This window comes from Chlamydotis macqueenii, chromosome 1 (genome assembly GCF_036417535.1).
Source record: "Chlamydotis macqueenii isolate bChlMac1 chromosome 1, bChlMac1.mat, whole genome shotgun sequence".
NCBI classification, from domain to species: domain Eukaryota; kingdom Metazoa; phylum Chordata; class Aves; order Otidiformes; family Otididae; genus Chlamydotis; species Chlamydotis macqueenii.
The window spans coordinates 197,526,808-197,670,986 of NC_141556.1; the positions used below are offsets into that span (position 1 = coordinate 197,526,808).

The 144,179-nt window shown below is 40.7% G+C and overlaps 2 protein-coding genes across 3 annotated transcripts; one reads left to right on the forward strand and one right to left on the reverse strand.

Moving 5' to 3' along the window:
• Positions 1-4,361: 4,361 nt before the first annotated feature.
• Positions 4,362-53,483, forward strand: RDX (radixin). Its single transcript, XM_086739550.1, has 15 exons — positions 4,362-4,645; positions 12,523-12,594; positions 23,021-23,104; positions 28,104-28,199; positions 29,029-29,303; positions 33,804-33,887; positions 34,364-34,510; positions 35,971-36,067; positions 36,765-36,928; positions 37,585-37,715; positions 39,828-39,988; positions 40,946-41,038; positions 41,895-42,137; positions 43,127-43,287; positions 52,755-53,483. Exons 2-15 carry the CDS (start codon positions 12,583-12,585, stop codon positions 52,789-52,791), a joined length of 1,785 nt encoding a protein of 594 aa, XP_086595676.1. The 5' UTR covers positions 4,362-4,645; positions 12,523-12,582; the 3' UTR covers positions 52,792-53,483.
• Positions 53,484-64,478: 10,995 nt separating this feature from the next.
• Positions 64,479-106,799, reverse strand: ZC3H12C (zinc finger CCCH-type containing 12C). Of its 2 annotated transcripts, none has more exons than XM_086739552.1 (6): positions 106,703-106,799; positions 84,880-85,646; positions 71,967-72,106; positions 68,961-69,195; positions 67,932-68,038; positions 64,479-67,171 (listed from the first exon to the last, which is right to left on the reverse strand). In XM_086739552.1, the coding sequence occupies exons 2-6, from the start codon at positions 85,572-85,574 to the stop codon at positions 65,775-65,777; spliced, it is 2,574 nt and encodes an 857-aa protein (XP_086595678.1). In that variant the 5' UTR covers positions 85,575-85,646; positions 106,703-106,799; the 3' UTR covers positions 64,479-65,774. The 2 variants fall into 2 exon arrangements, with proteins under 2 accessions (XP_086595678.1, XP_086595677.1); XM_086739551.1 differs by lacking the exon at positions 106,703-106,799 and adding an exon at positions 106,092-106,176.
• Positions 106,800-144,179: the final 37,380 nt, after the last annotated feature.

Here is a 144,179-nt window from a genome sequence, read left to right on the forward strand (position 1 = left end):
TAACTATGAATGAGATAAAAACATTAAGTGGCCAGAAGCAAGAACTGCAGTGAAGTGTCAGCTGTTAGATGACAACCTTATGTATTAGTGAAGGCATGTTTGGGTGACATGATACAAGAGCAGTGACATGAGCAGATATGTCCCATCTGGGACACAGGAAATCAGACAGCTTGCCCCAACCTTAATTGCAAAGCAGCTTAATTTGTTAACTCATCTCTTGTGCAATTACCAACAGTTACAAAAACAAATCATAATATGATAATGGTTGTTGAAATAATCGATGGAACATAATGACTGTATAATACACACTTTGTGTGCAAAAATTATATTAGCAAATTACTACCACAGACGTACAAATACGGATTCACTTAGAATGAATTGTTAAGATCCATATTTGACACTGTTAAATAAACATACTCCTCTACAAGTGGTTTTACTATTTCCAGTCTTGAGCAGAAAAGGTATTAAAATTCATCCCCAAGATAGGCTGACACCACTGTGGTATCTCTGCTGTAGTACCAGAGACTAAATAGCTAAGAGAAAAACAAAACATGTCATTGGAAGAGGTCATCATGTGCGACAGACAGACAGTGGCAAAGCCTTTGGGCTTCTCGTTCACCCAGGCCCTAGCAAGTGTAACGTGTCTGCTTCTGGTGGGCGCAGTCACCAAGAGAAGCAGTGTTCTCTTTAAGCCTTTCACCAGCAGGAATTCACTGGGCCACAGGACAAAACTTTTCCAGACAACCTTACAGATTTTCAACAGTAAAGGAGACTGCTGCCCAGAGAGTTTCAATGTCAATGTTAGAGGCTTAGCCTCTTCAGCTAGGTTATTAAAACAAAAGGTAGAACGGCCTGACACCAAGCCAGCTGCCAATACAGCAGTTCATTAGTAGATTATCCCGACTGCTGTTTTTCACATGTTTTCATCAGGCTGTCGGGTGCTAGTTTATCCTTTCTGTTTCCTGTGTGTCCCTGAAGAGGAGGGAGAATCCCCCTTCCATATAGCTTTTTGCATGCTGGGGTTGTCCTCCCTCATCACAACACTTGTGCAGGGCTGAAGAGTCCTGGACCTGGACTCCCTGACGTCTTCCCTGGAGCTGAGGCTTGTGGAGGCACTGCCAATTGCAGGATCATGGCACTGACCTAAGTGAGCATCATGCAGCTATGGTATTTGAGATAGGAAAAGGACAGATCCCTCCAGAGTCGTACCATATTTTGCCTTTTGAACTTGATCAAAGATGCGACTATATATATATATATGCATGCAGTAAGAGCAACTTGCAATGCTCAGTGTTGCTACTGGAACCCTTATATTTTTATTGAAATCTGGTATTTTAATAATGCATTAAAAATACTTTTTGGAATTAGATACATTTAATTTTCAATGACAGATAAATTTAACAACAGACATAAAAACTATTCCTTCAGACATTTATTGTAATTTTACCAAATATTTTAAATATCTGTGAATTGGATTCATCTAATGACCACAAAATTCTTTCAATTCCATTTGTTTCTAGCAAGGACTTTAAAAGGCAATCTAATATACTCGTTGGAAAAACAAATACAATTGATGTCCATTAAGGTAACATATCCTCTTATTGTTATGCAAATACTAGCAAAAGAATAAACAATTTGGGTTTAGACCATATAATTAGTAATAGTAAAATTACCTTGCAATAATTTTAGTCTATGTACTGCTTCTGTAAATGTATTAATAGATGAGTATGTGTGTGTTGAGTCACATGCATAAATATTCCCAGGCAGAGCGGCTAGCTTCCAGGCTTGTAGACTAAGTCCATATATAACTTTTCATGTTAGGGGCATGGTATGGGCAGAACTACACTTCTATCTTAGCTGATGGCATAAATCTTAATTGAATTAGAGGATAAAGTAAAGGTGTGTTGCATACCATTTAAGATGCCAAAAAATTCAGAAATTCCTCAAGGTGATTTTTTTTTCCTTAGTCCTCCTTTCCAAAATGCCCTGTCCAGTAAATGCCCCTTGGATTGTACATTTAGCTTTAATAAAAGTAGATTCTAACACACAGCTGGCTCTTCACTGACTAATGCTTTATGCCTTTGCAGGTGCACTGAAAAAGAAGAGAAACATTGGCCAAGAAATCTTTACTTTCAAAAGCAATTTTAGGATTAATTCCTCAGATGGGGCAATGAAAGTTTAAAATCTGTTTTTTTAATGAAGAACTGTATTTTGGCATTACTCTTGGAAGACAAACTCTTATACCTTGCAAGTTATGGCATTCTTATCGTTAACTTTATCTTTATAACCTACCTCTTAAAGAACTGTGTCACTTAAGTTGATATGGATATCTGAAAGCTCTCTTTATTGCCTGTAGTTCTTTCTGTAGTTTCAGTTTCATGGCTAAAAAGAATACGATCTCTAACTACACTTTTGTTTTTACTGCCCTGTTTTATCAGTCAAACTGCAATTTTACACCTTGTTAAGGAAGCAAGGTGAGAAGAAAACCACATTATACTGTTGACAAGGAAGATAAGACTATTATTTACCTTGACATTTTTGAGCAATAATATTCTTCATGTAACAGGATAAGAGATAAAGCATATCCTATGGTGATAATGCACAAATTGAAAGGCGCTTTCTTCCACATGCTGTCAACACTAGTAAAGAAACAATGCCCTAATGCAATAATCCTATATTTAAGCCAGTTCACAATGGACTATTCTGGAAGAAAAGCAAGCCTCTAATTCAGTCAACTAAAGTAAACACATTTTATCTGTGCACTGCACTGAATCACAATTTCTTTAGGTCACTGAAAGAAACAGGGTTTGGTTTTCTATGGGATTTTTTTCTATTTCCCTTGGATCTTACTCTGACCTGCAGGAAAAAGCTGTGTGAACAGGGATGAGTACATTGCATACTAATGGTGGCTGGTCAGTGGAACTGTGTATCTGCAGAGGTTGCAAGACACTTCAAAAGTTTAATATATTGCAAAATATTCTGTTTAAAGCCAGGATGTCCTTCATGATCAGCAACAACAGCAAGATGGAAGAATTAGCCCCAGTCACTTCATTCTTGGAACAAAATGGCATAAACAGAGCTGGAGTTGGAATTTTAGCCTGTGGGAGGAAATTGAATATACCTCTAGTAGACTGAGATGTTCAGGTTCTGTGGTGATGACTGCAAGAGAAATGCCTGTTTGAAATACACAATAAAATGCATAAAATCATCACAGATTAAACTCATTAAATGCCTCTAGAAGAAGCAATTAAACTCAAGCTTATATAATTCAATTTAATTTCATCATAGTTTGTATTATGTAGTAATCTGCAGCTTATGGGAATGTTCTTTAAATTATGTCCAAACAAATTTTAAAAAAAATTAGTCAGTGAGGCTCCTAGATTCGCTGGGAGATTATTCCTTGTTTGCCAGGCTGCTCTCCTCTTCTTCTCCTTCTGCCCACCTCCAATTGATCCTAAAATGTTCCTGGTATTCTTTTTGAAGCAGCTTTAATTGAAAATTCCTCGTAGTTCTTCCCCCAACCGTTCTTTCTTTATCAGCCAGCCAGAGAGCGAGGTGTATTAATAGCAGCGGCATGACTGGAGCTGGTAGCTCAAGCGGATCCCTCTGCCCCGAGCTTTGCCGTTTGGCCTCCCTGCCTACATTGACACAGAGCTCAGGGAGCACCTTCACTTTCTTGCAAACAAAAATAACCTGCAAAACCACAGCGGGGGCTGGGACTGCCTCAGTCTCTCTGTCCTTCAGGAGGATTCTCCTTACTGCTGTTCTCTTCTCCATCCCCATTGGGATTGTATATGAAAACATGTACACGGAAAAAAAAAAAAAAAAGCGTGATCCCCTTACCCAGTGTGAGTCTTTCCCCAACCTGAGTGATGAAAAAGGCATGAAGGTCCCATCACTGAGATGAGATGGAAGATGGGAACAGGGTCAGCGCTCTCCACTCAAACTGCACCTCGCGCTCTTTCCGCGCAGGTTCCCCTTTTCTCGGGACCCATCACACCCCGAGCCCCCTTCCCGCCCGCTGCATCCTCCCTGCCCGGTGACATCGCCAGCTCCGTGCCACCCTGTCTGCCCAAACACCCGGCCTCCCACCGCACCCCTCGAAATAGACGCCTGCCTTCCTCTCCCCAGCTAGAAACGAGGAGACAGTACTTCCCGGCGGGACCTGCAGCCTCACTGCGGCCGCGCCCGGCTCCTTCCGCGCCCGCGGGCCGCTCCCGCGCTCCCAGCCCCCGCGCCCCTCCGCCAAGCACCGGCACTACGGGCAAGCGGCTTCGCGCCTCCTGACGCGCATGCCCGGCCGCCACGGCGCATGCCCAGTGCTGGCGCAGAGGCAACATCTGATAGGGGGGGGAAATCTGAACGGCGGCTGCCGCCGCCATATTGCGGAGCTGTCAGCGGCGGCCGCGCTTGGCGCCTCGTCCCCGGCGGCGCGGCGAGCAGCACGGGGCGGCCCCGCAGCGCCTCCTGCCCCGCTGCCAGGGGGGAGCTGCGCGGCGGGGTGGGGGGGGCGGCGGCGACACCGCCCTTGCCCCGCGAAGAGCGCAGAGCGCCGCGCCCAGCACTCTGCCCCGGGGTCTCGTCCCCCTCCTTTCGCCCGACGCCGCGGAGCACCCACCCCGCTCGCGGGGGAGTGGAGCCCCAGGTGAGCATGGGGCGCCGCGGAGCGGCCGCCCAGGCCGCGCTGGCTCCGCGAGGCGCTGAAGCGAGGGGAGCGCGGGTGGCTGTCGGCGGGGGCGGGGTCCGGGTCCCCCAGGGTAGCGCGGGGGTGGCAGGCCGCGGCCCTGGGGGCCGGCTCGCCCGCCGCGCTGGCGGCAGCCCGAGCCGGGAGCCCGCTCGCAGCCCTCGGGGGGCGGTGGGGGGCACCAGCGCGCAGCGGGGCGACTTGTTGCGGCGGCGTTGGATCGCGCTTCTCGCGGCCGGGGCGCAACGCCGCCGCCGGGGAGGGGTCCGGCTCCCCGGCCCCGCCGCCTGCGCCGCTGAGGGGGCGGCAGGCGGGCGCTTTGTTGGGGAAGCCCCGGGAGCGCGCCCTCGGCGTGCCCGTGCCGCGCAGCCCCCTCTGCATTATTTATGTCCCCGAGCGTGGCGGCTCTTGAGGTTACCGTAGACATGTGGCAGTCGGGTCGGCCAGCTGACTGTGGCGATGTGGAAGAATAATCAGGAATTACTTCATAAACAAGTACTGTGAAGCATCTGTTGCTGTCTATTGTTTTCAACAAATGCACATTTTTAGAGTCCTTAAATACTGACCGACGTAATAGGCACAGCAGCCCTGAAGGAGCCTTTGTGCATTGTTTGTGGGGTTTTATTTTTTTTTTTTAATGGATTAATGTTTTGTACAAGTCGTGGGCATTTGTAATTAACCTTGCCGTTTAAAGTCTAGCGCTGACAAGGGGTTTTAGTTTCAGCTTTGTGGAATTCGTTTCTCTTTTGTCAGTTTTCTTAATTAGAACATTAAAAAAACCAACACAAAACTCCTTGGACTTCATGCCAGTGCAACTAATCACATCAGTTGTGAGGTTAAGGTTGTTAAGCTGTTTTTTCCAGTCTATGTAACACCCTAGACAAGTATTTCATGTTCCTCTTTTTGGTACAGACTTAAAAAGATTCATTTTTTTAAACTGAGTTACGGGAGTTACAGTTCTGAGTTTTAATTAATTTGGTCTTTGTCTGCTTTGTGTCAGGCTTCAGATGTGTCCCTGCATCTTACTCTGTTTTGTTTTCATCAGAGATACTTGTCATCGTGTTTATGTCACAGAAGTATTTAGAGGATGCATCTGCCTGCACAGCACTTCACATATCAGAAGATTGTAGAAATACCGTTGCTGCTGTCAGCTCTTATGTAGTGCGTTGGCACAGTGCTGCTGGGCAATGTGTGTTGCCAGGGAAGACGTGGAGTTATTATGCAGTAACATTATGGCTACTGTGATGAGGTAGTTTTTCATCATTAAAGATAAGAGACAAGTAACTGTTTATTGGATTATAAGACTTACCTCTATTGATTTATTGATTTAGCATAAGAGGGGCTGTAAGAAAAATAGACGACGAGTAGGTGCAGTGTTCCCAGATAAGCAACCTCCTAGCAAACGGCAATTGCAAGGCAGTGGCATATTTCCAAGCTTTGTGCTGAAGTGACACAGCTCTTCTATTGGGCTGGGAGACTAGAGAGCAAAAGTACAACAAACAGCTTCAGAAAATGCATGGGAAATGATATGGTGTGACATGTCAAGAGCTGTCCGGAGAGTTTTCCTTGTGTGCTGACTGAAAGAAACAGTGTAAAAGTGTTTGTAGAGATGACAAAAAGAGTTCTGGTCTGAATATTTCTGCCAATGCAGTAGAGAGCATTGCAGGGCTTGATGATAATAGAACTGGCAGGAAAAAAAGTTGGTTCATGGAAAATTAGGTGAAGCCATAAGGAGGGTGAGAATATGGATCCATCTACAAGATACAAAATTAAGAGGGTAAGAAGTGTAGAGATTGTGATAATTAGAAGGCAATTCCTAGTAAAGAAAGATACTTTAACCATTGCCAGGATAGGTATGCGGCCTTTCTTCTTCAACAACCTTGCTCTGCTTTTTGAGAAGGGGATGCTTCTGTTGGCAGAGGCGAAAAGGGAAGTTGTTTGAGGTGTTCTTTCTACTGGATGTGTTAAATACATCAAAGCTGTACTACCACTTTGTATTGCATTAGGAGTCTGTGGGAGTAGAGGAAAGGGAGGATTTTCAAGTCTGTAAATGTAAACAAAGCTTTGTACAAACTTCTGAAGAAAGTCCTGATTGTTGAAAGATACTGATCCATTAAAGCAGCACTCAGTGTATCTTGCATGCTCAGCAAGTTCACTCCAGAGCTGAAGGGGCCTGAGTAAACTCTTTCCTTTCAATACTGAAGGGCTGCATCTGTGGGCTAACTTTACCAGTAGGCTAGTTCTTAGCTGCACTTTGAATTTAAGAACTTTTTTTTCCTTTCCGCTTTAGACATTTATTAGTCACTCTGTGAAATGAAACCTTCAGCTCGTAATATAAGGAAAAACAAATATTACATTGGCCTGAAAAGGGAGTTAATAATCTTTACGCTAGAACATTTCAATTTAAGAACTCTGGCCACTATATATGGAGACTGATACGAATGGCCGGTTCATGTTCAATAGGTTTCCTTTATTTTATTGAACTAGTTCTAAGAAACTGAACAGCATCATTCAGAAAATATAATAAACTGATTTTGAAATGGAATATACCCAGAATTTTAGTTATGTCATAGTTCTTTGCTAACTGTAATTTTTAGAGAGAGTTTTATTTAACTTTGAAACAACAGAGTACGTGCATCAGTCACACTTCTTCATTTCCATTTTTGTTTGATGTATGTGGGAAGACTGCCCATCCTGTCGTTGTCGAACTCTTCAAAATCTTAGAGTTGTTTCAAATAGTGCAGTTGTGGGTACTTGGAAGCTAAAATTTGAAGTTAAGGTTACTAAACTTAATAAATATTAACTTTATGTAAATTGTATAGCACATTTGTAGCACACCATTTTATTAACTGGTAGAACTGCAAGTACTCCACAAATATGTTTTGACTGGTCTGTATTGCTTTTTATTTAAGTACTCTATTGGTAACTGACAAGTTTTCATTTGTACTTTTGAAGTTCTCAGGAACTCCAGTTTAGAAGAAACACTTCAAAATATATTTAATTATGAATACATTTAATACTTAACAATTGTACTAGTTATATTGCAGTTATTTTTCAGAGAGGCAGCAAGACTGTCTCAAGTATTACAGGGAAGGGAGGACTGGAGGAACCAGTGGTTTTAAGAAGGTAAATACACAATACTCAAAAAACAAAAAAAAAGTGAAACTCTGCATGTGACGTCTAGCATTGGTCAAATCTCGATTATTATATGTTAGTTATAGAAAAATAAATAGCTTAATTCTGATTTTTCCTTTTTTTTTTTTTTTTGTGAGGTAGATGGCTTGTTTTGGTTCCCCTGTTGGTTTGCTTACATCACAGACAAATGTGTAGACAATATCTCTGTCTGTCTGAAAAAAGATGTATGCAGAAGTAAAGTCTGTGGTAATGAACTTCTTTATGGGACTGCAGCAAGTGTGTCATTAGGGAGCTGTTAGTGTAAAAGATGATTGCCCTGCAGGCATTCACAGGCTGCTTTGGAGTAGAGGCGTTTTTGTAGAAAGCTGAGACCAGTCAGTCAGCTACAGCAGCCTTTAAGTTGCCTGTTGCTGCCTCCTCAAAGATCTACAACTTTTAGGTATCACAAAAATGGAATGGCATAAGACTTTGGAGAGAAAAAAAAAAAGTATATTAATTTTAAATGAGTTCCTGTAAATAAATATATTGTTGTGGCTGAAGCTCTGTGGTCCCTGCCATCTGTGTGTAGGGAAATAGATGATGAACCTCTTGCTAAGGCTTAGTAGGCACACTGCTGAAGGGACTGCTTCTGAGAGAAGGTCCTAAGCTGTCAGACAGGGATCCTGCTTTTGAGGCTTGGTTCTCTGCCTGCCAGGCATCCTGCTCAAGCCTTCTGCCTCTTGTCCCATCCTCACCAGACCTCAGACCCATGGCTACGTCTATGAATGTTTCTTTTGAAAACAGCTGCTGCATAAATTATTTGGCAGAATTTTGGCATCAAGCATTTTGTGCACCATCATTTTCCGAAGAAAGCTTTCTTTGTTATTTTTCAACAATTGCTTTATTTGTTGGCTTCTGTGACATAACTGGAAACATGGATGATACTGATTTTAAAATCCTAACTGCCATGTAGTGAAATGAATTGCAGTCACAGTTCTTCATTTCAAGAGAGTTCTTGAAGTTCTGGGTGATTTTTTTTTTTGTTGTTTGTTTGTGATGTGGAGCCTGCTGATATTTTGGTGGTTTGGTCCAGAGTCCAGATTACTGCATATGCTGTGAAGGTCTCAAGGGCTGGAGAGTTGTAGCAGTGGGAACTCTGCAGAGGCACAACTCGGCTAATCCTGACTTGGAAGAGGCATCTTTGGGAATTGAAATGCCAAAGTGATGAGCCTTTGTGTCTAGTAGTCACAAACTGGTTTCAGAATGCAGGAAGCAACAGGGATAACATTCCCGATCTCGGTTGGATGGTTTTGTTTTCTCCCCCCGCCCCGTTTGCAATGCTGTCTCACATAAGTGTTAAGATAAAAGTAAGTATAAGTAATTGTTTCAAAGATTAAAAAAAATAGTAACGCTGATATGGTTGCATCCACTAAATATAAATTTATTTGAAACGTGTAAGTAGCAGAAGTGAACTCTCACTCCAGTAATAGTAGTGGCGATGCACAATATTTTGCCTGGCAGTGAATTTTCATTTCTTCTAGCCAAATATTTTTCTTATATTTGTTTTGTTTTTAATGTTAGCTAGTGCCAGTAATTGGGAAAGATAGTGTTATTTTTCTATTCAGTGCTTATTTGATTTCAGTTTTTGTATCTGTGGACTTCTCAATTTTTATATACCTCTAATGCTTAGTTGCAAAGCTTTTGGATGAACATACTGGTTTGAAATTGCATAACGTAGGCTGTTTTTTGCATTATATGTAAAATTGAAACAGTGGTCTATGAATTTAAGTTGTACACCCTATCAGTTTTTTTTTTCTCCTTATAATATGGCACGAGGTCTTTATGATCTGAAATAGGAACAAGTTCAGCATAGTTGGCTCTAAATATATTTAATGTCTGCCTGTTTTTTTTTTAAAGAAGTGATAGTTTGTTTTTATTTTATGCTAGTAAAAGATATTACAGCAGACACTTCAACAAAAAGGTCCCTCCCAACCCTAACCATTCTATGATTCTATAAAAAGTATCTGGACTGTTTGTTTTGCATAGATTTATTTTCTTTTTTCTTTTTTTTTTTTTTTTCTGTTGATCAAGTATTGCGATAGTTTATCAGGCGCATGAGATCTATGGGGCTGACAGTGAGACTTCATTTTTATTGAGTTTTGCACAGGGGGATTCTCACTTGTAGCAGACATCTTTGTTTTATTGCATGCAAACAATAAATGTTAATTCTGTAAACTCATTTAAATTACATCTACCACTTGTGATTTGATGACACAGAATTATCCTATAAAACTTTGTAGTCACATTTCTAGTTTTAAAAATTACCTTAAGCTTTTAAAATATGTTTTCTAATAAGTATTTTGGGGTTGGTTGATAGTAGTTGAACAAAATGTTTGGGTAAAACCCAAAGCAAAAAGTTGAGATGTACTTATGGAAGAATGTGCAATGATAAAACATATGAGGGTAGGACAGTCATTTTAGAAAGACCTCAGAAAGTAATCAGTTGATGACACGGATCTCGGCCTTGTGCCATATGCTCTCATTTGTCTCCTGGAGACTGGGCTTGCTTATCTGTCATCTTACCATACTCCTCCTTTTCAATGCTAATGTAACTATAGGCACATAAAAACAGTTGTGCTGCTTTCTGTTCCTTTTAGTACTGTTGAGTTGACATGCTTATAAAATGGTGGATGAGAATCTAATTTAGCTTTTACATCGTTAATTAACTGAGTTTAACTCTAGGGCTTTAGTCTGCCTTCAGTTTTGCAAGCAATGTGCCTCTACTGTCAGAAAGGTGAACACTACAGCTCGGAATCCTGCTTACTGTTAGCTGATATTAGAGCCAAACCTGTTTTGCTTTTTACTACTCTTTAATTTTTCTGAGGAGTACATTAGGGAAAGGGAGGAGAGGAGGGGGCAAACTCTTCTGTGAACTAAAATGTACTGTTGAATTTTATCAAAAGCCAGTATTGTAAGCAGCCAAAACACCCTGCCCCCTTGAAATCTTTTTTTTTTTTTTTTTTTTCTTAAAAAAAGGAGAGGGGAAGTAAATTGCAGAAAAATGTGTTCATATTTTTCAGGAATATATTCAACAATGTCTTAGAATAGTTGTCTTACTGATAGTGTCCAATACTTTATAGTATCTTCTGTAATTTAAAAAAAAAAAATCTACTGGAGTGTAATTGTCTTTATGCTAGGCAAATGTAGTATTAAATGTTTATTGTGCTACATTAATTATGTCATAATGAATCAAGTTAAAGATACTGTTTCAATGTTTTCAGGCTGTTTTTTCATTAAACAAAACTTGCTGAATATCTGCATTATACCATTAGATCTCTCTTTCTGTGTTCTTTAGTCGTAACATCTTTAGTCGTAACATACATTTTTCTTAACCAGCCAACCGCATTGATACTTCTTGAATTCTGTTTTCATCCTTTATCTCTGTTTTCCAGTCCTTCTTTTCAAACATTCCTCTACACATTATAATAAATAAAAATGAAATGCTAGTGCACATTAGGTTGCTGTGCAAATGTTTCTAATTTTCACTGTATTTTTTTATTGCCAAGGAGCAAGGAAAAATAACTTATTTTGTAAATATGTGTAACAATACCTTGTATTTGCATTTTTATTTTTGAATGATAAATTGTTTATACAAAAGTTGATAAATCGTTTATACAAAAGTTTGGTTTTGATAAATGAATTACTCTAGACATTTTGGTTTTTTCCTTATATCTTTTTTTTTTTAATGCACTTCTGAACATTTTAGTCATCTCATGCCATCAAGGAGTTATAATGCTGTAATCTCAAATTATTCCGAGTAGTATGTTACTTTAATTTTTCTTAGTATAAATGTAATTCCAGTGAATATTATTTTTGAAGGCAGTGCTATCTGTGGTACTCTTTGCAGACCAGCAGCAGGACTGATTGATGGAAGTCGTTACTTTAAAATTGTGAGAGAAGGTGACTAGCTGGTTATTCTTTCTGAGTTAGAATGAATTGATAAGGAGGCAGGATGCTCTCTACTAATAACTTTGCAAGTATATTTTTTTTAATGCATAACAATTTTTTTGGTACAGAACACAATAGTGAATACTTTCATTACAGCATAGACATAACTTACATCTTTCTGCTTTTTTAAAAAAAAAAAAACAAAACAACTTATTTTAAGCAGAGCAGGTTTTCTGCCTTTTTTCTGTGATAATATACTTGCATTTCTCTTCATTTGGGAAAAAAAGACTGTCATTTCTTCACTGAGAGAAATGGATGCTTTTATAGACATGAAATAAAGTTTTGATGCTTTAAGATTCTGTTAGCTTTTTTCTTTGTTTTCATGATGTTTCCAGTTTGTCTAGAGTTGACTGATTAAATTGCAGCTTTGGAGTTCCTTGTACAAATTTTACTTCCTCGTAAATAATGTTAAAGGGTTTTAATAGATGATGTCTGATATCAAAAATTTTAAAGATAGTTTGCAGCACTTGTGGAACTGTTGTCTCTTTATTCTAACATTAGTGTATTAATATTCTACAAAAACTAGAAAGGAGGTTACTATTTAGCACCAGAATCTACAGGTCTCTGACTTAGTTGCTTTTTATTTGTTTCACCTACTGAAAAGTATATTTCATATAATGTAGAGCACTGCTTTGGAATTTGTAGTATTTGCTGTGGTGTACATGAGCTCTGTTTTCATTAACTTAAAACTAACACTTTCAATTTTGTTCTTACAGAAGAGGACAAAGAGTTTGTAGCAGGCATAAGTGGACAAGCGACTAAAGCAAACAAGAAAAATGCCGAAACCAGTAAGTACCTGTTTCCTTGCTCATCTAAAACCTAGCAGGATTTTCACGTTTTAGGGTGGTGATCTTACAACAACTGTAGTTGTTTAGACTCTGCCCTTTCTAGATTTCATAAGATCTGATAATGTACAATTGGAGTTGAGATAGTTTAGTACCAACATGTGAAAAAAGATCAAGAAAGCACGGTACTACAGGTTGCATGGAGCACACTTGGAGATGGGGGCAGTGCTTGTAAACCACAATGAACTTGGAGCCCATTTGGCTGGCAGGTGGAATGACTTTCAAAGAATTGTTGACTTTGAGATGGGATGACATACAGTGGTTAATGGAGGCATAATTTGAGTCTGACTCAACATCTGTGAGAATCAGTGGAAGGATTTGCTGCAGAATTTGGCAGAGGAAGACAGAATGCGTGTAAAGTGTCTGTGACAGCAACAGCAGTAATTTAGGTGGTAGTTTTTCATAGTAGAGGGTATAACCTAGAAGGTAAGTGTTGAAAGGAAGAAATAAGCAATGTTTGTTTTCTCCTATTCATCTCACTTCAGCTGAGGTAAGAGTTCATCCACAGGTAATATTTCTGTAATTCTCTGAGGAGGTAATTATTCAGCAGCCTGATGCTTTTGCTGTTCATGTAATATTGGTTGCTTAGGATTTCATCTGCCATGTGTTAAATTACTTTTGGTTGTCTCTTTTGCTTGTATCCAGTGAGCAAAGCTTTCAGAAAGGGAACCAAATTGTCAGGGGAGATTATTTTTATTCAACTCAATTGGTTTATGTAATAGCCTTCAGGCTTTCTTTGTTTACTGATATTTTGTTGAGGTAGTAGATTAGGAACAGGGCAGATCTATTACTAAGAATAAATGTGTTTGTGTGCATGTGTGTGCACATACACATACCTATACATAGATGTGTAAAAGGCTTTTGCTATTAATCAGAAATTACCAGTGTAAATTGTCTGTATTGCATGCCAGTATTTGGAACAGGTACAGCCTCAGGAATAATGCGAGCATGGGACTGTCCAAGGGCTAAGAGTTCTGTTCTGAGCTTTGCTGTTGGTCTAGTGGCCATCTGGCCATATCATATTGTTTCTATAATTTCTTCTTTTCCCCACTGTGGATCGAGGGCAATATTTTAACACTTTCTGAAGCTGGAAGTTGTTACTTGTTTCATGCCCCTTCTTACAGAAAGCTACACTGTTAAGGGCAGGAAAATGAATTAGCAGCATACTGTTTTCTGATGTTTTTGAGTCCTGGCTATGATAATTGAGTAGTGCCTTTGATAGAGCTTCTCAACTGGAAAATTGTATTTTAAGAATAGGCCAAAAAGTTACTGTGAGCTCATGTGGTTCCTGAGGCTCCCAACTCCATGCAGCTGCAGAACAAAGAAGTCATAGAAGTGATGACTAGAAGAAAAGGCAGCCTGAGTGAGGTTACTTTTTTTTTTTTTAAATTCTGAGATGGGAACCATGAAATCTAGGCAGGCAGGGTTGCCTCTATTTTAAGGACCTGAGAAAATTGTAGGAAATGCTGTTTTAAAGTTGTTCACAAGAAAAGAAATATCCTTAGAACTGAGACTGCAGAAGTGTTGGAAGAGCTCACAATCTGCCCTAGGAATGGAAATTAGCTCCCAGATCGTAGAAAGGAAGCCGGACTCATGCCAAAGATGAGATTTCCCGCCCACCCCTCTCCTTTTGAGAGGCTTTATATAAAAAGAGTTCTCATATTTTGGGATGTTCTCGTGTGTGTCCTGATGATATAGGTGCATGTGAGATCTTAGAAGGAAGCCCAGTGAAAGGAGCCATTAAGAAATGAAATGAAATTTATTACATTTCTCAAAAAATGTCATGTGAGTTTCTTCCTGTAAACTATAGGTTGCTGTAATTATAATTGGTAATCAGTGAATGAAGAAGTAGCACACATGCCAAAGATTAAGTAATTTTACCCATAAAAATAAAAGCTCAGATTTTGTTCTGGTTGCTTCTTAAATGGTAGATAGCTTTGGAGCTTTCCCTCTTTTTTTTTTTTTTTTATTTTTATTTCCTTTTTTTTTTTTTTGCACTTCTTTGGAAGCTGTAAGAGCCTAGTCACTGGTTATATTTAATGAATCCAACATTGTTCTCTGAATAGTCTTGCTGTTCTGCTAGGGTTTGATAATACTGGACTGTAGAAGATCTCTTGCTCTGGACACTCACTGTAGCTCTTACCAGTTATCTTTAAAGACAATCCACAATAACCAAATGTACTTCTAGTCCGGAAACTATCTGTGCTTCAACTCCTTGTTCTTTATTTTTAACAGCTGTTGCAATAAGACTGTCAATGTTTTGTAGTTTTATTATTGGAAGTCTTTTAACCTGAAAACTAATGAAATAACCTTGGGTAAGAACTAAGAAAACTCAGTTAGCATCACTGGTGAGAATTTTGACAGTGTTATTTTATAGCTGTCTTTTCTGTATTACTATAACTTATTTAGGTACATTATTCCCCCCCCCGCCGATTCTGCTGTAATGATCCAATTGATAGTTTTCCAAAAATCTGGCTATCTTGTAAATATGTGAGCCTGTGCACTACAGCTATGAATAAATTGTCTTGGTTTTGGAATGATTTTTTTTGTTATGCATAACAAATGATTAAGCAATAGATTGGTTTTAACAAAATCAGTAAACTCTAAATCACAGAAGAACCAATGGAATAGATTTTGGTTTCACTTTTTTGCTTTCACGTTGAAAGGTTACGCAGTATTTCAGACAAGATTAAGTAAATGAAGAACAGTAAATGATCTTGGCATAGCTGAATTTTAAAGCAAAGGTCTTTCATTTTTCCTGGAAGTCTCAGTCTGAGTTCATGCCACTGTGAATGATCTTCTTATACATGGTAGTAAAAGGTCACTGTTCTTACGTATTTGGGATTTTCTCTCTTAGAGGCTACTAGGTTAAGCTTGAGTGAAAAGGCTGTTTTGAAAGGGTAGAAGTGTCTTTAATATATTGTCCTGAGGTATTAAGGTAACATTTTCTTGTTTGATTGCTTTGGTAGAAAAGTCTGCTTGTTCACTTCAGCTAGGTTTGTAACAACGTGGCATTCCATTCTTTCAAGCAGTTCACTCAGCATCTCCTCTGCTTTTAAAACAAGATAGTTCTGAGACTTAATATTCTCAGTTCTGCCTAGCAGTGCAAAATGAAGTTTCATTTGTTATCTATCTAAAAAAAATTGGCGCCTTCTTTGTTTAATTAGGTCTTTGCTGCTGTAATCAAATCAAAATTGGAGCTGTTAATAGGGCTATTTTCAGTATGCTTAGTTCTGTGCTTACTGAAGAGTAGAGTATTTGTTGAATCTTATTTTCAGTGCTTTCTTCCTGAAAGAGCAGATACAAAATGTTTCTCAACTATGTGCCATTCTCACAGATCTTCAAATAGAAACATCGAAACTAAAATTAGACATCATTAGTTACATAACTGTTAATCATTTCATAGCCTAAGAAGATTAGGTGTAATTGACTGAAATATTAGCTGCGTTTGTAGGGTATAGGAAGAGTTAAAATTATCAGCTGTTTTTGCTGGTAGTTTGCAGCATTTTTGTACGAGACTGCAAGACATGAAAAAAGTATGACACTGGGTAGTAATGGGTAGATGTCAAAGCTACTAAGATTAAAAAAAAAAATTTTAAGACTTCATCAACAATTTATGATACTGTCTATTCAGAAGGAATAGATATCAGATTCTGGAATAACATAGATGTTTAAAATGTGAATTAATGTTTACAAGAGCAAGTTAATTTCTGTAAAGTGGTTAAATTGAAATAGTGTGTAGATTAATTTTTGACTAGTGTTGTTTTATAGGAAAATCTTTGACATGTGTAGTGCTGTATTTGCGTTATGGGTGAATATATGGTTGATTTCCTATAAATATTTAATATAAATATAAAATATATATTTTTCCCTGCTAATCAAAGGGAGCTTGGACTAGATGACCTTTAAAGGTCCCTTCCCATCCAGACTATTGTATAATTCTGTGATTCTGCAGCATAAATAGGCAGCTGATATCAGTCTGGAGGACTGCTTTCTTTTGCCTTGTTTATTAGTAAAATCTATTTGCCATTATTCTGTAGCCTTCTGTTCCTAATGCTATTTAATCCTTACCTTTTTACCTTCTTCATTAATTTTTTCTTGCATCTCTTGCTCTGTTTGCTTTGAAGTTGATATGGAGAGTATGTTGTATATATTTGTGCAGTGTGTAAAGCAGTGAGACCAATATACTGCTACTCCTTAACACAAGTAATTTAATATGCAAACTTGGTATAGTAATTGACTGAACTAGTGTGAAGAAACTCTTGGAAGAAACTTGTAAGAATTGGACTGGTTTCTGTGGTTTTTGCATGTGACTAATTCATATTGCATTTATTAAAACAAAGCAAAACCACTGGAAACCTTTTTAATGTAATTTTAAATGACTTTCCTACCAAATATTGGTACATACTCAGTTTTGAACTTCCTGTTGAATGTTGAAGTGCCACAACTAATATCTGCAAATGATGGCTGAAGTACATTAATAAGAAGCGTTAGTCTATTGAGCTAACAGTCAGTTTTTGTGCATATTCTATGGACTATATCTAAGTTTGAGAAGTCCAAAGGTTAATGTGACGACTATGTAATATCCTGTTAAATTGTGGAGGATTGAAGTTGGATACTACAAGGAAGAGTAGAAATATTTTTTCAGTCCTTAAAGCAATGGGAGAATACAACAAAAACATAATTGCCATATGAAATGCATGCTTTTAATATGTGCACATGGATGTTTATTGTTCCAGGTATGTTCATTGACTATGCTCTTTATTGGTTTGGATAAATTCTTTCAGAGGTCAATTGTTTTAGATTGTTTTTTATAAATAGAATTTTGTGAACTGTGGTGAATGTCCTCATAACCTATTAGAAACATTTGTTATCAAAACATCAGTTGCTCCCTTCACAAGGAATAGTCAACATGTATGTAGGTGTTCTTCCCTTTCCCATGACTGTGTTCAATCATTCTGAAGTAAGTCTGATAAAATACACATAAATACAGGCTGCTAGTTCTGATGCCAGGGACCTGGACAAGCTCGAGATGTGGGCCCGTGTGGACCTCAAGAGGTTCAACAAAGGCCAAGTCCTGCATATGGGTCGGTGCAACCCCTTGCTATCGGTACAGGATGAGGGATGAAGGGATTGAGAGCAGCCCTGCTGAAAAGGACTTGGGGGTACTGGTGAATGAGAAGCTGGCCATTAGCTGGCATTGTGTGCTCGCAGCCCAGAAAGCCAATCATATACTCAGCTGTATCAAAAGAAGCGTGGCCAGCAAGTCAAGGGAGGTGATTCTGCCCCTCTACTCCACTCTGGAGTACTCGTCCAGCTCTGGAATAGTCAATACAAGAAAGACATGGACCTGTTGGAGCAGGTCTGGAGGAGGGCCACAAAAGTAGTCAGAGGAATGGAACACCTCTTCTGTGAGGAAAGGCTGAGAGAGTTGGTGTTTAGGCTGGAGAAGAGAAGGCTCCAGGGAGACCTTATAGCAACCTTTCAATACTGAAAGGGGTCTACTGAGAAAGATGTGGACAAACTTTTTAGTAGGGCTTGTTGTGATAGGACAAGGGGTAACAGTTTTAAAATAGAGGGAGATAGATTCAGACTAAATATGAGGAAGAAACTCTTTACTGTGAGGGTGCTGAGGCACTGGAACAGGTTGCCCAGAGAGGTGGTGGATGCCACATCCCTGAAAACATTCAAGGCCAGGTTGGATGAGGCTCTGAGCAACCTGATCTGGTTGGAGATGTCCCTGCACCTTGCAGGGGGGTTGGACTAGAGGACCTTTGAAGGTCCCTTCCAACCCCAGCCATTCTATGATTCTGTGTGGTGGAGAAGATAACTGTCACAATGCAAGAGTTTAAAGCATTATTATCTGGGAAAAGTTTATTACAAATAAATTTAAAAATATATCTATGTACCCAGATATTGGGACAAAGCGGTTTTGTCTGAAATAAGGAAAACCTCTACTTTCTATAGTAATTTTTTCCAAATGTTTGACCTTTTTGGTGAAAGGTTTCTGTCCCTGGCTGCTTGTTTATATTGTTCAGTATTGGCAAATGAGCCAAGGTAATTACCACTTTGAAAGTTGTGAGATAGGTTTTGGTGTTCCAAATAGAGATTTGGTGCTTTAAAATAGAGCTTTGCAGTAGCATTTTCCTAAGTGTCCAGCAGACTTTTTTTTTCTATGCTATGCCAAACCTCATTGTGGTTTTTTTTATACCCTTTTAGAGCAGCTTTGTTTATAAAATGTACTCTTAAAGGTAGTCAACTGAAGAAAACTTCCTGCTAAGCATTTTCTTCCTCTTAGATTTTTTTTTTTTTAAAAATTAAAATAACTCATTAACTTGCCCTTTTATCTTTTCCATTATGGCCTTTTACATACAGCCTGTGCTTGTCTAGATGCTTGTCTTAGGTAATTTAACATATAGTTATATAGGTAATATATTCAGGATGAAATTCTGACAGAAAGAGGCATACCCTAAAGGTGTTCACATTTTGCCTATGGGTTTTGGGGGTGTTTTGGTTGGTTGGTTTTTTTTTGTTTGTTTGGTTGTTTTTTTTTTTTTTTAAATGCCACTTTCTTCCCAGCATGAGTGCACTTGTCCTAGCTTTGCTGGATGAACATCAATATAGTTATATATCTGAAGTGGGAGCTGAGAAGCTGTCTTGTATCCTCTGCATCAAAACTGTATATAGCTCATGGATTGGGTGTTGAAAGCATTGAAGTTTTTTGGTTGTTTTTGGTTTGGTTTGAATTTAACTGTGTACCTCACAGCAGCCTAAGTCAGTGATTTCTGCTACTGGATGTAAGAGGGCTGGTCTAGGAGTGCTGTATTGCTGGGTCTCAATTTTGTCTGTCATCATGGAGCTGCCGTTCAGGTATGACATTGCATTATCTGTGGAGGAGGAGGGGAGGGAAGATCTCTTACCACATGGACCTTGCCAGAGGATTCACAAAGCCTACAATAGCATTTTTAAGTATTTCCCAGACTTGACCACCATGATATTTTAGTATTTAACATTAGCATAGAGACCTCTGGGTCAGTGTTAAGTGATATAAATTTTAAATTGTGGCATCAAAAATAATATTTACATATAGCTACTTTCTAACCTTAAAAAAAAAAAATGTTTACTCAAGCATACTCCTGTGAATTGCAGAACCACCTAGAGAGTTTCTTGATTAGTTTACCAGAGCAGGATCCTTAGAAGGCATCTGCTCAGTTCAGTCAAAGTTACATATTAATAACCCATATGTTGCAGCTCTTACCCTGAGCCCGTGCACAGCAGAACGGGATTTGTCTCATGACTGAGCAGCTGAAGTAATTGGCTAAGTCTTGTCTAGTGTTTTGTCATAGTTTCTGAAGTTCAAAGGAAGATGTGTAATCCTGGTGAGAGCAAGATTGAAAAGCAGGCATTAAGTGGGTCTTGTGGTGTGAGCTGTGGTAGCCTTGTAACACTTGCTACAGGAAACCTTCATACATTTCTCTTGTCACTGTTGCAAGAGCTCTTTCCTGTTTTCATATTCATGTGGTAAAGTCAGTTCACAGTAATTATGTTCAGATTAGTGTCTGTCTTCATAACTTGTGGTTCACATCATTTCCCCCTGTTACCAATGGCACATTGGGAGTGTTGCTTCAAAGTAGCTGGATATCCGACAGCAGATTATGTGAGTGACAGTCGGTCGCTGAATTTAGTGGGCTGCCTTTCTCTGCCTGCGTTTTCTCAATTCTCTGCCTTATTTATCATGTAGAAACTTCCCTTATGACTCCTCTTAATGTAGCTGGTTAGCTTTATTTTACAGACAACGCAACTGACATCAGAGGTTTTATTTTGTTGAGAGTGTGCTGTCTGATTGAGGTTTGAATGAAGTGAGTAAATTTTCTGGACTCAGTCTTAGGTTTTTCCAAAGGTAACCTTCTTATTTTCCAAGCTCAGAAATAACTGAAGCTGTGAAATATGTTACAAGGCTGTAAAAGCTCAGTGTTTGTATGCCAAAAATCTAAGTCAGTCTAAATGTCTTCAGAAAATTATCAAGTGTAGTGTTAACTCTAAGTCTCTTATTTAATAACTCATATAATAAAAGGTAACATTTTAATATTGCTATCATTTAATTTGCTACTTTCTTAGCAGAACTGAAAGTGTAAATATTAATTAGCAGTTGAGTGATCTGTTAATCAGAAGTTTAAAGAAAGAGAAAGTTTCTGGAGACTTAAGCAGTTACTGTAATGCATATAAGTGACCAGGTACTCCTGGTGTGTATTTGTATCTATTGTGAATGTAGCAGCTGTGTACTCTTTTAGCACTCAGCTTTTATGTGAGGGTGTAACATCCAGAAGCAAACAGAATCTACAGACTGTGAGTTTACCTCTGTATCTATTATTTTACTGTTTGGGTATTGTTAATTCTTGTGAGGCAATACAGACTTTCAGGTAGTAATTCTTCCATTTGTAAAAGATGACATTCGTTATAAGGATATTTGTGTAAAAGTTTCTACTGCAGCTCTTAAGTCTGCTGCAATTAATTGAACTTGCTGTGCTTTGTAGATCTTCTGTGACACTTCTTGTTTTGGCAATGGTGCTGTTACGTAACAGAGTGCTTTGGCATTTAATAAAGTTACATTTTAGCCTTATCCTTTGTAGCTTGCTTACTTGTAGCTGCCCTAAAGCAGGCTTAATTTTCAAAATTGAAAAACTGCTTTAAAAAAATTAACTTCTTGTAATTAACTCCTGCTTAAACCAGTGCAACTGACAGTGGGTTAGATGTACCATTTAAAATGAATTGTTCTATTAGAGAATAAGTATGTTTTTTTCCCCTCTTGAAATAGGCAGAGTGAGAGAATCTACAGAAGACACCTCTTTTTCTGTCCTACTCACACACACCCTCTAATATTTTTTTTTTTTTTGCAATAAAAGTTTACTATCTTTTCCTCCAAAGCCTTCAACTCTTGTTCTTTATCAGTGTTTGCACATTAAAAAAGTTTGCTAAGCCCGTCTTATCTTTCTTGTTTGCAGGTCTATAACCTTGAGGTCCTCAGACTCCTGTTACTCTTGTCTTGTGTATCCAGCTCATGTCCAAAGTTGTTTACCTTGACGCTAAAGAATGGAGTGAACAAGCTTAATCTGTTGCATGGGGACAAAGTTTCATCCAGTTTTCTTTTTTGCATCTTAGATCTCCCTTCTGTGTTCTTCTGTCTTGCAGAGACTTGTTCCAGACTCTAATTTCTCAAAGTATTCCACCTGGTGGCAAAATTAGGGAAATGGTTAATGGAAAAGGTTTACATGGGTATACATCAGTAGTGTAGGAACCTGTAATACAAGTCCTAATTTATTGTTGTTCAATATTTTATAGTAGAGAGAAAGAAATTAGAATATATGTGTGCCTTAAATAAGTTTCATGTTTCTGGTTTTTGCGTTTATAGCAAAGTAGATTTGACCTTTAGTGAACAGGAATATAAAGTGTTAAAGAGAAATAAAATGTGATACCCTGGCAGTAGGAATGGAGGACCATTCTAACAGTGAGAAGATAGTACTGTGCGTTTCGGACTTTGTTCTGTTTCGTGACAATTCTCACTTCTTTGTGTACCAGTTAAAGAGAAATTGGAACAGACCTGCACTCCCAAGTAAGGCAGGCTTCCAAATATTTCCTGGAATATTTGACTGCTTATTTTAGAACAAATTGAAACAAAACTGTGACAGTCAGGAGTCATCTGGAAAATGGTCCAGTATTTCAGGAGAAGGAAGAAGTTCATTGAATAGCAGTGTTTTTGCAGTCTTGTGGTAAGGAAGTTGAATGGGGTCAGTATTAAGGGGAGCTAACTTTTATAGTTTCTTCTTCCATGGTTGAAAAATTTGCTATTAGTCTGTCCTGAGGTCTACAAGCTCTAGTCCTATATACTTTAGGACTGCTGAACCTCTTAATTTTAGAAATGACGGAGCAGGAGGCTGCTTGTGTTTTTATATTGCCAAATATAAATACCTTAAAATGATAATGTGTATGAGTAGGAACTTTCTTTTGCACGCATTTGGGAAGCCCACTCAATGACAGGGCCCAGTAGCTGAATGTTGCAGTGTTCTGTGAGTGTTCAGTAGTCATGTCAGCTACCCCGTTAAATTGATTTTGAACTTTGTTCCTTGATTTGACCTTCAAACCTATTGTTAAATATTATTTAGTACAAAAACATATTCAGGATAAAATAATGAGATTTTTTTTTTTACAGATTCAAATTTTCCATTTTTATGTCCACTGTGTTCTGTGTATATACAAGACCATTAAAATTGTTGAGTTTATTTACCATATATTGTTTGTTTCAGACTAATCACAGTATATAGAACCATTATGCTGTTACAGTATGATTTAAATATTTCTTCATTTTCTGTAGATCAATGTCAGAGTAACCACAATGGATGCAGAGTTGGAATTTGCCATCCAGCCCAACACAACAGGCAAGCAGCTATTTGATCAGGTAACTTATATGTGTCTGTGTAAGTATGTGTACAAACTCCTAAAACTGTTTTGGGTATTAAGGCATAGCTTGAGAAAATGGGATTGTTCTCATGTATAGATTATGTTTGTCCTTGCATTACCTAAGCTATGCTCTCGATTAGTTTGAACTTCCTTATTGCTTCTCACAGAATGCACTAAATTCAAAGACAACTCTGTATAAATAGGTTAACTGGCTTCAGTTGAATCATGCATATAGAACTGCTTTGAAATTAATGATATTTTATGCCTAACTGCGTTATAGTTGCAACTGCAATATAATTGTTAGAATTACATGTATGAGAAATTTATGTAGCTTTCATTATTTAATAGTGAATGTAACAATAAAAGTGCATTAAGAAAAGCTAACATCTTTCCCCCCCACCCCCAAGAATGGAAGCTGTAGATACTTTTTAGCTTCCCAAATGTTAGAAAAGTAACACTGTGCTATGATCCAGTTTGAAATTTAAGTTAAAAAAAAAAAGACTATGTGGAAAAGTTAAAATGATGGTTTTAATGTGCTTATGGATTGCAGACCCGTTTGGAACTACACATTCTCGCTTAGTAGTGCCTGTATTGTACACTAGTCAGAGTAAATGATTTCTTAAAAAGGGTTGTTCTTGTATTCATTTCATGTGATATTTGCCATCAGAATCTTGAAACAAATTTTAACCTAGGTTGTGGAGTGCTCCAGCAAATGTTAAGAATATAAGCTTGACAATATGCTGTTTTGTTTTTCCTCAAACCAATAAATATGTTATATTATCTAGATTCAATATGTAAGCATCTTTTAAAAAATACAGAAATATTCTAAATTACTCTTCAAAACAAGTTTAACTATATCGAATTATGTCTAGTAGAACTATTATTTCTGTTCACTCCAGTATAGATGCTTGAAGTATGTAATGATGAATATTAAGAGAAAGTAACACATTGAAAGAGTTCTATAAGAACTCCTAAACTTTTAATTGACCTTTAAGAGTCAATTAAATCTCTTAGTATTTAAAGGAGAAGAATGTTTATTGTTCTGTAACACTGAGCTTTTTCTTTTAGAGGAGCAAAATGTTCATTTGCCTTTTTTTTTTTTTTTTTAAATGACTGTCTGACTTAACATTTCTCCAAATCAGTAGCAGTATGTCTTCTGCCTCTACATTTTAAGAGTCATGAAGTCTATTCATAAGACTTCTTGAAGAAAGGGACTATCCTGCTTTTTGTCTAACAAACTCCACCATCAAATAAAAAGTACAATATTCTGTGGTACAGAAGCCTCGAGCTGTTACTTGTCTTGCCAACCTTTGCTATCTTCTGCCATGCAGTATTGGGTGGGGTGACGTTCTGCTGTGTAACGTCTTGTGCCCAGGTAATCAGGTTCATCCAAATTGGGGAACTCACAAACAGAGAACAAAGATACAACTCTGAATTCTTTCTCACACTCTTTTCAACTTTGTTCCATAGTTCACTGTGTGACTTTTGACATCTCACCAGCTCTTACAATCAACTTCTGGAAGTTTAAATTGAAAACTTGTTAGGTCAAGCATAATCAACCAGCATAGTTGTCTGTGAGGAGAGCAGCATTTTCAGCCTGATCTTAAATTCATATGCAAGTTCCACAGAGTAACATCGAGAGCTGAACTGTGTTGCAAAACCAGCATGAAATTTTCAGACAAAAGTTACGCTGTTTCTCTATAGGAAGAGAGTTGAATAGCACTGTTACTGAGAGGATTCGTCTTCAAGGTTTATGCAGAAACAGTGAACATGACAGTAGGCTTGTTGGTTATTGCTTGCAGAAAACAATCTCTCCATGAATTTAGCTGTTGTCTAGTGCTCCTCTACATTTTTTGTAAAGAACTTTTTTTTTTTAGTCAGTGATTCTTTTAACCTTTTAATTGGTGTTTTCTGGAGTTGTTGGTTTGTTTCCCATTCCATGTGTGTGTTTTCATCATCTTCATCTGCTAGCAGACAAGAATTCAGCATTTGGTGTCCATGTCTTTCTTTTTTCTCTTTTGCTGTGAAACTCAATAAGGTTCTTATTTATTGCACTTTTTTGTTAATTACTCTTATTTCAGAAGGTGTCTTAACATGTTTATTGTTAGTCCTTGGTCTATCCTATTAGTAATCAGAATGGGCAAGAGATCTGTCCTTCTTTAGTCAACCAGTTTTGCATCTATAACTTTCCTAGTAAGGGAGTAACCCTGTGGTGGGTATGTTTCCACACACTGATGGTCATGGTGGGAGTTGTTTTGTTTTGTTGTTTTCAATAAGGTGTTAGCTCTGAGCATCAGTACCTCTGGTTTACTGTAGTTACCATTCAGAAAGAATGGGAGTGTTATCTCCTTTATTTCAAAGTATACCTATACCCCACTGTCCTTTCCAGATATCTCAGAAGCCTCCCTTATGACCTTTCCGAAGCTGACTCAAGGAATTTTTTGCTAGGTTGTCTTCATGTGTATGTTTTGATTTGCCAAAACATGTCTATTGCTCTGGTTGCTTTTCTTTTCAAAGTTTTTAGTGCCTTTAATAGTCAAGTTGTAGGATGTGATGGTGGATAAATCTCTCACACAGATGTGATGAAGACTTGCCAGAAGCCACTTAATGAATCATTTCAGCCAGAATGAAACTCCTAAGTTTCTTATTCTGTACTTACTTTTCATATCACACTACTGCAATGCTTAAGTTCTTATATTATCTTGATAAAAAGTTTTAGATTTTTTTTTTCTTTCTCCTTTGAGCTGAGAGGTGGTGAGAGACAATGCTCTTTCCTTATCTGTGGAGTGTGAAGTAAAACAGACCAATGTGTAAGCTGGTTTTAGTGTTCATTTGCAAGCATGTGTAACTGCTTTGCAGTCAGCAAGTTTAAATAATGTTCAACGTGCATCTCAGTTGAAGGGCCATATTTAGCAGGTGAGAGCAAAATGTTTTGACGTGAGCATAAGCACTTGTCTTCTTACGCCTTATGGGCAGAGCTGTTGAGCATCTGTAGTTCTTAATGACTTCTTTTGCGTCTCGGAGGGCTAATCAGGTACAAAAGCTCAGCTTGGACAGCTGCAAAGTAAAGAGCTTTCTCAGAGTCATCTGATAAAGCCGTAAGTAGTTTGATCAGCATCATACAGGAGATCTGTGCAGGTCAGAAATTTCTAGGTTGAAACACCAGATTTTAATATTACCCAGGACCTTACTAGTAACATAAACTTGTTCTTAACACTTTTTATGTTCTAAAGTAAATGATGTCGGGATTCTAGAGGAAGTAACTGTATCCACTAAAGGAATTGGATTGGATCCGTGACCATTGTCCATTCTGTGCTTTGGAGCTTGAAGGTGAAAGGGCAGAGGAAGAAAAAAGTGCACTTGAATGATTGTTAAGTAATAATACAAATATGCAGGACATCAGAACTAAGTTTGCACAGCTATCTTATGACATTTTCTAATTTTCAAAATCTTAATTTTGCAACCCGATAGTACTACTTTAAAATGGAGGAGGATCTATGTATAAAATTCTATTTACTTCACATGCATCTGAATGCTTCCATAAAACAGCCTTCAGTAAACCAGCTTGCCAGCATGGTCCAACCTGAGAACATACGTAAGTACTGCCATACTGGGTCTTCTGGAGCCAGAGCTTACATTTAATTACATTTACATTTAAATTACATTTAATCTTTGCTGGACCTTTCTGATTGATTGCTTTTTGAATCCATGTGTACTTTTACTATGCAAAAGACTTAAAAGATAGCTCGACAGTTTCATTATACTCTGTGTAGTAGAAGTGCTTTTTTTTTTTTTGCTTTGAATGTGCTATCTATGATTTCTGTCGATTCTCTTAATTATTACATTATGAGAAATAATGAATAATCATTCCCTCTTTTCCTTCTACGTGCCATGCAAGTTTTACAGACTTGTATGCTATTTTTCCTTTCCTCATTTCTCTGTCAGTAGCCTTAGCTCTTGTCCTAGCTATGCAGAAAGCGTTCAGTATCACTGATGATTCTTTTTAACATTTCTGAAATGTTTTCAGTGCTGCAGCATCCTTTTTTAAGTTGATACGACCAGTCCATATGTAGTGTTAGAGATTTGGGAATACCATAGATATGTATAGTAGTATGTCTCACATACTTAAAATTAATGTCTTTTACATAGAGTATTTTGTTGTTATTAAATACCATCTTTTATTTAAGTCCATTTTCCTTTTTACTGTTTGTTCAGAGCTTTATGGAAGGTTTTCTACAGCAAATTTTGTCACATCAGTTTCATCCTTTTTTTCAGTTCACATATGAAGTCCTGGGGGACTTCCCTGGCTGTTAGACTACAAGTCTGTTGTGAAAACAGTTTGTTTATTTGTTTCTTTCTTTTTAACTAGTATATCCATTTAAAAAAGGCCTTCCCTCTATTCAGTTTTGTTTCTTTAGTAGCCTTTGGTGATAGACCTGATCAGAAATCTTACAGGAATCATAGAATAATAGAATGGTTAGGGTTGGAAGGGACCTTCAAAGGTCATCAAAGGAAATCCGTGTATCAGCTTGATCATCCTTATCCCTTTTATCATTAACTCTTAGAAGATCTCAAAAATATTTGAAGGAGGTGATTCATCCTCATTACATCATACTTGTCCATAAGTATTATTCTTTATTATAGTTTCACCAGTTGTCTTATGTTGAAGTGGATTTACTTGTCTGTAGGTCTGCAGATCACTTCCCAAACCTGCTTTCAAAAATCAGGGTCCTCTTTGCTACCTTGTATTCCTCAGTTACGGAGTTTGATGTACACAGTAAGCTGAACGCTCCAGTTGGTAGTCTGGCAACACAGTGTTTGAGTTTATTTAGAACTTGGTGAATTCTTCTCGAAACCTGATGTTTTGCTACTATTTTTTTTTCTTTTTCTTGTAAAACTTGATTACATTTCTGTTTAAGATTGGTTTTGTAGCTTAATTACCATCAAAAAATTCCTGTTGTAGTGATTACTGATGATTATGGATCATTTATCTTCAGGTGGTGAAAACTGTTGGTCTTCGTGAAGTCTGGTTTTTTGGGCTACAGTATGTGGACAGCAAAGGCTACTCAACTTGGCTGAAGCTAAATAAAAAGGTAACAATCCCCTAACATTTAGGCAAGTATACAGTTTGAAATATACTTCTATAAGGCTTGCTGATTTAATGTTGTAGGTGAGAGATAGCTAGCTTCAAATTTAGTTAAAAAGCTGCTTTTAATTTACTTTAAATGACAAAATACAGTATTAAATTTGGTTAGTTATAAAAGAATATGCAAAGCTGCATCAACATTTTATTTGAGGAGATACTGTTTCCTGTATTTCTGGTAACATGGTAATGCATGCATTAGGAAAACTTGAATTCATATGATTGTCCAAATATAATAGGATAAATATTTTACAGTTGGAGTGTGCATGTGTGAAGTATTTAACTTCAGAGATTTGCGTGTGGACAGCTATAGATCTTTAAACAAGGCACCAATAATAGGCTCCTAAACTTCTGTTTACATGTCAAATGGGTAGACTGTAGACTGTTTTGTTTTTCCCTAACAGCACTGAGCACTCTATCTCCCAGCTATTGGGAACCAGGTCATTTTACTTTAAATTTGATTTATGAATTTGAATGGTCACCTTTTATTTTAATATTGTCTGTCAGGTTATTAATGACACTGTTTAGAATAATGTGATTTTTTCGAAGTTCAACTTAATCAAGGATAGCTTTTTTTATCTTCAGTATTAGGAGGTAAATGTGGAGATTGTGTACTTGATTCAGTGCCATGTGACCCTGATACTGAGTTCCCCAGTGGACTCATCATGAAGCACTGAATTTCAGCATAGAGGACCTAAAGATTTCATTTCTACTGAGTTAATTATATTTAATATACCATTTAGTCATCTTTTTATTTTTTCTTTATTCTTCTCCCTTAGGTAACACAGCAAGACGTAAGGAAAGAAAATCCTTTGCAGTTTAAGTTCAGGGCCAAGTTTTTTCCAGAGGATGTATCTGAAGAATTAATTCAGGAAATAACTCAGAGACTTTTCTTCCTGCAAGTCAAAGAAGCTATTTTAAATGATGAAATATACTGCCCACCAGAAACTGCAGTTCTTCTGGCTTCTTATGCTGTCCAGTCCAAGTATGGAGATTACAGTAAGGAGATACATAAGCTAGGCTACCTAGCCAATGACAGGCTTCTCCCTCAGCGGTGAGTGAGACTACATTTGTTTTTGCATAGTCTGCTGCATATAAACTTGATTATAGCCCTTTTTATAATCGAAATATTAAATGATAATGTGCCTTTAATGGGAACTTTCTTAAGAGTGCATGTTTTGCTAGTAAAATTTAGAGATCCTAATTTAAACTGTAAGTAACAAAGAAGCATTACTACCAGGGGTTTCTTGAGACCTATTTCCTGTCCACAATCATATGCATAGATTTAGTTGAACGAATTACCAAAGTCCTCCAAAATCATCTAATGTTCCTGCTAAATTAAAATCAAAATAATGTAGAAGTTTCTAAGATTCACTTTATACTCACTCCTTTTTTTCAGTTCTTGATGTTTTTGTAGACTTAAATTAAATAATTTCCTGAAAATAATTATAATGTGTTTTGCAAATAAAATATATTGCAGAAAAATGGTAACCTGAACAGAAAATTCAGTAAGTTAATTGTTGCTGTTGAGTATAAACTTTTTTTTGTATCAGTCACACATCTAGGTGGTTGGGAGAAGTAAACACCAAGATTATAGTTCTGTTTCTTTACACAACTGAAATTATGCTCCTGGCATGTTTTGTCAACAAGAGAAGCATTGCAACACAAAAGTGCAAATTTAGACAATTATGTTAGTGTTGATGAATCTGTAGTAATGTATTATGGACAAATGTGTGCTTACTAAATATGTAACATTAATGCATCTTCAAAGAAATGAGAGCCATGGAATAATTTGAGGTTTCTTTAGAAGTCATACTTTCTGGTTTGAAAACTAAAAGTAGAAACTCGTTCATTAGTGTAAATGAGCTTGAGAATCTTCTAGCAAGTGAAAAAGCATTTCAAAGGATTATGATGAAGTATTGAAATAAGTATTTCTGAAAATGTTTCTGATTTTTAAAAATCCTGGATAAGAGTTTGGTTTTGGCTATTTAGTTCCTTCTTGTGACAGTGAAGTCTATACCTCTTTTTAGAAAAATATCCTTTGTTAGGAAGCCAAGGAGATGTAGAACCAGTAAAACTGTCATTACTGAATATGTTAGTTCGCAAATCTTGAGTTTTACTCAGTTATGATGACAGCTTGTGAACACTGGAGTGCTTGTATGCGACACAAATTCAAATACTTAAGATGCTCCTTTTCAGTAGACAAATGTTCAGATGATTTCCCAGCATATGCTTTCCACCAGTCGTGTGCCACGCTACACTGAGTGAGTGCATAGCTTTTGTATTCACACTGTGATGGTTTAGCCCAAATTACCACACAGTTTCTCGCTCACCTTCCCCAGCCGGATTGGGGAGAGAATTGGGAAGGAAGGAAAACTTGTGGGTTGAGATGAAGACAATTTACTAAAATAACAAGGGAAAACTACAATAATAACAGAATATAAAGATATTAAAATATACAAAATAAACAATGTATGTTTTCTCACCACCCGATGTCCCAATGACCGATATAGCTTGTCCCGCGCAGCGATCACGGAAACGAAACCGAGCGGCAAGCAAAGAAGCAAAAGGGAGCCAGCAAGGTAGAGGGAACGATGCCAGCAAACGAGGGAGAAAGATGGATGCCAGGAAGGCAGATACCCCTCCCTGGCCAGCCCCCACTTATATACTGAGCATGACGTTTATGGCATGGAATACTCTCTTCGGCCAGTTTGGGTCAATTATTCTGTCTGTCTTTCTCCCAGCTTCCTGGGAGAAACATTCTCTCGCACATTAGCGAGACTTGGAAAGCAGGACAGTGTCCTTGGTCTCATTCACAACAACTGGTATCATCAGGGTGTTTTATCAACATTCTTCACACTCAAAATCCAAAACACACCAGCTACTGAGAGGAAAAATAACTCTATCCCTGCCAAAACCAGGACACATTCTAACACAATTATTCTTGTTTTACCTCCTATCACAGGAGATTTGCCAGAAAACTAACCAGTACATAACAAAAGTAGTACAGAACAATGTACAATATAATGTAAAAAAAATACTTGTTTCCCAAAGTAGGCTAGCTTTGTAAAATTTTACCGAAAAAAGGTGAGAAAATATTTGCAATTCCTGTTAATCATAGTCTTAATGTTCACCTGTGAAAACTACTGCATTTTTCTTGGCTCAAAACTGTGAGCTGGGTAGTAACAAGGCATCAAGTCTTTGAGTTATTCTGTTGCAATAGTTCTTGCATATGTGCTAGTCATGAAACATCACTAGTATGTGAAGAGAGAATGGAGGGGACCAAATGATGAGATGGATATTGCCAAAGGCATTCCAGCTTTGAGGATACCATGGAAACAGAGAATCATTTGAGGTTGGAAGGGGAGCCCTGAAGGTCATCTTGTCGGTCCCCCTACTCAAAATAGTCACCTAGAGAAGTGGTCAATGCCCCATGCTGGACAGTGTTTGAGGCATTTGGACAATGCCCTTAATAACATACTTTAACTTTTGTTCAGCCCTGAAGTGGTCAGGAAGTTGGTCTAGAAGGTCGTTGTAGGTCCCTTCCGAGTAAAATATTCTATTCTGTTCTGATTACAGCAGGTTGCTCAAGTTGGGTTTTGAATATTTGCAAGGATGGTTACTGCACCCTCTCTGGGCAACCTATTCTAGTGTTTGACCATCTTTACTACAAAGAAATAAAATAAAAAATTGTATTCAAGTGTGTTTCACTTGTGCCTGTTGCCTTGTGTCTTTCAATTCAGGTTCAATTCACAAAGAGGGAAGTGCAAAGAATTTCTGTAGAAGTAGAAATTTAACTTAATTTGGAAAGCTCAAAAAAGCACAAGTTACCATGAGGGTGACCAAGCACTGGCTCAGGTTGCCTGGAGAGCTTGTGGAGTCTCCCTCCTTATGGATACTCAAAAACTGTCTAGACATGGCCCTGGGCAACTGGTTGTAGGTGACCCTGTTTGAGTAGGGGAGTGGATGAGATGACCTCCAGAGGTTTCTTCCAACCTCAACCATTCTGTGAAGAAGAGGTTGGGAGCAGAGCTTTTATGTTCAGATGGGCACTTGTGTGACATAATCCTGGGATACTGTGTTTTGCAATATCCTATTTTGTCCTTCATTTTTTGATTGTTTTTTTTTTGTTGTTATACTGCTATGAAAGCTTTTGAACGTTTTGTGAGTATTTGCTGGAGGAAGTAGAAGAAATAATGGTGGAAAACAGCTCACAATGTAGATGTCACAATGTAAAAATCAAGCCTGATTTAATTATCAAACTTCTCTAATACATTAACATTGTCTTAAAAGATTTCAAATTAGGTTTTTTTTTTTAGTGTAATAGAAACTTCTAAATGGTTGCCAGGATGCTTTTAGTTTATTACAGCCAAAGCAGACTGTTCTACTTTGTGCTTTCTGTAACAGGCTTCTGTAAGTATTATATTTAGGGCTTATACTTTATATTCAAGGCTAAAGATGAGAACACAAACAAACAAACAAAAAGATGTATTGTCATTGCATGTTCTTGTATCATTTAGCTGTGAATACATCAGCTTTGTGCAGGTGCAAAAAATAAAACCTCTGCCTCAGTTTTCAGGAGGAGAGCCTGTTGATAGGGATGCACGCTAAGCAAATCAAAATGTGGTGTGGCTCCCACTAAAAAGTGCACTTCACTAGATATGGGGCAGAGTAGCAAATCAAGTGACAGAAAGATCCTGTAACAGAAGAAGCACTACATTGGTATCTTCTGCATCACTAAGTCTATTCCTTATTCTACTTGTCTAAACATGTATGAAAAAGTAGTAAATCTGTACTTTTCAGAGTAAAGAGAAAGGAAGGAAAACAACTGTTCTGACTCCTTTAAGATTTTTTTTTTTCAGTCTTGTCTTTTTTTTTTTTTTTTTTTTTTTAAATTGTTCTTTTAAAATAATTTCTCTAGGAATGCTTGAAATGCTGGTGCATGGAATAAAAGCATAATAAAGTTACCACATGCGTTTGAATTCTTACTGCAGTACTACACTGAAAGTTCTAGTAGGTCAAAACCTAATTCCATCATTGCAGCCTGCTGGAGATAAACCTCATAGTTTTCTCAAACCACTTTGCTACTGTTTTTATTTATTAAAATCCCAGCAAACTAGTATGTGAACTTATCTTAATGTGTTACTTTTTTTCCAGATGGCAACAGAATGAAAGCATGAGTGTATCTATATACCTAGAGATTAATTTGCAGCATTGTTGTATAAGAATTTTACAGATCTGCATTTTCAGGTGTTCCAAACATAATATTATGTGACTTTACTGAAAGTTTAGATATGCCGTGGTGTGACTTTACATTACAAAGAGTATAGAATATCATGAAAAAAAAGAAGTAATTTCACACAATTTTAAAAGAATACTTGTTGAAATACAAAATTTCTGTGTTTGGGTTAAAAATATGAGTAGTATATAGGAAGTCATGTTTAAATTTATTCAACAAAAGCATATGTTATGTTGTGTAACCAAACTTATTTTTATAAATTTGAGATTAAATTGGTTGTCAATGTCATTTACTAGCAGCAACTTCTATTCACAGTGTGTTAGAACAGCACAAACTGACAAAAGAACAGTGGGAAGAAAGAATACAGAACTGGCATGAAGAACACAGAGGAATGTTGAGGTAATTACTTAGAAAATGTTAAAGACTTTTAAGGTTTATCATCATCGCTATTATTACTATTAGGATGTGTTTTGGGAGATGTTATATTTGTTTGGAGACTGCTTTCTTTTATTCCAACCAGGGTAGGCAGTTATCAAAAACTTCTATGAAAGCTTCGGTCAGAGCTGAGTTTCCAGTTAGTTTATTGGCTTACCTACATGATTTCTGGTAGGGTTGTCAACTGCCTTTGTCCACAGTTGCCTGCTTCTAAAATATACTTATTGTTTCCCTTAGCTCAAGGGGTGAAAAGACAAAGAATTATACTTGAGTATTAGGGTGTAGAGCTCTACGAGTATCTGAATCAATGTACACGTGAATTTCAAAGAGATTTAATTCCTAACTGAATTTTACACTAATTAGTTATTCTGTAGTTCCCTTATTCTTAAAATGTACTTTGGGTTTGTCTGCATTATGCCATTTTTTTCTTCTTTCATCAGGGAAGATTCTATGATGGAATACCTTAAGATAGCACAAGACTTGGAAATGTATGGAGTCAACTATTTTGAAATAAAGAATAAAAAAGGAACTGAATTGTGGCTAGGAGTTGATGCTTTGGGTTTGAATATTTATGAGCATGATGATAAGTAAGTGGCTAATACTCATTTTGCAATTCTGTCCTAGGAGATGCTATCTGAGATTATACGAAAACCACCTTAATGTGTGTTCAATAACATCTAACAAAACAGGTTCTCAAGGCCCTTCTAATCTATGTAAAAATTAAAAAAAAGAGGTAGACATTAACTGCTGGATTATTTGAATTTGAAGGATTAAACAGGGATACAAAAGAAGAGAAGGAAGAGCAGTTCTATGATAAATTTAAATTTATGTTGCTTAATATGGATGTATGACTATCTTTATATGGTTTCTTTCTGTGCTTTCCATTCCCTCAAGACTTCCTCTTCAGTCAGCTATTGAGAAGCTGAGCAATGTATTTAATGAGAAAGATTGTGTAAGAGCAGTGACTAGGATTAGAGCTGGTAAAGCATGAAAAACTTTGGTATCTAAAATTGAAACTTTTTAGAAATCAAATAAAGTAGATGAATCTTGTGTCCTGATAGAGATCAAAGATTCTATCCCACTTGAGGGATAGAGCTGAAATGTACACAATTTGAAGGATCTGGGAAGAGAACAGATGACTTATTTTGTTTCTTTCTGAACACTTGTTAGTAATATCTCATGTCAATAGTCCCTTCACAGTGATTTGAAGTTAAACATGATGTGTTGAACACCAGGTAACAGCTGTTAACTGAAACATAATGTTCTTTGACATATATATTCTGTAATAAAATTCTGCAAGCCTTAATTGCCATTAGATGGCAATATAACTCCTGAAAGAAGGAAATATTCAGAAAATGTTCAGATGAGATTGAATGATCAGCAAATTTTTGGTATTCTTTAACTCCTGATAATTGGCAATCAAATACTGAAACATTTTCTAATGATTGCAATTAAGATAATATAAATAGAAAAAAATTTATGTGCTTATGGAGAAAAGTATTTGCAGTTATGTAGTTGGTGCATAACATTGTAACTGGTTTTGAACTGAATTTAATTTACTTAAGATGCAAGAGAAATAAGTTTAACTTGAACTTTGGAAGTGTAAGAACACATATCTTACACTTGAGTTAAACCAAAGTACAACACTGCTGAAGGCTAATTTAATTTCAGTCTTTGAAATGCCGTACTTAAGTTTAAATTATGATTTTCACTGAAAATAAAAATATCAATAGCAATAGCTTATAAAGAACCAGCATGATTGATGCTTAGCATTTCCTTAATGATAGTAGAATAGGTCTCAAATTGAAATTTCTAAATTCCTTCTGTTACAGTGCCATGTAACTTATGTAACTTATTCATTTCATGGAATAATGTGTAAAAAAAAAAAAATTGTCAACCAAAATATGCCTAAACTGTTGTTACATTTTGTATTTGTAAATGTAACTAAGTGTTACATTTACTGAAAATGATGTAAAGTTAAGACTTAGCGAGCATAAATAAAATGTACATCTTTGCTGCTTCTAATGAGAACTTTTTTTCTTTGAAGGCTGACACCCAAGATTGGTTTTCCTTGGAGTGAAATAAGAAACATCTCTTTTAACGACAAAAAATTTGTCATAAAGCCAATTGACAAAAAGGCCCCTGTAAGTAGGCTGTAGAATAGTATGCCTTTGTATATGAAGAAGTTTAAGCCTGCAGGGACTTGCTCTGGCATTATGGCATGAGCAATTATTTTGTGACATTTATTATTCTTATTAGTAGAATAGTCAGTAATCAAAAGAAAATTTTTATTTTGGAGTATATGTTTATTTTCTGTCTTCGTTCTGGTTAATACTCCTAGGTGGTGTGTAGTTGTTTTTTTGTGTGTGTGTGGGTTTTGTTGGGGTTTTTTTGGGGGTTTTTTTTTGGTTTTTTCTTGGTTTTTTTAAATTTAAATCAACTACTATTTTGTGATGTGTTGAAAAACGAGTGTAAGGTGCTAAACTCTCTGGTCCTCCACTTCTATTTCTATTTCTGTACTACAGCAGCACATTTAATGAGACTTTCTAGGTCAAAACTCTTCAGAAATAGAGAACAGTCTCACTTTTTTAGATGGTTAATAAATAATTTTCTGTAAGCTAGTTAACATTTACATGGAGGAATCCAGGTGTAATTTTGAGTTTATCTTGCAAGTTCCTGACAGCAACTAGATATATAGATTATGGTGTTGGATTGCTCAGAGGATGAGGGTCAAAATAGTTGTAAGCCTAAATTTAACAAATGCAAGCATGCAGTAATGGTTTGAGTCTTGTCATGATTGTATTTTTAGATTAACGAATATGCTGCAATTATTTTTGCTAGGATTTTGTTTTTTATGCACCCCGCCTGAGAATTAACAAGCGAATTTTGGCACTGTGTATGGGAAATCATGAATTGTACATGAGGAGGAGGAAACCTGATACAATTGAAGTGCAGCAGATGAAGGCCCAAGCTAGAGAGGAGAAACATCAGAAACAATTGGAAAGGTAATTAACAAACTTTCATGAAACAAAAAAATTCTTCTACCCTTTTAAGAAACCTAAGTCATAGAATATCAGACATCTTGGCATTCTAGGAAAGAGAGAACTGCTTTTCTTTCTGTAATATGTAAGCAGGTTTGTGGATTGGCATGGCTCGCCTATCTTAATAGAAAGCCGTATCTTTTTTGAGCTTTCAGCATAGTAAGAGTAGCTGTACCGTTGTTTCTCATTATGTTTTTGTGAAACAATCTTAACTTTCGGCTTGATTCTTAGGGACTTTTATATTCTACAGGTGCACATTTAAGGCAAGTTCAATGAAGAGTGTCATGAATTACCTTTTGTATATTTAAAAAATACTGTTGCCATTTCTAGCCCAGATGAAAAATCAGTCTTGTCTAAAATGCCAGTAGAATTGTGGATTTATCTGGTTGAACCATAACCAAGGTTGCTAATCAGTTCTGTTCATAAATTATTTTTTTGTACAGTGTTTTGAAACAGAAACTTGGTTCGTCTTGCATTGTGAACTGAATTTGAAACATTTAAAATTACGTGCTTCTCTACTTGCAGAGTAAACCGAAAAATAGGGTACCAGAATTCTTGGTGTAGAATTTAATCTGTTTGAGTTTTTTTAAAAAAAACAAACAGCCTATTACTATTTTCAGGGCACAATTAGAAAATGAGAAGAAGAAAAGGGAAATAGCAGAAAAGGAAAAGGAAAGAATAGAACGTGAAAAGGAAGAATTAATGGAACGTTTAAGACAAATCGAGGAACAAACAATGAAAGCTCAGAAAGGTGAGCTCTTACTGGTCCTGGATTTCTCATGAAAGCTCAGCTGGGTAGTTCAGTTCCACATTCTCTTAGTGTATGTTTTTTGGGGAGTATTTTGTGGTTTGGGTTTTTTATTAATTTATTTTATTGTTAGTAACAAGAATTTAGCGGTACATTATTTAATTTAAAAAGATATATTCTTTTTCAATGTTATGAGTTAAAAGATGGGGGGGGGTGTGTGTGTGTATATTTGCAAAATAAACTCAATTCCTAATATAGCGAAAGTTTCCGTTTTCTCTAATAAAAAGGCAACTAATGCGTACAGAGTTCAACTTAGAATTATGAAATGCTTAAAGTGCTGAAAACCTGGAGTTGGAGGGAGCAGGGAATTTAGAGAGGAAGACTGAAAGGATTTTCATTTGGAAATTTGCTGTTCCTTTGTTTTTCCATTCCCTTGTGAGATTTCAGAATTTTAAAATTAAAATCTTAGCAGATTTTAGTGAATAAATTTAGTTTTGTAATTGCAGTTCTCTGTGGTGAACCACCCCGTAGAGTCCCCGATTCAACTCCTTGCCCATCCCTCCTCTCCATGTTCTTTTTTTTGCTTCAGATTTGGTTCACGTGCATAAAAGTTCTGTTCCTCTCCTTTGTTCATAACTTTTGGCTTCAGGTACAGTAGAGAGAATCACTGACTAAATCTATGCAATAAGTTATATATGCCTGGCACTGTTCTGTAGCTCCACCCCCATATTTTTCAGTCTTACAATGAAGAACAGTTTGGACACATCTAGACAGGTAACACATGAACTGTGCCTTGGAATTGTTTAAGGGAGAACTGTTTTAGCCCAGGACAAAACAGTATCAGGGTGGTTCTAGAGGCTTAACAATACACACTTGCTCATAACTTTTGTAAGCAATGTAGTCTGGTTTCTGATACCGTACGTAACGTTCATGTGTTGGTGTTTTTAGCCTTCTGTTCATATATAGAAAGTGTTTATATAAATGGTGTCTGCATTCTGTAGTTGACTTGGTAATTAGATGCTCTCCATCTTCATGGGAAGATTTTGTTTGAGTAGTGTGTTTAAATATTTATGCATTTTTCTAAGTACTACATTTGTTCAACTCCACCAACTTAATGCTGTTCATTTCATTTTATAACTGCAGTAGTAGACCTGGGAAAGCAACTGAAGAATATTGATTACATGAGACCTACTTAAAACTACAAGTGCAAAGATCAAGCATGTGTCAGCATACCTGGCGAGATGCTTTTTTAGTATTAAAGCATATGGTGAAGGGCAGATGGATCATTCCAATAACTGAGCAGTTGTTTAGCTTTTCTGGTGAAGGAATCTATGGCAGCTATGCCTAGACAAAAACATAGTGGAAAACTCATTATCAGAATCAGCAAGGAGCTTCAGAAAGACTTTTTTCATAGTCGCTTCATTTTGCACATCAGAGGAGTGTATTTTTGCCTGTGCAAATCTTACCTTACAGTACTGCTAGCTTATTATTTTTTCCTATTTCACTCGTATCAGAGTTCTGTCCTTTAGATTGCAATGTTTTGCTAACCAGGCAGCTAGAGAAATATCCCTCCCTTGATATAAAATGTTCCTTTTTGCACCTTTTTAGCTCAGTTCTATGAATTTTTCTGGTCCTTCCAATGGTCCTTCCATGTGTTGGAGGCACATGCTTAAATTGTCTATTGCCAACAACAAATCTTCATCAGGCATTTCAATAAAGTAGAAGAGTCTTGGGCTTTTTTTACTGTAAGAGAGTGTGATTTAATTTATACAAAATCTCCTCAGCAGTAAGAGTGAGTGTGTGTGTACATGTACGTATATTTGGGTGTTCAGAATTATTAGTGAGGTGATAATTTTCCAAAACACTGGGCTGTCAGACCTGTCAGGTAAGATGAATTATTTCCAAAGTATGTATTAAAGGGGGTGGAAGAAAGTTAGACACAAAGCATAGCTTCAGGTAACATGCTCAACAGTTTTTCTTACCTTGAGGCAGCCTTGTAAAACTTTGACAACTTTCTAGGTTACTTTATTTTGAGCATGTTATAGCTGTTACCTGTGTTACATATGAGGAAGAGTTAGGTAGCGATATCTTGTCTGCAAACTTTCCTTTCTATAGAATTAGAGGAACAGACTAGAAAAGCTCTGGAACTGGATCAAGAACGAAAGCGTGCAAAAGAGGAAGCAGAGCGTCTGGAAAAAGAACGTCGAGCAGCTGAAGAAGCTAAAGCTGCTTTAGCCAAGCAAGCAGCTGATCAAATGAAGAACCAGGAGCAGCTAGTAAGAAACTTTAATCCTATTTTGAAACAAATTGAAAAAGAAGTTGAAAATTTAGCCTTTATTCTTGGTTATATCTATTTTGTCAAATGGACAAGTACATTGAAACAGAGATAAAAGTATGTGAAACACCATTACAGATCGTTGTGGGAAGTTTTTAAAAAGCTACATTAGATTTGCCACTACTTGCAAGAGAAAAAGAAAATGCTTGGGCTGCAGGAAATTAAATTATGAAGTAGACATTTCAGACTGACAGCACCCACTACATTCTCTTTCTAATAGCATCACTCTTATCTAGCTGAGAACAAGAGTAACTTCCTTCTGCAGTCCTCTGGGAAGCCTGTTCTCAGAAGCAGGTCTGTTCTGAAGCTTGGTGGTGGTGGAGGAGGGGTGGAGCTGGTGACACTGTGAGGTGTTGGTTGGTTGGTTTTTGTCCCCTCTGTTTCCAGCATTTAAGATATCTTCTCACATTCTGTGCTAGACTACTTCTAATTCAAGATTTGTGTATAAAAACAGAGAAGAGCATTAAAATAGTAGAAGAAATTATTTCTCAACTATAAACCAACTTTTGGTCTTTGTAAACTTAGCACACAATTCTGAAGGCAAGATTTAGCTTAATAGTACTGAGATTATGATCCAAAATCATAATCTTATTGATGGAACCATTGAAGTTACATTAAACTGAAAGGGCTGTAGATGCTAATTTGTAACTACAGCTCACTCTTTCCCAGCAAGCATCAGAAGTGCAGAAGATAAATATTGTTTTTCTGGACTTATTTCCATCAGGCAAGAGTACTGATTCATTCCCTTTGTCATATATACTTAAAATTTCTATTTTTAGCAGAGAAGTGATGGATGGTAACTAACTCTTTTCAAGTCAGATCACAGTGAAGACTGCTTTCTTCCACTGCAGAGCCAAAATGATACCAAATTAAAACTTTGGTTTTTTGTTTGTTTCAGGCAGCAGAACTTGCTGAATTCACTGCCAAGATTGCACTTCTAGAGGAGGCCAAGAAAAAGAAAGAAGAGGAAGCCTCAGAATGGCAGCACAAAGTAATGAGCTCACGCTGTGTGAAGTCAGAACTTCAGAGGAACTAAGGGAGATGAGTGCGGAAATCCCGCTGGAAGTCCACGGGGTTGAATCTCTCTCTTTCCCTTAGGCTTCAGAGAAGCCTTTCTTAAAGGTTTTTGTTCTCCAGTCTACTGAAGCCAGCCTGTACTTCTATTTAACTCATTTCATAATATTAAATAGTCATGAAGGGGGGGGGGATTCTAATCACAAAGGTATGGTCAAAGATTTGAAATGGCTTCCTTACATATGATGATGAAATAAGATTGGAGCTTCATGTTGGAAAAGAAAACACTTCAGGAGGGTGATGTATAGAATGATGAGTGGTGGTGAAAAGATGAACCAGAAAAGTAACAAAGGCACATAAATTGCAACCAGTCTATAATTGAAAGCAAAAAAATATTTCTGCACAAAGTTGTAATTAGTTATGGGATGTGAATACTAATTGTGTGCATATGTTCAAAAAGTGATTGAACAAATTCTTATAATGTAAATTCTGGTTTAATATGAAATTCAAAGACATCGCATTTGATTTAGGAAGTCTCTGGGCCTTAAATTTCAGGAGGCTAGGAAAGCTGGAAAGCAATTGGTATGACTGCCCTATTCTCTCACTCTTCTCTTGTCTACTGCTGGAAATAGATGGACTCGGTACAGCTGGTTTTGAGTAGTATCTTTTTTTACCCTGTATTCCTATTTGACTATTTTGAGTGTGTAAGCTAGTCGTGCCACTTACAAAGGACCGTTTCCATGTGTCTGAAAACATCTCAAATACTTTTTTTATTTTTTCTGCCTATTCATAAATCATTTTAAAAGATGCTAAGTACTATTTACTATATTTAGGCATTTGCAGCCCAAGAGGACTTGGAAAAGACCAAAGAAGAACTGAAATCTGTGATGTCTGCTCCTCCTCCACCTCCTCCCCCACCAGTTATTCCTCCAACAGAGAATGAACACGATGAACATGATGAGAACAATGCTGAAGCCAGTGCAGAACTGTCTTCTGATGGTGTCATGAATCACAGGAGTGAGGAAGAACGGGTAACAGAAACACAGAAAAATGAACGTGTTAAGAAACAGCTCCAGGTAATGAAGATTCATAGCTGTATCAATGTAATTCAGGCTTTGGGTTCTCATTCTTTGTTGAAAATCTCATTGAATTTATGGTGTGCCAAGGAAACAACCTTTTTAAAATTTACTAGATTTATTACTAATTTACCAACGAATATCATTCACACTGTTCTAGAAGTGGAATAGATAGAAAGATTGGATGTAAGATTGTACTTTATAGCTTAAGAGTATATTAGTATGTTGTTGCATTGCCCAGTAAATATTTCTAATAATTATATAATGTCCGGGACACTCAATGTTAAAACATTTACTTTCTCAATACTGAAATTCATTAAGTGGTATGGACAAATGCTTGCTTAATAGTATTTGTGTGTGTTTGCAGTCTTTCACAGACATTGTAAAAGCAAAACCTGAATTATGCCTATTTTGTATTAATCTTATTTCCCTGAAATGGAGCATTTCCTCCTAGACTTGTCTTACCCCTCAAAGTATAATAATCTGTGCTAGTGGTAACCCTTTGCCTTGTTATGAAGTGTCTCTTTGGGAAGGAAATCAAAGAAATGCAAAGCTGCTTCTTTTACTAGCAGCAATATCTTACTAGCATATATGTGTGATATCCTTTCTGCTTGGCCAATCACTGAACAGGGTCAGGGAGATAAACAAGAGCTGTCTTTAGTCAAGCAGAAATTGAAAAATAAGGCCATTTTCCTGCTTTATCCTTCTGGTCCCTTTCTTGTTGGATGTTATGGTATGAGGCTTTTCTTTTTTTTTTTTTTTTATTTGATGGCCACACTTGTGTAAGGAAAGAATCTTGTGCTCTCCTCTTTCCCTGTGCAGTCTTTCTGATAGACCTCACAACTTGAGTTACTGAACAGCACAAGCAGCATTTCATAGGTTGGCATTCAAGAAATCCTTATCCAAGTTGCAGAATAGTTGTTATCAGAAATTCCAGAATCATTAAAAGATTAGTCAAAACACTTAAATGCAAATATTTTATTCAACAGGCTTTAAGTTCTGAATTGGCTCAAGCCAGAGATGAAACCAAGAAAACACAAAATGATGTCCTTCATGCCGAGAATGTTAAAGCAGGCCGTGATAAGTACAAGACTCTTCGACAAATCCGACAAGGCAATACAAAGCAGCGTATTGATGAGTTTGAAGCAATGTGAGAGCTGTTATTTTGCATATATGTTCCTCGTAAAGCTGAACCACCAACAGAGAAAAAAGCAGGCCTTTGCAGATTTGATGGATTGCACCCCACTTTGCCAAAGCACTTAATACCAGTTTGACTACAGTGGCTAGAAGACAAATTTAGGGGAAGTGTTCAACAGTAAGGCAGTTTGTCATCCCTAGCTTTTTTTGGGGGGAGGATGTGGAGAACGATAGCAGGTTTTTTCCCCATCATTTTCAGTTTCATTATTTCATATTTTTTTTCTTTGGAAACTGATGTGAAGTATAATAACTGACAAGTGTATGTATTGCTTAAATATTAAGAAATAGAAAGAAGAATGGAACTGAACCTAAACTGGATAGGTACTATTTCAGTATGAAGTTTGAAATTACATTTTTCAATGTAGCTACACCATTAAGTTTTATATTGCTGACTTTAAGTTGGTTTTTTGTTTTGTTTTGTTTGTTTGTTTTTTTTTTCTTTTCTCTCCCAAGTGAATTTCCTTGGTGTTTCATGTCCTGTCATCATTGATGGTTTTCTTTGCCTGCCTGTTCACAAAGGTCTGGATGGCAGGTGGTAGTTCCAGGAAATATTTTTAAATGGAACACTACCTGCGAGCAGCACGTGGCTGCTGATAGGCTTGAATAAGCATTGCTTTTACTAGGTGATTCTTTTAGATGCGCAAAGTGTTCTAATACAGGAAAGGAAAAAAAAAAATATAAAGCTTCTTGTGCTATTTGCTTGTAATTATTTTATTTGCAGTAGGGAGACCTGGACCTTTCTGGCAAGGGAGCATATGAAAACATCAGTCCCAGGGAGGGGACAGTATCCTACCTCACTACTATATACATGATGACTGGTCCTTCAAACACCATGAAAAAAAAATATATAAATTTATTATCGCTACATAGTGATATCATAGAATATTAGGAGCCCTTACTCCTATAATTTTGTTTTAATTTAAGATGGGTTTATACTGCTAAATACTGTCTAACTGCCTTTTGTTGAGTTTCAATTGTAAAAGCATCTTGTGTGTTTTAAAGCTGTAACCTGTCACTGGTATACTGTCTCCTGGGAGGGGTGCAGAATGTGCATATGAGTTAGTTTGATTTTGGGTTTCCAAATACTAAATGAAAGTTCCCAGAATTGGAGTAAAAGTGTTTGTAGCTTCAGTTTTCAGTGAAGCTAGTATTGTAATTGTCATATCTGATGTCAGATCACTGTTACTTAGTCCTTTCCATCTTGAAAAGGAGACCTGCTTTTTTGATAAATTTGGTTAGAAATTAAACTTTAGAAATAACTTTACAGTTAATGTGGACTGCAGTTACTACTTCTGCTGTAGTAGCCTAGTAAATACCTGCAGTGGAAGAACCCTGCTTTCTCTGAGGATGGTTCAGCTCTTTTCTGTTTGATATTATGCACTCATAAATTTACACTTACCTATTAAAAATTTGCCATTTTATTAAACATTTTTTTCATGCACAATAGGTTTAAATTTCTTATGAACAGTCCAACTAAGTTTGGGGTTTTTTTTATTACTTTGCAGAGTTAAAGGTTGGCTATGTGGGGTGACATCATGAAAATAAAATAAAGAGACATTAATATATTTTTGGTTTGTGGGGTTAAACATATCTGGTTGACCTTGAAGACTGATGTGCAGATGGTGTGCACATGCTCAAAAATGCTGCTTGGTGGAAGTTGGTTTTTCTACTTGCAGTGCATTGTAAAGAACAGTTTTTGTTTCACAGGCTTCATACACAGAAGCAGATTTCTGAAGTATTCAAACAGTTTGCCATAGCAGGTGAAATACTGTACTTCCAGTGAGTTTTCATTTTTCCCTGGAAAGTGTACGCTAGCACTGTTACATCAGATTCAGTGTTGGGGGAAAAAATACCAGTAAAGTTTGCTGTTCATAAATCTACAATATATAGAGTAGGGCTGAATGGATTAGATCCGTTTATAAAGCTGTGTGATTTTTTTTTTTCTAAACAACCAGGAACAACCATTTGTAATACGGATTTTCACAATGAACAAAGTGGTAATAGCTGCTGTCACTAGCAGCTGGGAACACTTACTGGTGCGGAAATACTAAGAATACATTTAATGATTACTTGGTGAAGTAATTTTCCACATGCTTTTTCCTTTAGCATCATGTTTTGTGTTGTACAATTAAGCTACAATTACATCTACTATTTTGGATAACATTTATTGGTTAACAATAAAGAGATACAGTTAATTTCTCTGAGGTCCATTGTTGTTATTTAACGCACTTTTTTCTGACAGCTTTGCTAGATGCACTGTAAGAGCCTTTTTCCAGAGCAGTGTACAAATTTTGATCATGTTTTTGTTTCAAAGTCTGGTCAAAATGAAATTTTCAAATTGTATCCCTAGAGAGTGGTACACCACTTAAGAAATTACCACAGTTGGGAGGAAGCACTGGTGATTGTCAGTTCAAAACAGGATGTGAATCATCAGAGCAAATTGCCTTTCTTGAGAACAGAGGGTAATTTGGCTATGTGAGAGCTGTATGGGTAATACAAGAACTTTCAATCACTGCCTACATATTGCTTAGCCCCAGGTTAAATGAAACTTAGCTTAATAGGTCAATGTGTTAAGCACTGAGAAACCTTGATGTGTTTTTTTTGATACTGCATATTGTAGTGGACTTTGCTGTCAAGTACATGCATGGCCATGTGCTTTAGATAATAGCAAGTTTATGGGCTTTTTCACCTGTCTAATACACTTGGAGATGGGAGGAACAGTCCCATATAAATAGGTATACAAATGAATCTGCTAAGCAACTCTAACATAAAAGTAGACCTCCTCTCAGGTGACGTTCCATTCTATCTTGTATTTGTTTGGCCTTGCACTCAATGCAAGCACATGACCCTTCTTGTTACTCCGTACAGCAAAATTGCTATGGTGAATTAATACGTGTACTTAATACTTTCAACCGTGCATATTTCTAGTTTTATACTTCTCTCTTCTTGAAGCCCCTCCTGCTGAAGCATTAGATTTGAGCTTTCTCATTTGTTAGAGAGCTTCTGCATAGGTATGTAACTTCAGAATATTGTGCTTGAAAGAGTAGGTAAGTGCTTTGAGAAGTGTTTGGGTTTTTAAATACACTCTTGAGGTGGAGAAGAGAAAAGGATACAAAATAGTGCCACTATTTACAGACCAGACTAATAAAATCACCCAGAATGCCTCAATGTGAAAGAAGGTATTTTCTTTTCTTGAACTAGGCCCCTCTGCACATCAAAACCTACATTTTTTTGTTGGTTGTACTCTTCAAGTACGTGTTTCTTGTATACTCTGCTTATTTTGTCCAAAACAGAACAAAATTCCTGTCTGCCTTTTAAAACATTCTTGTGCTTTTGCCTCTTTCTTAAAACATGTTCTCTAGGACTCTTCAAGTTACCTGCTTAAGGACCTCTAAGGAAAAAGGAGGGTTTGTTGTAAATGAAGTATTTTAAGCTTCTGAGGAGAAAGTACCTCAAGTATATTTTCTTAATCTTTTAAAAGAAAGAGTAGAGATTAAAATGATTAAAACCTTTTGTTAAAGTTAAAACCTTTTGCTTTCAAAAAGGAATTTTTATGCAAACATTTTCCATGTCTGTTCATATGTGTATCATCTAAAAAGTCTTGTTCTCCCAAGACATCAGGTTAGTCTCAGGAATTGGGGATTTTAACAAAGATGATGTATCCCAGTGGAATGAGGTTGTTGATGCTAGTGTTTGTAAACCTACTTTCTGGGTAAAAATACCAACATCAGAAAACTGGAAGCTTCCTTACAAAAGAGCAAAGTTCACTTATTAATTGAAGTTGTCTCATACACATAACATAATGTATCTTGGCTAGGTGATAAGATTTTCCTGGAAAATGTAAGAAAGCGTCAATGGGTCAACGTACAAACTGTGGTCATTTTTTTTTTGACCCCTTCGGAGCATATTCTGTTGTTTGTGCTTAGAGAGAGTACCAGGCTCCCAGCTGAAATGCCGTGCTGGCTGGTCAGTTGGGTGTGTGGCTAGGAGATGGTTCTGGTTGGCCATTCTGGGTGCTGGCCAGGCAGTGTGTTCCTCTGCTCTGCTCCCAAGCAGGCCAATACGGCACCCTTCCTCCCTAACGAATTGGTTTGCAAGCATGTGAGTTTTACATGACTGGTCCTTTTCCCAGTTTGGGGACCCAGTCAGCAGCAAGGAGCAACTGAGGGCTGGAAGGGGCGGTGTAGTGGTGAAGAGTAATGGTAGAAGACTGTAAGGAAGAAAAAATACCCAAACACAAACGTGATGAGTTAGAGTCCTTAACTGGGCTCTTCACTCACTTGTGTTGAGGACTCCTTTTCAATATTCGGAAGCATCCATGAATTTATTATGTGTAACCAATAATTTGTTCAGCAAATTCAGCAGCCAGTTTGTTGGAGGGAGTTGCACTTCTCATTTCACAGAGCTGAGCCCAGCTCTGTAGGCATAGCCCAGTTATCTGAATTTGTTCTGATCCACGGAGTATCACTTGCGTTCACTTTACTGTTTGCAGATAGAGTTGATAAATTGCTCCTTTGGAGTGCAGTTAGAGAAACTTTGATTTCTTTTGCTTTTTCTCCTTTCCCTGCAAAGAAATTGCTGACATATCAAATCTATGTTTCATTTATTGTGAATGAAGTGGGCTCACCAAAGCCTAAAAAACCACCCCTGACAACTCCAATCTCGAAATCAGATTTCTTCACAAGGTGACCACGATATTTGCAGCAGTGCCTGCAATATTCTAGATACTCGGTAAGAGACAGATTATGCCCCCATAGCTCATGGTGTAGGGAAAGACAAAGTTAGGGATGAGAAATGGAGCCTTTTGAATTGCTGGGATTCCATTAGGTGTTTATATTGGCTTTTGTAAATAATGTGTCGGAGTGTTTCTGTTCACAGCAGTAGGCTTTAGGCAGCAGAGGAAACGAGGGGAGATGGAAATGCACATCAAAGGAGGCAGCCTGGTTGGTGCAAGTATTCCTAATGCACGTGTGCCTAAGAGTTAATGTTCCCTGTGCTCTGGATAAGTGGATCAGGTGAAAAGAGATCAAGCTCAGAGGTAGGACAATTCGCATTGCCTTTTTTTTTTTTTTTTTGCTTGTCCTTTTTTGTTTTTTTGGTTTTTTTTTTGTTTTGTTTTTTGTTTTGGTTTTTTTTTTTTTGCATTTAAACTATCTTATTTACACAAGAGGAGTTGCCATTATCTGAATATTTAGCTGAAGGCTTTTAGAAAGCCTGCTGCCCTGCACTGAAAGGTCTTGGAGTTCTCAAGGCCATGTGTACCCAGCCTGGCCTCTGTATTATAGCTTGCTAAATTTCAGCGGAAGACATCCTCTGCAGTCTGATGATTTTGCCTTGGAGCATTTTTGCCTTGACAAGATAAGAGTTGGGTTCTAGGTGCCCCACTGCTTGTTCCAGCAACACGAAACCCATGTGTACCCATGGGAAAGAGTAATCGCATGACAGGCCCTGTGACCACATACGCTGAGCTCTGCGGGATCTGGTATCGAGTCTACGGTTCCCTGTGTCCTCAGCTTTCACGGTTTTTATTCACCCTTGATTTCTTCATTCAACTTGATACAGTATTTAACTTCTTAATTTATAACTTTGATAATATTCTACTAAACTGAGCTTCTGGTTAATGGTTGGCTACAGTGTCAAACGTTTTCCTAAAACACATACTGATGAGTTCAAATAGTCTAGCTTTACTTTTATATAAGCAGCACTTCTGATTAATTAATTATCTCTATGAATATGGTAATTGCAGTTGTATTGCTAGAAAGAGATTAATTTGCATTGGGGCTGAAGCTGAAAACTTTTCTGCCAAGTGCACTTCGATCTTCAACAAAGTAAGTTGAGAATGTGCAGGTAACATTCAGAATACGCAGACCAGTCTATCCTGCTGCCACCTTTATTACTGGGAGCAAACTCATTTATGTTTGAGCAGATTCAGCGTTCAGGGGTTTGGAAGACAGGACAGCAAGCTTGTTCACACATCAGAAAAACTTCATATCATTAATCTACACTTCTGCTGTGTGTTTCCTGTCCTTGACAGTTTTTATTCAGTTTAATTCACATTTTGAATTCTTGGATCTCTTCTCTGGTGAACAGTGTTTCAGGCATCTGTCTCGCTGCTCAGTACCAGTTGTACTTCTCTGTGCCATTTGAAAATGCAGCTCTTCTTTTGCGTTTGGGATCTTGTAGTGGTGCTTTCAACAAAGCCAGCTAACTCATCATATTTAAATTTAGAACTATTACTGCTACTTTTGGAACAATCTCAGGATTAATTTTGGCTACATGTTCTCTTCTCAGGCATGCTTGGTCTGTGCTACCTTATAGAAGAAATAACTATTGACTAGTGAGTAATTGCTAGTAGCATTCTGGAAAACAGAAAATGTCAGAAAACAAGTATGCTAATGCATGCAGAAAATCCAGGCAAGATCTGCATCACAGTGTTTGTACCCACGAGGTTCAACTTTGAGCCTAGCCGCAGTCATGCACACAATGGAGCACGTGGGAGAGAAATTCTGTGCTGTCGTCATGCAGCTTCTCTGTCTGGCTGTGCCAGAGAAAGCACTGGAACGGGATGGTGATGCCCGCTCAAACAGCAGAGCAGCCGGGCACAACTGCGTGGTGCTGTGGCTTTGCTTTTCTGCACAACAGTTGTCCTAGATGTAAAAATACTAAAAAAAAATAATAAAAAATGACATTTTTCTGTGGATCCTTAATTAAAAGAGTTATTGTCATATTCTTGCCTGGCTTCGAATCTTGTCTGCAGGTCACCCTGTAAAAGCTGAGTTCCTCTGTAGCATAAGCGCAGATCTCTCTGAGGAGTTACCCATCCGTCCACGCTGACTTTAAGAGGCAGTGGCAGGTGTCGGGGGAAAGGATCTCTTACCTATCTCTGTTCATTTTTGTATGGAGCCATGAAAATAAATTCTGAAGAACCTTCTTTCTAGCGGTAGCTTCTGTATGCTTTGGGTGGCCCTTTTCATACATGTTTCTCTGACTTTGAACTCTTCTTACTTCTCACCTTGCTTTACTGCTGCTGGTTTTTTTTTTGTCTTTGCTAGTGCATCATGCTGCTTATTTCACCCAAAGAATAGGTTTCAGTTTAGATCATTGACAGCTTTAATGCAATTAAATAAACTTGTTTCAGGATGAGAATGCAAATTAAGACAGGGAAGGAAGATGTTGTATAATTATTAGTTTAAAAACATTGTGGGGAATAAAAGTTTAAGCCCTAAGATTTACTGAAAGACATGTTGCATTACGGTGAAAACAAGAGGCAGGCAGCTGCGTATGGCAAGGCAGACTTTTCCTCAAACTAAATTTATGGTAACAGAGTACTTTAGTAAAATTCACCAGGCTTTTATTTTATTTATTGACATTTGCTGGATTCTTTAGAAAGCGCCGGAGAAGAGAATACCATAGATTTCTGTATTCAGTTGTATTTCCTTTTTTTAACTTCTGTTGTGCCTTATTCTATCAACTTAAGTGTAAAAATGCCTTTTCCCTCCCCAGTGATTTTGTAAAATTGTTTTTTGCCTATGACACTGCAACTAGCTTTGCAATCTGAAGCTTAGTGGATGAAGCTATTTTCTGAGGGAAAGGTAGTATCATTTCTTTGAATTTAACTGAGCTTGGTAATTTATACCTATCTATGTAGACATATATATATATATATATATATAGCATGATTAGACTGGAGATTTCTAATACAGCATGTGGCATCAGGCCTTGTAATGGCTGTATTAAAGTGAAATACACAAGTTGCTGCTTATTTTTATAGAAACATTGTTCTTGAATAGTTTTAGAAATCGAGCTTCTTAGAGCCTGTGTTTAAATCATTATTTAAAAAATATTACCGCATGCAGAGTGAGTATGGTTCAGTTTTGTCCTTGATACCAAAATCAGATCTCTTTACCTGCACGTTTGGTTTTGTCCTCCTGCAAAAGCCAGTTGTTTCTGGGGATCTCTTAGTACGAGGAAACACTTCACTGGTTTCAGTGGTACCTTCCCAGTCTACAGTTTCACTCACTGCCAGAAGTCTCTCTCTTCTCCTTGCCCCTGACCAGGAATTGCTTTCAGACTTTTAAATCACCAGAGCGCTTTTAGTACTCTTAAATCTTAACCACCCGTGGTATATGCTTATGTTTAAGCCCTGGAAGTTCCCACTAACTTTCTGTGCCAGCAAATGATTTGTGTGGGAAACAGGCTGTGGTATGAAATTTGACGTGATGTTCGTACATGTTGCTCGCTGTAGCTGCACTCATAAATGTAAAAACGTGCTGTTGAGGGCTTCTTACTTTAGAATGGCAACTCATTCCTTATGCTTACTAAGGCAGGAAGGAAGATGTTGTATAATTATTAGTTTAAAAATATTGTGGGGAAAAAAATTACCAGGAGACTGTAGTAATAAAGTCTTTTTCCTGATTCCTTTTGAATAAAACTTGGATTTCTTAATACTTATTGCTGAAGTGTTTCTCTAAAACAACCAGAATGAGAGGTTTGCACTGTAGGAAGGCTGAATTTAAAATACTGATTATCCTTTGCGTATTCAGAATAAATATAAGAAAGGAAAATATTTTTCAAGCCACTTCACCAATGAATTTTCATAGAAATCAACATGGAAAATATGCATTTTTTCAAATGTATCTTCACTCAAATAAATAAATTTTGACTCATTGTAAAGATTTCCATCAGAGAACTGTAATCTTTAGGAGAGAAATAAATTTGAGATTCTTTACGCTGTCCTGACAGATGCTAAACATTTTCTCCAAAGCACTCATGCAAGGCAATGAACTGAATGAACTAAACCCCCGAGCTTATAAAGCAAACAGCACACGTGCTGTGCTGAAAAGAAGAGATGTCTGAACTCCTATCGGCTGTGATTGAATGTTCTACAAGTGTGTCCGATATTCGGTGTCTTTATGCACAAGGCATCTTAGTGCAGCCGCCTTTGGGAGCAGTTTTAACAGAGTCTTACCTTCCTCGTGCTCAGCTGTGGTTTGTCATCTGCATTTGCAAATTAGTCCTTTAAAAATACTGGGTGGATTTTAGGTTAGATTCTCTGTAATACTAAAATTTGCCATCAAAACTGTATTGGTATTTGACTCTGGCATGGAAGAGCAGTTAAAGAGAGTTGGACCTGCCCTTCTAGCTGAAAGTCCATGAAGACGGGCTCTGGGGGGGCCTTGGGGGGCCTCGGCCACAACAACCACGTGTTTCTTAACTCATTCTTTCCTGGTGCTCCCTCATTCTGCTGACATCTTGAGCAAAATTCAGCTGGAAATGAAATTCAGGAATTTGATACTTTCCAGAATAGTTTCCAGGGAGTGAAAGCTGGCTCTTACGATGTTGCTGCATAATTCTATTTATTGCTTTTGTTTGGTATCCTTTTGCTAAATCTACTTGATCTCTCTGTGTCTTTTTGTGCAGGTTACAAAAGTACGATCTCTTGCAGCCCTTAGGATAGGAACAAGGTAAAGATCAGCAGAAGACCTGGGGTCTGCCAAGGCCTGCCATTGCGCTTCTGTAAATCTGGACAGTTTACAGCGCGTTAAATTAGGTGCTGCCTGGTCTGTGAAGAGTTTTCTGGAAGGATCAGGAAGTGCTGTTACGACATTTCATTAATGTTTGGTTCTCTCATGGTCTCTCCAAATCTTTCCTTTGTTGTCTTTTCCCAGGAAAAAAAAAATAGCTTTTTGAAGTATTTAAGCTGCTGTTCTTCCCAGAAAAACAGGAAATAATACTAAGATGTTAATCTTTAACATGTAATGGGACGTGTTAGAGTGAATGGTGATGTGACCCTTCAGAGCGCTTGGGGATCTTGTAGGCTTTGCCCACAAAATGATGTAGTGTGGAAAGCCTGACTCTATATCCAGCCTGGGTCAGTGAAATCAGAGTAGATACTTTCCAAGTTTTATTGGTTTTCTACACAATTTCTAATAGCCTTGATGATACATGAATAGTGTCAGATAATTTTCTAATGTAAACCTCCCGGTTTAATATGTCTGTGCATACCTTTCCAGTGTAAGCACCTGTTGCTACTTGCCTTTTTGTATGCTATTAGGTTGTGCATACTGTGTATACGTAACTGCGCTGAATTGTGCACCCTGCACAAAAACCTGAATAAATGGGTTTTAATGTTAATCCAGAGAATCACTATTCATTTGATGATCAGTTTTGCTTATTGCTAGACTGTACAATTTTTTTCGTTTCTCTGAGAACTTTAATTCATTTTGTGGCACCAGTACAAAGTGGAATTTTGGGGTATACGTCTTGTGCTGTGATCAGATGAGCCATGGGTTGCCCCAGGGCACCACCAGTTGACCCTGGCTCAGCTCTTGTAGGGCGAAGTTTGGGTTCAGGACCCTGAGAGGAACATGAAATCCAGAGCTGTGGGATTTCAGGGGCTGCTTTGCACTTCTAGGCCAGCACTGGTGCCTGAGGACTGGCTTGCTCAGCACTCAGGTGATTTTTTAAAAAATTATTTCTGCAGCCTCTCTCTCCCTGCGTGACCCGTGCAGGGGATTAGAGGTGTTCCTGGTGCTCAGGGCAACCAAGGCACAGTGACCTCCATGAATTTTATCTCTAGCCAAATTTTAAAATTTTTCTGCAATAACTGCAACTTGAAGCAGCCTTCTCCAAGATAGTGTTTACTTCAGGTTTCTAACAGAAAAGATAAGACCACCCTTCCATGCAGATACATCCTCAGTACAACTGCAAAATGTTCCTGAGGATTTTAGTTACTGTTGTGCTGCCTTTGCTGCTGTCTGCCCACAGTGCTTTTTGGCTCCTACTGTCAGTGTTGAAGTTCTCTGGTGGATGTCCAGCACAGGGGGGACTGGGCAAGATGAAGTGCAATGTGCCTTAGCAGCCAGATTTAAAAATAAAAACTTGAATGGAAGTGATCATGATGTAATGAAAGCTTTGGGCTCTTTCTCACTGCTGATAGTAGCTTTGTTCAAAACGTGGCTGCTCTGGTTTGGCTACAGCAGGTTGGATTGGCTGCTCGTTAGCTGGAACGCGCAGGTTCACAGCCATCGCTGGTGGCTGGCAGGAGCTGGTCCAGAAAGGGGTGGCAGCTCCCTGACGGCAGCTGCTGGAGGAGCCAGGTCTGGGACGTCACCTCTTCCACTGCAGCAAGCACTTTGTGTAAGCCTTGATGGCTGGAAATTGTCACAGTTTCCCATGCAGGGTGACAATTGTGCCTGCGGGAAGAGCACAGGAGGCTTCTCAGTCACCCTGGGGGGGTGTCAGAATTTTGCCCTGGTGAGGATGCTGTTGTTGAAATAGCAGGTTGGTGTTCACCCGTAGGTAAAGGTTTGTCTGAAGTATTGTAGCAGAGCTGTATGATGAAAAACGCTGTCCTGCAGGGAAGGGAAGCGTGAATGAAGTCGCCTGACAATACCTGGCAGGAAAGAGCGGTGCCTGGTCTGTGAGGCAGAAAGCAATCAGACCACCACTTGAAGGCGGTGCTTTCCTTCCTTGTCCCCCTCACGTCTCACCTCCGTGCTATTTCTGCTATTTGATGGCAGACCAGCGCCTTCCGTGGTCCTTGCAGAAGTTCATCAAGCATTTTTCCTCTGATTTCATGAGTGGTCTTTGCACTGGTGGCCACAGGAGGGTCTGCATTTGAAAGCAGCCGCGCTGCGGCTGGGGTGCAGACACCCTCGGTCGCAGGGCTTGGCCGCCTCGCTGCCCCGACTGCGGAGGGCAATAACACAAACCTGTGTACATTTGGGTGGGGTTTTTTTTCCCATTTTCTGTGAGGGCATGACTAAAGTTCTGCTGCTTCTTTGCTTTCCATTGTTGATGTGCGCTGGTGAGTTAGTGAATGAAAGCTTGCGCATCTCCACAGCCCTGGCAGCCTCCTACAGCAGCGCTTGCTGGCCCTCGGCACAGGGGTGGTATCCCACTGAATTAGTTTTAAATGTCAAAAGAAAAGGGTGGAGTGAAGAAGTTAAATTTCATTAAAAGCCTGATCCAAGTTTAGAATAGGGTAGCAGCCCCATTTCCTGGCAGCACATAGCGCGCTAACACTTTCCATTTTTATCACGCTGACATTTTCCACTCTCTGAAATAATTCTATAGACGTAGCCCATGCCAACCACGCGCAGCTCTGCTGTGTCCTGTGTGCACGCGGTTTCAGCATTAATTAAATCACTTCATCATAGAAGGAGCCTGGGGAAGCGAATTTCTTGTATGAAATAAATCAATAAACAAGCATAACATCATCCCTCTCCGCAGTTCCCAGAGTATCTCCCTGTCCTTGGCCACGGTGACTGGGACAAGTTCAGGGCAGAGCCTCCGCCCCTGAGTGCTGGAGGCAGGTGAGTGCTGAGGGCCGCCATGGCCTGCACCACGCCAAAAAACCATTTAACTGGGGCTGAACCCCAGCAGGTCGGTGGTTACAGCCAATCTGCAAACACGTGGCTCATCCCAGAGTCACCGGCAAGCGCTGGAGCAAGAGGCGCGGCCGTGGTCTGCGAGGGGGGAGCAGCGGGGGAGCAGGTAGGAAAACACCCAAGAAAAGTTCTGCTACTGAATTCAGTTAATTTTTTTTTTCCCCTGAGGGAAAAGAAAAAAAAAAAAGAGCATTTCTGTTCCTGAAATGGGCAAAATATAAATTAAATCTAAGTTTGTGCATGCCTGAAAGCTTTGTATAGGTGGATGAGAACAAAATTCCTTCTCCCTGCCTTGCAAGCACCCCTGGCAAGACCCCAGTGCAGTTTTCCCCTTTTCAGGCCGCTTCCGGAGGGGTGGAGTGTTGGGTCACCCCAGCCACCGCCAATTCCAGGGTGCAATCGGGGATCTCTGTAAGGAGAGCTCAGCCAACGTAAGGAACCTGCCTGGCAAACACCAGCTCCTTATCCCCCTTCTCATCTTGCTTACGCTTCACCCACCTCATGTAAATTAATAGCGGTGTTTCATTTCCATCATACCTGCCTGCTGCTCTTGGCAAGTTCAGCCATGGGGGTGAGGGAGAAGAAGAAGCAAGCCCAACCCTCTCTATGGAGGCCATTAAACAGAGAGAGACCAGGAACATCTGCACACTCACCATGGGGTGCTCATGCATATGTCTCAACACCTGCCATGGTGGGAGAGGGGCACCCCTGCTCCTCAACCCACCCTGTGGTCCTGCCCAGCAGGACTTAAGTGAGGACTGGTCTGGGTCTCACAAGCTGATTTTAGATGGGTCCTCTCAGCCTGGAGCTTTTCCCAAGCTCTCCTCAGAGAGGCTCGTGACGTTGGATGCGTCCCTAGGGCTGGGCAGAGAAGTGCAGGGCAGCAGCTCCTTCCTGGTGGTGGCTGTAGGACCTCAGGAGCCCGCCATGCAGTTGGGAAGGTGCAGTGAAACAGGCTGTATTACAAACCTGATCAGTAGAAGGTAGTTCAACAATTTTCAATGTGTTGCTGCTTCTGCCATGCTAGGGGTCTCAGGAGTGGGTCTGGAGGCTGCTGAGCACAGGTCCTCTGTCATTATGCTGAAGAGCAGGATGAGGGTGGCATTTAATGTGTACAATCATCATGTGCCTGGTTCCTTGCCAACTTTTCTCTACAGTCACAGCAAATTTTTGGAGCAAAGGGGACAGTTTCTGCAGCGGAGCAAAAAAAATCTCTCACACATTTCATCAGTGCAGAATGAGGTCAAAGATCCTGTGAGGCTGGAGGACACTGCCCAGAGCAGCCAAAGCATTGCTTTCTCCTGCTTGGAAATGGCCTTGGAAAGAGCATCCACATGTGGTTGTACACCAGCCTCCCTTGTAGCTTCTCTGGGCAAGGTCATGCAGGTTGCCTACTTCAGGTTTCAGTTCCGGGATGTCTGACAAAGCCCCTTCATCTCCAGTGTAGCACCACTTCAACTGGCATCAGGAGCCACTGTGATGCCTGTCAGGCTCAGATGGGCTCCTGCTAAAGCCATCACAAGAGAAATTTGTAACCTGGCAACAGGCTCTCCTTGCACGGTGCAGGCAAGCAGACCCTCAAGAGACTGGAGAAACTCAAATGAATTGAGGAAACTCACTTCCCCTGATTAGCCCAAGGGAGCAATCAGAGCTATGGAGGAGAGGCCTTGGGCAGTGGTGCCACTGCCATCCAGAGACCAAACCAGATTACACAAGCACCAGCAGCTCAATGTCTTGACCAAAAAAATGAAAAGAAATGTCTTGACCCACAAAATTAAAAAAAAAAAATTCTGGATTTGGCATTCTTGAAGCAATAAAACGAAATCCAACCTGTGTCAGCAAACCACCTATGAAGAAACCAGGGACATGCCAAAGCACATATAGCTTTGCAGCTCCTCTGAATTACCCAGCATACCGGTTTCCTCAAAAAAATGAGGCAGGAGCATGGCTCTGGTAGCGGCTGTGAGGTCTCACTGAAGAGAAGAGATACAGCTGGGAATACTGATCTTTAAAGCAATCCCTCCATCAGGATCAGCTGCAGCACTTCTACAGCCCTTCCCTCCGTGTTTTACAGCCACCGCTGATGAACGCGCTGTACGGAACAGAGAGGGTGGAGCTTCCACATGCTGCGGTGGGCTGAATGCAGCGTCACAGCCGTAAACACAAGCAATGAGTTCAGAAATTAAGCAGTTTTTAGGGCACTTGTGGCTGAAAGGTGGCTGCAAGCTGTGCTCTGGGGGTGCTTGGTCCCCTCACAGGAGAGAAGAGCACGATGCTGACTTGGCATCCCCCGCCAGGTACCATCCTGCAGCTCGGGAGGAAGAGCTGGAGCATGCTACGGTCCAGACATCTCCCACCTGCAGTTTGCTTCTGCACCTGAAAGGGATGAAATGGGTTTCCCTGATCCCTCGCCTTAAGCAATGCCTTCGAGGCAACAGTGGCTTGCAAGAAAAGCAACCCCTCTTCTCCTTAACTGGTCTGGAGGGAGGCTGCAGGTGAAGCAGAGCAGGACGGGGCCCTCAGAGACGCGTGCGTGGGATCTTCAGACATCTACACTCAATCTGACAAATACAGCGGAAGCGATTTGCACCCCTGAGGCCATAAAGTGGGTCTGTCCTTTACTTACGCTTTGGGGGATGGACAGTCTGGGCTCCAAAATTGCATTTTCTTGTCAGGTGAAAAACGTGATACTATTTTTAAAAGCGCAAGGGCAAGTGCGCAGAGGATGCTATTTAATTTCCTTGTCTACTGTAAATAGAAGATTTCTGGATCGTTCATGCAGACACAAAGCAAATGCTTTAGCGAAAGCCTTTCAGCAGCTGGCCAAAGAAACTGGCAGCGCTGTGCCACGCAGATTGGCAGCCAAGGAAACCTTACCTCAGGTCATCGATCCATCTCTCCTCGCTGGAGACGTGATCATCCACCCCAAGCGCCCCTCTATTTACATACACGCTCTTTGCTCAAGCTCCAAGCATTGATTTACTGACCCGTAGCTACACAATTCAAACAGTACTTCAGGAAAAATGACGTATTTCCACCCAGCAAGTGCACACCCCAGCCTGACTTCTGACAACAAGGCAAGAGAGGTGCCCAGAGCCCAGCAGCAGATCAGAAAAATGCAAGGCAAGCACAGAACGGTACATTAGAGCCCAAGCAGCCTCCCACCGGAGCTCACAAAGGAACCACCATCTGAAGCCAAACCATGTGTCAGCAGTGGGAGCTCCTGGGATGGGACCACCACACCCCAGGAGCTGGGGAAGCGCTTCCCGCCCCTCGCGTTACGTGCACGCAGCTTCCCATTGCTCCTCCGCTCCGCTGCCGATGTGATCAGTCATGGCTCATGCACACGCCGATGGGTTTTGAGCTTGGCATCCCCGGAGGTACATCGCTGTAACGTTTCCACCCAGCTGCTGGGGAGGGACCTTCACGTTTCACTCCAGTGCCTCCGTTTGCCCTGAGAGGAGGCACAGTCGTACCAGATGCTCAGGCTGGATACAGGAACACAGCAGACGTTCACAGCTGTGCAGAACATTTGCATGAAGCAAATTACCAGTGGTCACAACTGATGAAGGGCAACACTACGTTGTCAGGAGTTTTTTTTTTAGGCCAACTGCTCATGCCATTCGCATTCCTATCACTCTGCTTTGCTCCTCGTCTCAGGGCTGGCAGGCTGCTCCTGCGCCTGCATGCAGGGCTGGAGAGGGAAGGAAAAGGGGCCCCAGCAAGTTTGGCATGTGGGTCCTAGCCAGGCAATGCAATGTGACAAAAAGCCCCAACTCAACAGCTCCATGTATTTCAAATAGTCATTTCATCACAGCTTACAGCAGCTTCTGCTTTATCTTTGCATTCATCACTACTCCAATTCTCAATTAAATTCCATTCTCAATTATATTCTAAATTCTATTCTATTTACCCCGCAATACTCTGAGCTAGGCCACTAAAAACTACGCAGTGAAAGACAAACGGATGTGCAGCAGTACCTGAAAGCAGACCAGGTCCACTGGCACAAAGCCTCCCTCCAAATTCTACTAAATGTCTGACATTGCTATTTAACCCCAGAGTTTTAGTATTTTCAGTAAGTGAAAGGGGAGGAAAACACCTATTAAATATGAATTTCTGCATTAAAAGTGAACTGATAATGTAGGATAATTTTTAATGTTTGAAACTATCTGTTTAAATTTACTCAGAGTAAGCAGTTTTGTTGTGCAGGTAGGAACACAAAGATGTTTATAACGCACTGCTACCTTCTATGCTGCTCTCAATATTTATTTTTTTTATGAAACAAAAACAGCCCATCAAAGAGGAAAATGAATCTTTATTTTTTTTTCTCTAAAAGCAGAATCCATGTACATGTTTTTTTGTATAGTTTAGAAGGTGATTTTAAGATGTGAATAGTCACATCACAGAAATAATACAGAACAACCAGTGAAGGAATGAAGAGCCGGTTTGATAATTGCTTTATCAAGTCATCCAAACATTAGTTTTAACTAATGGTTTTGCCGGAGCAGACTTCAGGACAATATGAAAATCTCACCTACTCAACACAAGTACAGAGCTAATGAGGGGAAAAGGAACTACAAAACACAATTATTGCTGCTGCATCTGCATTTCTGTTTCCTTGCAGGATGTTCTGCAATATGCTGGTAAAACAGTTTTTAAAAATCAGTTTCATTAAGAATGTCATTCAGATAAATAAAAAGTAAGCAACCAGCCAACCTAGCTTGGTAAATTGGACTTCATCTGAGACCAAAAGAAAAAGATGGCTTACAAAAAGAGGAGAGGTTTTGGTTTACAAGGTGTTACACCTTTGGAACACTGAGGATGGATGTGCTTAAACATCTCAGCAGATTTAGTTTGTAGATGTCCAAATGACCGCAAAATGCAATCCTGGCCGAACGACCTGCCAGCACCAGTGAGAGCTCACCTCACTCTAGGAGCAGGCGGTTCCCCAGCTGTGCTCCTGATGTGCTCAAGGCCCTCAGTCCTCCCACACTTACACACACGCTGGTTTTACTCACGTCTTTTCTAATGCCACTAAAATCAGTCCAGGTGAGTGCTTGTGCTCAAGTCAGGCATGTGTGTAAGTGTCCAGGAGACTGGGCTCTCAAATGGTTATTAAATCTGAGAGAGGGGATGAGAACTATTGCAACCATTTTGGGTAAAGGGCAGACAGAGTAACAAACACTTTAAGCACAAGTTATGACAATCCTTGAAGACCTGCAAATGGAAGCTGGAAAACTACTTAAAGCACGCTGGTAACTATGAACACCATACCGTATGCGATGGTGTCTGTACAAACACCTCCTGCATCGCTCACAGGTACCAGCGTGTTACCTTGCAACGCACCGCAAGGAAAGACCAGCACACAGCAGGATGATTCACATGCAAACAGACATTTCACGCGCGACAAGGTGGCTAGATCACCCGTTTCTGATGAAACCTTAAGATACATGAAATGTATTCTAGAGCATCTAAAGACGAAGTCTGAACACCTCATGTTACCAAGCAGAAGGTCAGCTGGAACCATCATTTAACACAGATGATGTGAGGATTAGTGACACGGTTAGTCTGAACAATGTGCACATACATATTCAATTTGAACAAAATTCTTAAACTATGCTTCTCTAAAATCTACAAAGTATATAAAATGCATGATTTGACATTTATAAAACCTCAGCCCTTTTATAAAAAAAAAAAAAGCCATATAGTTTTGTTTTAAGTTTAAATCTATTGGTTTTTCTTCTCAGCAGTTTTAGTTCCTATGATAAATAAAAAATATAAACGGCACTCCACCACAGCCTTATAACGCAAATAATAAATTAGCAAGAGTCACACTGTAAATCAAAATAAATAATTTCTAAATTATTTTTATTTTTAAAAAATGGTCTCTTTAATTGCACAGTATTTTAAATTTTCAGTAGCAATGAAAAGTCAGTTGGGTATTTTTCTAAATGCTCCAGAGAGTATGAAAGCATTGTGTCTCATTTTGCAAGCTTGACACATCAAAAATACCTTGGTCAAACCATCAACTGATAAAACTGATAAACGTTTTGGTAGTCTCTCACTGCGGCAAGATGCTGCGGTGTCTCCCACCCAAGGCATTTAGTCCTCTGGTGCTCACCTTGCCGGGGCAAATGCTCTCAGCTTTCTGTTCCAAGTGAGGTACTCTGGTTTACACTGATAGCTTTGATATTTTTGGAAAAGTGTTCACCATTTGCTACGACTTTCACACCAGAAGATCATCAACAGCTCAACAACAGCCCACATACTCCAAGGCTCCAAAAGTCCCCTTGAAGGGCTTCACAAGACTGGCACGCCTTCTTTTTGGGGGTATCACAAACGCCTCGGGCTTTTGGCTCTCCCCAGAGCTATTCTGCAGTGGAGGACCAAGCTACAATTCAGACATTCCAAAGAAAACAGGACACCTGAAAAGATACAGTCTTATCTCAGACTATCAGCAGTAGTCTTAAACCCACTGGCCAAGCAGAGGTAAGCGTGTATGTATACGTGTATATGTACACACACATTTGGGAAAAAAAGAGAGACAACAAAGTGATTAATACTGTCACAGCCTGGGCATATTTAGCTCAAAGTTAGGTATCCATGGGACATATTTAAAAACTCTAAATATTGGCAACACGTTGTATGCAAAACAGTTGTGGGCAGATGCCTAATGTAAATGAGCATTCAAAATACTGTGTATCGATACACTACTACTGATGTAGCTACAATAGCTTGAGATTGTATCTTAAAATATGGAGTTTCTGCTCAGTATCAAAACAACTGAAGTACTGAAGACAATGGAAAGCGTTGCCCTCCTCTTAGTGGTGGGACAGACCTAACTTGAAGGTAATTAATCCTTCACTGCAATTCTAGCACTCAGCTGGGGCAAAGACGGAATCACTGAACTACCTTTCCTGCTTCCGTAACACGGGATGTTACAGCTCAGTTATTTGCGTCAATGCAGTTGCATTGACAATTGAAGTATCAAAGTGTTCATGTTTATTACTGGTGTCCTCTCTGAAGGCTGTTAAATACACAGACTGATCTCTTCATGGTGAAGGAGATCACACCAACTCCTCGTTCCCTCTATTACCACAGCCAAACCAAAAGAAATACCAAGGCGAGTATTTTGTCCGCAGTAAATTCGCTTTACCCAACATAAGAGAGTCTAAGGGGAACTAGCACATCATTGCACAACATTAAAAACCATGAAATTACTCCTGTCCTCATACTTTTAAAGCATTTTCAGTGCTTGAGTACAAAGCACAGAACCTATTACAGTAATTCCCTAGTAATCAACAAACTTTCAGGGATTCAATACTGCATTAAATGCACACGGAGGCAATCAATATTGATAACTCAGGTCTGGGCGCTGCAGCACACAGTCCCACGCATCTCCTCGCATTGTTTGAACTACGTGACTAAACCTGCTGATCCGATATTCTAGGCCAGACTGCTACATGTACATGGTAGGAAGCATTCTGATGCTCCCGTGACAGGGAAAAAGACGAAACGCCTCTGTTACATACACAGGTTTCATGCTTAAAGGAACTCAACTTTTGGCAGAAGTAAATTCCTACATAAAAAATAAATGTAGAAACCCATTAAAAACACAAACATAACAACTGCATTATTAAAACAGCTGCATCTACACTATGGTGTAGTACTTAAGTGTAATTCAATTTTAAAAAATTGTACAACTAAGATGAGACCTATTTCCCAGTTCAAACCTCAGCATCAGCGCTGCATCGATCTCTACATTAAAACATGCTCTACGGATGGTGACCAACCAAATCCAGGGAAAAACTGTTGCCACAGGTGAACAGGTCCTCTCCCTAAACAGACAAGGCAGGACAGATGGCGTAGAGCCCCTCCGGTATCGCCGCAGGGACAGGCGATGGCAGATCCTGCAGCATGTCAGCAGTGGAAGCTGCACGAGCACTACGTCCTGAATTGTTTGCTGAACATGGTTCAGATTATTGGATATGTCTATAAGCACAATGCTCTTTAGAAGCATTTACTGTATACCCAAACCCTACTCACTGCAACACACGGTGTCGCACAAGTAGTGAAAATGTCTTCGTATTCAAAGGTGCTTGGACATCATTTTCAGGCAGCATTTTACCTTTATTTTAGCGAGTTCCCACTACAATGATTTTAGAAGGAAGAAGATGCCAATAGTTTCTTTTTAAGATGTGAAACTGAGACAGACACCTACATAAATATCTACTTTTACTTGCCTAAGTCTATTCTATGTCTGAAATCTCTAATTTTTAAATAAGGGATAAAATGTTGCCCAAAAGACTAGTTATAGTTATACATTTGTGTTTCTACTAAATCTACAAATCAAAATAGTTCTCAGTTAAAAAGATACAATTTGTATCAACAGTAAAAGGTACTTTCCGGTTCTCAGGGCCTTACTTTAAATTCCAGCAAGTGTACCAAAATTATCAGCAGGAATAGTGTAAACTAGTGATTTTTTTTTTAACACTGAACATTGTTACAATGGATGGAAACCCAAAACTGTTGGCAACTGACTATGTCATGTAAGTACATCTGACATCAATTGCAAAATCTATTTCTATTTTTTATATATATATATATAAAAGCTTACCAGGTGCTAGTAAAACCCATGATTTAAAACCAGAAATATCCCTTACTAATGCTAAAACAGACTTGGTTTGTCTGTTTCTAAAACTACACTATTTGTGGCAAGAATCAGGCCTACACAACGCAACAGGCCAAAAACTAACTTCAGGAACACATACGGTATCTTCTCTCCCCGCAACCCTCCTCAACCGAAACAGAAAGAAAAAAAAAAAGTTTACGTTATTAATTTGAGCTACAATATCATTACCATAGTGCAGTTAATAAATGTTGCATATCCTCAAAACACAAAACCTTTTCAGGCCAGCCTTGATAAATAGCAAGAAAAATCAAACAGTATCTTAAATATAAAACTTGCATTGAGATAATTCAATTCATTTAAAAACAGGTAAATATTTTATGAAAACCGTATTTTATCCAGTACACTTGTGCAGCAATACAAGGAAAAACACACTGAACAACTAAAGGGGACCCTACGATTTCAGGCCCCCTTCTACTGACCAGAAATACACAGAGCTGGGTAACAACACATGGGAATTGAAACAGGGTGGCCTGCTTTGGGGAGGCTCTGAGTGTTTGCAGCTTCTGTGAGGTTCAAAGGGGCTGCAAATTCTCAGCACCTTTGAAAATCAGACAATAAGGCTTATTCACAAATCAGTAAAAAAAAAAAAAAAAAAAAATTCTGCTCTGATTGCATCTGATCTTACTAACTGACTGCATCAACAAAACATGTAACTATTTCAACAAAACAAAGAAAGCAATGAAAAGTGCCATACTATAAATTACCAATATCCTGTTACCCATTTCACTGTTAACTGGTAACTTAATTATTTGTTTAAAAAAATGAAGTCAGTGCTGTAGTAAATCTTTGTTTCCTATAAATAAGATGATTATAGCACAAAAAAAGCTCACAAAAACGAACAAACAAACAAACATATATACTTATGCTATTGTAAAAAGTTCAGAAACTTGGCTTGAAAATTGCCTGTCAGAAGTAGCAAAATCCTCTTTCTGCAGTTTGGTTTAATACCACGCAGTTGAAGGACAAACATCCAGCAAGTTAAAAAAACGAAAACAAGAATCCCAAGAACATGTAACAAGGATAGAAAGTGCTGCATATAAACCCCTGATGCACCAAAGATTATAACCAGAGACCACAGATATTTCTTTTAATATATATATATATTAATTTAAACTGGAACATTCTCCAGCTGTGAAAATAGCCATTTAAAAATTTTCAAACTAGAACATAAAACACATCTGGTACTTCCGATGCATGGGGCTATACATACAGACTCCATAATACAGTATTTCACATAAACGGATTACTATATAACCTCCTTGCTGAGAAGGAGATCCCAAATGCTATTGTAGCAAACCTCCCTCAGCATTAGAGCTGAGCTGAAAACTACGAGACACCACAAAGATGTATAATCTCTCAATAACCTAGCTGAGATTTTTCCACTAAGATGGCTGCAGCGAGCTCCTGAGCGTCCGTCACGTGAGGGTTCTTCTTCATAACGATCCTCACAAGATCAGGGGGGAAGATGTTGCAGAGGTTAATGTAAACCTTCTCCCTGGTGTCTTGGTGCCTTGGAGGGTCTTGAGGGACTCCACAGTAAGGTACGCGCCAGGTCTGGTCCGGCTGCTCAGGTAAGCTTTGGAAGGCAAACTGCTCATAGCACGGCTGTGTGGGGTTACCCGGCAAGGAGTAGGTCTGGCGGTAGCCGTACGCATCCATCCCATAACTCTGCCTATCCCAACTTCCAAGCCCTTCTTGGCCAGAATAAGGCTTTCTGTGTCTTAATGGAGAATTATCATATAAACGTGAGTCTGAAATGCTGTCTATTCTTGTGGACACGAGGGCTCTCCCCAGATGCATTGTCTTTGAGTGTGATGAACTCTGAGATGTAGAGTAGTCGTTTGGACAACTAGAACGAGCACCGACTGTTGGATGCTGTAGATGCACAGCCATGTATGGAACTGGAGGTTTGTGGTGATGCTTTGGTTCTTCATGACTATAGCTTTGCACTCGTGTGAGAGGCTCGTGGTAGCTCTGTAGGAAGGGCTGAGTGCTAAGGCGGCCATGGGGGTGCATGTGTTGGCACTTCAAGTTCTCCTCTAGCTGTGGGTCAGGTGAACTCATGTAAGAACGATCACTGTAACCCATGTAGGAATCACTACTGCCACAGCTAACACTCCCTTCGCTGCTGCAGTCGGAAGCTACAGAGCTAATCCTATAATCTGTATCCAAGGAGAAGCGCCTTTCAGGACTGCGTGGACCAGATATGCTTAGATTTGAATACGCACTCAGCATAGAGTAATACCCTACATCCACAGGAGACTCACATTTTGGATACTGCTCATAAGGCATTGGTGTTCCGTGATTTTTGGTTGCCATCATCCCTGTAGGATATTGCCCCTGTGGTCTTTGATCCTGAGGTGGGAAGTGAACTCCGGAGGGAAGGCCGTTAGTTAAAGGTGCAGTACTTTGGGGTTTTGCAGCAGAGGAACTTGGTATACTAACTAAAGAAGGTACAGACCTGGTTTCCAGTTTGTTTTTGGTGGGAAGCTTTTCCTCCAAGTCTTGATAGACTTGAGTCCTTATACTAGGATCTGATTGCCTCTTTGGAGCAGCACGCTTCAGCTCAGAAGTGCCATCATTTTTAGTGCTACAGGGAACACTATTGCTTTTTACCAGTCCTCCTTCACTTGTAGTTTTGGCAGCTGTGCTTCTAGACATGGCACGAAGTTCATCAGCTACAGATCGCTGAGGCTGATTTCCTCTTTCTGGATGATAGTATTTGCATTTGTGTCCATAGGTACATTTCTTCCCTATTAATACAAACAGATAAAAAAAAAACAAAAACAAACTTCAATCAAAATCTGTTAATCATCAAACAACAGAAATGTCCCTCATTTAAAGTTTTTACTGATGATTTGAAAGATCTTGTAAATGGTTTTGTGAGACACAGGGTGAGACCTAAGATCTCTTCTCTTGTACTGTGGGGAAAAAGAGGCAGTGGCTCTGTGCTGCAGCTAGTGCTCTAGGAATGCAGATCAACGCTACCAGCCACATTTTGAACTGAACATGACACTGTCGGTGTGTCTGTACACACCTACTGTTTTGGGTCAAGGAGATATACAGGCAGAAAATGTAACAGGAAAATCCCAGAGAGTCATAAAATCAGCAGGTTTCAGTTTGGTCAAGATGGTGGTGTGCCTGTAGGGATGCTCAGTAGCTAAACCTTAGACAGCTCAATCAATTTTCTGGAAGAAAATGTAGATGTTCTATGACCAAATCACATTTTAAAAAAGGCTTTTTGGAACCTGCAGAATTTAGGTGCTGTTTTGGATCTATTCCTGTGAATTATTAATAAAGTTGCTGCTTTAGTTCAACTAGTAGATAGAAATGTTCTCTAACTAGCACATGAAAAAATCACTTCAGTTTCCATCATCAGCTCAGCATTTCAACCATTCTCGGGCTAAGAAACCTCTGTTAAAAAGCTTTTATTTTTGGCAGTGTTAAAAAAAAAGCAGAAGCTTGGTCGCCAGTCCCAGGAGTACAGAAAACTGACAAGTTAAATCAAATTACCGTATGGACATGGTTGCTTCTTATGTTCTGGCACAATAGGCTTCTTCCTAAGAAAATTGTCCAGACTTGGACCATGGCGGCCAAGAGGATCATCAGGAGGCATGAATCTATAAAGCAAAAAAAAAACCGTATTATGGAAGCAAACAAGCTTTTTCATATTCCTCATGCGATGATCCAGAACCTCATGACTGTGTCCTACACCATAACCTGCCGTGCAGACATTTTTAAGCCTGGATACTTTGAGAGCTGTTTTGAAAGGCCACCGTTCTGCTGCAGGTACTGCCCAAGAGAGAAGTCATAGAAACAGACTGTATGGACACCCCTAGTCTGCTTCAGACACCTTCAATCTAGCTCAGCTGACTGGTCTGTGGCAATGCAGGGCTGCATATAACCCACTCCTAAACCAAAGTAAGGGCAGCAATACAGGCAATGATTTCTTAAAACGCCACAACTAACTCTGCAAAACTGTACTCACTGTCTAGGACTCCTGCATCAGTATTTAGGCACTCAAATACAAGTGTCTGCTTGGCAGAGTACTGAGTTCCTCCCACTACAAGATGCTACCAGCAGTAACTGCAGTCGATCTGTATGCCAGGGTATGAAGATACCACAGAAGCATCTAAGCAGACAGTTGATCTAGAGACCTCCTGAGGTTTGTTCCTGTTCTGGTTCAGCCCCAGAGTTCCAACATTGGTTTTTCTGTGACTCTAGGTTTTAGGAGTTTAACCACAGGCACTCAAAAAAAGAACCAGAATATTATACCATGGCATACACCAAATACAGCATATACATTGGCATACAGCAAAAGGTGAAAAAATAGCATAAAAGATATAAAGATATTGTTATAAAAAGGCTCTAGCAAAAAAACAGAGTTCAAGGACTTTTAATCAGAAGACCAAATCTATGATTGACTATTTCTCCTGTTTTCCTGCACGTACCTAATGATGTAAGATAAGAAATTCATACAAGTCTTCAAACTATCCTTTCCTCAATTATTCCAGTGGCACGTATAAAGACAGAATGACTTACTTGTCATTAACAAATGAATACATCAGCAAGCGTTCATCTATGAACTTCTTCCATTCAGGCTTTTCATTGGCTAGATCCCTGTAGTTATCATTAGAAACAATGATGCCATCTGATTCAAAGGCCAACTTCACTATAAATCGGTCATCGTAGCATACCACCCTTCTCCCTTGCACACGGCGGGACGGTGTAAACACAAGAATCTTCTCCTTTTCTAATTTACGCAAGATTTCTTGATCTACAAGCAATAAGAATTGAAAGTTAAAAAAAATAAAAAGAGAAAGATGCTTGCTTAATCTCCAAAGACACTAGATTTGAGGAAGAAAATCCAAGCACTTAGGACTAAACGTCTTAAATGGTTATAGCCCAGCAGAAGGTGTCTGATACATATTTGAATTTACAGTCAGCACTCAACTGGCAATACTTCCAAAGAAAAACGCCAAACAAATCGAAACCTCCTGCTCCACGCAATTTCTCTAAGACCAACACAGAGGACCTTGTTCATGTTGCTGTGGTTAAAAGAATCACTACTTATCAAAAGGTCTGTGAAAAACTCCTCTGGCTGAGGAGGGGGGAAAAAGAAAAATCTTAAATCTTGTCATTGAATAGGAGTGCTGCACTGAAGTACAGCTAAGGGTTTCCCATAACTGAGCTCCTTGGTAAAGACAGACCCTTTGTGGCAGCCAGCAAAAAACAGATTTTTAAATAATTGCAGCAGCTCAAATTAATGGAATTGCCTCATAAAAGTTTCTGCCCATAAAGAAAAGAGGTTTCTACTAGTATCCACAAGGATAGAAAACTCACATTCTGTACAAGCACTCAGACTATTCCCAAATGTTAAGAGCATCCCCTAAAACGACATTGAACGCCATCTTGTAACCAAGAGCAAATGTGTGGGTTTTTTGTTTGTTTTATTTTACCTCCAGTAATAGTTTAGAACATTCTTTCCTTGAAGGGTCAACAGTTTTATACATAAAGTCTCAGCAAATCCCAGCAGATTTCTCTTTAATCCTGCCAAATAAGTGTGTTAAACATTTGATCTAATTCCTTCTCGTCCTACACAGTATGTGAATCACCTGTCCAAAGCATTTTCTCTTTCTCTGTGTGGGACCTGGAGATCCTGAGGAGCTTTGAAAGATGGCCTAAGGAGGCTGGTCTGAACTAAGATTCTGCATGTAGCACCAGTGCACCTAGCACTGAAGCACATATCCGCTTTGTGTTAATTCTCCTAGCTATCCCTCTTCTCAGAGCAGAGAAGCTATGAAAGAAAAATAAACAAGAAGCAAGGAAGGTGCTTGTGCATTGAATATGAGTCACAGCGCTTAATAATGGTTTAGATCTCAAATAACTCAATCGTTTTGCAGCACGAGAAACTTGTCAGAGAACATGTTCCATGTAGAAAAAAAATACTCCAAACGGAAGAAATACAGCCTTAATATTACACGTAAGCAATATATTTGATACAAGCATTTATCTGCTTAGTAGAAAAAGCACAAGATCTTAAATGAAATCCAACCTTCTTGTATTCACACACACCCTCCCGTCATGTGGTAAATGTAATAAGAGTATGATGAAAGGTGTTTTTTTCTCCTCACTTAAGAAAGAATAAAATATTTGCCATTGGCAAGTAATAGTAAGAAAGATGCAGCTGTTGCTTAATCCAATATGCTTCTCACAAATACTGACAGTCATCCTCACGTTAGTCATCTAAGACTTTTTCCAAATTCCAGGTGGCCACATATTTCAGGTGCCTATCTCTGGAAACTGCGTGGCAGCACAATGTATTCCACAAGACTGGTAGCAAACAGGTTCCCTGCATCCTGATAAGAAAACTGAAGAACCTCTCTTTTACAGAAGATACCATAACCTGCTTTGATCTTTCTCCCATTTTCAGGGTCCATGATGACACACAGTAAAATGATTTTTCATTGCTAGACAACTGATCAATTCTAAGTCTTGCTACTTTCTTGAAACTCCTTTTGGGGCTTCTCGCCCTATCCACAGCTCTAGTAGATGTCAGCATTTACTTCTAAAGAGTCATATCATTATCACTTAGCCAATGCTCTTCTCATATCTCAGATTCTAGTATAGTGAAAGAGAAAGGCTTCAAGAGAAAGGCTCCACACTGCCTGTGATGAGGAGAGAACAGCAGCTTTCCAAATATTTTCTTGCATTAACGTGGTATGTTCTAGTTGCAGTCATGCAAATGAAGTGTTGTGAAGATCCTTCCAGATATTTCAAAATGCTCGTGGTAAAGCATGCTTCCATACTCTTTTAGAAGCCATAGATACTACTGTCAAAGGCTTCCCTCCTTTTAAAGGTAGCCATGTTTTAAAAAGAAAAAAAAAAAAAAATCCCACCCAAACCCCCGACTGTCCCTCCCTCCTAAATTCTAGTGGGTTTTTTTTAGCCCCAAATTCTCCTCTGCTTCAACTTTAGGGCAGAGGGAGGATGACTCTCTAGCCTTAACACAGAATCAATTAGTTTGATCAAGAAATAAATACCTCCACCATTTTTTTTTTTCTAGATAAACAGGTTCAAAATTAGGATTTTCAAAAGCTACCTCACTTGTTAATAGTAATTATGGAAAGTAGAACCATTCCTTTTCTGTCAGGATAATTCCTGTAACCCCAAGTGTGGGCAGTGATTCACCGCAGGTGACTGGCCAGCTTGGCAGAATCTGCTCACCACAAGCAAGATCACCTGGTGAATCACTAACTTCAAACCCCTTCACTGCCAATGCTACACGGGCATAAAAGATTTAAAAATGGCAATTACATTCAAGAAATAAGTAGCAACATTAATGGAAAATTTATCAAGTGACCAGAAAAGGAGGATTTGGAGAGGGCACTGCTTTGTCTTTTTCCTTCCTGAAGATTGCAATGACATTACTACATCAAAGATACTTTCTATTAGAGTCTTTCATTTCCAAACATTTGTTCATTTGTGCAGTAGCACTCATGCTGCGCAAAGCATCAAACAAACCAGTGAAGGTGGAACAGAGCTTACCTGTGATAAGAGCGTCAGGTCTCGACTGTTCTTTCCTCCATGCTGGCACAAACACTGTAACATCCTTGTGGCCTCTTTCCAAAAACCAGTCTACCGCCAGCTTGATCCCTCGACAAGAAAACACTTCTTTGTTCCCGTGGCTGAAACACACATTAAAATTCCTTATTATAGGACTTCGCTTTTCTCTGTGTGTAAATGGAGCGCAGCAAAATGTCCATCTCAAAGCCATGCCTTTCACGTGTGCAATGGCTTCTAAAGGCAGCTGGGAGTCAGTCTGAGCCCTGCCCAAACATTGCCTTCACTGGCAACATGGTGTGTGAGATGGCTACTAAATCTGCCAAACATTTTTTAGCATCTGTATACAGATTTGACAAGTAAGGAAAGAGACAAGTAGAGGGTGTTAATCCCAGCCAAAAGTACAAGGTGTAATAGGCACCACAGAGACTTGATGAAGGAAAGCAGGATGCCTGAAACACACACAATGTGTTTAGGAAATGCCAGCAGACCAGTACTGAGCGCTGGTGGGCATGGCAGCAGGGGAAAAGACAGCAGAGCTCCGCTGCAGGAGCTCTGGGAGGTCCCATCTGAGCAGGAAAGAGAGGTGAAGGGCTCTGGGCCTAAAGGGGTGGCAGGCACTCTGCAGGACAGCACAGGCAAGCTGGAGAGACTGTCCAAAACCAACAAGACAAGACTAAGAATTTGCTTAGTACTGCACTTCAGAAGGAGAAACTGTGTATTAAGAGAGCCATGGAGAGACAGTTCAGCAGAAACTGATCAGACACAAGCAAAACAAAAGATGTCCATCTGTTTTGCAATAACTGTCTGAGGTAAGGCAAGAGACGCAATGATGTCATTTTCTCAAGGAAGATGAGTCCTCAGCCAACTTCTACATCCAGTTTCGGGCACGACATATTACAAAAGACATGGAGGAATGGGTAAGAATCCCAGGGAAAGTGAAACGAGACCTATGGGGAAAGGCTAAAGAAAGTGCATTTAGTTAATCTGGAGAAAAAAGGCAGTCTGTGAGGAACAAAACATTCTTCAATATATAGGAGTTAATAAAAATAGAGGACAGCAATCAACCATGGGGTGTCCACGGGAAAGTGTTGGTAGCACGGGGCTGCAGGATGGCCCCTGTGAGAAGAGGTCAGGAGCAGCCGCATGCCGGGCATGCCCAGCTCTGGTTGGCTCCACAGCAGAGGAGAAGGGAATGAGGGAACACCAAGGCCAGAGGAGGAGAAGGAGGTGCTCCATGAGGAGCAGGTACAGCCTCAGCACGACTGCGGCCTGTGGAGAAAAGGAAAAGTGCAAGAAGGAAGGAGCAGCAGAGAAAAACTGTAACGTGATGACCCCAAGCCCCTGCACCGCTCACTGCCTCTCTGAAGGGACCGAGTGTCACCTGCAGCCATACCAAAGCATAGGAGAGGGGTCTGCAGCAAGCAGAGATGAGGAAGTGGGAGGACAGGTGTTTGAGGTGAAGCAAGCCTGGGAAGAGGAGAGGATGATGTCTTCTTTCCCCCTAGGTATTTTAACATTTGTCTTTTTTGTTTCCCAACACCTGAATCAGCAATTAAATATTTACATTAACAGGCGATAAATTAAGTTTAATTCCCCAAGCTGAGTCTGTCTGGCATGGAACAGTACTTGGTGACCGATTTCCCTGTCGTTATTTTGACCCATGAGCTTTCTTGCTCCTGTTCCTCCTGTTTTCTCCCCAGTTCTGCTGGTGGGAGGAGTGAGCACCCAACTGGGTGGGTGTTCGGGTGCCAGCCATGGCCGACCCACCACAGTCCCAGTGAGTAAGGACTGAAAAGTTCTTTGCTAGCGTAAGGAACAGTTAAGCAATACGTTAGAAAAATATTTCTAAATGATCCTTATGGGCCTGTTCCAACTTGAGATGTTCTATGATCAATGGGACAACCTGGCCAAGGATGTTTTAGGATCTCCTCACCAGACACTTTACTGAAAAGGTCAGGGGCCTGTCTGTGTTCCCCCTGCACATGAGGAGATCAGCAACTTTTCTGAGGTCTCTCTTAACCCTGCAACTCTGTGTAGCAGAACAATCACAGAGGCATGGCAGCAGGCCGTTACTTTTTGCTTGGCTGGCTTGTCATGGATAGTATGCATGCCACAGTCTGCTTTCCAGAAAGGCAAAAGACAATTCTTTCACCGTGGAGTGACTTGTGAAGGGGACAATACTATGATTGATAGACACAGTGGTCCTAAAAGTTCCTCCAGCTTGCATGTTTTGAGATAATAAAAACACTAGAAAGTTATTTTAAAACTTTTGTTTCTTTTTTAGTATGGACCATTTTAAAGTACCTACTGTTTCCAGCTGTCTAAAACAGCACTGCCATACCTTCCTTGATATGCCAAGTGCGCTTGGGCAAGTGTGCAATGGATGAAGGGCCACAATAAAAGGGAGAAAAATTTTGAAACAATGTTCAGGATCCAGAAGTCTGCGAAGGAGGTGGCATACATGTTCACCTATGTCTAAGTGTTGGGAGAGAATGAGTCAGGGCTAACACCTCTCACAAAGCATCATCCTCAGCAGCAGCTGTGTTGAAGGTCACAGGCCCCAAACAAAAGGAAAAAAAAGAAAGGAAAAAAAAAAAAAAGAGCCCACTACCATTATCTAGATTTAAGTGAGGAACTGTAGTACTTCCTCTTCTAATGGTGCCAGGCCCTGCAACCATAACCACATACAAAGGTACTGCAATTGTTGCAGACTATAATAATCAAAGTGTGTAGATTGCAGCTGGCACCGGATACTCTAAGGATAACTTTAAGTCCATTTTTTGTGCCTATAGGACTATACTAGGAACACTAGCAGAAGCAAGAAATCTACGTACCTTAGCAACATCTTATCTTTGGGCCCCTTACTACAAGAAAGACATTGAGGTGGCGGAGCGTGTCCAGGGAAGGGCAACAAAGCTGGTGAAGGGTCTGGAGCACAAGCCCTATGAGGAGCAGCTGAGGGAACTGGGGTTGTTTAGTCTGAAGAAAAGGAGGCTGAGGGGAGACCATACCGCTCTCTACAGCTACCTGAAAGGAGGCTGCAGTGAGGTGGGTGCTGGTCTCTTCTCCCAAGTAACAAGTGATAGGATCAGAGGAAATGGCTTCAAGTTGCACCAGGGAAGGTTTAGATTGGAAATCAGGAAAAAATTATTCACAGAAATGGTTACCAAGCATTGGAAGAGGCTGCCCAGGAAAGCAGTGGAGTCACCATCCCTGGAGGTATTTAAGAGATGTGTAGACGTGGTGCTTAGGGACATGCTTTAGCGGTGGACATGGCAGCACTAGGTTTATGGTTGGACTCTATGATCTTAAAGGTCTTTTCCAACTTAAATGATCCTATATTCTAATAGCCTGTTTAGCTATGGGTATAGCCCTCTGCAATAATACATTCCCTGTTCTGTACAGTAATATCATACAATACACTATTACACTGTAATAACACCATAATAACAAAACACATAGCAATATTTTTTTCTAGTTATTGCTTTATATTATACAATTATTCTTATGTGTGTTTGGCTGAAAAAAAAAAAAAAAGCATCTCTGTGGATTTCGTAACTTCCTAGGAACAGGAAACCAAACCATGCACAGACATCTCGCACTTCAAAGGCACACACACATATGCCGAGGAAAAGATGGCCAACCGTTATTTCCAGCCTCGGCAAGTCTAAATACATCTCCCCACAAGAACACAAAACCAGGACACTCGGGCGCATTCAGTACACAGCGGACAGACGTAAGACCTCCTTTGCAAAGCCCGATACAAGAAGTTACTGTTCATGCTATCAGCAAGTGATGTGCAACCATAAACATATTACAATCCATTTTAAAAACAGTCGGGAAGGGCTTGTTCCAGCTACTAAATTCCAGTGAAGTCACTGCACCATTATTACTCTAGACAATCTCCATGGCTTCAAATGGATAAAACCGCTTTTCACTCCTGACAGTGAACAAGCATTTTGTTAGAATGTATTTTAGTAACAGTGTGTTTCTTCCCGTAAGTCTGAGAAATCATTTCTGGAATGAAATCCTGGCCTCCCTGAAAGGAATGGACATTCCTGCCTATTGCTTTCCATCGGGCTGGAATTCAAGCCACACTTTTAAAGACAACCAGGCAGTTCAGCTCCTTAGTTTTCTCTCATCTAATACAGACCATTAAAATTCTTTCATCCAGAAGATAAATTTTAAATAACCTTATAAACTCTACAAAAGAGAAATGAGAAATGCATTACAATGCATGCTAGCTTTTCTGCATTGCTGAGCAAGTGGATTTACAGCTTGTATAAATCTTCACATTTTTTGTGCTCCTTTTCAGACATATGCCTAAGCTGGTATCTGAGCGGATACAAATTCCAAGCAATTTAAATGAGTAGTGAGAAAGACTGTGAAAAAGATGTGCAATTAAAATTTGTTCTTTTCTTCTGTTTTGTTGTCATGCAGATTTGATGCTCTCCTTTTTGTGATCTTCGTGCTTCATCAGCTTTATGATACATCATATTTTGAAAAGACAGAAATCATGTTTCTTCCTCTGACTTTTTTCCTTCTAATTAGTTTTAAAGAAGAGGATAAATGTTTCTACTTCTTTGTCAAGAAACTTTCTAGAAAACATCTCTTCCCAATTATTACAAGTATGTGAAAGCTCAGGGCAGTCAGGGTGACAGCTGTAGCCCTGGGTGAGACGTTGGGTATTCTGCTTTGGTTCTGCTTGCTGACTATATTTAATCTACCACTCTGAGTTGAAGGAAGACAAAGTACATTCCGTAAGCAGTACCTATTTTTCTTTCATACCATGCATGAACGATTCTTTTCATCACCATTTTTATATTTGGCCTGTTGATAGCTGTGGTTTTATTTTTAAAATGGAAAAAAAAAAAAAAAAAAAAAAAAAAAGAGTAGTGTAACACTGACCACTTCCTTAGCAAAATCAATCTAGCATTTTGTAGGCTAGCAGAGTTAGTAGAAAGTGGTAAAACATGATAAGGACATTTTCATTTTCTCCGTTACCTCTCTAGCCCCCAGAAGAGATTTTAAAGTGATTGTATCAAAAAGACTCTGGTCTGTCAGCAGCCAGACATGCACGCGGGTGTCTGACTGAGCAAGGGTCATGCACTCAGCAATCAGAGGTGAAAACAGGCAAAGAGAAGTTATACTCAAAGCTGCCAGTGACAAGCTCCTATCCATGTGATCGTTACTTGTTGGAAAAATATTTTTATCTATTCCTTATACTGACTTCTCAAAACAACCTAAGAAACTAGACAGCCAGTGCCACTGAAAGATGAGCAATCATGTCTACCAAGCTCAGCAACACAGTCTGAGAACAGGCTAATGCAACTAAATTGTTAGTTCATTAAAATACATACGCAACTAAATTGCCATATGAAAACTACATCTGGCATAGATAAGACAATCAAATCATCCTTTGGTTGAGACAATTTGCAGTTGTTGGAAAACTTCCATGTAGTCAGGGTAACAGTGAACCTTTTACTACAGCCAAATGACCTGCCTGACGGTTAAAGCCTGGGGACAAGACGCAGTTACCTAAGCAGAGGTGTCTAATGCTGGTTAAGCACCTTTGGTTATCTCATACTTCCTCCAGCTGAATGCCACCCCTGAATGGCACTGGGGCCTCTGTCACCATCTGTTAGGCCTGGGTGCATGTTTCTGATGCCATCAAGCACCCGAACATCCACAGCCAGAGGGACGGCTGGGCATGAAAGCTGCAAGAAAACTGTAAAATATCTATCTTAAGCAGGAGTGTATTTAATGAAAAAACAAATCAGCATCTTCCCTCATAAATAAAAATGAAGTATGCAACGTTTATCTCACATTGTGTTTTCCCTTGTTCAATGAAGTACCACCAAACATCATTTAAATATTTCGGCCAAGGTTTTCCAAAAGGGGAAACTGCATCCCTTCCACGGCCTGGGAATCCTAAGGGTGAAGTTTTCAGAAGAATCTAATTGCTCAAAACAAGATTCATTTATTTCAGCCTCTAAAATTTGAAATTCATGCTTTTCTCTGTTAGCAAAGAAAGTCTGAAGGCACTTGCAATAGTCAGGGAAAACTAACAAATATGAGATAGAAGCACATGAATAAGACAGTAAAAATTTCTTACATGTTTGTAACTAACATGCATGAAGAGTAGGTCCAAGAACACACTGGAGAACAGACAGATGTCGGGGTGAAGAGCTGACAATCTGCTGTTGCCAGATGGGCACAGATCACCTTCTTTTGCCTACCTCTGTTATGAAAGGGAAAATTTAGGGTACCTTAAATCTCATCACAAAGGGCTACAGAACTACTGTGGACTGAAATATGTTATCTATCTAGTATCCGCACTGTGCAGTTTACACTAAATAAGGTCCTGAGCGCATTGTTACATCAATGGACAAGTGCTGTTCTTACTCATGTGGACTAAGGTTCTAAATGAAGGTTTTGCATTACAACATCATCATCTTCAATAAAAAAAAAGAAACCCTCACCTTATGAAGCAGAGTTAGATACACAGTTCTCTGTAAAGCCAACACAGGTCACTGCTCAGGTATGGCACGATGGAATCCTGGGTCCTATCCCTTAGTCCAGCCTCTCAGCTGTGGGAAACATCTATAAAAAGCTCTAGGGGAATGTCTAATTTGCTGTTCAGCTCTGATTTTAAGTCTACACACACATACACGCACAGAAAAAAAAAATGGTGTTATCTGTAAAGGCGTCTTAACAGAAGATTTTGTGTGTGTTAGGCTTAAACGCATAGTCATCTTTCCTATTCTGGAAAAGGATTAAGTCAACACCAAGAAAACCAGAACAACGAAAGAACAAGACCAGACTTGAAGCATCCCATAGAAACTGAATGGCAATTCTTCAAGTCACAGCCTTTCTGCTATTCAGTTAAAAGAGGGGATTTGCTTTATTTTTAAAAAACTTTACCAATTCATATTCTTTACGCAATACTGGAGCTTTAAACTTGAAATACACAAGATGCATCTGATCAATTGTTTACAGTTTGAGGCACAAATGACAAGCAATGCCATCTTAAAGTATAAGAAAAGCTTTCCAAGCATTACCAAAAGGTAGAAAAACTGAGAGGTTTGTTTTTTTTTTTTTTTAACTACAGTTTGCTAAAGCAGCTTGTCTGGAAGAGGAGTAGTCACCAGACTAGATCAACACACACGACGGCTCCGGCTTGCCAGAAGAAGTTACTCTGGCCCAAGCCCTGTTCCGTGCTGCCTCCATGGAACTCGCAAATTCACTCACCGTCAGTTGACTAGATGGAACCAGTTACACTAATATGAATATCCAGTCACATGTCAGACACATGCTTCCTCCTTTGTGTCAGACCTAGCTGTTTTCCCAACCACAAAAACAGTGGGTTTAATTTACAAGTCTAATGGAAAAATAATCCTTTCTGACTTTTTTTTCCTTTGAATTAGGAAGTTGATTCAACATATTTTGCAGTTGCGCAGTCACTAGATGAGATGCAGGTAGGAAAGAATCTCTGGCAGTGAGATAGAGGTGAGGCTGAAAGTAAGTCACTGCGTCACTCATGGAGAGAGAGGGCAGCATACAGTGTTTGATCCTTCCAGAAGAGGACAGCTGTCTCATCCTACTTGTATTATTGGACATCACTCACCTCAATCTTCTCCACAACACTCCCTGCTCGATCAAATACATCCTTTGAAGGAAAATTAGCAGTTCTTAGCTAGAATAGTTCTAACAGTACATCGAGTACATGTATTACAACAACACGGGAGCAAGAACATAGATCACAGCCTACCCACTTCTGTGAGAATACATGAGAGAGCACCCAAGAGTCTCTCTTAAAAGACAATCTAAAGTCTTGCTAAGAGCACAGGCCCGTTTCCCTTTAGCAACTCCAAAGTAAACTCATTGGCCACAGCTCAGAAAAGCAAAGAGTAAAGAACAGACTGTGCCAATTTATAGGTTAGTCACTCATAACAGGACCCTGGACGTTTAGACACAGAGGTTTGAACAAGATCATCTGAACTGCAGGTGAATTCCTGTACCTTCCCCACTGCTTTGAACATTGTTCTTTTACATGTAAAAGTTGAATTCTTTCCTTTTAAATATTTTAAGTGCTTATTTACTACTACTGCCTATTTTCTAGAAGGGGAAAGGACAGATCCTGACAGTGAACAACTGGTTGCACAGCTGGTGCCAGCAACAGGGACTCATCTTTTACAAACATGGGACCAGCCTTCATAATCAAGGACTGATTTCTAGGAAAAGGTGGGATGCATTTGACCAAGTAGAACAAAAGCATCTCTGCCAACTGGCTTACCAAGAGCAGAGCAGAAGTGTCTTTACCAATAGGCTGGCCAACACGCCAACGAGCAATGCAATAAAGTTGCTGGAGTGCATTGATGTTAACTTATTAACATGGGCAATGGAGGACCCAACAAGGAAACCTGCTGGACCTCATACTTACAAACAAGGAAGAACTGGTCAGAGATGTGAAGGTCAGGGGCAGCCTTGGCTGCGGTGACCGTGAGTGATGGAATTCAGGATCCTGTGAAGAAAAGGCAAGGCAAAAGGCAGGATCACAACCCCAGACTTCAGGAAAACAGACTTAGAGAGAATCCCATGCAGACACATGGAGCATCCCATGTGATATGACCCTGCAGAGAAGAGGGGCACTAGAGAGCTGGTTGATTTTCCACTATCACCTTTGCCAAGCTCAAAATTGGTCCACTCTACTATGCGGGAAGTTGTGCAAAGGTGACAGGATAAGATTTTCCCTCAGCAGAGGCTAGGGACCACTGAAATGGGATATGGGCTGCTGGGCCCTGATGGGATGTACTCAGAGGTGTTGAGAGAGCTGGCTGATGACATTGCAAATTCACTCTTGGTAATCTTTGAAAGACTGGGGTGATTTGGGATGTTCCTAAGGACTACAAGAGAGCAAACATCCCTTCTGTCTTCAAGAAAGGTGTTCTGGTTTTATTTGGGGGAGGGGGGGGGGGGGGGAGGGGGGCTACAGTGGCAGCTTCTTTAAGAAGCTTCTAGAAGTTGTTTCCCCTTTGTTTAGTGGGCTCAGCCTGGCCTAGGGCGGACCTGCTGCTGGCCAGGGCTGAGCCAATTGGTAGCAGAACGTTCCCTGATAACGCCTCTGCGATAACGTATTTAAGAAGGGGAAAAACAGGAAGAAAAAGAGAGAAGATGTGAACAAGCTGAAGCAGGGGCAGAGAGGGGGAGGCGCGAGCCTTGTGGGCCTTGCAGGTGTCACCCTCTGGCCTCCCGCCAGGCGGCCGACTGGGCCCAACTCGGCCCGGCCTGGCTGCAAGTGGAGAGGAGATGAGATGTGAAGAGAACCTGAGAGGCATCTGCCTGCCTTTTGTGAAGAATTTCTTGTGAGAGGAACGACTGCAGACGCCAAGCTCAGCTCAGAAGGAGGGGGAGGAGTAATGCTGCTCCTGGCCAAGATTCCCCTGCAGCCTGTGGTGCAGCCCATGGTGAGGCCAGCTGTGCCCCTGCAGCCCATGGAGGCCCACGGAGGAGCAGAGATCCACCCGCAGCCCATGGAGGACCCCATGCTGGGGCAGGCGGATGCCTGAAGGAGGCTGTGGCCTGTGGAGGGCCCGCTGGGGCAGCCGTTCTGGAGGGACTGCATCCTTTGGAAAAACAATCCATGCCGGAGCAGTTCATGAAGACTGTGGCCCGCGGGAGGGACCTCACAATGGAGCAGGGGAGGAATGTGAGTTCTTCCCCCAAAGAGGAAGGAGCATCATAAAGCGACAAGTGATGAACTGACTGTGACTCCCATTCCATCTTCCCCCCTGTGCCGCTCTGGGGGGGAAGGAGGTAGAGATAATGTTCAGCTCGGGAAGAGGGAGGGGTGGGGGTAAGTTACCTTGTTCTCTTTCTCATTATCCTGCTTTGTTTTAAATAATAAATGAATAGTTTTCCCCCCAGTTAAGTCTGTTTTGCCCATAATGGTAACTTTATCTCAAACCTCAAGCCTTTTTCTTCTTGTATTATCTCTCCCTATTCTCTCGGAGGGTGGGGGGAGTGAGAGACTGCCTAGTCTGGTCCCAAGTAGGACTAAACCACGACAGAAGGCAAGAAGGATACTTCAGGGAACTACAGACTACTCAGCCTCACCTTGGTCCTTGCAAAAGTGATGGAGCAAATCCTCCTGGAAGCCCTTTCCTAACAAATTATGCAGATTGAGTGAAGATGATCGGGAACAGTCAGCATGGACTTACGAAGGGGAAATACACTTGACCAACCTCATAGCCTTCTATGGTGAGATGACTGGCTCAGTGGATTAGGAGAGCAGTGGAGTTGTTTATTGTGGCTTTAACAAAGCTTCTGACACTCTTATAGCATCGTCACTGATAAACTAATGAAGTATGGAGAAGATAAGACGACAGAGAGGTGGACAGGAAATTTGGCTGAACTGCTGCACTCAAAAGGGTTATCATTAGTGGCATAAAGTCCAGTTGGAGGCCAACCAGTATTGGTGTACCCCAGGAACTGACACTGGGGCAAGCACTGCTTAACATCTTTGTCAATGACCTAGATAATGGGATGAAGTGCACCCTCAGCGCGTTTGCAGAGGATGAATAACTAGGACTACATCAGATGGGTGTACTGCCATTCAGAGGGATCCTGGCAGGGTAGAGAAATGGGCCAACAGGTACCTCAGCAAGTTCAACAGAGGGAAATGCCAATCCTGCACCTGGGGAGGACTAACATCAGGCATCGGTACAGGCTGGCGACCAACCAGCTGGAAAGCAACTTTGAAGAGAAAGACCTTGGGATTCTGGTGAACACCAGCTAATCATAAGCCAGCAGTGTGCATCTGCAGCACATAAGGCCAATAGCCTCCTGTTGCGTTGCCAGCAGGTCAAGGTAGGTGATTCTTCCCCTCTGCTCAGCCTTGGTGAGACACATCTGGAGTGCTGGGTTCAGTTCTGGGCTCCCCAGTATAAAACAGACATGGATAATACTGGAGAATCCAGTGAAGGACAACAAAGTTAATCAAGGGACTGAAGCACCTGCCACAAAAGGAGAGGCCAAGAGAGCTGGGACTGGCAAAGAGAAGACTCAGGGGGATCTTATCCATGTGTATAAATATCCGATGGAAGGGAATAAAGAGGACAGAAATTGACTTCTCGCAGGTGTCCAGTGAGAGAACAAGAGGCAATGGGCACAAACTGGAATACAAGAAATGTTGTTTAAACATAAAAAAAGAAAACTTTCTTACAGTGAGGGCACTCAAACACTGTCCCAGAGAATATGTCGAGTCTCCATCCTTGGAGACATTTGAAACCCAAGCTGACATGGCCTTGAATTGACACTGCTCTGTGCAGGGGATTGGACTAGAAGATCTCCAGAGGTCCCTTCCAAAGTGAATGATTCTGTGATTGAATTTGGTAGAAAACAAGTAAAGACCTGTTAATGAGATTCTTGGATACAGAAAGACTATTATATTAATAGATTTAATCTGTTTTAAGGCCCTGTAGCATGCATTGCATGTATTCATATTTGGTTCATTTTATGTAAGTGGTCAAGAAAGTAAACTGAGCATAGCAGGTCCTAAATATTTATACTAATAGCTGAATAAACATTAAGGAAACATGATTGATATGGAGCAACTTCTGGAATGTGTTCAGTACAGTTTATGGGAGAAGTTGAACTTAAGTCTACCCACCAAGTCTGAGCTGTGCTAACTAGCTAACACTTACACAAGTGTTTTGGATTTATGTGAAATACAACCCAAGCCCATTTCAGAAGTCTCTGTGTAACTTCTTGGTTGAGTACCAGAACAGTGTTTGCTCAACTGGACATACTTCCTTTACAGCTCAAGTTGAACGAAAAGATCAGGAATGACACATCAGTTAAAAAGAATCCACAGGAATACCCCATTTACAAAGAAGTAATATCCTTGCTTTATGGACTAACATATCTACTTAAATAAACAAAAATTATCACATTGGTGCAGATAAGAGCTGTATTTAATTTCATTTTCAAAAGCCTCATTTAAAGGTACTTGTCTTGATTAGGAGCTAAAAAAAAAACTGGGCCTTTAGCCCAGAAATGTCTCGCACAAACTTTTATTAGTTAGCTAATGAAAACCACATGAAGCCATCAGAAGACTAAAATTGACTTTCTAAACCACGGTGCTAGTAATCAGATAAGCCTTATGAGTTACCCAATTAGCTACTAATCAATTTGTAGTTTAATCATTTATATAGCCGTAAAACTTCCCATCTCTCAGCATCTCTCTTTCTGCCATTTCCTTCTCTCCCTAATCACTGATGAGGCATGAACCTCCCGCCTCCCCACAGACAAGTTTCTTGCTATGCGCCTAGATGAGTGGCGTCAGGATGGGTGAATGCTGTAGGTAAACATGTTATCTGCCAGCATGTAAGTGAAAGTCTAAAGCACAGTAATCTCAGGCACTGATGGCAATAAAACCTAACTCCAAACCTGACAACCAGGACTGAAATTTTACAGACAGACCAGTTATCATACAATTAAGCTGCTTACTTCTAAATCACTATTTTCGTAATCTTAAGGACTCTTACATTTGCTTTAACCTCCTGTATGTAACTGGATACAGAGCTGTCCATAGCAATGGTGCCTACTACAGGGTTTATTAAGTATACCAAAAATTAAGTAAGTACCAGACTGGCAGCGGGAAGGAGAGATTTGATAGCTGCTTAGACAGGGAGATTTGCATTAACCTATTGTTGTTCTATCAATGAGTACAAACCACTGAACTCTACGTCTGATTGGCATAACTATGTGGTTGACAAAGACACTTGCAAGGGAACATGTGTACAGTTTTGGGCAATTATACTGAAAATCAGTGCTTGAACAGGATAAGGTAATTCTGTTTCCATTTAAATATAAAAGCTTCATGGTCACATACCTCATTGCAACATTGCTGCCATCAATAACTATCGGCCTCAGGTTGTCACCGTCCTCTGTCACATCCTCCTGCAGTGGAGAATCCGACCGCTGAGACTCTGTGGAAGACGCTTCACGCATTACACTAGTGTTAGCATTAGTTACAGTCTGATCAGTCTCAGTTTTATTCCCAAGTTTGACAAGTTCTCCCAAAATATCATTTATTAAAGCATCAGTACCAAGTTTATTTAGTACAAGCTGAACCTGCTCTTCAGAGTAACCCAACTTAAGTGCAAACTCCAGTTTGGTTTGATATTCTTTCACCACATCAGGGGGCTTTTTTACTTCCTTAGGTACTATCTGAGCCTCTTCTATGCTAAAGTCTTGCAAGATCTCATTTCTTTTTAGTATATGAGGCTCTAAGCAAGGAGATCGGCACAGCTGTCGGTGAGTCTTAGGCAATAAATGTGATTCTGATGCAGAATTATTCAGTCTCTCTGAATCATTATCAGAATTTGTGCTTTCTTCAGAGTCACAGCTGGAGCTTCCAGAAGTCTCTTCAAATGTCTCCTTGTCTACGTCTTCTTTCCTAGAATTAACCTTATCCATCGTTGGCTTCTCCGCCATTGACCAAGGTACAATTGCATTTATTTGTGTGCCAGTGCTCCCCACATAAAGGTGGCCTAGGTCATGCCCCAGATGATCCTTCAAGCCCATGAAGCTGCTGCATGTACTTGACTCCACTTTGCTGTTTTTCTTGTATTCCTGAATATAAAGTGTTCCGTATTCCTAGAGAGAACAAAAATGTTGCAACTGGTTACATATCTTACTTGGTTTGTATTTTCTTGCTGGTTTCTCAGAACCACATTTTTTCTCAGCAGAGAAATACAACTTTTTTTTATTTTTAAAAAGTGGAAAACTTTTCTTTTGGAAAAACTTTTTCTAAGAACTTCCACAGCTAAGTAGATAAACAACCAATCATCTGTTTTCTGAGTGTATCAAATGCTTTTACTTAAACATTTCTAGAAAGGGGTTTATGAAAGAATAGGAAACCAAACACTCCAAGTTTATTTACTGTAACTCAGAGAAAGAACTCTTGTAATGATTTAAAGGAGATATTTCTTCTAGTTTAAGGTAGCATTGTAACAACAACAAAAATGCAGCTATAAAATACAAGTGCTAGAAAATATTTTTAAACTAAATACCTTCAACTTTTTGTTGAATAGAAAGAAATTAGCATAGTACTAGATTATTTTACTTACTAGGCAAATATGACTGCATAAACCACAAATGAATTAGTAACAGAAAACACAATTAAATAAAAACTTATTGGCCCTAAAAGACAATACCAGTTAACTGAATACACTCAAACTATTTCTGAATTCCCTTATAAAGTGAAAATTAAATCAAGAAAGACTAATTGCTCTCAACAGAGTGCTGCATTACTAACACATACAGCATTTAGAGACATGGATTGAGCTAACGGCCAATAAAGCCAATGGAAGTCCTTGCACTGACTGCAACTGACCATTCATCAAGGCAACAAAATGAAAAGCTGTTTTCAACTCTTGGACTAGACTTGTGCAAGCCTTTTGCTAAACCAATACTAAATATATAGATAGAAGTCTTGCAGGAAGAACAGAAGAAGAAAAGTTGCAGTTTTCTGGACTTCATACACTTGCCACATCAGACTATCTGGAAGAATTTTGCATAACTGCAGTTATACAGAAGTTAGCTGCCCACTTCATCACCAGGATTACTTCCACAACCTGCATTTAAAGGCAGATTGCTACCTCTTTCTCTTACTTTGTTCTTTCAAACAGGAATCTTTGCTAACTGCTTCAATAAAGTAAAAGAGAAATTCTTTCTCATAGATAAAAATGGACCATATGGACTAATTGTACTGCAAGGTTACCATGAAAAAGAAGAATTTACATTAAAGGAAGACTATGAAACAAAGAGTTCTTTCACACTTCTGTCTTTCAAGGCAGAATAGAAAAGCAAGATATAGAAGCAAAGAACTTCACTTGAAATTAACAGATACAGTACAGACATAAATTTCATGAAGGAGGTTACACCAAGAAAAACCGTTATGGCAAACAGAATCTCTTGATCTATAGTAACACAGATCACACGTGTCTCTGTCAGAAGCACATTAACTCTCCCATCCACTTACAGGTTAGCTTTTAACAATGACCTAGTATTTGAAAAATGTGTTGTACTTTCCTCTTTTTGGGATATAGATCTGAGAGCACACACAAGGTAAATTCATCCAAGTTTAGGACTACAGAGAATCAAGCAAAAATCCCAATCTATGGTTCGGTAAAAGCAGACTCTATAGGTGCTGGGTGCCAAGAGATCACCACTGTCTTGGAGCTTGTTGGTTATGAGGCACAAAAACTTACTTAAGCTAAGCATTTCTAGTTAAAACAAACACACAAACAAACCTATTATCAGTGTTTTCATCTCCAGCACCTTAATCCAAGCAAGACCAACAGCAAAGAAAATACTCCATAGTTTTGCTTAGATCTGATCTTGTCAGAAGGTAGTAGTGCTGTAATGCTCTCTCAGGCAGCGTATCAAGAAATATTACTTTCTCTTCACCCAAAGCTTCGGGATTTCAAGTAACACCACTGATTAAACACAATGAGAATTTAGGAAATTAACTTTTTTTTACACAGTGATTTATTAACTAACGTGATGCACTCGATGGGAGAGCGCTAGTAACAAAATGCAACAATATCCCAATAAAAGGATACAGTTGAAAAAACAACACTGTGGCCTTCACAGAACTGACAGACATACACACAAAAATTAAAAAATCTCAAACAAGAAACCCCTATTGGAGGCGAGGCTGCTTAGCAACCAGCCTTTAGTTGCTAGGATGCACTCCTTTAACATACCATCATGAATACTAGCACAGCGAAAGAATAATTTGGTATGAACAAAAGCCTATGAAAGAGAGCTGGACTTAAGTGCGTCTGGCTTCCCCTCGGAGAACAATGCAGCTGCCAAACCGATCTGGAAGCCCCGACATCATTGTTCCACCAACCCCACAATCTGCTCTGACTCGAGGAAGTCTAGTTAATGGGCAACACTTTTAAGCTGGACTGAAAAGTTGAGCTGGCTCATGTACCGCTGCCACAGAATACAGGGAGATAATGGGTCACTGCCTAAATCCATGTACTGTGAAATGTCATTTTAGTATTGAACTAGAAGTAGAAGGAGGGGTTTTTTGGAAGGGGGGAGGAGGAGGAGGTTGCATATTAACAGCACGGAATAAACAAAGCTTGAAGAGCATAGATCAGAAAGAGGTGGTGATTTTTTTTTTTTAGTGTTAGTTAAAATAATACTTAAGTCATTCTCCAATCACTTCTCCATTGAAGTTTAAGTGCTTTACAGCAACTGCAATTATAACACCCTCCAGTGGGACTCAAAGAGGTCACTAGCATACGAATGTGTCTGAAGATCAGGCATTATATGAAACATACTTTAGATGATTTGCACATCAACTGCTTATGAAAAATGACCGTAAACTCAGCTTTGTTCATTGTTGGGAACGTATACATAATCAGCCTCGCATTTGTCTGCTTTAAGTCTTCTGTCAATCTCCATTTGCTACAATATAGAATTGCTTCTTTTGTACAGAACTCTACTGTTTTTCAGCAACGAAAGAAGAAAGGAGTACAAGCAGCAGCTTTAAGAACTGACACAGAAAGTGTATAGTCACCATACTACTGCTTTACAAGTGATGTAAATCCAAATGATGTAAATCCAAAGCTAAAGATATCTGAAATAGTTTTGCACAAGCAGTACTCTATTCCTGGCTTATGGCCTAAATCTTCCATGCCAACTCTTTATTTTCAGACAAATTTTTACAATGTCTGTGAACACTGCACATGCATTTGTGGTCAGGAGCATCTTTTAGAAACGCTAGACTTTAGAGGTCCCAACATGATGTCTTTTATGAGATTCATTGATCACAACCATGAAAATCAGATGTCACTGTTGAATGCTGCTGGAATTAATTATTTTATCTTAATCTGGTTAGTGAAGAGAAATATGCCAGCCAGTCTATTTGAATGAATGTGTATTCCAAATAAACATTAGTGTACCCATATATAGGACAATGAAGCTCATGAAAATCAGAAAAGGTCACATTTACCCAAGAAGTAATATCAGGTAAGTAAGAAGAACTCCGTGCATTTTTTATTTACAAGGAACTCTGATTATGCACATATGGTTTTAAAGTATGCTTACTGATGTAACATAGCGAAGAAAAATATCTGCTACAAATACTGACTCAACTGAGAGACAAATAAACAAACAAAAATCAGTCAAAAAAATCTTGTCAAGAAAGTCTTCAACTTTTGGTTATGCTCACCACAGCTGAGTAACAGAATTTTGATTTATTAAAAAGTTAATAAAACGGGTAACTCCCAATTTAGACATTCATATGACAACACAAATTTTAAACTATAGCCTATTTAAAACTACAGTATCTCACACTAGGTTCACTGTTAAAGGCCTAAAATACTGTATTACTGTGTCAAAGACATTTATCAAGTACAATTGTAATACTCCGGATGAGCACTGTGCTACCACATTCTAGAACCGTGTCCTTTTCCCATTTCTTAGAAGTCAACACTATTTTCCACTGATCATCTCATTAATTCAGAGAAACTAGAAATATTTCTCAAAGGGATGTAAGTAGATCATCTCATCTTTTAATGCATACTCAGAATATTTTCCACTTACAATTGAGCATAAGCAGTTTAATGCAAATTTAGTTCATACAGGAAAACAGCAGGGAGGAAAATAGTGTGTCACGTGGCACACTATAACAGAAATGGTGTATTCTCAAAAGACAGTCAAAAGTTTCTGAAGATACTTTCTACAGTGAAATAGTTCAGCACGTTTTCTCACAGGCAGACTTTTTCTAAGCCTTCTGAACACAAAATGGAAAATACTGAAATCACAGTTTGTTGAAACACTGTCATTACTTGTGACAAACAGAAGTGCAGAGCTGATCAGAAAAGATAAAAAATGAATGTATCAGTTATCCAAATGATAAAGATACTACAACAATGCAAATAAAATAATGAATATGTAATAAATACCTACTGTTGTAGTTTCCATGTATTTAATTACCATTGTACTTCAGTGAGTGCTGTTGTCTGCATCATTCTGTCCAACAAAGGAAGGATGTCCCATTGAACAGATTGGTTAATGCTCTGGGGCAACAGATGTCTACTGGAACTGCAGGAGACCAGCAACTGGTGGCCTGCCCATCTTCTGAAAACTTTCAATAGACTCATGCATATGTTCACACAATAGGGCATGTGGTAGAAATGCAAACCTCTTTTTAACCCTTTTATATGCTCTCTTTCCCTCCCAACTGATATATGAAGGTCTTTGTTTTGGTTTTTTTTTCTTTACAGGATCCTTGGAACACAGGCTCATGGAGTACACAGTGTCTGTTCTTCAGCCTAACATCTGAACTCAAAACATAAAACAAAACAGATTAGAAACTTTATAAAAATAGCCAGGCTAGATCTGACACAGGTATGAACAGCTTTCAAAGCACAAAACCTTTGACTGGAACATGTTCCCACCTGAGAGCATCCTAATGCTCTATCTCAGACTACACTATCTTCAGATAGCCCACAACGGAGCTCCTCCTATTTTCACAAAGACAGGAAATTTCACCCATTGTATACTATAATGCAAAGTTGTTTGATCTTTTTTCCCTTAAAGCTTTTTCTACCTGTCACAAATTAAAGCATTTAATGCTTGTATTTTCTTGCTTATTTGCAAGAAATAGGTAACAGATAAACTATGTAAACTGCTAAAAATAAATAGGTAAATACCTATAACTTAAAGTTGAAACCTTCCCTTTCCCCCAGAGAGCTGGAGAAGAATTTGTTCTTTTGGTGACTACTGCCTACCATTTTCAAATCTTGGAAATACACCATTACCGATGCTTTTGAAAGTTCTTTAATAGAACATACTGAGTGAGATAATCGCTTTTTAATATACTTAATCTTCAGACATAACTGTTTTTCTTTCCCTCTTTTTCCAAGAGACACCCAAAGTGTGCAAATCTCAACTGACACACATGCAAGCTACGTTGTCCAAACGCAAGCCAATATGCTGGAACACCAGAAAGGTGAAACGTCCCGTTTCTGCAGAGAGAAGCCCATGTACTTACGTTCGCTGGAAAACACACAGACATTGGTTTCTTGTAGCTGTTCCAGAAGCAACTCCTTAACACGATTTCAGCTGCAGACTTCAGGCAAGCAAGCAGAACAATGAATGGACGAACAGATGGACCCGCGATGTCTTTGCTTAACCTATTACTGAGCAGCCGCAGAGCCAATCACGACTCGCAGAGCTCACAATTAGTTGGCCGGGCAGATGCAAGGCAACCTCCCCACTCTGCATCAGGTTGGGAGGTTTCTAAGATAAGCAAGTTGATGTCATTCTCAGGGTCTGCCCCGGGCAGCATGTGTATTAACAAGGGGTGTGCAGCAACAATAGGCCATACAAAAGAGACTAGCAGGCAGCTGCTGTATGAGAGCCAGAGTCATTAGGGAGCAGGCTGCCAACAAGAAACACCTGGCTTGGGCAGACTTCAGCTTCTCCTCATTGTTTCTAATTCATGAAACAAAGAAAGGAATTATTTTTAAGTAGTAAAAGTTGTGAGTTTTATTAAAATATATCGGTCTTAAGGAATATAATCCCTTCTATTATGGGAACAAAAAGTTCTTTATAAGAAAAAATATTAATCTATCAGTAGCTATTGTCGTCTCCTTTTCTTGTTAGCAAAATTAATCATATTGGTGTAAAGTGCAAGGAGGTATGAAAGGGGCTCAGACTAAACACTGAAATGTATTCAGAAACCACTTTCTGAATTTCCTGACACTTTTGTACATCAGCCAATAAATGTAATAAACTTGCATTTACACACAACTCTAAGAGAGTACTTGTGGGTAATTTCAACGTAAGGCGAAACTGATTAAACTAAAACCATGTAATATCAATATGTGGAATAACGGATATTTTTAAGCAGTGGCAATGAAACGTTAGGGCACTTGACAGAAAGGAACTGTGAACCACTCTTTTGTTCTGGAGTCATTCATAGTTGTGAACTTCTTATTTCACAGACCTGTTCTAGATGCCAACATCTTCCTGTCTCTTTGCAATGATGAAATATTTGAACAAAAGTCAAGTTTTTATTGTTCTTATTTTTACTGAAGTCAGCCACATGGAAACACAAACTCCAGTCCATACCTACCCTCACTGCAACACACACATTTAGAGATGTAACAGTAGAAAGGTTTACATGCTTGATTTAAAAAAAAAAAAAAAACCAAAAAAAAACCCCCAAAAAAAAGTGGAGCAATGTGGACTTTCAAATAAAAAGTTGCCACTGCTGGCAACTTCAGTGAAGAAAGCTCAATGCAGAGGAGGAGTGGATTCTACATTTGCAAATGTTCATCTGAATGACTACTAGAAAAGCTTATTTGCTGAACTTCATCATAATTATATGACTAAAAGCAATACTGAGAACCGCAGAGGCAGCTGTCATCCTCTGCTTGGGAGGACAGGCAATCTGCTGGGAAACATCTACTGTGATTTAAAGGACAAAAAGAAGGAAAAAAGGTTTGTTAGAATTGTTTTGAGTAATTTCCCAAGCTTTATGAGGATATTAAAGTGATTCAATATAGTAAATGAAATCACATACCATCACCCTATTACACTGATGCATTTGTCATGTGCCCAGATACTACGCTGCAAAGCAGAAACCCCAACTACAGTTTCTCTGCACTGCCCATTAAACACTCTGAAGAACAACGACTAACACCACTATTTTGGAGCTCTTATGTTGGCTGCAGGAGGAGACTCCTCACTAATTTCTGCCACTGTGAACACAAAGAGTGAGAGCAAGCTACCCACGAGCACAGTGGGACGCCTGGTCTCCAGCACTGGATTAAGCCTCCTTGCAAACAGCGAATAAAAGCAGTGATCTGAAAAAGCTAATCAGTCCCTGCTGTGGTATTTAGACTACCTCAGTTGCTGGTATTGGATAATGTTAAGCATATTAAAACTTCTGTAGCCAAAATAGGAAGCCAGTCCAGTTCACCTATGTCCAAGAACTGCCCTTAAATGCAAGCAGGATCACTTGGCTAGTCACTAGTTGAAATCTCCCTGATTAGAGCCAGACACTTCTTTTGCAATACCAGAAATGCTTGGTTTGCAGAGGACTCGTGTGATACCCTTTATGTACATCTGTAACATACAGAACTCTGTAGCACAGAAGTGGTGTACCTAGGGCTCTACAAGCACAACTAGGGCAACTGTATCATCTGGCTTAAACATCTGCCTCAAAAATAAGGTTTTAAGAAGTTTACTTGTAAACACCTGCCCCCTCAATGCCTTCTACAGCAACAATAACTCACGCTCCCTCCTCCCAGCTCTCCATGTCTTCAGGGAACCACGTCTGAACTTCAGTTGCAGATTAATGTTCATGATAATGCCATGCTGCAGCACTGACTACGACTAAAGTCGGAACAGACACCATCTGAAGACTTACATTATATTGTTTAATTTATAGAAGATATTCTAGCAAGCTGTAGTTGTACGGATTAAGACGACCTTTTCTAATTCTACCTTGTGCACAATGTCAGCTACTTAAACCAGCTGCCTGTTCTGAAAGCATCTTCTCAGCTCTTCCCTAAAAGAAGTTGGGCTGTCCAATGTTTACAAGGTGTCAGACCGCCCTATTCAAAATCACGCTTGTGATGACAGAAAAGCATTCTTACTAGGGTTTAACCAGTACACGAGGCTTCCTTCTGGGAATGATGAGCTCAACAAAGAAACCTGGGTAAGAAATACCGTGGCTTTCCCATCACATCTGTGAGAGGCTATAACAGCACCATTACAAGGTACACAGTGCAAATGGACAAAGTTAGTTCTACTTCTTGTGTTAAAACCTCCAAATCCAACAACCTGACTAGTTCAGCAATCTCCTATTACCATATCTAAAATACAAAGAGTGAGTAAGTTAAAGTCAGTCACCAAAATACAGTAAACATAACAGCTCTTCAAATTTCTGGTCTTGCAAGGTCAGTAAGCTATAAAAAACAAATTTTGTGGCTCCTAGAGATCAAACATTGAGTATAGTGCTCATCAGGTCCCTAATGACACTCGATTAAACAGCAGGCCACCACAAAATCCTGAACTGGTTGGAGGTAATGGGCTCAGGGACTCCACGGTGGAAAGAGATTTTCCAAACGGCACACAGCCAGGTGATGGGATGCTGCACAGAGACATGGACCAGGGTGAACCTCTCAGTTGGGTGAGGGGTGGGAAGGAGAGCATCCCCTCCCTCCCACTGCCCAGTTTGGTATGAAAAGCACGCATGGGAGGATCAGAAAGACCAAAGGAGTGAGAGCTCGAGCAGCTGGGAAACTCAGACAGCGTAGGCTGAAGATATTAGGGAAGTACTACTAGAAGGGGAAAAAAAACACTCTTAAAAAAAAAAAAGCTGCTAGTTCCAGCCAACTCTTGTTGTTTCAAACATGTTGAAAACAAAGCCTTATTTTAAAATAAATTATTTTATGCAAGCATACAAAACAGTCATTCTGTAACTCAAGTGGTATTACTGCAGTAATTAGAAAGACAACTTGTCCTATTAAAGTATTTCATTATCTTTTATGGTACAGCTTTATGCTAAGCCTCCAGTAATAAATTATGCATTTGCAAGAATACACTGTACAAGTTCAATCAATCACATACCACTACATTTATGAAACAGATATGAAGGTTCTATGCTACAGACAAAACTCACTGCTGTGTATTACAAAACATCCTGTTGGACTTGGGAGCTGCAAGGGAGACGCTTATTCTCAAAATTATGAGGTGGCAATACAAGACAAATTCTTCTTTTCCAATCAGTATGTTAAGGGATGTCCATCTTAAATGTAACACTTTGAAAGAAGTTTACTTCGTTTTGAAGAATGGTAAGTGGTGCTCTAGACTGTTCTACACACAGTCATGAAAACAAACAAAAAACCACCAGTGCCCTACAGCTAGGCAGAGGAGAGAATTAAATGATGAGTAAAAAGTGCCTAGATTTCATAAAAACAACTTATACTATGATAGAGATGTAATGCTATGTAATGCTTTGCCTAGAGAATAAACAGACTTTTAAAAAAATAATTTTAAAAGGGTCAACTGCATTTTCAAATGCAGTGTAATTTCTCTGTAGAAAAGCATGCACTTTGAAATGCATTAAAATAAAGCAGTAAAGACTTCTTTCACTCTTTAAAAGAAGACACAGTTATCTGTAGCTATCCTTAAAATTAAAAAAAAAAAAGCAGAGATGCATTTTCCAACAGGACATCATCTTAAAAGAAGATTAGAAGGTCTACAGTTTCTACTATAACTCATTAGATCATCAGTATTGACTGCATGCAAGACTTGAGTAAACTGTTGCAACATTTATCATGACATCCTTTAATATGTTTTGACGAGAAGAGGAAACTCTATGTTTTATCACAAGCAGTGATTACTTTTTTTGCTGACCACGAGCATAAATAGATCCAGTCTTTCCCTGTCTGTGGGTACACAAAGGCCGTGACCACAAGCTGTTCGTCATGAGATGACATGGTGCCCACCTGCAGCTGCGCCTAACTGCACAGTTTGCCTATGTAAGGAGCCCAACAGGCTTGAGCCACACCAGCCAACTGTGCAGAAAGCATAAAGCAGCATTCCCCAACAACAAAACACGGGAATCACTTGTTAGTACCAGGCTAAGAAGTAGCTCCTGAAATGAGATAAGCTTTCTGAAGCAAAGACTTTCATTTTGAAAGGGAATAGTTTTGATCACGTGACAAAATAAAAACCCATTGAAAAGTAGTTGCCTCAGCACTGTAACTTCAGATAACCATTGTGGGCACAGATCCCTAAACAATGCTCCTTCCACAGTACCACAGAATCACTGAGGTTGGCAGGGACCTCTGGAGGTCATCTGGTCCAACTCCCCTGCGCAAGCAGGGCCACCAGAACCAGTTGCCCAGGACCTTGTCCAGATGGCTTTTGACTATCACCAAGGATGGAGACTCCACAACTTCCCTGGGCAACCTGTGCCAGTGCTCCATCACCTTCACTGTAAAAAAAGTGTTTCTTGATTTCAAAGTGAGGCAGAGGATGGAGCCAGGGCCTTTGCGGTGATGCCCCCTCACTTCAGGTGTTTATATGCATTGGTCTTCTCTTCTCCAGGCTGAACAGTCCCAGCTCTCCCAGCCTTTCCTCACAGGAGAGATGCTTCAGTTCACGGCCCTTTGTTAGTCTCTCTCCAGTATGCCCATGTGTCTCTTGTACTAGGGAGCCCAGAACTGGACACAGCACTCCAGGTGTGGTCTCACCAGTGCTGAGCAGAGGGGAAGGATCCCCTCCCTTGACCTGCTGCAGCACTCCTCCTAACACAGCCCAGGTCATCACTGGCCTTCTCTTGCCACAAGTACACATTGTTGGTTCAAGGATTTTCCCATCTTTAAGTGGATGCTCCAACTCAAGTGTGGTTAAAATCTTGAATGTTTCCAGGGATTGGGCATCTACCATCTCTCTGGGCAACCTGTTCCAGTGTTTCAGCACCCTAATCAGAAAAAAAAAAATTCCTGATGTCCAGTCTGAATCTGCTTCCTTCTGTTTTAGAACCATTACCCCTCATCCCATGGCAACAGGTCCTGCTAAAGGATTTCTCCCCGTCTTTTCTGTAGGCCCCCTTTAGATATTGGAAGACCGTAATAAGGTCTCCCTGGAGCCTTCCCTGCTCCAGGCTGGACAGCCCCAACTCTCTCAGCCTGTCCTCATAGGAGAGGTGCTCCAGCCCTATGATAATTTTTGTGGCCCTCCTCTGGACCCGCTCCAACAGGTCCACATCACCTGGCACAGACATACAAGTTACTATGACCACACCTGCACAAGTACACCAGGGCGTGCACACATGATGGCATGGTCACAGAAGTCTTGTTTCCAAGGGATGTAAGTCATGTGGCCAGAAATTCTTCAGTTTTTTGGGGAACAGACACCCAAGAGCACTCCACCAAATGTGTCAGGGAACTGTTTTCCTTTACTAGGCATGTAAGCAATGTGACCATTTCCACAGTTTGGCCAGTGAATGTTCAATTTTGCCACTATGCCTGTGTTTGTAGGGGTAGATCCTTTCACTCCTGCTCTGATACCGCCACAAGTATGACCCACTCCATTCTGTTAGTCTTCCTTTAGGACCAAGGCCTCAGTTACTGTTTCCTGCCTGAAAAAAAAACCTTATTTTATTTCAAAATGCAAATAAAAGGGAAAAATACAAGAGCTGCCACTAGCACCAAGAGGTAGGTCTAACAGTCTTTTCAGCTTACTTTAAAACTGCATTTAATACAGTATCTTCTATTTGTTTCTGCCCTTTTTTGGGGGATACAAGAGCCTAAAACATCTTAAGCTATTAAGAAAATTTCCCAGATTAAAAATCCTTAAAAAAAATTAAGAAAAAACTTCTGCCACTGGTTTTCAAATTCAAGTCTACAGGCACTAACAGGTATATCCTATTTTTACACACATTGCCAAAGAAACCCAAGAAAATCCAACCTGCAGTTCAGCCACTTGGATACTGGGCCTTCAAGCTCTATCAGAAAGTTTTCAGGGGTTTGCAAGCCAGAAAATGTTGAAAACCCCTGCCGTATACTACGATGGCTGTCGAGCAACTGCTCTCATCGACACCAGGGCAGTCTGGAACACACTGTCGACTTCTGCAACAACTGGGGGAACAGTGTTTCTTTCAAGATTATCACTGGAAAGCATTTTGTTTCATTTATTTCTTAATTTTATTATTGATGAATTAAAACTGAGACACTGAGATAGAAAGCACTCTAGGGGGAAAAAAAAAAAAGTTTCCAGCAATACACGTTCGATGTGATCTTTTCCCACTTCCAGAATGAGTCACGCTGTCTGGATGCTTTCAGAGCACGAAAATTTGAACTGTCTAATTAACTTTCACTGTGACAATATTGGGCGGCCAGACAATGCCTACAACTGTACAAAGTGTACGGCGTCATGCTTAGCAAAGTACTTTTATTCAAATTTGTTCTATCAGAAGAAAATCCTCTAACAAAACTAACATGGTTATGTGGAAAAAAAAAGTATTCTCTTCATTTAAATACAAATTTAAGAGACTTAGCTAGTCAACCTAACATCTTTTATCTGTGCCACAGAGTATTATTAAGAGTTTGAAAGGCTCGTCAGAGGAAAATAGGCCTCTCAAACTGTCGAGTGACATGGCCAGGTTGTGTTTCAGGTCATGCTACTGGCAACAGAGCCTGTAATCTCCAGGGTTCCTGGACGGAGTTCAAGGTGGTGGTTGGACTCTGCGTCGCCCTAAATGGCTTCACAGGGTTAGGCTTATTTGAGAGACAATTCCTGTGCCTGTACCACACGGCTGCAGTTGTCATTTTGGACCAGAGCCTCCTGCGAGAGAGCTGCCAGCAGCGGATTTTCTGCAATACTTTCAGCCTTGCCATTTACTCTATACTGCGATGAAAGAGCCAGAAAATACGTTAAGGTCCAATTTTTTTACCCAGATTTAGCAAGTTAAGAATCAGGGAAGACAGAGATGATCACGTGATTTGTCGAGACACACTTAGTATATAATTATTTCTTACTTTCTTGGGAAGCTTTTAATAGACCTGACAAGTAGCAACAATAGCCAGATCTCACAGAAAGTGGGTTACTGCAGCTGCATATCCAAGTTAAAAAAATAAACAGAAAGAAAATAGCTACACAGAAGTCTATCTGACTACGTGTCATTTAGGTATGGCTTTTCTTCAGAGTTAGTGTATGCCAGAACTCAGGAGAGACCACCAGGAAGTCCCCACACTGAACTACATACACCAGGCTTTGAAATCCTGGTATTTCATATGTTAATAAAGCAGTTTGCCCACTTTTGTTTAATAACCTAATACATCAAAAAGAGACAAACCATCTGTTAGTGATTTCACATATTTTTTGTAGGACTTCAGAGTCTCAGTCTTTTCATTCTGAGCTCAGAGTTTGCAACTTTTAAAGTAGAAATTAATATTGCAGACCAGATTTCCTTATATTTAGTCTCCACTTTATAAATTTTTTTTCTTCTCCTTTTTTTTTTTTTTAAGTTGGAAAGTCAAATATATTTTAGTCCTGTGGATACCTTCACAGATTCCTTCACTAAGGTTAATATTTTGAGACCTTTTTGACCTCTAGAGCTCACATTTTGCTTTTCAGACTCCCACCTCATCACGAAATTAGATCTGGCAATGACAGATGCAAATAGGAAGACTTCATTCAGAACTGCTGATACTATTAACATTTAGAACTAAATAATTTAGTTTGGAAGGGATCTCTGGAGGTCAGCTACCCCAACAAACGCTCAATGCAGGGTCAACCACAGTAGGTTGCTCAATGCCTTTTCCAAGTCAACTTCTGAGCGTCTCCAAGGCTGGAGATTCCACGACCTCCCCAGGCACCCATCCCAGTGTTTATGTCACGGTGACATTTTTCTCCACCTCCAGACAGAATTTCTTCACTGTAACCTGCAACTGCTGTCTCTTGTCCTTTTGCTGCATGCCTCCAAATAGAGTACTTTGTCTTCTCCACACCCTCACATTACGCAGCAGAAGATAGCAATGAGATCCTCCTTAGTCCTCTCTTAGAAGGCTGAATAAATTAATCTCTCCCAGTCTCTCCTTGTGCATGATGTACTTCAGCCCCCTCACCCTGCAGCCGTCCACTGGACTTGCTCCAGTAAGTCAGTGTCTTCTCCTGCCCTTCAGAGACCAAAACTGGACACAGTGCTCTAAATGCAATCTCGTCGGTGCCAAAAAGAGGCAAGCGATCACTCCGCTTCATCTGCTAGCTACACTCTTGCTAATACAGCCTATTTGGCCTCATTACCTATTTCTGCAACATCATCTTGCACTTATCAAGGGATGAGGCTTTACTTTCCACTACAGCATTCCATGTCAGCAGACAAACTAAACTCTATTTACAATGCCCACTGGAGGCATCTGTTTTCAGTCTGTCCGCTACAAATGTTTTCTCTTTAGAGCTCCCACAGGCACACAAACCAATGAGTGTGTCCAAGCTCCAGACGAACAATTCAAACTGTGCACAGAAAGAAAGATCAGCCTTAAGATGGTGATGCTTTTTTTCACCCTAATTAATTTGTTTATCTGAGGTCTCTCTCACAACAGCAGTATACATCAAAAGGTAGCTAATTTGAAAAATACTAACGTCTGAAATTCAGCAAGGTGTCCCCTGTGAACTACAGACTGCTACCACAGCCTCACAAAACTTTGGAGCTGCCAGTTTCATGGAACAAATCAGATGGAAGACCACCAAATACTGAACAAAACCTTATGGAGAGACATAGTGGCAAAGAGTAATTACTGTTGAGTCTTGAAAAATACTGGCTGCATAATTCCACAATGCGAACACATGCTAAATCTCTGTACAGATCTGTACTTTACTTTCTCCTCATTTATCAAGCAAGGGTGGTTTATAAACTTTCACTTATAAGCGATGGGCAATTCAAAGAAGAAGGTAGAGAGCTCACAAGAAAGAAAGTCGAAACTTTGAGTGAGTCTTACCAATAAGGTCAAACTCCAGCCAGTGGGCACCATCTCAACACAGTTATGAGCCATACAGTGTTTCGCTGGAACCAGATGAAAGTCTCATGAATGTATGCATGATACCAGATGTTATTTTCTTCCACACAATGGCTACAATAAAAAGCTACTAACAGACAAGCGAACAAGTGGCTGGCGAAGCAGAAATTGCTGATTTTAACCTTTCAGCCATAAGCATGGGCTGTAGCTCAACAACAACTTCAAGAAACGCAGACTGTAATCCCAACAGTGACAGTTCCAGAAACACTAATGAGTTCAACTCACAGCTCAGCAAGAGCGGCAAAAGCCCAGTTGGCAACCCAGCAAGAATGGCAGCAGCAATCCCAGAAGCAGCTGCTACAGAGACTCGTGAACCCAGGTGCACAGCCCTGGGCTCTTGTACATCATAGCCCTTCCCTAGCCAGAACAAACCATTTCCAGAGGTGTATCTGGCATTACAAACAGTATGTATTGGAATTATTGCTGAGGGAGAAATCATCTGAGGTTTTCAAATCAGTTGAATGTTTTAAGGTAGAAAGGCCTCCGGGCACGTTGCTGCAAACTATGAGGCTCTCAGACCCTTCACTTACATAAAGTGGAGATCTCCATGAAAGCGTGGATGGTAATCTTTGCAAGAGAAACGTCTCTCATCAAGGATAAGGCCATGCATTGATTAGAAAGATTAGATAACTCTGTGATTCAAACACCAGCTTTACAGATGACGAAGAACTGAAGAGACCTGTCGAGAGTCAGGGCACCAACTATAATTGTGACTAGGAAAGCACAGAGATGAGGATTTATAAATACCAGCAGCTACTTACGTAAACAATTTGCAGAACAAAAGGAGACTAAGAAAGTAGCTTCTGCTAAAGGAAATCTGTTCCTTTTCCAGCCAATCTCTGCCAAACCACCAAATTTAATTAGCCCTACGATAAAAGGTTTAAGTCACAGCACAGCAGAAATTTTCTGATCATCGCAAAACTTCAAAGTTTGATGGGACTGATTCATTGATTTCACAACTTAACACACTAATTTTTACAGCTCATAAGGGAGGATGGCTCACACAAATGGTCATTTAGCAATTATGATGACAGTTTTTGTCAATTAGTAAAGGACTCAAGGATTTAAGGCTCTTCCTAGCCTCTGAGCTTTACCTACACATAGCAAGCAGACCACTTTTCAGGTATTTGCCATAACCTGTGTCACAGTTACTGCTGAACACCTCCAGCTTCACTGACTTCCCCAATCTCTGGCACTCCTCTGCAACTCTCAATCACCTCCCAAGACATTCCTTTCATACCAAAAGAAATTACTGTATTCCTTCCATTGGGAGGATTATTAACATCCATTAAACTCTCCTGCACTCCCAACCACTGAATGTCTTGCTTTGTCTCTCCCTCTTCTCTCCCTACTCTTTTCTCAAAATATCAACTTCCTATTAAGTAAAATCCCTCCTCCTGACCATAGCTTTAGTTTCCTCACTATCCGCCCTCAAGAGAACTATAACTTTGACACAGAATACCTTTTAAATTCTTTGCATAATCTTGCAGAAGTTTTACATAAATCATATATTTATCCTGGAAGAACACAGAACCAAATCACTTTGGTCTAAAACAGAGGTACTGGGAGCTGTATTTGTGAGCACACAGGAGCTTTCTACACTTAAAGAATGGCAGACCCTAGGATGGTCTAGCGTTTTATTCTGTATATATACATGTACACATATATGTATATATAAACAAACATCTCCCCTCCCAGGGAGGAAGATGACGTACGTCAAATTTTGAAGTGTTACACTGGTATCATAAATCAAGCAAATACAACCTTAAAATGCCGAGGCAGTTAGGAGAAGTAGTCTGCCGTCTGCTGTAAGGTGAGCCTGCAGGAATGACGAATCTCGCAGTTGCAGAGGGTGAGCTTCGTTACTCCCCAGGGCAAACTTTGAAAAGGTCCTGTCTGGACCTTTCCAGTCGGGACAGCAGAAGTACAAGTCTGAAAATTAAAGTACTCTTTCAAAACAATCTCATTCTGTAGCTATGATTCAAGAATGAATGGAGCTTGAGTTTGTCGAAAAGCTAAAATAATTCCTTAACTGGGCAATACAATATCCTTGCAGAATGGGAAAGTCAGTGGCAAGTATCAAGCCCAGCACTTCATACTAAGCAAAATACAATTTGAATTTTTGGTAGTGCAAGCTCAGCCTTTTAAAAAAGAAATGTGATCTGCCCTGACGTAATAAATCCTGATACATAAAAGAGAAATGCCTAGTTCACCTGAGCAGAAAGCCCAAAGGTTACGAAAATCTTCCTCAATTTCTGCTCATCAGTAAATAACACAGTAAGGAACATACTTTTTGACAGAGCCTCCAGCTGTTACACAAAAACATTTAAAGAAGCACAGATTTACAGTGAAGAACATCTGTACAGTATTTTTCTCCTCAAACTCTGGAGAGCTGCTTATTCCATAAGATATGAAGACAAAAAAAAATATGGAGAGAGAAAAAAAAACAGTATTTTTCTTGGGAAAAAAAAAAATAAAGAAAGATTAAAAAAAAAAAAGATTGGGGGAAAGAAATGCCTCATAACTCTACCAGGAAGGCAATTATGAGCAGATTACAATTGATTTTCTATCTATGTGCTAACTGGAAATGACTACAGTTTGAGATCAGGAGGTACAAAAAATGACTCTGCTTCTTGTTACGCTACCTCACCTCTGCCTCTGTTATATTCTACCCTTTACATACAATTTAGTTACTAAAATAAAGTACGTGTCAACTCTTTCAAGCGTAAAAATACAGGCTTGCTCAATTAATGGGTTTCTTGCTTCAAACATATGGTAGAAGTAGTACATTTATTGTAAATATTTAGCAAGCTTGAAGACAGGAGGCATTTTAAACATAACTATACATAATAAGAGATAGAAAGCATCACTGTATAATAATTTCAGTCCGAGGACAGAAACATTTCAGTCTCTTCACAAAGACAACTCACCACAGTCTTCGTACAACATCTGTTTCTTACAGTACCTCAGACAGAGTTTCCAGTACCACAAGACACAAAACCAAAGTGTAACCACCTTAATCACTAATAAGGCCACTGGCTAGCTGCCATGGCAACAAACACGACGGAAATGAGTGAGCGATGAAATCTGTCTTGAATAACTTAAAAAAATCCTATCCGCCACTTCCTAGCTAAACGTGGGACAGTGCTTCACCACACAGCAAAATCAGCAGAATAATACTTACAGAACAGGAAAAAGAGGAGTTTCAAGCCATAACCTTACACATCACACGTTTTTTAACCTTCTTCTTAGTTACTATAACTCCCTCCCCCCAATCTTACTACTGTCACTCTCTTTCAAGCACTTCAGTTTTTAAGAATTATTTAAAATACAGACTATGAAGAGATCCATGACTGGAAGCTGAGGCTAGCAAGTTCAGATTAGGCTCTGTTTTAATTAAAAAAATAAAGAGCAACCAGCAAAAAAACTACACAGACTTTAAGTGTTCAAGGGCAGATCTCCTCTTTTTTTTTTTTTCCTAAAGTACTGGTTCAAGCCAGAAGGTATGGATCTGATGCAGAAAATACCAACCAAGATTTTATGACTTCTGTAATGAAAGAAGTCAAATTAAATCACACATCTCCTTTCTACCAAACACGGAGTTGCTCAGACATAGCCATTTCCGAGTACAACAAAAACTGACCCGAGCCAAGCAAGTTCCTCATTTCACTTCAAGCTGACTTTGAATTGCCTTTTTCCAGCTCATTTAAAGAGTATTTTCAACTGCATAAGATGCATAAGATCTCACAGAAGAAAATCTCATAAGGTTTTTGATTTACCTATATAAAATTGAACAGTAAGCAGTTTCATCAAATATTGAACTGAATCTCCAATGTTTTTGAGTCTCATCAACTGCAAGTCTAGTTTTCTTCAAAAAAAAAAAAAAAAACAGCTCTGGAACACCAATAATTTTTTGAAAGGCTGGCACAACCCAGAGAAGCAGGCAGTGAAATCACTCCAGCAGACTATTGCTCAGCTCAGCAGTCGGCCTGAAATGCACAATCTACACAGATGAGTCAAGTCTGGATAATCCCTTCATGCTCTGTCAGGTTGAGTGTATAGGGTTTGTTTTTAAATTGCATACCTTCAATAAACTCCACTTCTCTTTGCATTTACATTGTAAGACAACATGTTTTAAAGCGTGTTTTGATCTGCAGATGACTAAAAATATTGTTAGTGGAGCTCTATCTAACAGGATCTCATACAAAATAACTGTCTTCTGAAAGGATCACAAATGGTAATGGCAATTATAAGAGCACTGAATGACTGCTGCCCTATGGAAGTCTAGTGTAGTAATAAAGGTGTAATAACTGTGTTGGACTAAAACCATAAATACTGCAAGGTTTGTGGAGAGATTAAATACCTGGAATTGGTTCAACTCCATTAGGAAAAAGAAAAAAAAATCCAAAGTTTTTGAATTCTCAGGACTAATTGGTCTAGTTAACAAAAAAGAAGGGAGGAGGGAGAGAAAACACAAAAACCTTTCCTAATTTCCCTAAAACAGTTTCAAATGTGTTTTATACTAACATAACAAATTCTTTTTAAAATGACAACATGCTTGAATTTTGATCCATTCTCTACAGTACACTCTGCTGAAGCGTAATCTCACCCTGGAGCATCACCAGAAGAAAATTTAGTTGGTTAAGATTTATCTAACACAGTACTAGAAGCAGCATTATAATGAACTCACTGGGTTCTATATGGGTACATGCTAAGCAGTAAGGAGGCAGTGGAAGAGGAAGTACTCTGCCACTTCAAAAACTCAGACACATTTGAATGGTTTATTTTCTTTCCAGATCAAAAGACTATGCTACTGCTCTCTTAAGTATGTTGCTAATTGCATAACCCTAAAAGCCGCAATTATGAATTATGTCTCTGCTTTGCGAACGCAGACCAAGAGGACAAGACACAGTAAACAAGACAGTTCAATACATCTGCTGTTAAAAAAGCGTGGCCGTCCGTTCAGGGGGATGGGTTTACTTAATCCAACTTTCAGCAACACCATCGCATAAGGGCTATCCGGCCCTGTCAAAGGCACCAAAGCAGAGCCAGGCACAGGCGTGCCAGGCAGGACCAGGACCGGCTGCAGAAGGTGCTGTACAAACACAGCACAGCAGAGCTTCCTCCCCCGGGGACATTTGTAAAATAACGTCACCGCTCCACAAATACAACCGTACATGCCCGGCGTTACTCAGACATGCCTGCGGAATTAGGTCCAAAACACACAGGTGAATGAAAATTAATTTTCAAGAGCACTTGCAACTTAAACAGCTGAAACTGAGAACGGTGCAGCCAATGCTTTTAGAGGTTTCTACCTATTACGGTTTGGTGAAACAGAACAAGCCAACTTATGCAGTTGGTTCTCTCACCCGAAGTGCAGAGAATAAATCTCCACTGTTTGCACAGAATTATTAAGAAAACTCCAAAACCCCCAAAAGTCTGAAGCAGGGGAACGGCGGGGTAGGTAGAGTACCTGAAACAACTTTTAAATTCCTTCTCAGACTCCCGGGTTCTCGTCCCCCGGGAGGGCTGCTGCTCCGGGACAGCCGCGGGACCGGGACAGCCGCGGGACCGGCCCCCGGGACCCAGCCGGCGCCGCGGGGGGGCACGGCCGCTCTCGCTGCCTTGGGCCCGCGGCTCCCGCCGGGGTCGGCGGCGGCGAGGTCGAGGAAAACTTTCCGCAGGGAACGGGGCCCGCCGAGGGGCCGGCCGCGGGGCCTGCCGAGGCGCGGGGCGGCCGGCGCCGGCCCCCCGGGGCGGCGCGTCGGGGTCTGTCTCCTACCTCCCGGGGAAGCACCGAGCGGCGGCGGCTCCTCCTGCTCCCCCGCCGCGCCGCGGCCTCCGCCGCCCGGGCGATCTCCGCCGGGCGACCTCGGGGAGGCGCCGGGGGCAGGGCCGGCGCGGCGGCCCCGTGTTGACACACGCGCCGGCTCGGCCCCGGCAATGGGCGGCGCCGGGGCGGGAACGTGGAGCGGGGAAATCGCCGCCGCCACCGCCGCCGGCCACGGCACGGCACGGTATGGCACTGCCCTGGCCGCCGTGCACCCCACCCCGCCCGGGGCCGGGCCCCTCGCAGCCACCCACCTGCAACCTGCCGGCAGCCGCACGCCGTGGGGAGGGCGGTTCGCCCCGCCGCCGCGGGCGGGAGGAGCGGCGGCAAGGTCGCCTTCACCTCGCCCACCGCCTCCCGCTGCTTGCCCTTCATTCCCGCGGCGCTGCGAGAGGCGCTCCGCAGGGCCGTGCCCCCGGCCAGCCAGGCCCGCCGGGCCGCCGCCCCGTCCCCGCCTCCCGCCGCGCCGCTGGGAGGCCGGGCCGGGCCGGGCCGGGCCGAGCGGGCGGGCGGCAGCTGAGAGGGGACTCGCCCGCCCCAGCCTTCGCCGCCGCCTGGTCAGGACCCGAGCCGACCTTGGCAGCGGCCTTGGGTGATGGGCGGCCGAAGGCCACGGGTCACCCGCCGCGCCGTGGTCTCCCGTCCGCCAAGGGAGGCCAAGACCGCCGTAGTCACAGACCCTCGCGAAAGACCAAGACGTTACCGGCTGGGGCTAGAGGGGAGGCACCGCGTTGAGGCGGTCCGGGCGGCGGTGGCGGCGGGTCCTCCCGGCCCAGCAAAGGTCCCGCTGCCCTCCGAGATCCCCGGGTGCTCATGGAGGTTTTACTGTTGGAGTCTCCCCATACCTCCCTGTCCCTGTCTTTGCAGGTGGAGAAAGGGAGGTCGGAGAGCACAAACTCTGGCTGCGGCGGAGTTGGTAGATTGATTTCCGTCCCATGTTCTAATTATGACATGTTTCCTCCCACCCCACAGTTACTTTTATGCAGATGAAGTAATCTACCTCTCGCCATCCCACCCTGCCTTCTGTGCTCCTGCGAAGCGGCTGAGTGCCAGGAGGCCGCCTAGAAGAGATGAATGAAACTCGGGTGGTGTGATTACGGCCTGCGAGCTGACTGAGCGTATCGTACACAAGATGCCACATACAGCTATTCCTACCCACAGACTGGAAGTGTTTGTGTATAATAATTACTCACTCCTAGTTTACTATTGAAGTTTATGAAGAACTCTTCCGGTACACAGCAGAAAATGGGCTGAATTTTTTAAATTTTGCATCTAATCTACACAAATCCTACACATAAATATGAGTCTGAAAGGGCGCTCTGCAGGTTTTGTTTTTCCAATAAAATGTTCTAGATTTTTCTGGACAAAAGATTGTTGAGGAACAGACCTACCTTGCTTTCCTATGTATATTTCAATAAACCCTCCTGCTTAGAGCTGACTTAGCTTGTAAGAGCAATGGCATGATTTTGTCTATTCAGTACTAGGTCTGTTGAATTTCTTAGTGTATCTCACTTAAGCATGAGTTTGGAGGGCTCAGCTCATGGTGCAAGAGGCTGGCTCTCTCCTCTGTTTACTTATTTATCTATGCAGAAGGACTTTGAGACTTCTACTAAAAAAAATAAAATTATTGTTCCCTCAGTCGCAGACATGCTGATGCTGTTTCAGAGTCAAAGTGGTGTCCAAATGCACCTATGACTATTAATTTAATGGAGGAACTTGGTGAAAGCAAGCCTAAAGAATTAGACACTTGCAGTGCTACTTTGCTTTGCTGCTTATTATGGAAGCCTCTCCCAGTGATTGAGGAGCTTATGAGTCAGTTGAAAGCATTGCAGTGCTGGAGAAAATGATTCTCAATTATCAGAATAAGAGAGAACAGAATAATATGGAGTGGAATTGATTTCGAAACTACTTAAAGTCACAAGAGAGTTACGCATTAACTTTTTTTTTCCCCTTGGTATGGTGTAGTTCCTGGTGAGTTTGTCTAAAGGATCTTTTTGACATCATCTCCTGTTTAGAAGAGATTGCAATTCTGTAAACATTTGTCATTGATTAGAATGTACTCGTTATAAGCACGAGTTAAGTCTGCCCAAATGTGAGGTTTACTCAAAATGAAGTGAGCTGCTTGATGTCACTGCGTTGCTCATTGGCAAAACCTCATTTCTTCCCTATTGCCTTAGGAAGTAAGTTACTTCCCAGTTAAAACAGATGTGTGGGAGTCAGAATCCAGGATTTTTCTGTCCCGTGACCACAAACCCCAGTACAGCAGCAGTACCTTGGAAGTGGGAGTTGTAAGTGTTAAAAGATTTTCTCTGGGTAGGACGGTCAGGGGCTGGGAATTCATACGCCTCCAGAATTTCCTACATCACTCTCTTCCTCTGAGTTTAGTTCCCCATTGTATGTCCAGTGTCTTTCCCACATAACTGTTCTTCAGATTTTGCTGAAATGCAGGATTTCCGTGGCTTCTCTGGGACTTTCACACATTGCACAACACTTTCCTGGTCAGCAAATGGAGGAAAAAGTTGTTAATAAATGAGAACACACTTGTGGGATTAATCAGTACTTAAAAGCAAGAAGAGGGAAAACAGGACCGGTGCCTCATTCGAAAACCAGAAACTCCTTCATTTCCAGAATCTGTATTTGCGTAACTACAACGTAACGATACAGAATAGCAGAAGTTTATTAAAAAATACTTTTTCTATGGAACTGGTCTCCTATACATGTGAACTCCGATTTCTCTTCTGTCATCTTTATGAATCTCTGTCAAGTTAGACTTGCTTTAGCAGCTTTGCATCACAGTTACCTCTATTTTTTTTTATTAAAAACCCTCACATTCATATTTTCAGAATTTATTTACCTTTTCTATTATGATCTGCATTTAATCTGCCATTTCTGCTGTCCCCTTACAAGCTCCAGCTGTTTTCCATGACTTGAATATTTTCTGCCTGTGACACAGAGAATGCCTCTTCTATTCCTGCAGTTGTCCAACGAGCTGGCCAGCCTGTGTAATTGAACCTACTCCTCACCCTCTCGGCCTGGGAAACCTGTGTTTCGTTCCTCCATTCCCAACAGCCCTCTTCTCAGGTAACCTGTGCCCAAAACTCTCTTGATCCAGCTTGTTCTTGACGTTATCAGATGTGCCAGAGCAGATAACTGATTTCAGCAGAATGTCACCACTGTTAGCATCTGTTGGTTTTGTCTTCTTAAGTAACTGCTGCTTGACTTGAAGATCCCAAACATCACGTTTACTTCTTGCTGGCTTTCTGCTTCAGTCTTTTGAGTACCTTTTGCTGGTAGACCCTCATCCTTTTCTTTCTTCAATTAACCACAGTTATGATCCCTGATTCCAAACTGGCATCCTTGAAATGTCTAGATGATTTGTCAGCTCATTCCTTAGCCTTCTCTTGGCATTATTTTCCCTTTTCAGCCACCACATTTTGTCCAGTAACTTTTTCATTTCAGAATCTTGTGCTGCTTCTGCCATTACTTGCATAGAAAAGCCTACATACTTTATATGAAAAAGCTACTGTGACAATGTACATTTGGTTAATTTATGTTACCACAGCAACTGAGTCATGCAAAAATGTAATGTTACGTTGTTTGGTACTGTACCTTGGTATTCTGATAAAAAGCTGAGGAAACATCATCTGTGTAGAGGTACTATGGAGCTGGGGCCTCACTAGGTAGATACCCATCCCTACAGAGTAGGTATCAACAGCTGGTGTCAAAATGGGTCTACCAAGTAGGATCCTCTAGAATCTAAATCCAGTTCTATTCAGTTCTGGGAGGAATTGCAGGCGTTTTGGAGGAGGGGATTAGGATGCTTACAAATACAAAACTGATCTGGAAAACATAAGACGCAGCTTGGTGGGGACAAAAGCAAGCTGCTAAACCTAGGCAGGTATAAAAAATTGCACAAATTCAGGAAAAAGAACAACTGATGAAAAAGTGATCTTCTAGAAATGAATCTGGAGTCTGCTGTAAGTCACAAGCTGAGTATGAGTCAGCAATGTGTTTTCATGGCAAAACCAGTAAACATCCCAGGAAGATGTAGGCGTGGGAAGCAGTCGGTGGGCTCTGTGCAGTGTTGGCGGGACACCAGTGGAAGGGCTAGTTTTGTGCGCTGTAGCTCAAGAAGTATGTGAATCAACAGCAGACAGGGGAAGTGGCAACAGGAATGAGCAGAAGATGGGAAGACTAAAGGAGCTGGAGTTGTTCAGGCTAAAGAAAAGAAGGCGGAAGAAAGACATGCTAACAGTCTTCATATACTTAAAAGGCCATTGCAAAGAGAAAGGGAGTATGTTCTTGGTAGGTAGGGTAAGATGTAATGGTCTTAAATTGCATCAAGGAGGAAAAGCTTTTTTAGTGGTAACATTAGTGAGGCAGCTTTATATTACAGAGGGTGTAATGGTGTCTCCATTACTGGATGTCTTTAAGTACGTACTGGACAAATAGTAAGTACTCTTGATCTGGCATTGGAATTGGAGGATGGACTAGGTGACTAATCAAGGTCCATTCCAGACCAATTTTTCTGTGATTACATATAATCTGAGGCTTCTCATTAATCATCATTCCTTTTTCCAGTCCCATTGTACATTGTGTTTTCTTTTGAAGTAGAATCCCCTATCATTCTTGTGTTCTTTGGAGGAGAAAAAATGTTTTCTCCCATTTTTCTCTGACTGTAGTAGAAGACCAAAGCCTTTCTCATTTTCCTGGCAGCCCACAAACTGATGAGTTATACTACAGTGAGCTGCTGAGTTAACGATGATAATTTCATGTGAGTCAAACATGCAATAAAAATTATTTAGATGACTGTTGTCAGTCTATTCAAACATGTTCCACATAAACCTTACATGATGTTAATATAAATCTGAGAGTCTTTAGACATATGCTAGATAAAATTAGTTCATTAAATGTTATTGTATCCCAGATTACCTCATACACACAATCCTATATTCTCCAATCTTCACTGCTAGGACCCCATAGAAGTTTTTAATGTGAAGTGTACTATGTTACTTATTTTCTAGGCATGATTTGTTTTTGCAAAGTCTTGCATATTTAAAAAAAAATGTAGTTTAACATTCACTTATACATAAATAGCCTCTACCAAGAACAACTGTCATTTGTTTACTTGGCAGATCTAATCAACAGACAGCATGCCTGATAAGTTTCCCATTTTCCTGACAATGTTATGTAGTTTAATTAGATATTAGTTCTTTCTACAAACTTTTGCTGTTACAGCCTTAAATCAGCATATCTGTGAGAATAAAGAAATAGAACAAAAATAACTTCATAGAATTATAAAAGCTATTGCAGTAATTACTAATGCTGAATATATTACTCACAGAGCTTTTACAGGCAATGTCCATCAGGAGTTTAAACCTACCTTTTTTCCCTTTAAGGACAACTTTGGCAAATTGTTTAGTCATCCTTCCAGAGAATGAGGATTTTCCTCCTGTACTGATTTCTTGTTAAAGATTAATAGTGTGCTTTTCTACACAAAACATGTATTGCCCATGCACCTGTGCTGATCAACATAGTCATAGGTGATGTGTAAGAAGAGACAGGGAATAAAGTAGCAAATTTTTTTTTTGTAATATTTGGTTTCTCAGGGTCATAAAAATTAAAATCCAGCAATGAAGAACCGTTGACCTCATGTGAGGCAAAGGACATTTGAGTTATAATGAAAGTGTCAGTGTCCAGCCATGGCTGAAAGAAATAGGTATTAAGGAAAGAATAGAAAACAGAAAGCATCATTATGCCACTGTACAAGTTTATGGTGCTCCAGTTTTTGAATGCTGCAAGCAGCTCTTGCCTTCATGTCTCAGAAGAGATGCAGTAGAACTAGAAAAGAGTGATAGGGATGACCAGGGATGTGGGACAGCCTCTCCGTGTGTGCCTGCATAGATACTCTTTAGCCTGAAAAGGACACAGCCAAGAGAGAGTACGAGAGGGACCGGTAAACCATGGATGGCACAAGCCCCATGGATAGACTAACTGTCTCTCTTAATAGAAGAGTTAGGGAGCACCAGGTAAAATTGCTAGATGTCAGGTTTCAGAGAGAGATAAAATGAGAAATCCCCTGAAACTACCAGTGTTTTCAGAAAGCAAGCGGATATGTTCATTGAATAAAAATCCATCCAGAGCCATTAAAAACTAAGATGAAGAGATCTCATTTTCAACAAGTCCCTAAGACAGCCCCAAGCCTCAAGTTCCAGCCCCACCGGAGCCTTTATACATTTCTTTAGTTCTTGTATTTGGCAGAGGACGTCTTCAGCTGGCCGCTGTCAGAGAGATATCCTGGGCTGGACCGAGATGTGTTTCCCGGTGTGAGCATTTTACTTTGTTGTTTATTAGCCTGCTCACTGAGAAAGCTCCGAAACCCTTTGGCTTGTCTGGGACTGTGCTTCTGCAACCTTGCAGCACTGCGGGAGACATTTAGCCTGGGAAGTGATCAAAAGAATAAGCAGGAGGCAGAAATCCGCCTTTGATAAGTCAGAGCTATTTTTTTAAGTAAAAAAAAAAATTGCCTCCTACATCCGTGGACACAGACAAACGTGGACAGATGCCTGACTCCGTTATCACCTCCTCCTTCATTATGAAAAAGCCAAGCAAAATCCTAAGGCACTCTGAGGCCACAAAATGGGTCAGTAATGCTGGGGGTGGGGGAAGCAGTGAAGAAATGCCCTTGTTGTGCTTGCCGGAGAGTGAATCAAGCAGATGCAAACCTACTTTCTGCAGCTGGGAGACATCACTTGGGGGATCCCTGAAGTGGGTCAGGGCGGGGGTCACGCTTGCTGTTCTCAAAATTTCCAGGGCCTCAGCAAGAAGGAGAATGTCAACACATCCAGAGGTATGATTGAAAACTGGCATGGGAATCTTCTTCCCAGCAGGAAAGCAGGAGTTTGATGTTTGAAAAAGTCCGAGTGACAGGAATATTAAACAGGCTTTCACTTAGCAGGATGTGTACACGTTGGCTTCTGGAGACCGGGAAGGACAGGAGTCACCTTGAGCAGCAGCTTATTGGAGAACTGTGAGACACTGTATAGCCAGAGGAAGAAGATTAGTGCTGAAGGATCCTTCATACCTACGATCCCCCTTAGGCTGGGGAGAGCGCTGGGAGAAGATGGTGGAGAAACCTAATGTTAGCATAAGAAAAAGAATTTTTGGGAAGGCCTTTATTACCCCATATATTCATCTATTGCTACAGTCATGCTGCTGTTTAATGAATAAGGGAGAGAAGGATATGGGAGTGTAAAATGGCTTCATCTCATTTATTTACTATTGAGTGTTTGCATTTTGAAACAACGAAAATTCAAACAAAAGTAGTTGCCACTGCATTTCAGATTTTGAGTCAAAACCTTAAAACATTGAGCAATTTTGGATGCATATATTTTACAGAATTCTCACTAAGTAAAATAATTTGTGTTTCTATCCTTAGTTGAGTTTTTTGATTCCTTGATTAGGAAGGAATTTTCACTCTGAAATTGCCTTTGGTTTAAAGTATTTTAAATGCTAAAAATTAAAATGAAAGAGCACTTGGATGATAATTTTCACATAATCAAATGTTGACCTTAGATCTTTGATTTTCTTCACAGCTGGCAAAAATTGGCAGAGCACTACAAAGGAACAAGATCTTTTCTCTCCTTCTGCAGTCAATACAGCTCGTAGTCATATTCTGCTGTTTCACCTGACAGTATTTTTTATTATAAGTTTTATATCTCAGTGCTGTGGGTAGTTGGTGCTTTTGTAAGGTGAAGTGATACCATTTTGTTTCCTTCATTTTGATAAAGTCTGACCTTACTGACGCAAAAAAAAAAAAAAGAATCTATGCTTGTGCTTTCTTTTCTGGGGTAGGGGCGGTGTGTGTTGTATTTCATATATAGTTCTGCTTCATAATGGCTCTGAAGTCAACACAACAGTTACCACAAAAGAACAAAATGACTTTTGGTTGCAGTGAGAATTCTTTTTTTTTCAGGAACTGTGTAATTTGGCCAAAAGCTGCTAGCTACACGCTACCATTTTCTTTGTGGTTTTGCATGTCATTAAAGAGATAGCAGTAATATCTTCTCTCCTAATGGTTGCTGTTCTTTATACCTCCTCTCCTGGGAGATGAAAATCTCTACTTTCTTTATTTTTTGCATGTATGTATTTTTTTTCTGCCCTCTTTTTCTGAACAAAGCCCTGAAAACAAACAACCATTAAATTGTCTCAGTATTTATTTATTCATTGTATTTGAGATAGGATTACTATGATAGTTGGAACTGAGCATCCATGTTCTCAGATTTTGTCTCACTTTGAGTTCTTTTCCAATTTTTGAATCAACAGAACAGTTTCCAGTGTCTATATTTTAGTCAGGAGGCAATAATGACTTTATACAATAACTTTTTTATCTGCTCCAGTCTTTGATCCTCTTGAGGACTATTTCCCCTATTCCTGGCCACCCTTAAACGCCCTTATAAGCAGAATAATAGAATTCACAGAAAGTAGTTTGAGAAGAGACATCATTTGGCCCATCTTTATACTCCACAGCAGGGTCATCTTCACTGAAATTAGTCCTGAAGGTGTTTCTCCTACTTCTTCTTGAGAATGGAGACACCGTATACTCTGTAGGCAAAATGCTCCAGCACTGGCTGGTCTGTACTGTTGGAGTAATTTCCCTGGGAAATATCTTCCAAGTAGTCGTCATAGGATTAATTCTTGAAGTGTACATGTCTGCAGGTATGTATCTACAAATACTGTGGTTTCTAAGTTTCTGCTAGAAGAAACGAAAATCCAGATCTTGATTCAGTCGTCATAGATGATGAAATGATGAGATCATAGATGATGAGAGTCATCTGAAATGGAAAGAGCACCCCTAATGTCTGACCTATATCAAAAGCCATTTCACTCTGTCTCATCCATAGGACGGGTATGGACTTCAATTTATTCCTTTCCTCTTTGCTGTACTCTTTACCCTTATTTATCATGTTGTCTCTCATCTTCTAGAGCCTAAACAAATCCACTATTTCTTTAAACACTGTTTATTCTCAAATCATCCTTTTTGTTCCTCTTTGGACTCCTTCCAGCTGGTTCACATAGTTCTCATAATAAGGAACTCGAAACTAAATACATGGTGGAAGAGAGACTGCATGGCATTAAACGCACACTGCGTGAACCCAAGCTTATCTTTTAGGACAGTGAGTGGGGAACTTAATCAGAGGAAAAGCTCGCTTCCGTTACATCACCGTTGAAGCCAAAGCAGTACATGCAGCTGTGTAGTGCTTGCTTCAGGCTATACTTACTGTAAAGCTGAGTGCTGGGTACCAGTGAGCCACAAGGCCTGCTAGGAGAGTATCAAAATCATCAAGCACCATGTCAGCAAAAGAGGGCTGGCTGTTTCTTGATGATTTATGTCAACAATGCTTTAAAAAGATGCTCGCAAAAATAAGATGCCAGAAGTGCTCTTAAGAAACTTTATTATCTCGCTTGCTAGTTTAAGACAGTATTACCTTCATTCTTGAATGAATGTGGGGGAGGACTACTGAGAGGATTTTTTGCATCTATCTAAAAAGCAAGTTGATCTAAAAATGGGCTTCATTGTAGCTCAGTGTTCAGAAATATTACTCTTTTCAGTTCTATTTTTATAAACAGCTTTATAATAACAGATTTATAATAGTTCCTTAAAAAAATCCTTTTTACTATAGTACATTTTATGATGGAGGATAATTGTTTCTGAATCTTCTAATTGTTCATGTGTCAATCTATAAGAAACTCAGAACAGTTTTGTGAGAATAACGGAAAAAACTTTGAGTGGAGAGAGATATCTCAGGTCAAAGGTAATACAAAGAAAACCAGACCGATGTTAGGACTGTGGGAGAATGCATGAGTATTTGCAAATAGCATTGGTGGTAAATCCATACCCCTTTGATCAGACCTTGATTTTACTAGCATTATGATACTAATAATGACCATAACGCATGTGTAACCTGGGATTCTGAGTTTCACATGAATATCATTGGTTTAGAGAAATCACCACAGTTTGAAAGACAGAAACCAAGATAAAAGATAGAAATTTTACTTCGCACGCTGTTGCCACTGTTCATCTAGAAGCATTGTATTTAGCTCCTGCTGCTTTGATGTTCCAGGTTCAAAATCATCTGAGAGGAGAGAGAGGACATTCTCCTTTCTGTGGAGAGAGAGATAAAATTAGATTTTCAGGTCTAAATTGTCCTTGCACCTCCAGATCCTCAGGGCAGGGCCCACTGGAGGCTTGGAGTGTGCTTTTTGGTGAGTTGTTCTGATGCAGAGCCAAGATGCTGGGTGAGTCCTGGCTATGGCATGTGACCTGACATGTGGACTGAAGGCTTTTGTTAGAAACCTTGTGAGAATTGGTTGGGTTTGCGATTCTGAAATTGAAGACTTGATCGGATACCTTCTGCTTTATGATATTGTCTAATAATATGAAAGTTTTTCCACGCGTACCGTATATTGCAAAGTGCTTTGAATTAATGTTGTTATTCATTAATAAATCTCTCCTGCAGTGCTGTCTTACTATTGTTACTGCTATTTGATACAGTTCTAAAATTAAGTTACTGGCCAATCAGAATCAGTTTATTGTGATGTACGAACTGCCTCTGAGTTTCTCCGTGGTCTTTCGGGTCTACTCTGTGAGTAGACTTATAAAGCTTTACATTGTTCAGGACGTGCTGACATAAAGGATAACCTGCTTCTTCCAGTTATTCAGTTATTATTTATTGTTTGTGTTATCTTTACACTTAAAGGCTTATTAGTAATAGATCGAGGACTTGTTCTAGGTGTTGTACAAACACAGAAAGTAAAGAAGATGTCTGTCCCTTGCATAGCACCTAACATAGAACAACAGAAGACAGACGGATGCCATAGTCAGAAGCATGTGATCTGAACAACAGTTGTTTTGGAGATGTGAAATGAGAAATTTCAAGATTTATAGGTAGACAATTCCATTTTTCTCATTTGAAAGTGACTTTTCTACTGAAACTATGTGGTGAAAACCTCAAAATTATCAAAACTGAATTGAAATCTCCTTTAAAATCCAAGTAATTTCATGGGTTTTTTTTTTTTTAAATTAACATGAACATTTCTTATCTTGATTTGGAGTGGAGATTTTTTTCAGTTCTTGAAAGTTTTCTCCAGGTGGGAAAATTTATTTCCCATCTACCTTTTCCCCAGAGGACAGTGGGATGAGGGAGAGCTCTTCAGGTCTTGTGGCACAGCCTGCACTGACACAAGGATGCGTACAGTAAACTGTACAGCTCACTTTTCATGAACATCAAGCAATTTTATAGTCAATATCTCCCTGATTTTGACTTCTTCCAAGTTATACTTAATAGTGATTACTAATCCTGCCACTAGTACTTTTCAAAATTTAGAGTTAAACATGTTGTAGGTGACCTGTGTTGAAGGTCAACCTCTCTCTAGGCATAACGTTGCTTCTCATGAAACACCATGAGAAGCAATGTTATGAACAAACTGAAACCATGGCTCACGACATAGCATTTGAGAGGTAGGATGTGGAAAAGGCCCTGACACTGTTCTCTTTTCCTCTTGTCAAATATCAGGTTCATTTTAGTTACCACTGTTGCTTTTACTTGGTGTTTGTTCTATGTGTACTTGGTCTGAATTTGCTTGAACATTTTAGACTGTTCAACCTAAGGCAGAGTGACACTAAGTAGGGTTGATTCTGTTTGCAGAAGATTTGTTATTGTTTAGACACACTGTTGTGGGGTGAAATCTCACCATCTACTTGAAAGTGACAGTGTGAAAAGATTACCATGTTGAAGAGGCATAATGATTTCTGATTTGATTTTTTGATATGTCCTGTTGCAAAATTCACTGACTTGATTGTTATGTGTGCAATTTGCCAAAATTACTTATGCAAAATACGTTATGAAAGGGTGCCATCTTAGGCAGAGGTGAAAAGACAGCTCAGAAATGCTTTCCTAACCCAAACATACTTGCCTAATGCTAGATCTACCCTAAAAAGGGATGATTAGTCTTTTAAAGTTTGTTTTGAAGTCCCTGGAAGTATCCCTGCATTTCACTGTCTGTACAACACATTAACTACAATATATTGTGATTGCCACCCTGGTTGAAGTAAAAAGAATACTGCAAATTTTTTATTACAATCCAAAATGAATTTAGTGCAGAGGAAAGTACACAATGCTGGATGGAAACCTGCTTCTCTGTCAGCAGCAGCATGTGGGTTTTCAGTAAACGAGGACGTTTGGTGATCTTTCAGCTGTCACAGATGAAAGGTAAGAAAGATTTACATCTATACATAAACATGCACAGCATGGGGGAGGCTCGTCTGCCTCACTGCTTGTGGCAACTGTTCAAAAGAAAATGAACACTTGTTAAGAGTACTATTCTGGGAAGTGCTGAGAGTCCATGTTCCTCGCTGCGCCAACGGCCCCAAGAGCTATACGCCTTAGATGTATGCCACAACACGGTCTGGCTAACAAGCGTAGCCTCAGCTTCAAAGAGGTATGGAGTTCAATGAATTCCTTCCTGATTGTACATGAAAGAGCGCAGCAGCTAGTGGTGGAGGTTCTACTGTATACCAGAAACATCTGTACTGTGTCCAAGGCAGAGACACAGGTTGGTAATGAAACAACATTAGTACAATTACTAACCTAGCAGGAGGTAGAAAGGTGAGAAGAATCTGGGACGTGTATCTGCCTTGGTGCCAGAGCACTTGTGTTTCTGCTTTTAAGATAATCCTTGCTGATTTGGGACAGGCCTCTATTGCAAAATCCTTGATGAATTTGTCTTACTGGAGGCAAATCTGTCTTAGTGTTTGCTGAGGGGATGAATGTAGAGCCACTTTCTTCCTGGATTAGATAGGAGAAATTCCCATTTCCAGGAAACATTCAAGGCCGGGTTGGATGGGGCTCTGAGCAACCTGATTTAATTGAAGATGTCCCTGCTCCTGGCAGGGGGGTTGGACTAGATGACCTTTAAAGGTCCCTTCCAACCCTAGTGATTCTATGATTCTATGAAATAGTGAGCTCCTTGGTGTCCCAGATGCACATGGTGCTGTAGGAACCTTGTGGTTGGGGATGGCAGGAATTGCTTGATGGCAACATTAAACAGCTTTGATTTTAGCTGGTGTCCATTTGTGGGTATTGTCCCTGCTAACAGTCCTGTGTAAGTGAGTGTGTTCAGGGTTCTGGTACCCAGGCGTTCTGCATGAGGTTTGTGTTCGCTTTGTATCCTTGGGTAGTTTCCCTCCACTGGGATTTTGGTCAGCAAAGAACCAAACTGTGCCTGTCTGTTGAGCAGAGGAATGGTTCCCTACCATGGAAAAAAAACAATCCCCAGGCTGCTTCTTAGAGCTATAACTTGTTAGAGACAGAGCTGCGTGTTCCTGTGGCGATCTAATGTCATGTTAGAGGGAACTGAGAGAGCGCTGAAAAGAAATCACAAGGCTACTGTCTTTGCCTTCTCTAGATCTTACTCAAAAGAGAATCACCTGTTCTCATATTTGCTGCTTTTTAATGGGTAGCAGTGAGACTTTAACGTAAGAGACAGTTGCTTCATTATCAGTCAGGCCATGAATTTAGTCTTGACTCTTTCTGCAAGAGGCATTGCTAACCAAACATTAGAATCTTGCAGCTTAGGCTTGTCTTAGCTGTCTTGATAACAGTTTATAAGCATCTTGCCAAAATATTAGCATAATATGTACCAGGACTGGCTCTAGGCATATCGCTGCGTGAACCAGGCCTCTTTGTGTGCTTCTCCAAATGTGTTGCTGAAGGCTGTGGTTGCAGGAGGATCCTCCAGCAGTGGTTTGCATAAGGCTGAGTTTGTGTCCTGTTATCTGAACAGAGCTCGCAGCAAGCCTGAATGAAACTTGCTGTTCTTGCCTCATTTTCTGTTAATACGTTTTCAGGATCATCTGCGAGTATTACTGCGTGTGTGTTTGCATCACGCTTAATCAGTATGATTAATCTGCTATTTTTACACAGCCGGCAGTCTTCTATATTAGGAAAATGCCAGGTCCCTGCCTTAGATGTCGTAACAACTCTCCCAATGTCAGTCCTTATTTCGAGGATTAATTAAGTTTGATTGAAATCATGTCACACCCCAGGATTAACCTATTTTTATTTGAGAGTAGATGAATGTTTCCTTCTTTAATGTGATTTGTTGTCTGGATGGGTGACAGTTATGTATTTGGAAGAAGGCTGAAGTTTAAAACAACATCAAGTAAAAATGCAGTCTTCAGGTCAATCGCTTTTCATCCATGTAGGGCAGAAATTTGTAAGACATCCAGTTTATCTCCCGCTAACCAGATTAAGACCATGACTTCACTCTACATAACAGTGGTGTGCCTGAGCTGGTTTAAAACTAGATTGCTTAAGTACCGCTGGCAGTTTCAATGTGCCGGTGTGGTCCCTTGCGCGAGCTGTGAAACCTGACGGCGTGACTTTGGGGAAGCTCTGGGGACTCAGAGAGTTTCCTTGCTGCTCTGTTGCATGCCACCGCCACGTGGCATCAGCCAGGCTGCTCACACACGTTTGTCAGCCCACTGGATCCCCAAACTGTCTGGAATCTGAGAGGGAATTGGTCTTCTTCAGGATCAGCACTAATTCTGACGTATTTTTGCCTCTACTTTTCCAGCTACCCTAAGATCACTCATTAGCACTACGAGTATTAGTACTATGGGGACTGCACTTTAAAAAATAAAAATGAAAAGAGCTATATTACACTAAGGCAGAAGATGTGAGAAAGTCATTGCTTTGTTTAAGGTCAAATACAGAGAAATATGTGAGGCTCATTCTTTTTTTGTTCAGCTACAAAGCTGTAAGGTTGCTCACCGAATCCAGTTCTTTGATGAGTCTCACCTTCAAATTTTCTTGTCTTGAACTGGATTCTGATTTGGGTTCAAACTCATCCTTATGTCACCATTTTTCTCTAGAAGTCTTCAAGGAAGATTTCAGGGAAGCCCTCAAGTGAACCTCTGTAAAGCTGTCTCTGGTCTTTTGGAGAACAGTTTACAACTTGGTATGTAACCTTTCATAAAGTAGCAATTGAGTATAAATTTTATATGAACATATTAGTTGTGTATCGCTTCCAAGACAGAATGTTTATGCTTATAAAAGGGGGAAAAATATAAGTGATTACTGGTGCTTTATAAATAATAGTTATGAAGATGTCAAAATGAATCTGGGAGCAATAGCATATCGGTGTTAAGTGACTCCTCTCTTTCCCTGTGGTCCCACAGATCTGGCTTTCTGACTCTGAGATACCATGACTAGAAAGCTGATAAAAGCTCAATTATTTCTGTGCCGTTGGCAACTTCGCTGGTCATTGCATGTGAAATAGCATTTTACACACAGCAGATACAGTTGCAAAGTCTTTACTTTGGAGATGCCTGGGTCAGCTGAGAAAGCAGCTTCATGGTGCAGCTTCTCACTGTTCATTCCTGGCCCGATGGCACTCGTCCTTCACCGCTTTGTTGTGGATGCATCGAAAACTGAGCCTTTTGGGAGTTTTTAAAAATTCTGTTATTGTAAACCACAATAACTCCAGCTGGTGCTGGAAGACATACCTTACGTGTGCTCATGTATTTTTAAGAGCTCCAGCTAATGCTTGGGGGAGGTTTTATATATATATTTGTATACATATAAATATAAAACTGAATACTTTCTATGCATTCATCTGTGAATGCCTTGTTTTATTCAGTGAGTAATGATCAAATGAGGTATGTTTTTAAATTTAATTTTTTTTTCCACTGGACCCCAACATCCGCGTAGTATCCGGGAGGGTGGCATTCATTACCTATACCGTGTGATGTTCCGCACCTGTTGCTTATGCTATTTATTGCTTTTAATTCTCAGGAAGTGCAATACTTAAGAGATATCTTGAAAAATTAATTTATCTATCTCGCCAGATTTTGCTCTCTGTTTGATTAATGTGGTTTCACTAGGAAAGATTTTGACAGAACATTATTTTTGCCCTCTACTTGGTGATTTTGTTCTAGGCTTTATGAAATGCTGATCTGTTTTTCTGCGCAGAGAAAGCATTCAGTGATGGTATCAACATTGAAGGGAAAAATGACTCATCACAGGGGTTACGCACCAGCGGTTATGGGAAGCGCCCTGTTCATTTCAAATGCAACTGCTAATGAGTTTTGCATTAAAATAAAGCAAAATTATCACAGGCTTGTTGCAGTAACATCCAGACCAGCTAGGGTCATGTTTCTGTTAATTCTGCACCCGTACTTGTTGCAGAGAACCGTTGCTATAACCTGCCAGACGATATTGATCACAGGAGCTCCGATGAGTGTTTCTTTTGGATGGAGTGTCTGCAGGCCCTGTCCTCATGCCAGTTTTCATGGCATTGCTGCCTGTGGGTGACCACTCTGAGGGGCCGTGGTGCAGAGCTGCGGGCGCCTGGCTCCATGCGCAGCCCCGGCCAGGAAGCGGGTGGTCCCAAACAGCAGCTGAGGGTGACTGTCCCACCATCACCTTGGCTTGTGCCAAGTTCACAGCATGCTTCCTGTGTCATTTTGGTCTGGGCCAGTTGATGCTGTGCAGGACAAGGCCTGGTTTAGCACAGACTTGGGACTGCTCCCTGCAGGCAGTTTGGATGAGGCTGCTCTGGTTGAGTGGATGGAGGGTATCTGCACGGATGTGAGCTGTGCTCTGCCAGTTGGTCAGATAAGAATCCCTGAGCTGTATTATTTACTTGTGGTGTAATGGGTAGTCTAATGAGTCTCATTATCTGTATTTTAATTATTCCTCTGGCTTATGGGTTTACAAAGTATTACCAAAGTGCTATGATGAGAATAAGTACACTGAGAAAAGGCTGTGAGATGCTGAGAAAATGTGGCTACCAGGACTACTTAAGTGCTGTGGATCAAACTGGAGCACTGTATTTAATGAACCTCTGCCATTTCTTTTCCTGCTTTAATATTATTGCATGCTCAGCATAGATGACACTCAAAAAGCACGGTGAAGTAAATGTATATAAACCAGCTTCCCCAGAGTAAATGACAGGAGAAAAAGAACCACACCATCAAGGACATGCATTACAATATTGCAAAGCATGTGAATGTTTAAATTGCTGTTGGGAGTGAGCAAGCCTCTTGTTGTTTCTTCTTGTTGTTTCTCTTTTTTTTTTCCCTGTTGGACATAAGGAAAAGCATTTATAAGGCCCTCTTAAAAAAAACAGGCAGTGTGCTACCGTCCAAAAAGCAGCTCTTTTTGCACCCAAGGAGTCATTTTGGTTTCTCCTGCAGGACTTTTAACATGTAGCCCAACTGGAAGAATACAACACTCCATCCGTCCTGGCCCGAAAGCTATCCCTGATCATGTAGATACAGACCCAGCAGTAATATGCCACACGCTGGAGCTCATGCGGCTTCATTAGCGTAACTCATTGGGTCTCAATCAGCCTAAAAACAACAGGACTTAATTGTGCCAAGTGGCAATGTCTTTGCTTCATGACTGTGCCCTGCTCTGTGTTGGCTCCCCTCCCAGTACAGTGCCTGGTTCACAGACAATGTCCCCTCAAGGCCCTTTGTGACTCTGGCATGAGCTTCCTGGACCCCCGCTACTCCCAAGGTGGTGGGTGATAGAAGATGTCCTCTGCTGGAGAACGTTCTGGGCTTGTGCCATAGCCAGGTCTACTCCAGCTCCCTCAAGGTCAAAGGGAGCAGTGTGGTCTGAGAGAGGAATATTTAAAAGCCCTGAACATGCTGAAGCTTGTTTAGTGTCAAAGCAACTCTCACACACTAGCAGCTAAATAAATATCAAACTAACTGCAGACTCACAAACATGGAAAGCCGTTCCAAGCTGAGCTTTTAGTTAGGAATCACCATCCCCAAAATATCCATCTAGCTTGTCCCATGGGTCGTGTGAGCTATCTACTGTATTAAGGAGACCAGGAATTACTTTGTCTTCCAAGTGAAAGTATGTGGCAGGTGTCAGCATCCTTTCCATGGTAGAAGGCCAAGCTGAATGTTTCCTTTCTGAATTAAAGGTCAAGTGTGCCAACAGAGAATTGCGGGAGCCAGAGCAAGATGCCGCTAATCAGATATCTGAGGCATCTTGGCTCAGGGTGAAGCGTGGGCTGGAGGAACAGGGATCTGAAGCCTTTCTCTCTCCTGTCCTACAAGATGTCACAGCCCTGAGCTCCAGCTTTCTGCACACCATGCAGGCTCTGCCCATGGGCCTTCCTTGGTCTCTGCGCAGCAGATTGCCCATCCCTCATACTCAGCAGGGATGAGCTGCTTGTAGCCCTTTTCAAGTGACTATTTTGAAGGGCAGCAGATTAAGGGAGGGAGAATGGGGATGAGGGAAAGATGTTCACAAAAATTATCAGATTCAATTGTTGAAAAGTTGCGACTCAGATTTGCCCTCTGCCCCCGCAATGGGTGCTGTTTTCTTTAAAATACTGATTCATTTTCTTTTCTGGCCCTTCCTCCCCATTCCCTGTCCACGTCTCCATACTTTATTCCCCCGCGGCAAGAGTTAGAAATGGGATTAATTTGCACTAAAGGCCAAGCTCCTCACCCAACCGCTGGCCACAGGCTTTGGGTTGCGAATGGGCAGGAGCCAGGAGAACAGCGTGGCAGCTGACAGGGGGGACTTCAGCCGCAACTGAGGGTGGAGAGCCCACTCCCAGGCCTTTAGGCAAGTTCAGAGGGCAGAGGGGAAAGGCAAAAGCAGGCAGAAAAGTCTATTTTAGCAGGCTCAGAGGAGCAGGGCTGAGAATGAGGTACTCTGAGCAGTTTTGTAGCTCTGTGCAAATCCTAGGAGGCATTAAGGTGCGTCAAGGTGTTTGTGTTATCTCCTTCTTCCTGACTCACTAGCAAGATTGCCTGTGGCAAGTACGCACCTTACTTTTAAAATTGGTCCGGGATTGGGGTATTTTTTTCCTGAGAATAATTAAGATGCTCAGAAAAATGTCTTTGCTGATGACTGCGTCAGGAGAGACACTGGAGCTGAGGAAGGCAGCCCGACCTGCTCCACGTATAACAATCAGCGCAACTAAGAAAAGGTGACAGGTGATGGTAGTAGGCGGCTCTCTTCTGAGAGGTATGGAGGCACCCATTTGCTGACCTGACACTCCAGAGAGGTGTGCTGCTTACTGGAGGCTCGTATTAGGGATGTCACCAAGAGACTACCAAGCCTCATACAGGCCACTAACTGTTATCCATTGCTGTTGTTTCACATGGGGACCAGTGACACAGCCAGGAGCAGCCCGAAGAATATCAAGAAGAATTACAGAGCCCTGGGAACAGTGGTAAAGGACTTTGTAGTGCAGGCAGTTTTCTCATCAATCCTCCTAGTCAAACGGAAGAGGTTTGAAAGGGCCAATCAAATCCCACGAATCTACAAATGGTTACAGGACTGGTGCCACAGTCAGAGGTTTGGCTACTTTGACCATGGGACTTGCTTTGAGAAACCTGGTCTACTGGGGGCTGATGGGGTCCATTGGTCAGAGAAGGGGAAGAGCATCTTCAGCCATAGACTTGCCAAGCTGGTGAAGAGGGCTTTAAACTAAAGTTGCTGGAGGAGGGGAACCTCAGTCCATCCCACTCCTACCAGTTTGATGCCCAGAGCCTGGAGAAAGATTGCAGGTCAGCAGGAGAGCACCTGAAGAGCAGCACAAAGGAATTCCAGCCGCTCCAGTAAGTCAGCTTAATCGAAGGCCTAACTTAAATGCCTTTATGCTAATACACATAGCATGGGGAATAAACAAGAGGAGTTAGAGAAATGTGGACATCTGTAGGACTATGATCTTATTGGCATCACAGTGACATGGTGGGATGGCTTCTATGACTGGAGTGCTGGAATGGAAGGATACAGGCTCTTTAGGAAGGATAGGCAGGGGAGACAAGGAGAGGGTGTTGCCCTTTGTGTCAATGACCAGCTGAAGTGAATGGAGCTCTGCCTGGGGATGGATGAGGTGCCAACTGAGAGTTTATGAGTCAGGATTAAAGGGAGGACAGGGACAGGGGACAATACAGTGGGGATCTACCACAGACCACCTGACCAGGAAGACACAGCGGATGATGCCCTCTATAGACAGATAGGAGCAGCCTCATGGTCACAAGCCCTGGTCATCATGGGGGATTTCAACCACCCTGACATCTGTTGGAGAGACAACACAGCAGGGCACAAGCAATCCAGGAGGTACCTGGAATGTGTGGATGATAAATTCCTCCTGCAAGTAACAGAGGAGTCAATGAGGAGAGGTGCTATGCTGGACCTTTTTCTCATCAACAAGGAGGGGCTGATGGGGAATAAGAAGCTCTAGGGCAGCCATGGCTGCAGTGACCATGAGATGGTGGAGTTCAAAATCCTTAGGGTAACAAGGAGGGTATGCAGCAAGCTCACTACCCTGGACTTCAGGAGAGCAGACTTTGGCCTCTTCAGGGATGTGCTGGGTAAACTACCATGGGTTAAAGCCCTGGAGGGAAGAGGGGCCCAAGAAAGCTGGTTAATATTCAGGAGCAATGCATCCCAACAAAGAGGAAGTCAGGCGAAAGTGCCAGACATCCTGCATGGATCAAGGAGCTTCTGGACCAACTCAAACATAAAAAAGAAGCCTATAGAGGGTGGAAGGAAGGACAGGTAGCCTCGGAGGAATACAGAGAGATTGTCTGAGCAGCCTGGAGGTATCAAGTTAGGAAAGCCAAAGCCCTGATAGAATTAAATCTGGCCAGAGATGTAAAGGGCAACAAAAAAAGCTTCTAATTGGTACCTTCGGGATAAAAGGATGACTAGGCCCTCTCCAAGGAAACGGGAGACCTGGTTGCCTGGGACATGGAGAAGGCTGCGGTACTCAACAACTCTTTTGCCTCAATCTTCACTAGCAAGTGCTCTAGCCACATCGTCCAAGTCACAGAAGGCAAAGGCAGGGACTGGGAGAATGAAGAACTGCCCACTGTAGGAGAAGAGCAGGTTCAAGACCATCTAAAGAACCTGAAGATGCACAAGTCCATGGGACCTGATAAGATGCATCCATGGGTCCTGAGGGAACTAGCGGATGAAGTTGCCAAGCTGCTGTCCGTCATATCTGAGAAGTCATGGCAGTCTGGTAAGGTTCCCACTGACTGGAAAAGGGGAAACATAACCCCCATTTTTAAAAAGGGAAACAAGGAGGACCCGGCCAACTACAGACTGGGCAGTCTCACCTCTGTGCCTGACAAGGTCATGGAGCAGATTCTCCTGGAAACCTTGCTAAGGCACATGGAAAGCAAGAAGGCGATTGGTGCCAGCCAACACAGCTTCACTAAGGGCAGATCATGCCTGACTAATTTGGTGGCCCTGTATGATGGGGTTACAGTATTGGTGGACAAGGCACGACCCACTGATGTCAAATTTTGAAAATTTGGACTATCATTTGTTATGTCTTTAGTTTTTTTTTCTGGCTAAGAGGATTGTGAAAAATAAATGGAAAATTGATGAGCCCTAAAAACTGAATAAGCACCTTTTTTTTTTTCCCCATTATGAAATGTAGCTTTTCCATTAGTTGAACTCCTCTCCTGGTGGGTCAGTTCCAGAGACCGGACTGAAGTTTACTTGCATTTAACACCTTTGAATGCTCCTGTGGTCATTACTTGTGGTTATACCCAGACCTAATTTGTAGAAACAGTAGGCAAGAGAGTGAAACTTCAGCCTGAACATTTTGTTCTTGAAATTATGAGCACAAAGCTAAGAACATAGCTAAAACCTTAATTAATGTGGTTTTCAATCTCCTTTCTGAACCAGAAGTTTTGACATCTCTGGTGTAATCTCCTGAATGCAACCCCACAAAAGCCTTCGCCCACACACCCCGTTGGAGGAACCAGAGCACCTGAACATATTGTTGTTTGTTGTCCTGTTCAATCAACCTTAAATACCAGTAGCTTTGCCTCTGCAGCAATGCTTTGGGCACAATTCGTCATGCTCTGTGCACTGACTCAGTACTCTGCACTTTGCGTGAATCTAACCTTCCCTTTTCTTTCTTCAAAGCCCTCGAGGGCAAAAACCAATTTGCTGGTAATAGTTCTGCGTTTTTTATAGATGGAGAAAATATTCTATTTATTTCTAGAGATGTACATTTAACTTTCATGTCCTTTTCCTTTTCATGTTAGCTAAGGAGCTATTGCAAGGGTTTCTTTTACCCCTGGTGGATTTTTTCCACATAATTAGTGAGAAATGGCAATTGGAGTGTTCACCGTGTACTTGTGTTGTGGACAAATCACATTCAAGCACTGTGGAAAATGTAGTGTCATTTCCCACCAAACGCAATGAACATATCCTGTCACCTACTTAGTGGCAATCTATAAAGCACTGATTGCTCAGGAGTTGATGCAGAATGACAATTTAGTGGCTGATGTTCTTGGTTTACTTACAAAAGCTAGGTAATACAAATTTAAAATCCACAAGATGATGTATGGTGCTTAATTTTTATTTCCCAGAGTCCTTCTGGAGGGGCTGGAGTGAACTGTGACTGTTTTGGTCTGTCTGAAAATGTGTCTACTAAACAACCTCAGGATTGATGGCCATGCAGGGCAAACAGATGTGGGCTAACTTTAGCCAGCTGTCTCGGCTACTGGTAGTAGTCTAGCCATGGTGCTTGTCTTGTGCCCTTTGTCCCAGCCTGTTGATTGAAGCTGGCAGCTTTTGGGATGCAGATACATTCCCATTAACAGTGCAACTGGGATCAGAAACCTACTCATTTCTAAGATTACTACATCTTGAGAAGACTGAGATAAATGGGTGTCTTGGAGGAGAAAAAGTCCTCAACCCCTTCAATTAAGCCTTCCGGTAAACCCATTTATGTTTTTGTTGAGATAAAGCAGAGGAACACTTACTGCCCCATCTACTAGCTCCCCAGGCCAATCAGGTAAAGCTGAGGACTCAATGGAAGGTCATTAATTAGTATACAAAATCCTGGTGCCCCCACTGAGCTGTGTCCCTTAAACAAAGCAACAATTCTTTGCTGCTACACCATGCAGCATTTCCTCATGCAGTTGGTATGCAAGGGCACGTGTCGCATGGCAGCAATGAAATAGGATGCAAAGGTGAAAAAAAAAAAAAGCCTCTCAGTCATTTACTGTTATCTGACAGCCCTAATAACAGTAATTTAATAAATTATTCAGTATTTTGTACGGGAGGCAGTAAAAGGTCAATTCTTCACTGTTAAGAGAACGAGACTTGTATCCCAGATGTCCAGCATGCAGTACCTGTACTATGTCCAACATCCTGACTATAAAATCTGAGTTTAACTCTCCTGGCCAGATTCTGGCTCAGGAAGAGTATGAAGGCTTGATCCCTGATCAAAAATAAGGAAACTACTCCAGTGGACTCCCATATAATACAGATAAGGCCCTAACATTGATTAGTTAGGTTAACTTCAACCTCTGTTGAAGTCAGTGAAATTGCTGATTATTTACCTGGATATAGCAGAATAGGAAATCCATCAGGATATTTCTGTAGTGTACCTTTGTTCTCAAGTCTGCAAACTCTTAGCCTGGTTGTAGGAGATGCTCCTTGCTATGTACTTAGAAATCAGTGCAACAGAGCTTGCTTTCTACTCATGGCTTTTATTGTAAATTGACTGTAATATCTAACAGCTTTCAGCCAAAGAAAACTTTCATGCCTTTATTTAAGAAGCCACTTAAACAATTACTTGTTTACAGAAGAGTGTAGGATACCAACTGCTATTTGTTTTAAATGGAAACAGAATCAGTATCCTTTTAAATAGATGTTTTTCCTAGCAGTGTCAAAGCTGTGGATGTCACGGGACATGCCATACTCCTGATTCTAGATGAGAACCCAGGTGTGATACTGGACATGCTGACCCCTTTTCTTGTGCCAGATTTTTACATAGCTGAGAATTATAGCTGGAAAAAACAGGGCTGGATGGCTCCTTACAGGTCACCTAGTTGTCCTTTCACCCAAGGAAAAATGAACTATAACATCCCTGAAACATGTTTCTCCAATATGTTCTTAAGGATGATGAGGATGGAAGGGGGCCACCTGAGGCCTCACCTGCTCTGAGTGGGTTGTGAGCATCTTCCACAGCCTTCCTGTTGGCTCACCTCCAGTTTATTCACTCCTGGGATGATCTGTGTCTTTTTGCAGGAATTTGGGTTCTCTTCATCCTGTGCTTCTCTCTAACTGTACCCTTTCCTGAGCAGTGCTTCCTCTTTCTTTCTGTGTATGTGTGTCTGTAAATGGGAATTATGGAAGTATGGAAGTAGATCCATTACGCTCAGGAAAACCAGAAATTTTTCTGGTTTTGTTGTGTTGTTTGAAATGTGCTTCAACATAGGAGTTTGGGAAAGAAGGGTAGCACTTCTCATCTTGGTTTGGCTAATTCATAGCAAAGTCCCCAGCTGTACTAATTCAAAGTCGGTATCATGCCTCTTGTTTGCCTGGATAACACAAATTGGCTGGAAGTGTTGTGGCTGGATGTGTTGTGGCTGGATGCATCTCTGGCATGTCCTCCATGGTAGGAGGGATGTGGGAAGTGACTCAGCCTTTCACTCAGGTATAAGCCTGGTCCAGCCACCCTAAGTTTGAAATAAGAAGGGAAAGTGGCACTTGGGGGTGGTTCAATAGATGAATAAAGAATTTCAGCATTTGTAGCTAAAATTTGACACTATGCTCTTGCAGTAGATTTATGAAGACACGTGAACCCAGAGAAAAAGATGTTATTTATAAGAGAGTGTCACAGGTGGAACAGATTAACTGAGATCATGGCCACATCTTTTTAAAATTCAGTAGCAGACCTACATTTCCAAAGGTAGTTCCTTTCTGTTTTCTCTCCGCTTAACTTCAGCACGGCTAAATTCCTGTTTTCAGGCTGATTTGCACAGATGGAGTATCTGGCAGAACATAATACAGACTCCTGAAAGAATCAGATTTCTGTAGCCAGTTGCCGTAATTCACAGCATATTTAAGGCAGTAAAAATTTGCAGCAGAGGCAGAATAGAGAGGAAAAGGCGGGAAGCAGAAGAAATGATGCCAAGGTCACGTCAAGATCGTTGAAGTCACGGGAAGGAGATGCATTGATTTCTGTAGCCTGTGGGGTGGGCCCATAGGAGACAATTACAAGAGCTTCTGCGCACTGGGGTGAGTTTGTCTCTGCAGTTTATTACCTGTCGTAGGATTACAGCAACAATGAATTTAGCAGAGTCGTCAACCTCTCATACAACTCCTTTCATTTATACTTGATGTGCTGTCCCTTCCCTCCTTATATTTCGTTGTTCCTCCTCTGCACCCTGATTTTGCAGTAAGAGGCAGATGCCTTTCAGTTGAGACTGGGACGGGGCAGTGAAGGCTGCTCTGATTAATGCGTTATGGGAAAGGAGGGCAGGTCAGGAGAGTGAGGTGACACCGGGGAATGTTTACCTCAGAGTCCCCTCTGTGAGGGCTGCAGGCACTATCAACTTCTCCTGGTGTTCCCTGCACCTGTGAAAAGAGTGGAAAAGAAATTTTTTCCAGGCCTTTTGGACCCATGAGTATTGCTAAGCCCTTGACACAATGTCCTGACTATTTTCTCTTCTCTTTCTGCAGGCCCTGAAAAATGGGCTATTTTATTAACAGTGAAATGAGAAGATTGAAACAGCTCTTGCTGTTTTGTGTACTAATACAGGAGAGCAGGTAAGGTCATACTGAAGCCCCTTTCAAAGTAGGAAGATTTAAACAAATATTTAACATCTAAATACATGCTTAACTGTGCCCCAAGTAAAAATGCAAAAATGCTTTCCTGAACTGGAGCATTAGTTACCAAAGCAAAGACACACAGGAGAAATAAAACTCTTGAGAGGCCACTCCAGCTTCTTCAGCAAGTTAGGGAAAGACAAGACATAATTGTCCAGCATTCAGGGAAGGATTCAGTTTGAGATAATGAAGTCTGAATGTAGGGGACTGAGAGCTCTAGTGCAGAGCACCCTGTCACGGGTGGCGGCATCCCAGCGGAGACATCCCTGGGGTGGAGGGAGCTGCTCAGCGGCCAGGCACTAGAGACCTGCATGCCTGGCTGCGTGCCTGCACGCAGTGTCGTTTAAGCTGCTTGGCCTCCAGCAGACCATGGTCTCCCATAGGTCATGGGGCTGTCTGCCAGCCCTGTGTAGAAGTCTTGGCTGTCCCAAACAGCACTGAGTCCTCAAGTACGGGGAACTGAATTAAGCAGTAGGTAAATATGTCAGGGTGAACTGGATTGTTCTCTGGGGCCTGCTGGCAGTACTTCCTCAGGTTTCAATCCAGCTGTCTGCACATAGGTGCCTAGTGCTGATCGGGAGGTCCTTGAGTATCCAAGCCACCTATGTGGGCTAGTTCCAGGTGGCACAGGACCTGTAGAAGACTAATGTCCTCTGTAGCAGCATCTGACCAGACATGTCAGATGGCACTCAACACCTATCTGAACTGAGCCCTGTATCTCCTCTGACCACTGTGCCTAACTCACATGTAGGCATCTATAAGTACACACCTAAACTCAACATGTATGTTCTGCAACTGCTTCTACCCCAGGTTGACTACCCTTATCTCCTTAGCTAACCATTCCTTGAGACAGGGGCATCAGCTAGTAAAACCAGAAGGCACTTTCACCAAATGAACCCCGTTGTTACTGCAAAATACATCCTTACATTTGAACAAAGGAAGCAAAAATAATAGAATTATGGACCAGAACTTTTATTCTTTACTTCGGCAAAACAACGTTCAGAGTTGTTGGCAGTGCTGGTGAAGAGCATTGCTTCACATTGAATAATTATTTAATACTGTGTAATCATGCTAAGATATTGCAGTTATTTCCCAGGAACTAATCTCTAACCACGAAGAATGATAAATTGACTGACATCCATTGATTTGTTTGTGACAGTGTTTAAAAAGTAGAAGCTATTAAAGCACTGTTTTGATCAACTTGACTTCACTGATTATATATCTCATCTATCTTGCTAGGTTGTTTTCCCTCTGTATGATTAACTCTGAAACTTGTCTTCTTCTAACAAAGAGTTATTTCTAAATCCAGTCTTTCCATTATGCAGTTAATTCCATCTGTTTTTTGCACATGTGCTGGTTACAGCTGAAAAGTCGTTGTTGGCAACATGGTATTATGTGAAGTGCCAAATACAGGAGATGAGGTACCCAAAACTGCTGACCGATTAGCAGCATGCTCCCCTCAGGTGCTGCAAACATGCTGGAGAAATCAATGTCACCGGGGTGCAACATCTCCGGGGACATTTTCTCCACACCTCCAAGACCCCCTCTGCGGGGTCTGTACCTGTGGAGCATTGAAGTCATAGCAGGCAGATTTCACTTCACCTTACCTAACTTCAGTCATCTAGGAGTAAGGTCCAGCCTGAGCTCATGAAATAGCCTAGATCTGTAGGAACATTTGCAACAGCTCTGGAGCCTTTTGCTCTGTATTTAGCAAATTGCTGCATCTGCTGTGATTTTAAGTAAAAGCCTATTGACAGTAAAATTGAGGCTTTGGTAATAAGCCTGACATTTAAAATTGTATTAATGAATTGAAAGATCTAGATAGACCATTTAAAATTGCATGCCTTTCTATCTGTGCACTGAGTAACTAATGCTGGTCTGGTTACTAATTTCTGCGTAGTTTTGCAGGGTACTCAGCCTGTTATCTTACTTATTTCATCTGGAGCAGAACTAAAGACTGACAAGTACCACTGAGCATAGCGTTATCAATCACTGCCACTCTTTCTGCAGTTGCCTTAATTGTACTTCTTTACTTGTATCAATATCTTGTATTCCAGAACTTTAAATAAAATGATCTTAGTCTTAAAGGTGCTAGTGGAGAGGCTAGTCTGGAATTTGGCCTCTCTGGAGGCTGTTTAATGGTGAAAACAGATTGCCAAATGCAGAAAGCTTACAACTTTTTCTTTTGTCTGATATTAGCTAAATGTGACTTGAACGTTTATTTTCCAGTCCAATGAATCATATACAGTGGATTGTATTTTGATCATCACCTGTGATTTCAGAGATTTTAGAGTGAGGTTTGAATCTCCTAGAAATACCTTGTTTTTCACTCATAAGAGCCTATAGCTTCTTTTCCATGGCACCAAGAACCTTAATTTTTTACTTTGGGTTCATTTTACAAATCCAGTCTTGTTTGTTTAAATAAGAAAACATAACAGAAGTACTGAGAAATAGGCAATTGTGACAAACTACACGTTTCAGTATGGTTACAAAGCGTTTTAGGAGTCTTCGGAATGATCAAATACTAAAATGCAAATCTTGGCCAGTACCTTTCAAAGCTGACAAATAATTTGGGACATGCTATTTCTTAAGTACACACACTTGCACCTTGACTGAAATTGCTGGATTTGACAAATGTGCCAACTCTCAACCTCTAAAAATCAATTCCTTTCATTCAGTTGAGTTAAAACTCCGGAAACATTGACCGCTAAATGTACTGATCTTACGTTTAGGAGGAAAAAGGCATACTTCTTCATTCCCATGCTATTTTTTCTATCAGTTAGATTAATGAACAATCTTGGCTTACATAGAGATGTTATGTACAAGTCTTCTTTTGACCTTGAATATAAAATTTGGCTCTGGCAAGCAACACCAGTAAGAATTTAAATATACATACTTGGGATTTCAGGGTTTGTTTATGAACGTATCTGGTGCCAAGAAGTCTTTTATTGCAGAATTGTTTCTCAGCTCCTTTCCAATGAATATGTAAAATTCTACCTATGTCAGGGAACAGTCTCCCTTTTGATAGGTATGTTTGCGATATCTTCTGCTCATTTCCCCCTCACATCCCAAATGTAGTGGCATAATTCTGCACTTACAATCAACAACAAAAGTAATTCCAGATTTCCAAATGCCATGTTAGGAAGTCTGATTATCTCAAAAGAGAAGCAACAAGGGGCTTGTCTTCACAAACTGTGCACTATCGAGTTCAGTTAATAGAGTTTTAATATTAAGTTGATTAAGGCTGCTTATGATATAATCTCATACCCAGGGCTTAAGATTTTCTTCAGTGAGATGAATAAGAAACCCACCACCTAGGATCCCAAAAAGTATCTCTTAAACAGAAGTACCTATATTTGGAAAGACATATAACCTATTATTTAGCTTTCATCTTATTTTGATGTGTAAGTCTGAGAGCTCCCTCAGACACCGCTTCTTTTTGATGCATCTTTTTCTTTCCCTGTTGCTGATAGTAGCTGATGGGAAATTCACCTTCTGATGCCAGGCTCAGTTTTTGGTGGGAGTGCTTTTTTCTCCTTTGATTTCCTTAGGTCAGCCTCAGACAGCTCAGGACTTGGCCAGCTTGCTGCCTGCCTCAAACCCCGTAGATATCCACTATTCCTCTGTCACAGAAAGTTGCAGCATTCCTGTTATATGCCATTCCCTTGTGTACCTGAGGTGACCGCTGATAGGGATTTTGGTGCAGAACAGCTTAGTGGGGACGGCAGATGTGGCAATGTTCTTGCCCTTGGGTATGAAGGGACTCTGATGTCTCCTGAGTGAACAGAGATTGAAAGAGGGGCTGAAGAGATTTGGAAGATTGTGAAATACTTTATGGGCTGGTAGGTAAAAGCAGGATGGTCTCTTTCTCTTCTTGAGCTTTCCTGCTTTTTTTTTCCACTGTCCTGTAACCCATCCTGGAATAAAAGTGACAATGCAGGAGTAGTCAGTCAGAAACAGCTACTCTTGGATTAGTCTTCCATCAGAAAAGTCAAGAATAATTAATCTGATTTTTGAAGCAGGACTCTCTGTGCCATTAGCAAATCAGGTCCTGTATCCAATTTCAGGTCCAGTTTCTCAAGTTGGCCTTCAGATAGTAAGGCCACCAGAATCAGCGACTGCTCTTTAAAATATTGACATTGATCCCAAATGCTTCACATTGAGATCAGAGTATACGCAACTGAGACATTCAGTGGAAGAGACATTAATATTAAGAGATGAGTTAGTGGATTTGTCTGCGGTTACTCAGAGTGCGTTGCTTAAGTGGACCCAAAGTTTCAGCTTAGTAGTGGAATTTGCGTCATGGTGTGAATGAAGAGGTCACAGAAATGGTTTGCCGGACATTGCAATGAGCACATCCCTTGGAAGCACAGGTGCAGGAATTGATTAATTGACTCACTGAATTAAAATGTGTTTTAAGCATCAAACTGACAGCTACTAGGCAATTTAAAGAGAAGCCTATTCTGATAGAAAGAATATAGTCAACATCTTTAAAAATGTACCATTACAGCACACTTTGTGACAGGTTTCAGTCCCTTACACTTCATAAATTATTAGCAAGTTTGACAGCGTAGGAAAGCTTTGATCAAACCAGTCCAGTACTTCAACATCACCCCAACATGGCAGACAGGGATTCCTGGAGAAAAATGAAACAACTTTCCTCCCTGCTTTGGACCACAGTGAGGGGGAGAGTAATTACTGTTCCCACATAATTTTCAGCATTTTTTTTATTTGTGATAACGGAACCTTTTCTTTTCTTTGCTTTTCTTTGCTTTTCTTTTCTTTTCTTTGCTTCGCTTCGCTTTGCTTTTTTTCTTGTCTTTCTTTCTTTTTTTTTTTTTTTTTTTAATCACAAAGGAGCCAATACCACAGAGAAGACAGTTGTTTATAGGCATACTTTTATACAGGCTGACTAGGAGCCAGACTCTAGCTGCTGAAGTCAGTGCAAAGCCTCCCATTGAGCCTGGGGTCCTGCACTGATATGTGAGCACGAGCCCCGGCATTGCCTGGGGGTGACGAGTACCCTGCTAACAGGCTCCCACCAGGGACACTCCTGCAGCTATTTTGTTATTGGAAGCTTCGATTGTGGGGATGAACTTCCAAAACTCAACACATCCTGGCAGCATCTTGACAAGATAATGGGTCTGTCAGCCCGTTAGTTCCCAGGTATGTGTTTTCTACTCATTTTCACAGTGCCTTACAATCATTGTGCCTCTTCCCTCTCTCCCCTGTCATGTCTTTTGTAAAATAATGGGATCTGTAGCCGTCTGTTTGAAAAAAGCCCCTTTCCTGCTTCTGAAGACAAGCAGACAGTATTTTGGGATTGCTTTCCAGTGTTAAACCCTAGTTTGAAGAAGCTTATGATTCACAGGACATGTATAAATGCTACCCACTGTTCACCACCTCTCGCTGTTATATAATCTCTCAGATCTGATAAACACTTCTAGGGCTTTGTCATGCTCTCTTTGTTCAGGTAGGTGAACAATCTTCTGTAGGATAACATGTAATTGATATAGTTGGACTTTCATTGTACTCTAGATTTAAATCCCCATGGAGTATCCTAGTTTATCAGAGGTGAGACGTCTTCCGTTTGGGAAAAAAAAAGAGCTCAGTTCGGTACAAACTGCACTCTAGTGAGGCTAAGGGAAAAAAAGAAAACTATTTTAATGAAAAACTAAAGCTGGAAATAAAGAAAAAGGTTCGTCATCAAGACTTTGAGGCAAATAATAGAAAAATATCATTTCTAGACCAGCAGACCCAGGCTGTTGCTGGAGAAAACAGTTTAATGGCAGAAAGGCAGCAAACTGTCAGAGGAGGAAATTATCCTGTTGGTAGACCCCTTTTGCCTAGTGAGGACTCTGTACCCACTTGCACTGGAGATACTCCCTTTGGGAGTGCTATGGGAAATTTCTTCCCATGGATGGGAAGAGACAAGTTAAAATGGAAGGCACTTTGGTTGTCAAGCATGTAGATAACTGGGTTTGTGATACCAGCTGGATGCAACAGTGGGAGATCTTGTAGACCTCTACAGAAACTTCTAGGGAGTAGTGGCATGGTGGTCTGCCTTTTCCCATGGCTGTCTTTGCTGAGATGCTCCCAGTGCTCCGTGGTGGTAGAGAAAGACTGAAAATCAGTCTCAAATTGTGATTTAGGAAATGAAGAAAAGAAATTATGCAGAGTTCACACTCACTGGAAATGAGTGAACCCACTTTTGAAAATGTGAGTTCTACATGTAGAAATGTTAGAAATGGCAAGTGGCATTCAAAATGGAAAAAGTTGTATGGGAGGTTAATAAAGAACAGTGAGCAAGCAAAGAGGTATAGCATCTGGAAAGGCATGTCCTCTAGGGTGAAGCCATGAAAAACTCTACATCTTCAGATGAGTGATGGTGTAGAGACTGATAACCCAGGAGAGAAACAGTGAAGATCAGTCTGAAGAAAAAGGTCGTGTTTCAACAGAGTGCATGCATGTGTGCCTGCATGGACACACACACACACACAAAGGTAACTGTATCAAGGGGTATCCGCTTCCATTGAAATGCCAGAGGTCTAAAAGCTGAAACAAAGGATCAGGTATGTTTGCTTTTAAATTTGGAAGTTGTCGTAAGCAAACACCTCAGAACTGGAAAGGAAAAAACTATAATCATTGTGATATTGTAACACCTTGGAAAAAAATATTTAAAAAAAAAAAAAAAAGAGTGGATGCCCAGTTCTAACAGTGGTGCTATATGTTAAAGAAGACGTGCTGTCAAATCAGCTAAATAGGTTAAGTGTGCAACTCAAAACACAGAGTCACCATGGGTAAAAACTCCAGACCTTAAAAGCAGACATACAGTGTTAAGACTATACTTCAGACCAGGATGGACAGAGAGAATGACCAACATACTAATAGACATTAGAGAGATGACAAATGCAGAAAAACCACTAAGAATGAGGTACATGAGTTGCTTTACATAAATTAAGTACCTGCAGTGTGATTGCAGCATGATGCTGGGAATACATTTGTAGGCTCACCGCAGAGGAGCTAGTCAGGGAAAAGGCAGGTAGAGCAGCAACTCTCCACTGAGTCTGAAGCTCTGCACAGGCCTGGTTTTAAAACATTACTGTCAAAGATGCAATGTTCCATTAAAAAAAAAGCCAACAAACAACAAGCCCAACAATATAAATATAAAGTGTTCACGGGTGACATAAGAATTGTCTGAAAATATCAGAGACTTGAGCAAATGCATGCTCCCTCTCAATAGCATCTGTAGGGAGACCAAGAAAGAAAGCCACTGTCAAATTATTGTTGTTCAAGAGTGGGGTAAATAAGGCCATCTGTTAAAAAATGAACTTAATGAAAAAGAAAAGTAGAAATAGGCGTTGACTTGGGGAAGCAAAATATGAAATCATGGTAAGGCAGGCCAAAAAGAAACACAGAGCTTAATGTATAAAAATGAAGATATCCTTTCTTAAACACAAGTGAAGCAAGAAACCTACTAGAGAGGCTATAAACACTCAAATTGCTAAAGAAGTTCTAAAAGAGTATGGGTCTATAACAGAAGAACATGAATTATTTGCATTGTTTATTTTAGTGGAGGATGTTGGTGTTCTTGTAAGGGCATTAATGTTGGAGGATCATTTTTAAACCAGACCACCACAGGATCACAGGATGGCTTAGGCTGGGAAGGACCCGAGTAGTCCTCTGGTCCAACCTCCTGCTCATAGCAGAGTCAGGTCTGCGGTCAGACCAGGCTACTCAGGGCTTCATCTGCTCTAAAATTAGTAGAAAGTTTTACAAGATGGTGCTTAACTCAGTGGAAGCTGCTTAGTCTTTGTGAAAAAATTTAAAGGGCATTTTTAAGTTGCTAAATAATAAGTTGTTATGAATGTCCTGTTGATTAAAGCTGCCTCAGTGACAGAGAAGCTCACAAATGTGGCTCTGATTTTCCACCTGGATTCTACAGGTGGAGTCAGAGATCCATGGATTACACTCAGCAAACTGAAGGGAGCTGCAGTAATGAGGAGGAACAGCAGACATGTGGACAAACATGGACCAGCAAATCTTAGAATCATAGAATCTTAAGGTTGGAAAAGACCTCCAAGATCATCAAGTCCAACTGTCAGCATAATACCACCATGCCTACTAACCCATGTCCTGGAGTGTCACATCTACACGTTCTTTGAACACCTCCAGGGATGACAACTCTACCACTTCCCTGGGGAGTCTGTTCCAGTGCCTGATCACTCTTTCGGTAAAGAAGTGTTTCCTAATATCCAACCTAATCCTCTCCTGCCGCAACTTGAGGGCATTTTCTCTTGTCCTATCACTAGTTACTTGGGAGAAGAGATCAACACCCACCTCCCTACAATGTCCTTTCAGGTAGATTGTAGAGAGCAATCTTCTGTAGAGTTAGTAGCTAAGAGCTAGTGAGCATGGGAGCTAAGGCAATCTGGTTCATGTACTTGGGTTGCCAGAAGGCTGTCAGGAAGATCCATCACTAAAAACTCTAAAGATAATAAGTTACCAAGGATCAAGGAACACATTTGCTCATGGATTAATAACGCATTAAAAGATGGGGAAAAATGAAGGCATGGATATAGAGGTATTGCAAAGACTTTTGAATCCTCTGTGGGAGTCATTAAGTTTCTTGCTGGAGGTGGGGAAGTATCAGATAAGTATTTTAGGGAAGGTCATAGCTGTATTTTCGTTTAATAGCATTTCCTCTTGAGTGACATGTGACAAATGAAACAAATGTCTCTTAGTTGCATAAAAGCAGTAGCATGGCAGGACCTCACAGGATTTCATTCAGTTTCTTCTTTTCCAGTTTCGGTCCACTCACGTGTTTCGGTGAAATTGATTCCACACTGTGAAGGCTGGTGTTTCTTCTCTGCCATTTAAAAACTTTACTTCAATCCTTTTTTTTTTCTCCCCACAATGTACTTGACTAATTAACCTGATTAAAGAGGCCTTTATTTTGAAAAAAAGTAACTGTTTTCATAGAATCATAGAATCATTTAGGTTGGAAAAGACCTTTAAGATCATTGAGTTCCACCATAAGTCTAATACTTCCAAGTCCACCACTAAACCATGTCCCTAGGCACCACATCCACGCATCCTTTAAATACCTCCAGGGATGGTGACTCAACCACTTCTCTGGGCAGCCTCTTCCAATGCTTGACAACCCTTTTGGTGAAGAAATATTTCCTAATATCCATTCTAAACCTTCCCTGGCACAACCTGGGGCCATTTCCTCTCGTCCTATTGCTTATTACTTGGGAAAAGAGACCAACATCCACCTTGCTGCAACTTCTTTTCAGGTAGCTGTAGACAGTGATAAGGTCTCCCCTCAGCCTCCTCTTCTCCCGAATAAACAACCCATGTTCCCTCAGCTGCTTCTCATAGGACTTGTGCTCCAGACCCTTCACCAGCTTTGTTACTTTTCTTTGGATGCTCTCCAGCACCTCAATGTGTTTCTTGTACTGAAGGGCCCAAAACTGAACACAGTATTCATGCAGTCTCACCACACAGTATGGTGGGGCCTCACCAGTGCCAAGTACAGGGGGACGATCACTTCCCTACGCCTGCTGGCCACACTATTCCTGATACAAGCCAGGATGCTCTTGGCCTTCTTGGCCACCTGGGCACCCTGCTGGCTCATATTCAGCCAGCTGTCAACAAACACCCTTGGGTCTTTTTCTGCTGGGCAGCTTTCCAGCCACTGTTCCCCAAGCCTGTAGTGTTGCATGGGGTTGTTGTGACTGAAGTGCAGGACCTGGCACTTGGCCTTGTTGAATGTCATAGAATTGGTCTTGGCCCATCGATCCAGCCTGTCCAGTTCCCTCTGTAGAGACTTCCTACCCTCAAGCAGATCAACACTCCCACCCAACTTGGTATGGTCTGCAAACTTAGTGAGGGTGCACTCAGTCCCCTTGTCTAGATCATAGGTAAAGATAGTAAACAGAACTGGCCCCAGTACTGAGCCCTGGGGAACACTGCTTGTGACTGGCTGCCAGCTGGATTTAACTCTGTTCACCACAACTCTCTGGGCCTGGCCATCCAGACAGTTTTTTACCCAGTGAAGAGTATGCCCATCCAAGCCATGAGCAGACAGTTTCTCCAGGAGAATGCTGTGGGAAATAATGTCAAAGGACTTTACTAAGTCCAGGTAAACAACACCCATAGCCTTTCCACCAAGCGGGTCACCTTGTCGTAGAAGATCAGGTTGGTCAAGCAGGACTTGCCTTTCATGAACCCATGCTGACTGAGCCTGATCACCTGTTTGTCCTGTACATGCCACATGTTGGCACTCCAGATGGTCTACTCCATAACATTCCCTGGCACCAATGTCAGACTGACAGGTGTGTAGTTTCATGGATGCTCCTTCTGGCCCTTCTTGTAGATGGGTGTCACATTTGCTAACCTCCAGTCATCTGGGACCTCCCCAGTTAGCCAGGACTGCTGTTAAATTATTTTGCTTCTATTTAGGCTCCTGAAGGTAAATACAATAAATCTAAAAGTTGACCTGGCTGAGGATCGCAGTAACAAGCATGCATTGATATGTTACATATCCCAGGACTCAAAAGTGCCCTGCAGGACAGCCTCTGGAGCTGTAGAGCACCATCACCTCTGCAGCTCTGCTTGAGACAGAGGTCTGTGCTGCAACCTTCTCTGGTGGCCTCCACCCCTTCGCATGAAGGGTCCCTGGGCCCTGATGTTTCTCAAGGCCCATGTTGATCTCCCAGAGACAGTGTCCAACTGGGAGATTTAGAGGTTGCTGTGATGAATGTCCCACTGCGGGGCCTCCACTCAGGCGGGTCCTGTGCTGGGCAGAGCCAGTTGTGCCCCAGGCACTATGGGTACAGCGGCCCGCGGCACAGCGGTCTGATCAGTTACATCCTGATGCCTCAGGGCCCACAGGACAAGCACTCATGCATGGATCCAGGCTGTCCTCCAGTTGTGGGAGGATTGGCAGGAAGCCTGATTTGGGTATCTGGGACCCATTGGACTGGCTGGTGGTGCAGTGCTCAGAAATACCACTTGGGCCTTTTCCGCAGGTTGAAACAGAGGTTTCAAACTCTGCTTCGGTTCCAGAAAAGATGAGGGCAGGAGACTGAAGTTATCTCCTCAGTGCTGAGAAGGCTGCAGTAGGAGGCAGAAAAACTCAGGCTCCACTTACTTCCTCACTGCAAGGTACAATGAACGCAAACCAATAATCTCTCAATGAAAATTTTAAGAGTGGTTAAAAGAACCCCAGATACATGTTTTGTTATTAAAATAAACCCCTGCAAAATTAAGGTAGGTTGTGACGAAAACTTTCAAAATGTGTTATCTTCTTTTGTGCAGCCTACATCATGAAGCTAAAAATGATAGTTATATTTCAGTGTTGCTATGGTTACTGACACTATTCTTCTGAGTCTTCAGAGGAAATGAATTGATTGTGTTAAGGAGGAGGCTGTATACAGGAGATAACCTCTGACCTTCATGATGGTTTCATTTATCTTGGTCTAACTTCAAACTTTCATGGCCTATTCTACACTTAGCCGAAGCAGCTGTAGTTTCATTTTTCTGTATTTATACAGACAAGTTTAAACTCTAATAGACAAGGTTGAAAATTTTGGCTTGAATTCCCAGAAGACAGTATTTGTTGTTCACTTACTATTGTTCCCCAAAGCACTCCATCAGATAAATACCTTGTTGAATGTCCTGGTAGACTTTCCCATTTAATTTGGTGAATTCCATATATTTAAGAATGCAGAAGGTATTTTTTTTTTTGTAGTAAGGATGGTCTCACAACCAAAAATATTTGTTCTTTGAGGCCTTTCTCCCTTGCCTTTCTCCCTTGCCTTTCTCCCAACCCAACACTGACTCCATGTGCTATGTGCTGTGAATCACAGCACCACAGGGTAGCTCAGGCTTGAAGGGACCTCAGGAGGCCTCTGGTCCAGCCTCCTGCTCACAGCACAGTCAACTCTGGAGTCAGATCATGCTGCTCAGGGCTTCATCCAGTTTGAAAACCTCCGAGGAAGTGTTGGTTCCTACCCCAAAACACCAGTGAGTTTGT

Bases quoted from the DNA above. Each gene is read 5' to 3' on its own strand.
- ZC3H12C (XM_086739552.1), bottom strand. From the start codon at position 85,574: ATGGGCTTGAAGGATCATCTGGGGCATGACCTAGGCCACCTTTATGTG. The intron at 72,107-84,879 runs GTATGTGACCAT...TGTGTGTTTCAG, and splicing joins GGCAGCAATGTTGCAATGAG to CCACGGGAACAAAGAAGTGT. The intron at 68,039-68,960 runs GTAAGTCATTCT...TTTGCTTTATAG, and splicing joins TATTCATTTGTTAATGACAA to ATTCATGCCTCCTGATGATC.
- RDX (XM_086739550.1), top strand. The intron at 33,888-34,363 runs GTAATTACTTAG...TTCTTTCATCAG, and splicing joins GAACACAGAGGAATGTTGAG to GGAAGATTCTATGATGGAAT. The intron at 34,511-35,970 runs GTAAGTGGCTAA...TTTTCTTTGAAG, and splicing joins ATTTATGAGCATGATGATAA to GCTGACACCCAAGATTGGTT.